The following is a 144,179-nucleotide window of genomic DNA, read 5'->3' on the forward strand; positions in this document are numbered from 1 at the left end:
AACTAATTGTTCCCTAGGAGAGTCCGCCTTGGCCGGCCCTGAACGACTACATCTACTTCAGTCTAGCTTCATGCGCATCTTCCTGCAGCCTTATTGCTCTGTCTCGGATGGTATTTGATAAGGAGATTGGATCTTATTCCCAACAGATGGAATTCAACCTGCCTGACACGACCTACCCGTGTTTGTTGGAATGCTTTGTGCCGACGATAGCTTGATCCCCAGCAACGATGGCCTGTCCCATCTAAATCTGCAGCGATAGCTTGTCTTGTCCTAATTTGATCAACAAGCGGCGATTCACTCGTCCATTTCTACTTCCATCATCGGCAATGGACCACCCGTCCATTCCACCAATCAGATTCCTTAAGTTTACAAGTCTACTTTGCTAGTATGCTTTGTTCTGGATTATCTTGAGGGGTGTCTAGAAATCTTTGACGTTACTTGTACCAAGTCGATGGTGCTTCAAGTGCCGTCAAAGAGGGTCTACTATAGACACCCCAATTTGGGCTTCCAGATTAGTTTACTTATGATATTTGATTCCCCGATGATGAATTGGATCAAGAACACCTCGGGAATGATAAGTGTTTAAGCTTTGAGTGTTTGCAAAACCCTTGAACCTAATCCTAGCTTAAGCCACTTTAAAAGGCCAAAAACCCTACTGACGTGCGCTGATTTAAAGCCTGTGCAGGTAGATCAACTTGACAAGCGTTGGTCAATGGTCAAAGCTTGAGTAGGTGGTACACGCGCGCCAGGGCACAACCATCGCGCGCTAGACTAAAACCATCGCACGATGGTCAAACTGCCAGGTGGTGGTCAACAGTCAAAGCTTGACCGTTGACCATCGCGCGCCAGGGCGCACCATCGCGCGCCAGACTTACTCTATCGCGCGATGGTCCAAGATGTCCCCATCACCTTTATTAGCTGGTAAGCTTAACCACCAAGTAACCTCAGCCAGCCTCATGGACTGGCTGAGCTCCTCTCCTTGCACCAACCAGATTCACCTCCCTCTCTCCCTATAAATACCCCCATGGTTCATCCATTAAAAGGGTTACAATTTTGAAAGGTTACAAAGTTCCAAACAACTTAAGCCATCTTGTTTCCTTGCTTCTATCATTCATACGCCCTCAAGAACATAGCTTGTTCTTCCTTTTTCAAACAACCTCAAAGCTCAAACACCTTTCAAACTCAAAAAACCAAAGGTATAGCTTACCTTTGTTCTGTTTTCTGTTCTGATCCCTGATGGGGGCTGGCAGGGCCAAGGCTGGTAATCAATACCAGTCCTGGTCCTAAAGCTGGCAAGGTTTCAAAAACCGTCGAGGTAGGAACCAACGCGCGATGGACCCACTCGCGCGCGCGACTGTCTCAGTCATCGCGCGATGGTCCTCGTGGGGATTGGTGTCCTACTATTTTATGTTGTATTTTGTATATAGATCACTCTGCAAGCATGTAAAAAATCAGTTTACTGCTTTTCTTAGTATAAACTGTTAGCTTTGTAGTTAATTTGCATTTCTGCTGTTTTGGAGTACCATTGTGTAGACACCCTATTTTGGGCTGCCCGGGGTAGTTTCCTTACAATCTTTTGATTCCCCAATGATGATTATGGTCAAGAACACCCCGAGGCTAGTGGTGTGTTTGAGCTTTGAGCGTCCTGAACCTCGTTCAAACCTTTGTCAAGCCCTGCCCAAACCCTTCAAGCCAGAACCAAATGGCCTCAGCAAAACCATACTCGCTTACGTCATTACCGTGCTTGCGTGCACCAGTCAACTGCCACATGTCAGTCATCGATCGTTGACTCAATTGCCACAGGCGCACGCAGGTACAATACAAGCGTACACTAGTCAAACCCGGTCAAATATCACTATTCAATCACGTGCTCAGGACTTTTGTGGCCACCCTGACGTAGGCTACAGTTCCCCTGATGATTATACTCTGCAGAGACATTCCTCTCTCTCTCTCCTACATCCCCCATCACCTAGTCTTATGCATTTAATGCATGGGAGACTCCCTCCTTAACTAAACCAGCCCTTAACCAGCTCGTTACTGGCCCTCTCTCAGCCTCTCTTTGCCTATAAATACCCTCCTTGCATTTATATGCAATGGGTTCACAAGAGTTACTCTATTAAAGGGTCATAGCACTCTTCTCTCTCTTTTTTCTTTTGTTCCTTGCTTCCTTTTCTTTCATTTGTTGAAAGAGCAAGCAAAGAACTCTCCTCCATTTTGCTGCAACCTCTCACTCATCATCCATCTCTCAAACATCAAGCTCAACGCTCAAAACCTCCTTTCAACCTCCCAAAACCAAAGCTATACCACCTTTGTGACGCTTTCTATTCAGAACCCTGAGGGGAGCTAGTGAAGCCCAGGTTGGTAATCAATACCAGTCCTGGCCTCAAGCTGGCAAAATATTAACAGCCGTATGAAATGAGTAATGGCGCGCGACAGTACTAAAAAGTCGTACGCCAGTAATGGCTGTATGTGCACCACTGGCGTAGGGATCATTGATCATCAATCTTTCTGTTTTCTTCCATTTTATCACCTTTATGCATGCTACGAACCAGTTTATTGCTTTCTGTATCTTAGAACTGCGTAGTTGCTTATCTGTTATTTCTGCTTTAAATGGCCTTTGGGATCCTTCTGGTCATGTTCCAGAGCCCAGATCATGCAAAGCCAAGCACTGGCCAAATAGTGTAACTGGCGTACGGGGTTTCTTGACCGGCGTACGACAGTTTCAAGCGAGTCCAGTGATTGGCCCTTGCATGTTAGCTAGTTCTGGCCTCTATCTACTTCCCCACACTGTTTATGGGGTGCACCATTCATCTTATTTCTTTGGATCCACTGTTGTTGGCTGTAGCCGCGCTTATTCTGCTATATTAACTACATGGTTTGTCTTGGGTGTGCACTGGTCCTTCCAGAGCCTAAAGGGTTGAGAAATAGGAGCTGTGAGTTTAGATTTACCAGCGCACACCAGTATAACGGTGGCGCGCGTAAGTCGTCTCTGCATGCAGTGGCCTGGCCAATGCATACAGCTTCCTCTTGTGTGCTTCATTCTGAGACAGCGTGCCCCAGTTTATTTGAAACATTCACAGGTGCTTGTTCTCAATCTATTATTATCTGTTTCAACAAGCATCATTCACCATCATTTTGTCATATAATGCACCTTGTTACAGTTTTAATCCCCTTTAACTGTTCCCCCGCCCTAATTGGCTAAAAAAATGATTAAAGAGAGAAAAATGCAAACGTTTTTATAAAATGCCCGAGTAGAGACCGATCTCCGGATTGGGCGAGAAAGGTGCCATAAAACCCTTCCCCTCTCGTAACCTGGCTCCCAAACCTCAGATATCGAAGGTGACAACGGTCCAGTCTACAAGCCTTTTTCAAATCAAACAACGTAGAAAAACGTTTCAAGTTCGGTTCCTTGGGTATTTCACCTCTAAAACCTGAGTGGCGACTTTGAATCGAAGCATTTCGCCGCGCTACCCAAAAAGGGCGCACCCGATTTTATGCACAAAAATGAGAATTTTTGGAGTGTGTGCCCACACACTGGGATCATTCTAGACCTATCCCAGAACCAAGAAACGTGTAAACCAAACATTGGTTAAAAGGCTCAGACCATCGCGCGCCAGGGCGCGAGCGTCGCGCGCCGGAGCGCACCATTGCACGCCGGAGCGCATCCTCGCGCGCCGAAGTGCACCATCATGCGCCAGAGCGCATCCTCGCGCGACGGAGTGCCATACTCGCGCGATAGTCTGCCTTTGACCAGTGAGTGGCCTTGCACAGATAACTTGGTTTTAGGCCATTATTTTGTCTCCACACTGTTTATGGGGTATTTCGTTAATTTGTAAAGCTTTTCGGCCTTTAAACTACTTAGAATTGTATATTATGCTGCCTATAAACTGCTTGGTTTGTCCTGGGTGTGCATTGGTCCTTCCAGAGCCTAAAGGGTTTGAGAATAAGAGTTGTGGGTTTGAGCTCACTGGCGCGTGCGTGTCTTAGAGTTGCGCGCGCAGGAGTGAACAGCATGCAGTGACTTGTTCAATGCATGCTGATTTCTTTCTGCGCACGTCACTCCAAAATAGGGGCCTCCCAGTTTGTTTAAACTCCTACAGCAGTCTGTTCTCATCCGATACTAACTGCTCATCCATGCTATCATTCACATCCTGCAAACGTGTTACAGCTTTAATCTCCATTAAACTATTCCCCGCCCCTAAATGGCTAAAGAATTGATTAATCAAACAGAATCGCAAATGCCTAAGTAGAGACCGATCTCCGGATTGGGCAAGAGGGGTGCCATAAAACCCTTCCCCTCTTGTAACCTGGCTCCCGAACCCAGATATAGTTATGACAGACTAGTAGGGCTATTACGAACCCGACCGGACCGAAAAAAACCGAAAAAACCGACCGATCGGTTCGGTCTTCGATCGGGTTAGTGGCGGAATTTTTTCGGTTCGGGGTGAATCGAACCGAACCGAACTAATTTCGGTTCGGTCTCGGTTTTCTGTAATTGTGGACCGAACCGAACCGACTAGGACCGAACTGGACCGAACCAAACCGACTTATTTTTGTTATATATATATTTTATTTATTTATATAATTGGCATTAATCTTGGCCGTAAATTACTTTTATCTTTTAATCTCCACTGTCCATACAAACCAACCCTACAACTTCATCTCTAACTCCACCTTCACGCCCTCAGTCCCTCACAGCCTCACTCTCTCTGGCTCACTGTGTCTCACCCTCTCTCCCTCACGATCTCAGCCTCTCACTCCTCCTAGTGCCGCAACCCGCAGCTCTCATTCTCCCATCCCTTCTCTCACTCTACCCCCTCTCTGGCTCAATGGCTCTCATCAATGGACATGGCTGAAGGTTGAAACTCACAGATCGCACTTCTACCTTTGATTACGTTGAAAGCCTGAAACCCTGGCCTTCTCCCTCTGAAAGACTGAAACCCTTCTCTGTTCTCTATCACAGATCGGGCCTTTCTTCGCCATCGGCCGACTGACCACATCATCGAGTAAGTCCTCTCTCTCTCTCTCTCTCTCTCTCTCTCTCTCTCTCTCTCTCTCTCTCTCTCCGTTTGTTTTTTTTTTATCCGATCTCGAACGATTCGAACGTACAGAATGTGGAATATTTTCTGAAATTGTTTTATATATTTTTTTCTTAAAATTTTTGAAAAACCCTTTTTATTTTCTCCTGATTTTAGATTTTGGGGTTAAAGGGTTTGTGAAAGTTTTGACGTTTTTCTGATTTTTTAAGAGCTCTGTGGAGGGTAGGCTGTGGTTTTTTTTTTTTTTTTTTGATCAGATTATTAGGCTGTGGTTTGAAAAGAAAAGAAAAGGATGGGTAGGATTAAAGGAGAAACGGTGGTGGGGACTGAAATGAGAGGCTCGGGGGGGTGAGGCTGGGGGTGTGTTGAATAGGAGTGTTTGAATCTTTTGTATCTAGACTAGATACATCAAATTAGAAAATTTTCAACTTATTATACTTCGAAATCAAGTTGTACGTAATTTCTTAGGCGGCTTTACTCATTTCTTTAACTTCTTTTTTACTTACGGCTAGTGTTGTTGTTGAAAGGGTTTGTGAAACTGTTACGGGGTTAAAGGGTTTGTGAAACTTTTTTTTTTTTTTAAGTACTTGATAAAGCAAACTTGTGTATTGTGATTAATTGTAAGACGTAAATTTTTGTTATGTTTGTAGCTATTGAGAGAGATTTTTTAAAGGTGTGGGGGCACACTTGTTTTGGCTGCGCCCAAGCTTTAGGCTCACGTGGAATTTCAACCTCGACGACGCCGGCAACATGTCTGACCATGAGCTTGACCATGAGCATGAGGTATTTAATCTCAAAATCCTAATTTATTAGTATTTGCAAAATACTTTTCGCATGAGCATGATCTGATGGACTGAAAATAAGATTAGTGCATGAACTTTGGAGTTTAGAGCATGAGAACACAGTTTATAACTTCATATACAATTCAATCAGATTACTAGATTAGTGCCTGAAAATTAGAGTGTGATTATGTTGATTTTAATTTTCATTTGTTTTAGATGGATGATATTGATGATGATGATGATGATATTATGGATGATGCTGCTGAGTTTGATATTCCTCAAAATGCTGAATTAAACGATGATCAAGTGCCTGAAAATAAAGTTGAGTCAAAAAAGATTGTTGGTAGTATTGCTAATAAGAGGGCTCCTTGTTGGAAACACTTTAACATTATTACACCAGAGGGTCATCCGAAACCTAGGGCTACATGCAAATGGTGTCGGAAGGATTATGCATGTCATTTGAAGCTCAATGGTACAAAATCACTTACTCATCATTTAAAGTTTCAGTGTTTCAATTATCCCATGAGCACGAAATTTACGGGTAGTAGGCAAAAACTTCTTAGTTTTCAAAAAAAAGAACACAATGGCGAAACAAGTGCAAACCTTGTGCCTGTGACTTTCAGTGTTGATGCTTGTAAAAGAGCACTAGCGAAGATGATAATAATTGATGAGTTGCCATTTTCATTTGTTGAGGGGGAAGGATTCAAACAGTTTATTGAAGTTGTTCAACCAATGTGGAAGCCTCCAGGTAGGCTTGTGATGGCCAAGAACTGCATGCTTGTTTATGGGGAGGAGAAAATGGCATTGAAACAAATACTTAAGCATCAAAGGTTGTGTCTTACAACGGACACTTGGACTTCAGTCCAAAATTTGAATTACATGTGTCTTACAGGACATTTTATTGATGAGAATTGGAAATATCAAAAGAAAATTCTGAATTTTTGCGTCGTTCCTAATCACAAGGGTGATACTCTTAGTAGGATGGTTGAACAATGTTTGTTGGATTGGGGGGTTGATAAGTTTTTAACTGTTACGGTTGATAATGCATCATTGAATAGTCTTTTAATTGCTTACTTGGAAATAAAGACCAAACATAGGAAGACCACCATTTTAAATCACGAGTTCTTGCATGTGAGATGTTCGGCACATATCTTAAATCTAATCATACGTGAGGGATTGCAAGAGATAGATGTCCCAATTGGAAGGGTGCGAAATATTGTGAGATATGTGAGGTCTTCCCCTTCTAGAATGGTGGAGTTTTGGTCATGTGTTGAAAAGGAGGGCATTACATGTAGGCTTAAACCTTGTTTGGATGTGTCTACTCGTTGGAACTATACATATTTTATGTTGGAGAGGGCTTTAACTTATCAAAAGGCTTTTGATCGATTATGTGATGACCCGTCCTTCAAATTAAATGTAAGAGAGGAGGAGATTGATGAGGAATTTGATGATGTTAATGGTTTTGAGGGTATGGGTAGGATAATTGAAATTGAGAAAAGAAAGAAAATGAGAGGGAGAGGGCGGAAGGAAAATGTTGGGCCTCCAACTTCAAGTGATTGGGAAAAAATCAAGTTGTATGTAAAGTTTCTTCGAGTGTTTTACCTTGCAACTTTGAAATTTTCGGGTTCTTTGTATGTCACTTGCAATGTCTTTTTTGATGAAATGGTGTTGATTCAACAAGATATTGTGAAGTTGTGTGAAACCGATGATAATGAATTGCATGATATGGCACTTGGTATGCGTGAGAAGTTTGATAAGTATTGGGGAGATTTTGATAAGATTAATCAAATGTTGATGTTTGCGGTTGTTCTTGACCCTCGATGCAAAATTGGGTTCTTTGAATATTGCTTTCGAAATACTTTGGGCTATGATAAGACGGTGGTTGGTGAGTTGACAGATAATATAACAAATGGAATTACCCGTTTATTTGAATGGTATATGAAGAATAATGCAAATTTGAATGTGCGTAGTCAAGAGGTTGGGGGATCATTGGACAAAGGAGATTTGGATGGAGTTGAAATGGAGATTGGTAGTCATAAATCTTTGAAATCTCAATTTAAGATGCACATGCAAAAGGAAACCAACATGGCATGCAAATCGGAATTGGAAAAGTATCTTGCGGAAGCAAGTGAGGATGATAGTGACAAATTTGATGTATTGCGTTGGTGGAAGTTAAACTCTTCTAAGTATCCAATTGTCTCTCAAATGGCACGAGATGTGCTAGCTATCCCCGTGTCCACGGTTGCCTCTGAATCTGCTTTTAGCACGGGCGGACGTGTGATTAATTTTGTTTAAAAATCGGGTGCGGCCCTCTTTGGAAAAGAGCGCTGCGAAACGCCTCGATTCAGAGTCGCCACTCGGATTTTAGCGGTGAGAGCACCCAAGGAACCGAACTCGAAAACATTTGCCACGTTTGTTTGATTTTGAAAAAGGCGTAGACCGGTCCGTCGTCACCTTCGATATCTGAGGTTTGGGAGCTAGGTTACGAGAGGGGAAGGGTTTTATGGCACCCCCTCTCGCCCAATCCGGAGATCGGTCTCTACTCGGGCATTTCATAAAACGTTTGCATTTTTCTCTCATTGAATCACTTTTAGCCAGTTAGGGAGGGGGAACAGTTAATAGGGATTTAAACTGTAACAAATTGCATTTATGTGACAAAATGTTTATGGATGACTTGCTTGCAATGATAAATATAGATTGAGAAGAAGCACTGAGCAACCCTAATAAGTTGGAGTACGTTGTGTTGAAGGAACGCGAGCAGGCTCCACACCAGCATGCACTGGCCGAACCAGTGCATGCTGATAAGACCTGCGCACGCCACAAATAAACTGGCGTACTCCACTTATCTAGTTTGTCAGTCTTTGTTTGAAATCCTCTGGGCTCTGGAAAGGGACCAGCGCACACCCAAGACAAAACACGAAATTAATAGAGCAGAATATATATATTTAATGACAGATGAGATGGCTTTAAGCCATGAAAGACAACAGAATGCCCGAAAAATAGTGTGGGGATATAAAAGAGGCCAAGACTAAGCTAAGATGCAAGGGCCACCACTGAATCCTAGGAGCAACTGCCGTACGCCAGTGATAATATGTCGTACGCTAGTTTGACCCTTATCTAGTGCTTGGCTTTGCATCATCTGAGTTTTGGAACATAACCAGAAGGATCCCAGAGGCCTTTTAAACAAGCAAGGAGTAAACACTAACTACTACAGCTATGCAGTTCTAAATGTACAGAAAAAGCAGTAAACTGGTTATTAGCATGCTAAGGTGATTGACAGAAATATAAGTTAACAGAAACGATGATCAATGATCCCCACACCAGTAGTGCACGTACTGCCATAACTGGCGTACGGCATGAATTTTACTGGCGTGCGCCATGTTCGATCCCATACGATTGTGATATTTTACCAGTTTGAGGCCAAGACTAGTATTGACTACTAGCCTGGACCTTATTGGTTCCCCTCGGAAGTTAAAAACAGAGAGAAACACAAAGGTGGTATACCTTTGATTGGGATGAAGAGATGACTTGAGCTTTGATTTGGGGAGATGGAGAGTGACAATGTGAGGGATGTACCAATGGGGTGTATGACTGAGAGGCCTCTCTTGCTTCCTCCTTCAATGGAGGAGAAGAGAGAGAGAGAAGAAAAAAGGATCTTTTTAGCTCTTTATGTGAACCCTTTGCAAATGAATGCAAGGGGGGTATTTATAGAGGAGAGAGGAACTGAGATCAGTTGGGTTAAGGCCTGGTTTGGCTGGTTGGGTTAAGAGAGGGAGCCTCCCATGCATTAAATGTATGGGACTTGGCTTGATGGAGGGTGTAGGAGAGAGGGGGAACGTCCCTGCCGAATGTAATCATCAGGGAGACTGTGGCCGACGTCAGGGTGGCACAAAAGTCTTGTCCATGTGGCTGAATAAAGTTGATTTTGACTGGGCTTGACTGGCGTGCGCCACATATGTACCAGCGTGCGCCAGTGATAGCTGAGTCAACGGTCGATGACCGACACGTAGCAGTTAACTGGCGTGCGCTAAGGGAACAATGGCGTAAGCCAGTTTGGGTTTTGCTGGGGCTGTTTGGCTCTGGTTTGAAGGGTTTGAAGTGGGTTTGAAAGAGGTTCAGGACGCTCAAAGCTCAAACACACCATCGTCCTTAGACTGTTCTGGACCATAATCATCATTGGGGAAATAAAAGATCGAAAAAAAAAATAGTGTTATCTGGACAGTCCAGAATGGGGTGTCTACAATAGCCCCCTTTGATGGCACTTTGAGGTACCATTGACTGGAGACAAGTAACGTCAAAGGTTTTCTAGACACCCCCCTCGAGGCTATCCAGAATGCATGAATTTTGAAGGACCTGTTTGATTTGAAGTTGGGATAGATCGCCGTTGACTTGAAATTGGACGAGCGGATCGTCGTTGATTTGAAATTGGACGGATAGATTGCCTTGTACTTGAAATTGGACGAGTGGATCGTCGTTGATTTGAAATTGGACAAGGGGATCGTCGTTGATTTGAAATTGGACGAGCGGATCGTCGTTGATTTGAAATTGGACGGACAGATCATCGTTGATTTGATTTTGGACGGACAGATCGTCGTTGATTTGATTTTGGACGGACAGATCGTCGTTGTATTGACGGGCCTCTGATTGGGGATGGGTCCATGTGAGCTAATGTGAAACCGGGCCGCCTTAGGCTTTGATGTGGAAGCAAATTTGAACCTTTATAAGAGAGTTGGGCCTGAGGCCCAAACTATAGTGGCGTACGGCATCAATACACTGGCGTACGCCAGAAATCTTGGTCGAACCGGCCCAGATCCAGCCCAGAGCCGGCCCCACGTCGTATAACTTCTGCAGAGTGTTTGAAATTGCCATCCTTTCGGTTTTTCGAACTCCAAAACTCCCAAAAAAAACTCCCACACTCTTGAATCTCTCACTCAATCTTCCATCTTTCTCTAAAACCCATGCTCCTTTACTCATCCATGGCAGAACCCAGCGGTAGTGGCGGCAATGGCAATGCCGGCGAGGAGGAAAATCGGCCACAGGGTGGCATCGAGATTCCGGGGTCTCCAATCGACGATCAACCTGCAGAGGAGGCTTTTTCGGGTATCGGTGCAGCGGTTTCAGGCAGTGGCGGCGGCGACAATGGTCATGCAGCAGAGGGCGGTGACGGCGATGGGCGGCGTACACCAGGGCTGGTGGGGCGTACGCCAGGTGTTATTGAACCAGGGGGCCCACAGGTTCGTCGTCTGGACTTCCAAAGCGGTGTAAAGGGGCTCATCGTGACGGGCCTGGGCTCGGCTGGGGTCAGCTGTAATAGCAGTGGTGGTGGTGATGATGGTGGTGATGGTGGCCGGCCGGAGACACCGGTGAGAGATCCGGCGAGGGGCAAGGGTCACGTTGTTACGGAAGAGGTTTCCGGAGGAGTACCCACAGGGACGGTCGAGTTCATGCCAGCGGTAGGGTCCTCGGCGCATGTACCCATCACACGAGGGGATTTTGCAGAGTTTGTGTCCGAGGAGGAACTTGGTCACTTGCTCCGAGAGAATCCAGGGGTAGTGGCTGCAGTGCTGGTAGCGCGAGAGGACAGGCTCCGGCAAGTTGAGAGGGCTCAGGAGGAGGAGCGTTTAAGAGACGAGGCCGAGAGGGCCAGGGCCGAGGAGGAGGCTTTTGTGCGCGAGACTGGGGTAGCCGAGGAGGCTCAGAGGGAGGTGTGGTCCTTTGAGCATGCAGTGACACTTGCAGAGTCCATACGGCTGGCACCCCGTGCTAGGTTTGATGCGGCTACGTATGCCTCGCCCGAGCCACACTTGTTCATACCGTCCGGGGTTTGAGAGCCTCGCACCTTTGCGAGAGAGCTATGACGCAAAGCTCATACTTAGAGACCCACAGAGACACCTGTCCGTGGATTGGGCACACGTACACTCCTGAACTTACTTCGATATTCATGCTTTGTCATTTGTAGCCATATGTAGCTTGAATTGGCGTAGTATAGCTTGTAACGCGCGTAGGCTAGAACCTTGACTTGTAGCTTGACTGAGACAGTAGAATATGGATAGCATGCCTCGACTTTGAAACTTGACTTGAATGATAGAACACTTGACGTAGCTGAATCGACTTGCAGAACACCCATAATTTCGATAAAAACCGTTAGTGCCAGGCTTGAATCAATCATAAGCTGTCTCGACCAATAAGATAGTCCTTTGAACTTGAATTCGACTAAGGACACTGCCATGATATGTTGAATGCTCGAATGGCATGTCCAATAGTTTGAATCGACCAGTTTGACAAGCAGAACACTTTTGAAATCAACTGAGAGGTGTACCCAGGGGAGAATAAGGCCTTGTGGCCCGGAACTTGACTGAGAAATGTCTTTGAGTTGATTCGACTGATAGCAGAACTGGATAGAGTAATACGAGCGCCCGGTAGCTTTGTTCGACCCTTATGATTTCTGTTTCGACCGTAGAGTTACTTTTGAAATTCTGAATTCGGCTGACTGTTTAAATTGCAATTACTGATGAGACTCTTTTTGTTATCTGCCTTTGCATGCAGAGAGGAGCGGCCAGCACTCGGGGCCATGGAGGTCCCGCGAGCTCGCTTGAGTTGTACCGAGGGTTGCCCGAGCGAGTCAGGGCTTTGGTAGATGCTGCAGGGTTCCGGCCGTTCATCCTCACGTTGACGACCGTGAAGAGTGGCCATGCTCTGCTTACAGCGCTAGCCAAGAGGTGGTGGGATTCCTCGAATACCTTCCACTTTTCGATCGGGGAGATGACGGTGACTCCGTCTGACTTTGCAGCTCTCACCGGCTTGAGGGTAGGAGGAGAGCCTATCCCGTTTGACTCGGAGATTTACAGGGACCCCTGGGCTTTGGAGTGGTTCTTAGGGCAGGCACCAGCAGGCGAGGCAGAGACCGTTCATTATGACCAGTTCAGACGGTATTTGCACGCGAGGGAGCCGAGCTCGGAGTTGGAGGCGGAGCAGATGGCGAGGGCCTACCTCTTGTACTTGTTCGGGGCTACGCTGTACCCGAACAAGCGATCCACGGTGCACCTATCTTACTTGCCGGCCCTCTATGACTTACGCTCAGCTTCACAGTTTGACTGGGGATGAACAGCTCTGGGATCGTGCTATGGCTTCATGGGGGAGTTCTCGCGAGGGAAGAAGGCGACGGCCGGCTACTGGAGAGTGTGGGAGGTAAGAAATAAAGCTTGCAATTCATTTCCTATTTTCCCTTTCTTGCACTTGTCTTTGATTTGCATGTGAACTGTATTCTGATGCTTTGATTGTCTTGACATTTGCAGCTGTGGGCTTATGAAGTGCTGAAGATGTACCCACCGGAGAATAAGTGCCCGAACCTGAGGATGCTCCCACGTGCTATGATCTGGGGGCCCATGTACAGTGGCAAGAAAAAGTCGAGAGGGAGCCTCCTAGCCTTCAGGTCGTACCTTGACGAGCTGTCAGGTACTCAGGTAAGCAACACGCCAAATTGACCATTTTGCCCTTAGAATTGCTTTAATGCTGTCGCTGATGACTTTGAATCTGTGCAATTGTCTTGCAGGTAGAGTGGGACCCATGGAGTAATGCGGAGCCCGAGCCTGAGTATTTGGCTAGGAGCAGGGTGGTGACAGCGAGCCGGGTGCTATTGGAGTCAGCCTTCGGGTGGCGGTGGTACTTGGGTGACCGTGTGACACGGCAGTCATTGGGCTTTCTTGAGTACCAGGTTCCTGGGCCACTTCCTCCTCACGCCTCTCATACAGACAAGTACACTCTGGCTGAGTTGCGGCGCTTCACTGTTCCGACCGGCCTTGCTGCTTTTCTGAGGCCCGAGCGTGACTATGCTGTCTACCGGAGGCAACGCTTGGCGGGGCCACTTGGGGTTTTGGAGCACATCGCCGTGCAAGGTGAGGCACTGGAGGCTGGCGAGGAGAGGAGGAGCCGGGAGAGCAGGGCAGCTTGGCCGAGAGAGAGGAGCAACTATGCCACAGCGACCGGGCTGCCTCAGCTTTCTTGGACACTAACGGTGCGGGATGCGCAATGAGAGGAGGCCATAGTTCGGTTTAAGCCTGCCAGGACAGAGCCAGCAGAGATCACAGTACTGGTACGACACTCTTCATCCCTTGTAGTTTCCGTACTTTACTTTCGGCATGTATATCTGGCTTGCATTCTGACTTTTGCCCAAAATTGTAACACAAGCTCCGATGGAGTGGGTGCGGGAGGCGGCTTGTTTGATGAAGGCCATGGAGAAAGAGTTTCACAAGATAGCCGGCGGCGCCTCTTTGCAACTACACTACCCAGCTCCAGCTCCTGCTCCTGCTCCTGCTGTACAGCCTCTGGTATAACCTTCCATTCTGGTTTTGGATAGGATTGTTTTCAACATTTCCTGCACTTAACATTTCAATATATACAATAAAAACAATGTATGCTAAATGACTTGAATGACCATGTAGGGACATGCTAGGGCGGCTCCTAGGAGGAAGAGTGTGCGGCCTCCTCCAATGAAGAAGATAGCACCGAGCTCTTCTCGGCCAGTAGCGAGGGTACAATGGGGAGTGCAGATCACTCCGGCTAGCGAGGAACTCCAGCTCCGCCGAGAGCTGAGGAAGAGACCTGCGGAGAAGAGGCCTGCCGAGGGACCCTCACAGAAGAGAAGGAGAGAAGAGGAAGAAGAAGAAGAAGAAAAGGAGGAGCAGACGTCCCTCAGCTGCGACTCTGACTCCGTAGACGACCCCAGGTTCCGGATGGACCCTCGAGAGATGGAGGATAGCGAGGAGGAGGACGATGACGAGGACCTTTTTGATGACTGAGGGCTATCACCGAGCCTTGGTTTATTCTGCTGATACTTTGACACTTTTGAGATGGATACTTTGATTTTTGGGATAGGGCCTACGTGCCCTTTTGACTTTTGGGCGAGTGTGCCTTGATACTTTTAGTTCTGCCTGGGCCATTGTGCCGCTTTGATACTTGATACATTTCTACCATTACGTATTGGCATAGCAGTATATAACTTCTGCATTTTCTGTTTATCGTTTTCCCTTGCTTTGATGATTTGGTAAAGGAAAAGAATAAACCCTCCACTAATATCTAACATGCATTGATGAATGCTCTGAATCGACAAAAGACACTTGCACATGTACATAGTTGACTTAGCTCGAAGAAAAAGAGGGACAGAGAAGCCCTAGGATACGACACGTATCCCAGACACGCGGAGGATACGGGAGACTTGGGCGTCAGTAGGCCAAACTCCGAGATTCTCCCGGGGGAAGGAAACTGACCCTTTTAAAAGGTAACACAGCTGCATAATGACTTGTACAAATCGCCAAAACTGGTACCATTGTCCCGGTACGAGGAAAATACCGAAGAAAAGCTAAAAATGCCATAAAAATGGACATAAGACGCAAAAGATGACTCGATATGGTCCCGGACTGAAATCGACACCCCCATACAGTCACATAAGTCCTATGTAACATGCACGGTATGACAAAACTTGGCAAAAGCCTTTGAAATGAGATTTGACCTCCCGTATCCTTGATTAGCTTGAAACGGGCCACTGAGGGTCCAAAATCTCCATCGGGCGTGGCTTTTGGAATTCGATGCCTCGCCATAGTCGCAAATGACATTTGTGACTTGTAGGAATCAACAAATGGCCAAAGCCAGCCCCGGAATTGAAAATGACCATGCGGAGGCAGTAGCTGCTACAAACTGGTTTCTGGTGAACGTTACTGGCGTACGCTAGAAATTGGGCCCCGTACGCCAGTAAGTGGGTGACATGCATACGCCAGTTACAAACTGGCGTACGCTAGGTTTCTGAGTGCCAGATCCACTTGACTGACCAACTGTCCTTTTTCAGGGGCCACTTTGTTTTTACCCTCACACGGTTTGCACACGATTTCTGAGCTCCCAGAAGGCAGTGTCCTTTGCAGGGGTGTAGTTTGGAAGCTAGCATGGTGTTTGAATGAATCATTGGTAATGGGAAGGATGGCCAAGGCCTATAAAACAGAGACATATGCATTGTGGCCTTCACGGCTGCACTGCTTCCTCTTTTCTTCAGTATATTTCGGCACTTTCCATGGACAACCCTCTCCCAACTTTACTTAGGCCCTGGTTGGCGCAATTTCTAAGCGTAGACTAGCTCAATTTCCAATATCACGGTCTTGTTTCATTCCGCTTTCTTCGACACATGCCGCTCCGCCCAGCACTCCTGCGGGCCGCCCTCAGATTCTGGGACCCTGACGTCCATGTCTTTCGCTTTGGCGATGACGAAATGTGCCCGACCGTTGAGGAATTCCAGGTATACCTCCAAACCTATTCGTCCTCTACACTTGTTGTCCCGCCTTATCAAGCGAGCATGCCCAAACTGCTAGCCAGCTCGCTCAACATCTCCTGGGGTTTGGCGAACGCTATCCTTGAGGGTGGCCAAATGAACATCATGCGGCTGATTGAGATGTACAGTCCAGACGGAGATTTGGATAGCGACGAAATTCAAGCGCGCCACCGCTTTGCCTTAGTAATCTGCCTGCTTGCCGCCTACCTACTCATTCGGGCCCACGGGCAGGTCAGCCCTTCGCTTGTGAGCGTTGCTGCCCAGATGGGGGCACGAAGGAACGTGATCCCTTTGGTCCTGGCTGAGACACTCTTGGGTTTGGATCTGGTATACACGGGCCAGTCGGCCGTCTTCAGCGGGAGCCCGCTTTTACTTCAGGTTACCTCACTCAGCTCACCTTTTTCTGGCTTTTCACATGTTCTCATTTTACCTCGACACTCGGCTTAGGCTGCTTCCTAGCTCCTTACTCGTCTTTTCGCTCAGGCTTTTTCTGACTGCTTACTTGTCTTTTCGCTCATGCAGTTGTGGTTGTCAGACAAATTGAGTTTACTGCACCCACCAGTGGCGGGTTGGAATCTCTTTTCGAAGAGGATTCATCAAAGGGAGATGCGGTATCCCGACATGGATATAGAAGGCTGGTACAAGTTCATGCAGCAAATGCAGTCTGATGAGATCGCCTGGAGGTGCCCCTGGCTGGACCTCCCGGATATGGCTATTCACTCCGATGGGTTCGACAGGATGGTGATTGCAGGACTGTCGAGCTTTACTTTCTACATTCCCGGTCGTATCCTTCGACAGCTGGGCGCCTCTTAGGAGAATCACCGCATTAGCATTGGGGACTTTCGTGTCCCGAATTTCAACGCCCAAACACTCAACGGTTACCAGAGGTGCTGGGGCCTTAAAGCCCTTCGGGCTGAGATGCTAGATTTTACCACAGGGCTAAGGAATCGCTACAGACAGTGGCTAAGAGCGGATGTAAATGCAAGGGAAAATATTAACTGAATCCGGGCCACTTTGCTATGCTTAGAATAAACTGCGAGCCGTTAGGCTTCTTAAGCATTTTGTTCTGTTTTTCATGCTTTAACTGTTTTAAGGCTTTTATGCTCAGCTTATGTATTAGAAGTAGTAATTTGCAATAAAGTTGAAAGACGATGGGTTTCCCCTTTTCTGATTTTCTTCAATGCGACTGCGACTTGTGCTCGACTTTCTCAAACTGCGACGTGGATCCGAAAATGTCAACCCTGGATCAAAACCTTGATAGAATATGACCAAATCTCAAGGTGAGATTGCCTACGTATCCCTTTTCAAGGAATCAGGTCAGAACGTAGTTCAGGCAAAGGTTCGCTCGTGTATTTTTACCTCTCCTTTTACGCTCTAACTTTTTCCTAGGACCGCCCTTTCCAGGTTTTTGGCCTAGCGAGCTTTTGACTTTTGCCTATTTATTTTTTCCTAGAACCACCTCCTTAGGTTTTCGGTCTAGCAAGCTGCTCTAATTTTTGCTTGGAATCGCCCACCCTTGTGGTTTTCGACCCAACGAGCATCTCTCAGGGATAGTAACATTTGAGTTGATCCAGGTTGACCAAGGTGTTGAATTAAATACCGTCAAGGTCGATGAGCTTAGCAGCACCCCCGGATAGGATGGTCTTGATGATGTAAGGCCCGGATCGCTTCGGCCTGAATTTCCCGCGGGGATCAAACACTGGAGCGCGGATTTCCTTTGTGACCATGTCTCCTTCGACCAAACCCCTGGATTTCACCCTTTTGTTGAATGCGCGAGCAATTCGACGCTGATACCCCTGAACATGATACAAGGCTCGGAGCCTTCTCTCATCAAACAACATCAGCTCGACAAACCTCCCGCTTAACCATTCAGATTTCTCGAGACCACTTTCGACCATGACTCTCAGCGACGGGACCTCAAGCTCGATGGGAAGCACTGCCTCCATCCCATAGACTAAGGAGAAAGGAGTTGCACCAGTTGAAGTGCGGATAGACGTTCAATACCCCCAAAGGGCGAGAGGCAGCTATTCATGCCAATCCCTTGCAGACTCGGCAGTCTTCTTGATGATCATCTCGACATTCTTATTCGCAGCCTCGACCGCTCCATTTATTTGCGGCCGATAGGTCGTCGAATGATGGATCTCGATGCCGAATTCCTCAAAGAGCTCCAGAACCCTTCCTTTGAAATGACTTCCGTTATCCGACACAAACGCCTGAGGGACTCCGTACTGATAGATGATGTTCTTTCGAATGAACTGAGCAACCTGGACCGTTGTCAGTGTCTTGTAGGATTCGGCCTCGACCCATTTGGTGAAGTAGTCTATTGCCACCAGTATGAACTTATGGCCATTCGAAGCAAACGGCCTGATCATCCCAATAACATCGATGCCCCAAACAGAGAAAGGCCACGGCGAGGTCATGCCATACAATTTAGACGGAGGGACATGTTGGAGGTTCGCGTGGATTTGACATTTGTAACAGCGTCGTACGTAATCGATGCATTGCGTTTCCATCGTAGACCAGTAATAACCCTGCCTGAGGATTTTCCTAGCGAGCATGACGCCGCTCATATGAGGCCCGCAGACTCCCTCCTGAACCTCTTCCATTATTCTTGTTGCTTCGACACCGTTGACATAGAGCTTGTGCATCCCGCAGTTAGACCTTCGATACAACTTCCCTCCACAGATGATGTACTAAGAAGCTAACCTCTGTAAAGCAACCCGATCCTTTTTCGTGGCCTCGGCAGGGAATTCCCCACACTCCACAAAGTTCCAAATATCATGGTACCAGGGTAGGCCATCATCGACATCATCAATGGCGTTGACATACTCATAAGCAGGCAAATCCCTCTGTTCAATCACAATCGGCCGTAGTTTAACGCCTATTGGAAGTTCGATCATTGAAGCCAAAGTCGCCAAAGCATCGGCGAACTGATTCTTCAAGCGTGGGACATGGGTGAAAGTCACCTTATTGAAGCGAGGAATCAGTTCTTCCAAATCTTGGTGATAAGGCTTCAGCTTTTCCTCACGAACTTTCCAATCTCCATTGGCTTGGGAGACCACCAAGTTTGAATCTCCAATTACTTTGAGCTTCTCGACTCCTAAAGCAACAGCAGCTTCCATTTCGACAATGCAGGCCTCGTACTCAGCTTGATTATTGGTAACATCGAAATTCAGCTTGAAAGTAAGCGGAATATGAGCGCCGGCGGGCGTAATCAACAACTCTCCGATCCCAAATCCCTTCTGGTTAGCAGCTCCATCAAAATAGAGCGTCCATACTTCCTCGACCACTATTAACACCTCTTCGTCGGGGAAAGTGAAATCCACGTCTTCCGAGCCGTCGATCGGGTGATCAGCCAAAAATTCAGCAACGGCGCGCCCCTTACAGACTTTCTCGTGACGTGTTGGAGTTCGAACTCAGCCAGCAGAAGCAACCAACGTGCTAGCTTATGGGTGAGCGCGGGCTTCTCGAACAAATACTTGATAGAATCCATCCGAGAAATCAGTCTCACCGAATAGGCTAGCATGTAGTGTCTAAGCTTTTTGGTAGCCCAAACCAGCGCCCAACATGTCTTCTCCAGAGGGGTATAGAGCTCCTCGAACCCCACCATTTTCTTGCTCAAATAGTAAACAGCCTTCTCGACCCCATTGCTCCCTTCCTATGCTAGTAGACATCCCATGGCTGTTGGAGAGACGGACATATAAAGAATCAATGGTCGGCCTGGCGTAGGCGGCATCAGTACAGGCGGACTTTGTAAATACCTCTGAATAGACTCGAAGGCGACCTGGCATTTCTCTGTCCATTCGAACAGGACTCCCTTTTTGAGCAGACGGAATAACGGCTCACAGGTTAGAGTTAGCTTGGAGATGAACCTGCTGATGAACTAGACCTTCCCTAGAAAGCTTCGCACGCCTTTCTCAGACTTTGGCGGCTCCATTTCGAGAATCGCCTTGATTTTGGAGGGATCCACTTTGATTCCCCTTGTGGTGATCAGAAACCCTAACATCCTGCCTGCCGTGACTCCAAATGTGCACTTTTGTGCGTTCAGACGCACATTGTACTTACGAAGCCTTTCAAGAAATTGCCTGAATGAAGGAAGATAGTCCTTTTCCTCCTTTGCCTCCACAATCATGTCGTCGACGTAGATCTCAACGGTCTTATGTATAAAGTCATGGAACAAGGTCGTTTGGGCCCTTTGGAAAGTACACCTGGCGTTCTTCAACCCAAATGGCATCTTCACATAGCAATAAGTGCCCCACTCCGTGACAAATGTCGTTTTCTCTTGGTCTTTGGGCGCCACAGAGATCTGGTTGTATCCTGAGAATCTGTCGACAAAAGAGAGCAAGGCATGCCCCGCCGTGTTGTCCACAAGCACGTCAATGTGTGGCAAGGGAAAACTGTCTTTGGGGCTTGCCTTGTTTAAATCCCTGAAGCCAACGCAGACTCGGATTCTCCCATCCTTCTTGGGGACAAGCACGATGTTGGCCACCCATTTGGGGTACTATGCTCCTTATGAATCCTGCGTCAATCTGCTTGGTAACCTCATCTTTGATTTTCTGAACCCAATCTGGCCTCATCCTGCGAAGTTTCTGCTTGACAGGGACAGCCCCGGGCTCCAACGGGGTTCGATGCTGTACTATTTCAGGATCAATGCCGGGCATATCCTTGTGGGACCATGCGAATACCTCGGGGAATTCTTTGAGGAGCTCGATTGTTCCAGCGTGATTTTCCGGGGACAGATTTGCACCAATTTGCATCATGCGGGGGTCACTTTCGTCTTTCAAATTTACAAAAATTACTTCTTCTTTTAGAGGCTGAGCACGCCTTTCGTCTTCCTTTTCGATGAGGGAATGCAACTCAGCCGGGATGCTCCCATCGAAGTTTGTTCCTTCATCGTCAGGGTTGACACAGTTTATATAGAAGCTAGCAAAGTAGTCAGAAGCAGGATCATGCATTTCATAAAGCCCAACATGTCAGACGTGGAGTGAAAATGCAGTTATTAATACTTCCCTACGCCTTCACGATGAGGGAGGTAGGATCCTCGAGAGCATCCGATGAGTCGGGCCCAAGCATCAGCACCTCAGCTTCTTCACCCTTGCCAACCAAACTTACTTGGGAGAACAGCATCTCCAGATTCCCTTGATCGAAAGCCTTCAGCCAGTCAAACTTCTCTTTGGTCTGACCCAGCTGTTTCTCGAATTCTCCCTTAGCAAGCTCCTCTTCGGCTGTTTCCTCTTCACCGTCGGACCAGGTGTCCGCAGCAAAGATCTCGAATCCTGGCAGCCAAGTGCAAGTCTCTAGATCCCAAAACGGCTCTATCTGTCCCGAATAAGCAGAGCCTCCTCCTTCTCGAACAAAATAGCTGTCGGGGTTACCAAAAAGGGTCCGAGATTTTCCCTTGTCTTTCCTCTTTTTGACGTCCTTGGCCGGCGGGGTGTAGCCCAGACCAAAGCGGCCTTCGGTGAAAGGAAAGACAGGAAACTCAGTGATCCCCTGTTGGTTGACCCCGAGTCCTAGGCCAGGCATGAATGACATTTTCCTCATCATTTCGAGGACAGTTGAGCTTATGGTGAAATCATCATCCATGGCGATGGCGAGGACTGAGCCTGACGTGTCGAAAGAGAATCCTCCAAAGTCTGAGTCTTCTTCCCAGTGCATAATTCCCAAGACAGGCGTTCCGTCATTCGTGAGTGGGCGGATCCCAGAGTCCCCGCAGATTGTCAAAGTCCCGGTAGAGAGTCCCAGCATGACCTTCTGATGCAGAGTTGAAGTCACCGCCATGATGTTGGCCCTATGAAGCCATGGCCTGCCCAGCAGCAAGTTGAAGGTGGCAGGGACATCGACGACATGGAACTCTACGTCCATTTCAAAGCCTTCAGCATCGAGTTTCAAAGTCAGAGTTCCTTCCACTATACGGCGAGTGCTGTCATATGCCTTGACGGCCAGATTGGAAGGTGTCAAGTCACCCTTTGTGAGCCCCAAGCGGTAGGCAACCCTCATCGGGCAAACGTTGATGGCAGAACCATTGTCGATTAGCACGGTTGGGACCCAATGTCCCCGGCACTTGACAGTGATATGCAACGGGCAGTTATGAGCGGTCCCCTCGACGGGCAGATCCCTCTCGGTGAACGTGACAGAGTGCTTAAAGAGGAGCAGCAGTACAAGAGCAATCATGGCATCGGGGGTAATGTCAATTGGTACCGTGAGCCGAGCCAACGCAGAGGACAGCCTTTCACGATGCTCCTTTGACGATAATATTAAACCCCAGATAGACACGGCGGCCGAAATCTGTTCAAGCTGTTTCAGAATGGCGTCTTCTTCAGGAACCCCACTCGAAAAGACCGGATCATTCCTCTAAGCAGCGGGAGCGGTGGTTCTCTGAGCAAGCGGATTGGACGAGCTTCCAGCCTAGAGATTAGATGGCTAGAATACTCATCCACTCCTAGTGACATTGGCAACATCCCACCAAGAAGACGAGTCAACAGAATCCCACAGATCGGCCGGCACCTCTTCCAACTTGCGCTTTCCTTTGTCTGCTGACGCAATCGTTGCGGTCGAGTCTGGCCCCAGAGCTGAGTCCCATTCCAAATCTTCCATCACTAATCCTTCCCAAAAAGTAGGATCCTGCACAGCATCTTCCTCAAAGGGCGCCCCCGGGTTGGTGACAAACGGAACGTCCCGGAATCCTCCATAGACAAGAGCAGTGTTGACAGTCCACACTTCGTTCCCCATGTTCAAATCGACAATATTGTCCACATCTCAAATATCGGCAGGCGGTGGAATTTTAACGATTTCCTCTGCATCCCAAAGGTCGGCAGGAGGCGCATCCAGGACCATGATCGAGCAGTCATCTCCGGAAGTAGAAACAATAGGGCGAGGCTGTTCTACGGAGACAATGTCGAGAGTCGGGTCAAACTCATGGGCGCAGCGGCCGACCATACCGGCAATCGTATTCACCAAAGGTAGCATGGCGCCGAGCGGGCGGCGGACATCAGACACGATCTCCCCTTCTTGATAGTAATCCCAGTATTCCTCACTGATGTCATCCTGGTCCAAATCAGCCTTGAGATCCTGACCTATTTGCCATTCATCGGGTTGCAGATCCCACACGTATTCCTCGGCTTCTTCCTCAACTTGGTTTGGCTCAGGCTGGTAAAAGAGTGCGAACAAAGAGAGACCGTCCAGAGGGTCAGCCTACGCCGCATTCCATTCTTCTTCCCACTAGCTTAGCCATATTTGATTGACTTGAGGGTGTGCGGGAAACCCCATGTTATACTATTCGATCCAATCATTGCAAAGCTCCTCCCATTCCTTGGCTTTGTCTTCCATGGCCCATCCGGCTGCCATCATGTTAACGCATGGCTCAGAAGGCAAGGGTATGATTGGTCTAGGGTTGTTGGCTGAGGTAATATGGTCGGTGGGGTTGAATATGGTGGAGCTGAGAGTTATCTGGTTTACTTGCGGGTTAGGGTCGTGTTTAGGCAAGGAATTGGTAATGACATTGGGTTTGGTAGGTGGAGTTGGGAGAGTGCCATTGTCCACCAAATCTTATATCGCATGACGAAGGCGATAGCAAGAGTCAGTGTAATGGCCGGGCATCTGGTGGTATGCACAGAAGGCATTGGGGTTATGACTGGGGGTGGATTTTGAGGAAGTGGAGTTGGGGCTAGAGGCCTAAGGTGTCCAATTTTGACTAACTTTTCCAACACCGAGGAAAGTGGCGCCTCGAAATTGGCAAAGTTACGGGGTTGGCTGTGGTTTTGGGGTCTTTGAAGGGTTTGAACTTGGTTGACATCGGCAATGTGGTTGGAGCTTTGGGCAGAGGCATTGTTGGCAGAGGTTGTGTTGGCATAGCTGTTGCCACCAAACAGAGCAGTGATATTTCCGGTATACGCACGGGGCTTTGACTTTGAAGCTGAGGTAGAGGAGGAAACGTCACTTCTAGGTAGAACACCAGTTTGGAGAGCTTCTTCGATGGCCAAACCAGAGTCGTAGAAAGTCTCGAAGTTTGCTCCTTGAACTAACACGAGATTTTTGGCAAAGTCTGGCTGCACATTGCGGGAAATGATGCGGATCTGGTCCTTCTCGCTCGGGCGATCGGGCATGAGAGCGGCCTTGGCCCTCCACCTCTGGATAAAATCTGCAAAAGACTCATTCGTATTCCTCTTAGTGGATTCCAACTCCCGGGTGGTCATTTTGAGCTGGGCATTGTAACTGTATTGAGCATTGAAGGCCGTACCGATGTCTTCCCATGTCCGTCTCTTGAAAATGTCAAGTGATAAGAACCCCTGGAAGGCGGGACCAGCAAGAGTTTACGGAAATAGCTGAGCCATTGCGTCTTCCCCAACACCATGTAGTTTCATTGCACCATGATAGGCCAACAGGTGAGTTTTCGGATCTCCGGTTTCGTCGAACTTCGCGAAGTCGAGCATTTTGAACCGATCGGGCAGCCTGGCGTTCGGGAACGGGCAAAGGCGATCCATGTCTAACACTCCTGCCCCTTTCCTTTCGGACTTAGCGACTGCTTCTTCCAATTTTGCCATTTTGGCGACCAAAGCTGCCATTTTCGGGCTTGGAGCAGGATTTTCGATCAGAGGGTCCTCTTCGGCAGCGGCCTCCCGCTCTCGTCTTTCGCCGCCTTCCCCTCCTGCTGCAAGAGGAAGCCATTCTTCGATTAGGGTTCGGAGATTGGCCATAGAGGCGTCGGCCTGGTCGGCCCTTTGCTGCATGATTGCTAGGTTGTGCTGAAAATCCGCTAATACGGTAGCGAGATTCGGAGGCGGAACATCTGCCATGGCTAGAACCTCTGCCTTAACAAGCTTTGGAGATGCTGGCGGAGACAGAGTAGATGGAGGGGACTCGTGCAAAGTAGTCGATGGCGAATCCTCCCGTGACACAGTGCAGGCCAGAGCTTCCGTTGTGTCTGACTGAAAGACGAACCCCAAATCAAACTTTCAAATGGACTCGGCGGACGGCCCCAAGTAGGTTTGGCTCTTGATTTCGGAACCCTATTTTGATATCGACATGGCTTGACAGCAAAGTACAAGAACTCAGTGACAGCCTGCAATCATTTTATTTGAAAGAATGGAAAATGAGCATGCCAACGTCGTCGGTGTCCTCCTAGACTCTAGAGCTAGAGGGAGTCTGCCTCACGATACTCGAACATTTGCCATAGAATCCTCGGATCTTATTTTCGACGGTGTATCCTTGATTGAATCGAATGTCACTAAGAGATGTCAAAACAGCCTAAGCCTTTGGCTTTTCCACTCTCGAAGTTTCAAAGTTTGATTTCGGAACAACTTGGTGTGAATGGCGTGATACCGTGACCGATGCGGCATAAACAGCACTGTGCCGAAGCCTGAGCGGTGTAAGTGATTAGCACTTCTAACTTGGGTGGTGTAAGCATCACGACAGTTTCCCCGTTGTTCCTGTTTATTCGATTTGAAACCTCGATCGGGCGTTAGATAAACACTTAGAAGGTATTGATTTCTCGAAGCCTCATTGATTAAGGACTTGAAAATTTTTGGTAACGCGCAACATCGAGATGCACGACTCGTCATCGGTCCAAGGCAATGTCGAATGGGCGCAAGACAGACTCGACGAAAGACATCCTAAAAGCCGCCCTAGCATGCTCCTACGCAAAACGGTCATGAATGTATGTACAGGCTTGCGATAAGGAAAGCGATAACACATAGACAGGATATAGGGGTTAGATGCAAATAATCCTACCTTGCGGGTTCCTGTCTTAGGTTGAAAAGTTCTAGTGCTTTGTAAACGCTGTAGAGGCCGGTTTTGGCTAAAGGGGTTCCTCTGACTAGAGTCGTGATATACCTCCCATTGCAACGCGTAGAGCAAAGCAATGGTCGAACGGTAGTACGACTCATCATCGTCCAAGGTTGTTGCGCGTTCGAGGACCCCGGGCTCCAATAAATTATGCCGATTACCTAAAACACCTCAACGGGGCAGACCAACCATCGATGCGAACGGAAAATGCCGAAGAATGATTCGACGAGAGAGAAATGCAACGCTTTTGAAACAAATGCCATTTGAAGTTTGGCTCACTTTTGTTAACTAATACTTGGAGAAAATTACACAAGTGAACAATAGTAAAAGCCCCAGTTCGGATTGGTTGGATGCTGAGATCCTGTTACATTACCATTCCGTTCTTCAGCAGCGCGAAGCGTACTGTTTTGACAGACTTTTGAAAATTGTTCGATTATGTATTAATCACCAAATACCAATCAACGCGATGAGTCCCCAGCGGAGTCGCCACTGTGGGCACGTGCCCTTGGAAATTTTCAATTTTGTTTAAAAATCGGGTGCGGCCCTCTTTGGAAAAGAGCGCGGCGAAACGCCTCAATTCAGAGTCGCCACTCGGGTTTTAGCGGTGAGAGCACCCAAGGAACCGAACTCGAAAACGTTTGCCACGTTTGTTTGATTTTGAAAAAGGCGTAGACCGGTCCGTCGTCACCTTCGATATCTGAGGTTCGAGAGCCAGGTTACGAGAGGGGAAGGGTTTTATGGCACCCCCTCTCGCCCAATCCGGAGATCGGTCTCTACTCGGGCATTTCATAAAACGTTTGCATTTTTCTCTCATTTAATCACTTTTATCCAGTTAGGGAAGGGGAACAGTTAATGGGGATTTAAACTGTAACAAATTGCATTTATGTGACAAAATGTTTATGGATGACTTGCTTGCAATGATAAATATAGATTGAGAACAAGCACTGAGCAACCCGAATAAGTTGGAGTACGCTGTGTTGAAGGAACGCGAGCAGGCTCCACACCAGCATGCACTGGCCGAACCAGTGCATGCTGATAAGACCAGCACACGCCACAAACAAACTGGCGTACTCCACTTATCTAGTTTGTCAGTCTTTGTTTGCAATCCTTTGGGCTCTGGAAAGGGACCAGCGCACACCCAGGACAAACCACGTAGTTAATAGAGCAGAATATATATATTTACAAACAGATGAGATGGCTTTAAGCCATGAAAGACAACAGAATGCCCCAAAAACAGTGTGGGGATATAAAAGAGGCCAAGACTAAGCTAAGATACAAGGGCCAGCCACTGAATCCTAGGAGCAACTGCCGTACGCCAGTGATAATATGTCGTACGCTAGTTTAACCCTTATCCAGTGCTTAGCTTTGCATCATCTGGGTTCTGGAACATGACCAGAAGGATCCCAGAGGCCTTTTAAACAAGCAAGGAGTAAACACTAACTACTACAGCTAAGCAGTTCTAAATGTACAGAAAAAGCAGTAAACTGGTTATTAGCATGCTAAGGTGATTGATAGAAATATAAGTTAACAGAAACGATGATCAATGATCCCCACACCATTAGTGCACGTACTGCCATAACTGGCGTACGGCATGAATTTACTAGCGTGCGCCATGTTCGATCCCATACGATTGTGATATTTTACCAGTTTGAGGCCAGGACTAGTATTGACTACTAGCCTGGACCTTACTGGTTCCCCTCAGAAGTTAAAAACAGAGAGAAACACAAAGGTGGTATACCTTTGATTGGGATGAAGAGATGACTTGAGCTTTGATTTGGGGAGATGGAGAGTGACAATGTGAGGGATGTACCAGTGGGGTGTATGACTGAGAGGCCTCTCTTGCTTCCTCCTTCAATGGAGGAGAAGAGATAGAGAGAAGAAAAAAGGATCTTTTTAGCTCTTTATGTGGTTAACCCCTTGCAAATGAATGCAAGGGGGGTATTTATAGAGGAGAGAGGAACTGAGATCAGTTGAGTTAAGGCCTGGTTTGGCTGGTTGGGTTAAGAGAGGGAGCCTCCCATGCATTAAATGCATGGGACTTGGCTTGATGGAGGGTGTAGGAGAGAGGGGGAACGTCCCTGCCGAATGTAATCATCAGGGATACTATGGCCGACGTCAGGGTGGCACAAAAGTCTCGTCCATGTGGCTGAATAAAGTTGATTTGACTGGGCTTGACTGGCGTGCGCCACATATGTACCAGTGTGCGCCAGTGATAACTGAGTCAACGGTCGATGACCGACACGTGGTAGTTAACTGGCGCGCGCCAAGGGAACAATGGCGTAAGCCAGTTTGGGTTTTGCTGGGGCTGTTTGGCTCTGGTTTGAAGGGTTCGAAGTGGGTTTGAAAGAGGTTCGGGACGCTCAAATCTCAAACACACCATCGTCCTCAGACTGTTCTGGACCATAATCATCATTGGGGAAATAAAAGATCGGAAAAAAAAAAGAGTGTTATCTAGACAGTTCAGAATGGGGTGTCTACACGGACCTTCAAACCCAAGTGGCAACTCTGAATTGAGCGCTCGTCTGCCAAAAAAGTGCGCTCATCGATCCGCCCTTCTTTTTTCCGGGGCACGCTGCCCACAACCGGGATCGTACCCAAGGGAAAAATTAATACGGCTTGGTTGGATTTGTAGATGTAAGCAATGGCTTTTGGCTTTTAGACATCCAACTTTGTTTTACGTTTGCGGTGGAAAGTAAAAAGGCTAAATTGAAAGCGAATAAACTAAGATAAAAAGCATGTTAGGTCTAGGAATTACTAGCACCCACGACTTGAGTTAAATCACATTTTCACCCAATTACGCAATTTAAGAAACTCAACTAAGGTTTTTAATCCGGAAGATAGAATGGTTCGATTACCAAGTTAGCTCTAGAATTTTTTTAGCAAATACCTCGAGCGACAGAGCTCCAAGCATCATATGTGGTAAGTAAACAATGCTCTTACCTACATATGATCAAGGAGGTTAACACCTTAGCAATTTTACAAATAAACCCGAACCCCACATCAATTTTCGAACCAAAGGTTTGAACTTTATAGTGAAAAATGCAATTTTACTCGAGCCATGAGGTGCTAATCACCCTATGTCCTAACCCTAGAAAACTACTCACACATAACTATGAAGATAAGAGCAAGCAAAAATCTACTTAGCATAGTGAAGTAACAACACTTGAAGAAAATTAGATTAAATGATAGATCGGAGTAGCGGCTACAACTTTAATGAAGACTACAATAGCAAAAACTAATTAACTAAAGCAGAAAATTAAATTTAAAGGGCTGGAAAATGAAGAACAATTCAAAAAGCAAGTAAATCTAGGTTAGATCTAAATTATGCAATATAAAAGTTATTCTACTTGTTTTTACAAAGTGACATCAGGGGCTTTTATATTTTCCAAAGTATGCGCACAGAATATTCTCCTGGAGATCCAAAAATTCTCTTCTAGGCCCCTCGGTACCGATGGAGAACATGCTACGCTGCTGTTAAGGAGCTCGGTATCGATAAGCATTAAAAAATGGTACCACTACCGAAGAAAAAAGGCTACTGCTGGGAACTTCTCGGTACCGATTGGAATTGGTGCAAGGTACCGATACCAAGTGACAAAAGGTTGCTATAGAGACTTGATAATGCAGTTGATACCGATGGGAGGACATCCATGGTACCAATGCCGAGTCGATTATGGCCAGCCCTTGGTTCTTGCTCTGCTTTGTCTTGCCTTGCTTTGGCGAGCTGTCGGGTCACCTTCGGGTCCTTGAATGCTTTGGCTTGGATTCCGATGATTCCGTTCTTGGTCCTTTTTTATCTTTGAATATCCGTGACAAGCTTTTGGCTTAAGAATCCCTGTTTTGAACGACTTCTCTACAAAACGAAACTAAAATACCTTACGAGCACAAGCAATTAGAAACAACTAAATGACGCTTAACTTAAAACTAGATAACTAGCGCACCCTACATTGCATTATCGGGTGCTTATCAGCTTCTACCTCACTTCTTTCCCTTTCTTCTCCTCTCCTCTCCTCATCCTCTCTCTCCTCCATATGATTGTGTGATGGTTGAGACAAAAGTTCTTCAACTCACCACATCATTTTTTAAAGGTGCATGGTGACCCAGATCTTATTTTTCAGATCTGAGTCATTTGGTCCTCAGATTCGATCGGTCTAGGCTACAAATCTATGGGATATCCAGCAACAGTGGTGGTAGCATCAGGCAGCAGTGATTGCGGTGGGACGGTGAACTCCAATGCCAATATGATTCATCCAACTTCCTTCGGCCACATCCACGAGTGAATCAAAATGACTCCTTCTCTCTCTAAAAAATGGGACCTTATCTCTCAAAGATTTGGAATTGGCTGCCCTTCTTCTTGGGTTTCCTGGCTTGAGTTTTCGCCGATTTCCTTCTCAGGGGTTTTCGGTTTCCTAACGGGTAGGTTTGGCGGGGGCGGTGGGTGGCTTGGCCTCGTGATTTCCCACCAATCTCGGATGTTGGGCGTTTTCAGTTGTGCCCAACGGCTTGTTGGTGATCTCGTGTTTTTCTACAGGCATGATCTTCTTCTCTGACGATTATTTTCGTCCAGTGGTCCAGCTCTATTTTGTTTCGGTGGTTAAGCGCGAGCGTGCATCACCACTCTTTGGGTTTTGGCTCAGATCGTCTTTGGTGGCTGCTGATGGCGGAGATTGGCGTTTGTGGTTAGGCTGCTGGACTGTTATGGTGGTTTGTGGATGTTTGGGTTGCCTTGTTGGCGGTGGGGTGGTGTTGGCGGGTTGGGATGGTGGTGATTTAGGGTAGGTATAGGGTTTTGTTTTGTAGGTTTCTGGCTGATTGTTGCGGTGGCGGGGGTTGTGGTTGTGGGGAGTTTGAGGGTGATTTCGGCATCAGGTTTGTAGGGGGTTTGTAGGTGGATGTTGGAGGCGTTTGGGGCTTTGATTTGGTTTCGATCCAGACAAGTGTTGCAATGGCGGCGATGCGGGTGGGCTGTGGTGGTGGGTTTTTGGTGGATGTTGGTGTGTTATGGTGGGGCGGTCGGGTCGTTCTCCGAGGTAGCAACAGGGACTTGTTCCCTGAGCTCCAGGGACGGTGGTGGCAGCGGCCCGTCTCACTCCAGGTGGCCGCAGTTGGTGGTGGGTAAGGTTACTGTTTAGGCTGGCCTATGTTGTCTATGGGTTGGTCTCTAGCTAGGCCTATGTTATCTATAGGTTACTCATTTTAGTTTTTGGGTTTGGGTTTCGGCGTTTTGGGCTTATTTGTTATATTTGGGTTTTGAGTTTCTTGTAGGCTTCATTGTTATATGTATACCTTTTTAGACCTCTTTGGTGTTCTAGGCTTGGCCCTTTGGGTGCTCTGTTGGTTTCTTATCAACTTGAGTTTTGCTTTGTAATCCTTTTTTCTTATCAATAAAATTTTTTGCTTCAATGTTCAAAAAAAAAAAACATCTACGAGTGAATCGGTGGTCTCCAATATTGCAACAGTTATTTTTGGAAGATTTTTATTTTGTTATTGTTGTTTGTTTTTCTTGTTTTTGGTGGGACCTTTTGAAGTTTTTTTGACACTATTTTGTATTTGGTTTATGAATATATGTTTTAATTTCTAAAAAAAAAATTGAGCAGGCCATTTATCTTCATTAATCATGTGAGAAAATTTTAGCTTTGTGTCTTTTTTTTTTTTAATAAATTACAAGTAGGATGTACTTCGAGCAAAACAATCAAGTAAACCAATGGGAGACAAGGATAGAAATTGAACTAATGTCACGTGGACTAAAACATAGGTTCAGCTTACCGATCAAAAAATTAAAAACTACTGCACACCTATTTAATGCATGCAAGAAAAGTGCGAACCACGTTTTCATGACCATGTGATGTGTCACAATTACAGTATATTGGTAAAATGTGACTCAAAGCATGATAAATTAGATACATTCAACGAATATAATGGTAAACACATTAAATGATATTCAAAATTAATGTGATCACCAAAATATTAGTGTTTCGTAATTAAAGTTGCTTTTGGTGATCTACTTTTCTAAGAAATTTACTTGACATAAATAAAATTGCTTTGGCATGCAGGATCACAAGGCCTTTTGTGGGCTCACCGATCGGCGCGCTTGAGAGTTGCTACCCGAATTTTTGAGATGGATGACCCGAAAAACCGACGGTTTGATTTGAAAAGAAGGCTTTTGGCCTAGTGAAAACGTTAAGACTTTGGGTTCGGGAGCCACGTTACGAATGGGAAATGTTTTGTCAAAAAAACACCCCATTCGCCTGGTAAAAACCAGTCTCTACTTAACATTTTCAAAGGGGAAAAACTCTGAATATCATTTGGAAGAGTAAACTCTTAGAAAACAATTAGGAGAAAACATACATGGGATTGAATATATCACATTGGCGTGCCCGGGGTGCTTACTGTATAGTAGACGGCAGATGAATGATGTGCAGAAATGAAATGATAGTACAACAACAGTCTGCCTCAATCAAAAACAATACCGCACGGTGCACCGAGATACCTTGCACGATTTCTGGTACATCTCGCGGTGTACCTTCTCACTGACAACCCATTATTATTACTCAGAATTTTTCGAATGGTATAACTGACTACATTGTATGTCGTTCTTCAAAACATCGTACGGTGTAACTTCAGGCATATTTTAGAACAGCTACGTATTTTCAAGATGAAGCAAATCATTGATCCAAACAGTTTTCTTTATATTATTTTTATTGATTTTTCCATAAATCAATTTGCAAACCCTTTTTGATTCACTTGATCATTGAGAATGAACATCAAAATCACTTTTAGAAGACTAAAAATATGGTTTTTAGATGAAGCTTCATTCTGAAATGCACCTGCAACTATCTCTCAGTAGCATTAGCATAGCCAACAGTAGATAGATATGATCAAGACAAACAAAATAAATGAATGATGAACAACATAAAACCGCACGTCGAATCCTACTACATCGTGCGGTGTATCAGAACACCTCACGGTGTAGTGTTTCTAGTACAGTTGCTTAGCTAATAACCTTGCCTTCGAATAAGGTTGAATACCCCAAGCGAAGGGCTAGATCGTTGAGAACATAATAAACCAGTAAGTCCGGGATCGTACCACAGGAAATCGGTAATAGCTTGTTTGGATTGAAGGTTTTATGTAAGGATTGGGGCGTTTAGGACGGCCAACTTTTGGTTTTGCTTTTAAACTGGAAATACTAAGGCAAAGACTAGAAAAGAGTTTAATTAACTTAAAAGAGGCAAGCTTAGGGATCATCCATCTCTTGACAAAGGCCATTATCGGTTCTCGATTATAACTCAAGCGAGAGTCACGGCCGCATGCTCACACTCAGAAGATTTAGCCTTAAAGACTACGTCTATCAAAAGATGTGATTTATCGGAGGCGAACTAACTTGTTTAACTCATTAATCGAACACGTAGGAGGCCACGAGCTCTAGGCATATCGCGTGCCAAGACCGCTTGACTAAACGACATGCCAAGGAGTTAACACCTCTAGTTAAGACCAGAAATGTAAGATTAGCTTTTATTCCAAAAACCATGCTTTTAAGCCCGAGGGTTCGATAACCAAGCAACAACCTAAGTCTTTGGGAAAGATTAACCCAATACTTAGGCAAGAAACTACTCACACATAGCTAAAGAACAAAGCAAAGCACAATAATGAGACATGTTATTTAACCGTAGGAAACGAAAATAAACTTGATATTGCTAAGGATCTAGTCCATACAAGCAACTTTAATGAACGAGAAATTACCGAACAACAATTACCTTAAGGAGTTCTTGAACAATTAAACTAAGAAAGCTTAAGAAAAATTATGGAGAAAACCTATAGCATAAAGTAGATAATCACTAAGGGGGAGAGAGAGGGGTATATATACATCTCACACTCTTTCTCCACAAAATATCCTAACACTTGCCAAAAGTGGCAAGTATTCCATAAGTTGAAAGTCCAAAAAGCAACAAAAATCTGCAGAAAAAGGTCACCATATCAATACAACCAAATGATTGTATCGATACATCAATCTTTTGACGTTTCGTTCAATCCCTCTGTCTTGCACCGGTATCGATATGGCAGAAACAATTGTATCGATACCACAGTGTTATCCTTGCATACTAGCCTCAGTTTCAGCAGGCAGCTCTCAGCAGTTTCACAACTTCTCAGCATCTTATTTTCATTCTCTAAACTTAAGTAAAGACTACATTTTAAACCTTTCTTTTACCTTTTCTTTACTTTCATTTATTTAATAAAAATAAGAAAGTACCCCCTATTTGGAAACAATGGCATTACCAAAATTTAAATATTTCAATTAAATCAAAATGTCAACCCCTCACTTTTAGTGTAAAATGGAAAACTACACGTTTTTCTCTAGAGGAAATGGCCCAAAACATGACCTTGCTCCTCAAATAAAATCTTGCAACTTTGTAGTTACTCTTAGAAAAATTGAAGGATCAATTACCACCATATTTTATATCGAAAATCGATACTTTTATGGAAAGTCATTTTTCCATACTTAGACAATTTTATGGGGCCGATAGGGTCTTCGGGTACTTGGAAGCACTTGGGTCATCCATGGTGTAACACCCCAACTTCTTAGAACGAAAAATGTAAGGGGATGAAAACAATTGATGCTTTGGATCAATTGGATTGCTAAGGCTTGTTCGTGCCTTTTCACCGAAACCCTAATTTGTCGTCGGAACCCTAATCTGCAAAATAGACAGGGGGTGAGTGCACATCTGCCTCTCGTGGCAAAGGCCCTCCGATGGCAAAGTTAGTATCACGTACTTATCAGTAAACCCTAATTATCAGTAGGAAATATCAAATAATGCAACGTATTGCTTTCCTTTTTCCTCTAGGTTTACCTCACATTTATAGATTTGCGTATGCTTGCTGCTAAAGCATCCTTGTTGCCCTAGGATTCCTATTTCGTATAAGAATCCCTGGATATCCAAGATTCTCGCTTTCCTTATCAATTCATTACCTTAGTCCTTTTAAGACTCCTTTCCATAACTGGCCAAACATCCCATTATCGTTGGGTATCTTTTTCAGATCCTACATTCTCGGGATCTCATTCCTTAACGGAATACCACTGTTTCTGGATTCTTCCAGAATGTTCGCTATGCTCTAACACTTGATTGGAGTTCTTTCCTTGTTCGGCCATCTCGTTGCCGAACAGACTGCTTGGACCAATGACTTATTGTGCAACTTGGTCCTTGTTTAGCTATTTGGACCAATGTAACGGTATGCTACTATCTGCCAGACAGAAAGTTTCAACCAATGACTTCTCATGCCATTGGTTCGTATCGCCGACCATCGCTCATGGTGGTTTATCTCTATCGTGTATAACTCGTGATCTCTCGTATCACGTGCTTGGTTATTATTTTATCTGTTCGGCAATACCTCCCTACAATTGCTCCCCAGCTTTACTTATTTTCCACTGTTCGGGGGTAATGGGTGAAGCTTTAGAGACAAACTTTAGACCGAATTTCCTCTGATCCTGAGCAGTCATAGTATTGATACTTATTGATGTTTTTTGGCGCCTTTGTCATTATACCATCTCGGAGTAGTGAGTCCACGTGGCATGCTTCGTATGCCTTTCATTAATTTTGAACTGACGTTTTATCAAACGTTGTCAGAACGGCACCGGCTTTTCGTTACTTTAACTTGCAACGGTGTGAGACGAGACGTTTCGTCTCCGTCTCTCTCATTTAAATCCCAAAGAGGGATTTTCTTTGGAATTTTTACCCAAAACTCTGTGTCTCGTCTTGTCTTCCTCAAAAGTTAGGCGAAAAAACTCCCTTTCTACCGCCATAGCCGCCGCCTGCAACTTGCTCGTGTTATAGGGACCTTTTCATTAAACTCGTAAGATCTCTATTTCTTCTGTTTAGGTTTCCCATTAAGATTTCTCTTCTGTTCCATTTGTTTCCATCTGAGATCTCTTTCTCAGATTTTGGATCACTTCTAGGGTTTCGATTAGTGCCCATTTCCAGTTTTACTTTTTCTTTGAGTATACTCATGGCGGATGCACATGATCCAAAGCCTAGCAAATTTAGGAAACTCTGTGACACCCCTGCTGCCATGGCGGCATTTAGAGCTAAGTATAACATTCCTGAAAATGTAGGACTCGAACTTGCTCCATTAGGCGCGAATAGGGATGCTGGTTCCTAGGACAGGATGTGTATCCCAATCGTAGCTATCATTGAGGGCGGAGTCCGTTTCCCCCTACATCCATTACTCCGACAGATTCTGAATTGGTATCGTCTTACTCCCATGCAAGTTTCAACCAACGTTTTTAGGCTGATAATGGGGATTATAGCCCTAAATGGGATTCTAGGGACCCAATTAGGAATCTGGGATATCCAATGGTGGTATAGTATAGTACTAAACCCCGAGTACAATACTTACTACTTCAAGGTTAGGAGGGCAGACAAACGTCTCGTACTTAATCTGCCAGATTCTGTTCGCGACCACGGGATCGATTTCTTCTATGTAACGGGAGCATTCGAGCCTATAGGGGAAGATGGCCAAGTGGTGGGGCTCCATTGCCCCCACATATGGTGCTATCCACGTATGCTCTTGCTTTTGACTTTTGCAATTCTCGTTTACTGTCTTCTCGTAGCTTTTCTATGTGTCTAATTGTAACTTCTGAATTTCGATCTTGCAGCTGAAAACGCTAATAGGCATCCTAGACGAGAGCCAAGCTACGTCCGAACAGAGGACATCAACAGGATCTTAAAATACACAGGCGAACCTGGTACCCGAACAGCAAGTCGGGGTCGTAACGCTGACATATTGATGGGGTACGATCCTGTTTACAGAGGTGTCATTGACAGGAGACTTGCCCACACCAGCACCAGTGCCGCCTCTACTTCAACTGCTCCCCAGCCAAGGAGCCAAAGAGCTAATGCTAGAGTGACGATAGCCGGGCAGCTGGGTGAAGTTCCTATTTCAGAAGGCGTCCCACTACCACGCTTGAGACTCCGTAGATCCTCTCAAAGTCAAACTGCCCCTCAACAACAACCCAAACGTCCTGCTTCTAATCGTGTTACTAGCCAATCTTCTTCCTCATGTTATACTCCATCTCTTCCCAACTTGGATACTATGACTCGTCAACCTCTAAATCTCAGCACCCTTCTCACCGCCTCCACTCGGGGACGTGGCGCGGGTGGCTTCAACTGCCCCCCCACCCCCCACGATCTCGTCGTAATAGGGGGGATCAACACGATCATCTTCTTATCCTCGGGAACACGATAGTTCCCTCAAGGCTGTTGATGCTCATCGGGACAAACATCCCAGGAGTGAAGAAGCCGGAGACGCCACTGCCCAAGCCGCAGCTTCACTCCAACAACCCCAATCGCTGAGCACTCAGGCGCTTCCTCAAAGCTGGGCCCCCCAACTCATTAGGGGTGATCGGCTAGTCCACGTTGGAGATAGTGCCAGTTCTTCAGAAATAGCACTTGCACTCGCTCAAGGTCTGCTGCTTCCTGTTGATATGCAGAAAGAGTCCGAGGCCGCACCTGATCGGCTTATCTCTCCACTGGCCTCGTTAGTGGGATCAAGGTATAGTGTTCTCGTCACTTTTGAGCATGCTTCATGTTCCTTTTGTTTTCTTACATTAACATCTTGTTGATTTTCTTTGTAGTTTATTCAAAAGACGATTACACTGGGACAGAAGTTCCAGGATGCTGATACCGAACGGATCACGCTGTTGAACAACAACACCAGGCTGCTCCATACCATATCAAGACTAGAGAGACAGAGAGACAAAGCCAAGGTTGATTTTGAAGAGGCAAAAGTCAAGCTCGGGACAACCGAAGACAGCCTTCACCAGGCTTTGGTAGAAATAGAAAAAACCAAGAAGGCTGCTCAGGAGGAAGGCTACCAGAAGGGATTTGATACTGCCACGGCCAGTTACGTGGAACAGATGCCAGCTATACAAGATCAAATCTGGGCTTCCAGCTGGGAGGCTTGTCTGACGAAGGTTGGCATTGTAGAAGACTCAATCCTCTGAGTGGAGAATGATCTGCCGAGCAAACATGCCTCAAGCACTGTAGATGACTTAGAGGAAGACGTGGATCAGCAAATTGAAGACTTTGCTGAGGCTGATGAGGAGACCCCTGCTGACAACCGTGGTACCATTGTTGATGATTCACCTGTCCATGACACAACCATTGAACCCATCATCCTGGAGGAGAATCCAGATGGAGATGGTGCCGTGACCGGGACCAGTACTGACATTCCACATGAAACTCCTCCAGAGGTCCAGAATGTGGACTGATAGGTAAGTTGTTGTGTTTATGAACTGTTTTTATGTTTTGGAAAAGTTTGGTTGGTCCTGTGTGACCGTAAGTTTTTGGCCCTTCGTGGCACCAGTACTATTAAGTCTTTTGATGATACAGGTATTCGGCCCCTTGTGGCATAACTATGTAATTTGCTCAGCTCCCCTCATATATTTGCATGTGTTCAGATGCATATAGTTTATCTAAGTATTTCGTACTTTGATCCCTTAATCACTTGTTTGCTCATGTATGAGTACTTTAGCAAATCCTGTAATCGTACAAGTTTTTTCATACTTGTACTTATTAAGTTTCACGTACTTAAAAACCATACAAGTTTTTTCATACTTGTGTTTGTTAAGTTTCACGTACTTAAAAACCACACAAGTTTTTCATACTTGTGTTTGTTATAGGTGCCTATAGGTGCCTGTTCCCTGCTCCCCAATACGAATGAGGGAAACCAAGCCCGTAGTTCGTATTTTAAAGACAAATACCAAGAACACAATAGTTATACTGCAAAAAGTGATTTTATTTATAATCTGTGAAACTCAAAAGGGCGTTATTCGTACCCCTTTCTAATAACAAAATTAGAACAAGGGAATTATTTTCGTAATTCCCACACAATCATGTAGTGAAATCTAAAACAGAACTTAATGCTTCTTAAACAAAGAATTTTCGTAGATTATGGACATTCCAAGGCCTCGGAATTGGATTACCATCTCGATCTGCCAATTTATAGGCCCCTATGCCTACAATCTCGGTTACTCGATACGGGCCTTCCCAGTTGGCCCCCAGCTTGCCTTCGTTGGCCACCTTGGTGTTGTCGAGCACCTTCCGTAGTACAAGATCTCCAACACCAAATTCTCGAGGATGAACGTGCTTATTACAGCTCTTCATCAATTGTTCATGGTAGGAAGCCAGATGGACTAAGGCCCTTTCTCTCCTTTCCTCGGCGAGATCAAGCTCAATTTCATGGGCCCTGTCATTGCCCCCACTTTCGACTAATGCAGTCCTGTTGGTCGGAAGACCAACTTCCAGAGGTATGACAGCCTCTGTTCCATATGCCAATGAATAGGGGGTCTCTCCCGTAGACCTCCTAGGCGTTGTTCGGTGAGCCCACAGCACTAATGGTAAGTCATTAGGCCACTTCCTTTTGGCTTTGTCCAGCCTTTATTTGATTCCGTCAAGGATAGTTTTATTAGACGCCTCTGCCTGCCCATTACTCTGAGGGTAGGCTGGGGTAGAATAATAATTTCGTATTCCATACTGGACACAAAAATCCTTGAATTTCTTCTGAAATTGGGATCCATTGTCTGTGATCAATGAGTAAGGGACCCTAAAGCGAGTGATGATGTTTTTCCACACGAACCTTTCTATCATAGGTTCAGTGATTTTGGCCAATGGTTCTGCCTCAATCCATTTAGTGAAATAGTCTGTTGCAACTAGCAGGAATTTTTGATTCCCAGTTGCTTTGTGTAGTGGACCCACGATGTCCATTCCCCATTGAGCAAATGGCCAGGGACTTGTCAAAGGCACCAAATCCTCGGCGGGTGTTCGAATCATTGGTGAGAATTTTTGACACTTCTCATAAATCTTCACATACACCTTTGCATCTTCCTGCATGTGTTGCCACCAATAGCCTTGGGTAATTGCTCGGTGGGCAATGGATCTGCCCCCAGCATGGCTCCCACATGTTCCCTCATGGATTTCATGAAAAAATTTCTGCACCATCTCAGGATGTACACATAGCAAATATGGGCCTGCGAAGGATTTTCTGTATAACTTACCCTCTGGGGATAGCTAAAATCTAGCAGATTTGGTCCTTATCTTGTGAGCCTCCTTTTTGTCAGAAGGGAGTATCTCATCTCGTAAAAACTCCACGATTGGGTCCATCCAACTTGGTCCTTGGTTCACGTCCAAGATCAAGTCCACACTTCTCCCAATGCTCGGCTCACTCAGATATTCTACTGCCACCTTCCATTTGAACTCAATTGGTATAGCTGCAGCCAACCAAGCTAATGAATCTGCATGAGCATTCTGTCCTGAACTTATCTGTTCAATGTATACTCTTTCGAAGGTATCAAGCAGGTCTTTGGCTGCCTGTACGTAGGCCACCATCTTTTCACTTCGAGTTTCATATTCCCCGGATAGTTGATTGACCACAAGCTGTGAATCGTAATACACCCTAACCCATTCCGCTTTCAGGGTTTTTGCACTCCTTAATCCAGCCAAGAGTGCCTCATACTCAGCCACATTATTTGACGCACTAAAACCAAGCCGAACAGATAATTCGATCAAAACTCCTTCAGGGGGAAAAAGGACAACCCCAATTCCTAAACCAGTATTACATGCTGATCCATCAACAAATAACTTCCATTCCATAGGGTCCTGTTCGGCTGGGAGTTGATTCTTCATGGGTGATATCTTAGTCGCATGTTCCTTTCTCGTAGGAGGTAGGGGAGCCACCGTAGAAGAAAACTTCGCCATAAAATCAGCCAACACTTGGCCTTTGATTGCCGTGCGTGGCTGATAATCGATATCATACTGGCTTAACTCGACGGACCATGTCGAGATCCTTCCCGAGAAGTCTACTTTTCGTAGCAGTGATTTCAATGGAAACTCAGTATAAACTACAACCTTGTGGCTTTGGAAGTAGTGTGGCAATTTCCTTGTGGCTGTCCTAAGTGCCAGGACAAGTTTTTCTAAGGGCAGATATCTTGTCTTTGCATCCAGCAATGTCTTGCTAACATAATAAATAGGGATTTGTTCGATTCCCAAATCCCTCAACAGGACTGCACTTACTGCATGCTCAGAAACGGCTAAGTACAGAATTAAAGACTCACCTGGCTGTGGAGTTGACAAAAGTGGGGGCTCGGCCAGATACTTCTTCAGGTCCTGGAAGGCCTGCTCGCACTCTGCTCCCCATTCGAATCCCTCCCTCTTTTTCAATAATTGAAAAAAAGGTCTGCACTTGTCACTTGACGTGCTGATGAATCTATTAAGTGCTGCAGCCATTCCAGTCAACCTTTGGACTTCCTTAGTGGTTTTGGGATTTTGTAGCCTTTGTAGGGCTGCGATTTGATCTGGGTTAGCCTCAATCCCTCTCATGGTCACCAAATGGCCCAGGAACTTTCTTGAACCAACTCCAAACGCACATTTCGAGGCGTTGAGTTTCAGTTTGTACTTCCTCAGGATTTCGAAAGCTTCTTTTAAATCTGCTATATGCCCTCATTTATCCTGACTTTTCACCACCATATCATCTATGTAAACTTCCATAGTCTTTCCAATGAGCTTTTTGAACATGATGGTTGCAAGTCTTTGGTATGTTGCCCCAACATTCTTTAGCCCAAACGGCATAACACTATAGCAGTACAACCCTCGTGGTGTGATAAACGAAGTCTTCTCTTGATCAGGCCCAAACATAGCAATCTGATGATATCCTCGATATGCATCGAGAAAACTCATTCGCTCATAACCAGCGGTTGCGTCAACCAACTGGTCAATCCTTGGAAGAGGAAAACTATCTTTTGGACATGCCTTGTTTAGGTCTGTGAAGTCTATGCAGACACGCCACTTCCCATTCTTTTTCTTCACCACAACGGTGTTGGATAACCACTCTGGGTAGTAGACTTCACGTATTGCTTTGGCCTCCAATAAACGATCGACCTCTTCAATTACTGCATCCACATGCTGCACGACTGCCCTCCGTTTTTTCTGAATGATCGGCTTATGCTGAGGATCAACGTTTAAATGATGACAAATCACACCTGCATCTACTTCGGGCATTTCCTCTGGTACCCATGCAAATACATCAACATATTCCTTTAGAAATCTTATTGATTCAGCCTTTTCATCCGCTGTTAATGATTCTCCGATTAAGAAATATCTTTCAGGATTAGTCTCGTTGATCTGAATCTTCTCCAAGCCTTCAACCACCTTTTCAGCCGAATTTCTTCCAACATCCTCGATAGTTGGTTGATCTGGTATTTCTAACGTATGGACATGGTGGGCCTTTGGGGCTCTTTTTATAATGGAAATCAAACATTGTTGGGCCACTTTCTGATTGCCTCTAAGTATCTCAACCCCATTCAATCTTGGGAATTTCACCATCTAGTGATAAGTCAAGGAGACTGCTCTCATTTTATGCAGCCATGTTCTCCCTATAATGGCGTTATAGAAGGAAGGAACATCGACTACTAAAACATCTGTCCTCAACACTACTGATCCAGCCCAAACAAGTAGTGTTACCTTTCCAAGAGGCCAGACTGCTCCTGCACCGAATCCAAACAAAGGTGTTGTAGATTGCTCTAAGTCTGTTTGGGCCAGCCCCATCTTTTTGAATGCATCGTAGTACATCACCTCTGTACAACTCCCTGAGTCCACTAGAATCCTCTCAATGTCATATTCCCCAACTCGTAGGGTTATGACCAAAGCATCGTTGTGGGGTATTTGGACTTCTCCCAGGTCATCATCTGTGAATGCTATGCTCTCATTGCACACATCATTCTTTCGCCCTCTCTTGTTTCCCAATCGCATTACATGCTGATCGTGCTTGACTTGCCTTTGTAAAAGCCTAATCTCGTTTCTCGTATAAGGTGTGGCCAACCCACGTATCATGTGGATTACTCCTTTAGGATTTTGCTCGTAACCCAGTTCCATGGCTTTCCCTTTCTGCTTTGGATCTTCCTGGATAAATTCCTTGAGATAGCCCCGAGAGACCAAATCATCAAGGTGTCTCTTGTACATCTCGCAATCCTCAGTCATATGGCCCCAATCTTTATGGTAACTGCAATGCTGATTCGTAGCACATTTTGCGTCCTTGTCTCCGCCTAGACTTGGGGGCCATTTAAAATAGGGCTGATTCTTTATTCAATAAAGAATCCTATAAATTGGTTCCTTCCAAACCGTAGTGATAGAAAAGAAAGATTTGGGGTCAGGAGCTTGCTTATCCTTGTACGGCTCTTTCTTAGCCTGCCCATACTCCCTTCTCTCTCTATAAGTTTTGGGCTCTGGCTTATCCACCTTTTTGACAGGTGCCTTCGGCTGCTCGGCAACAGTCCTACCATCCTCACGGAGTATGTCATCCTCCATTCTGGCGTGTTGCTCTATCCGTTCCATCAATTTAGCCAATGTGGCTACCGGATGTTTATTCAATGAGCGACGCAGCTTTCCCCGAACAGGCAATCCAGTTTTGAAGGTGGCAATTGCATACTCCTCACTGCAGCTTTCAATCTCGTTGAAAGTTTCCCAGTACTTCTTTGCATAATCCCTGATCTGTTCATTTTCCTCCTGTTTCATGGTGGAAAGACTTTTAAAAGTTTTTGGGGCTTTTCTGCTTGTCAAGAACCGAGCAGTGAATGCCTTAGCCAACTGCCTCCATCCTCGTATGGATCGTGGGGCCAGTTTATGAAACCAAGCTAAAGCCACCTTGCCAAGACTGGAGGGGAACATCTTGCATAAGATGGCATCATCCCCCTCGTGCATGAACATAGCCTGTTGATAGTGTTGTATGTGAGCTACGGGATCCGTATTTGTCTCGTAAAGTACGAATGTACCGTGCTTCACTCTGCTCGGCAACCTAGCCTCTTGTAGCCTCTTTGCAAAGGGAGAGGCTGCAATATTACTTAGGGCCCTGCGTGCTGCTTCTCGTGCAGTCACCGTCCCATCCTTGAGCTCTTTCGATTTATGAGATGTAGCCTTGACCTAATCAGCATCAGGCCTCTCGTACCTGTCTCGATGATGCTTCCTTGTTTCCTCCTCTTCTGGGGTGAAACTTCGGTCTCTGATCCTCATTTTTCGTGAAGAGGCCCTTCTTTCCGGTGTTCGGCTTTTACTTCTGCTTCTCCTCTTTCGTGGAGAAGCTTCATATCGTCCAATGATAGGACTCCTGCTCTTTCTCCCTCGTGAATGAGCCTGCTTATGGACTACCAGAGTCCGTCTGTTCTTCTGGGAACTCCTTCGAGAAAGTCCAGAATCTTCTGGGTGCTCTCGTACCCGCTGCAACTCTTGTATCTCGTACTCTCGTTTTCTAATCAAACGAGCGTACTTCTCGATTTCCCTTCTCTTTTATCGAGGACATCGTTATCATTGTGTATACTTCTTGAATGGGCGACTAATTCTTCTCTTCGATGAGACTTACTCCTTCTCGTGGAGCCAGTAGCAGTTTTATCTCCTTTTTCTTTGGAGTTGTCTCTGTCATGTCTACCAGTGGGCTTTCTCGGAGCACCTGGTGGGGATTTATCTCTTCCCCCACCCAACTGGTCCTTTGGACTAAATGGCGTAACTGGATCTTCTTCCATCATGATTATTTTTCAGAAAAATTTGGTTCGATTCCCACAGACGGCGCCAATTGTAAGGGGATGAAAACAATTGATGCTTCGGATCAATTGGATTGCTACGGCTTGTTCGTGCCTTTTCACCGGAACCCTAATTCGTCGTCGGAACCCTAATCTGCAAAATAGACAGGGGGTGAGTGCACCTCTGCCTCTTGTGGCAAAGGCCCTCCGATGGCAAAGTTAGTATCACTTACTTATCAGTAAACCCTAATTATCAGTAGGAAATATCAAATAATGCAACGTATTGCGTTCCTTTTTCCTCTAGGTTTACCTCACATTTATAGATTTGCGTATGCTTGCTGCTCAAGCATCCTTGTTGCCCTATGATTCCTATTTCGTATAGGAATCCCTGGATATCCAGGATTCTCGTTTTTCTTATCAATTCATTACCTTAGTCCTTTTAGGACTCCTTTCCATAACTGGCCAAACATCCCATTATCGTTGGGTATCTTTTCCAGATCCTGCATTCTCGGGATCTTATTCCTTAACGGAATACCACTGTTTCTAGATTCTTCTAGAATGTTCGCTATGCTCCAACACTTGATTGGAGTTCTTTCCTTGTTCGGCCATCTCGTTGCCGAACAGATTGCCTGGACCAATGACTTATTGTGCAACTTGGTCCTTGTTTAGCTATTTGGACCAATGTAATGGTATGCTACTATCTACCGAACAGTCAGTTTCAACCAATGACTTCTCATGCCATTGGTTCGTATCGCCGACCATCGCTCATGGTGGTTTATCTCTATCGTGTATAACCCGTGATCTCTCGTATCACGAGCTTGGTTATTATTTTATCTATTCGGCAATAGCTCCCTACAAAAAAGAATAAGGAAAAAGTAAGGGGATAATCATTTAACAGGCCACTTACCGTTAGGATTTAGGGAGTAAATTGTTTGTGACTTATTTTCTGTATATGTGTCAATTTATAAAATGTTATTGCCTTAACCCTGTTAACATTATCCCTGCGAACCAAAACAATTAATCCGGAAAGAGGCGACATCTCATTATAGGGCGAATCGGATCAAATCCTATTTGAATATCCCTAGATTTTAGATAATGAAATATTATGCAAGATCCTTCTAGATACACTAATTCTTGCAAGATATGATAAGATTATAATTGGATTTTGATTTGGAAATATTTGGAAAGATATTGCATGATATTGTTAGATTATATAAGATATTATTAGATATTATTAGATATAGTTGGATTCACTTAGATTATATAAGATTTGATTTAGATATTATTAGATAGTATAAGATTATGTTTAGATATTATAAGATTATGATCTATGATTTGATTTGATCTAGAATCTTCCTTCATTAGTATAAATAGGCATGCCCTTTCACATTCTTTCCACACACCTCAAAAACATCACACCACACACTCCACCAAGAAATAGAGAAAACAAAGAGAGAAAACAAAGGAGAGAAAGAAAAGAAGAGGAAAGAAGAGGAAAAGAAATAGGTACGAGTCATTCAAAGTAGTAAATCATAAGCCAAGTTGGGCGGAACGAAATATGAGTTATGAATTATCCCTGTTACATGAATTTTTCGTAAAATTTATATTTTGGCTTACAAAAGTATGATTATTTAACATTTGAATTCTTTTGTAGCAAATATACAATGGAATTATGATGATTTGAACAGTATATGAAAACGTATTACCTATACATCTGAACGATGTCCTTGAATCTAGGGGACGTTAAAGATACTAGTGGGAATGACGTAATAAGGGCGGAATGGAAAGGGGCACAGCCGGGTGTCCGCTTGAATTGATCAATTCACTGTATATGCGTTGGGGGTCGCTCCCTCAATACCGGTAGAAATCGTTAAATGGTATATCGTATTGTGTTATATGCAGTATTATGTTATGTGCAGTTGATTTGGTTACAGTTCAAGCCATGAAAAATTGAAGTTATGATTCCTGCTTTTCTTTGATAAAAAGAATTCCATGGTAGCTCATGTAACTCTGGTAATTTATAATCTCACACAAGCAGTGGCTTATGTAGTTGAAATTTTTCCTTTTTCAGGTAACCAGGATTAGGAGGGCGGGCCGAGTAACAATGTTATTAAGCTTATGTTATGGTTATGAATGAATAAGAGAAGAGTGTAGCCTATGTTGATCTTAGCATAATGAATAAATAGTGATTGTTGATTATTAGAGAAAGCTTCCATAAATGTTATGGTTATTTCTTTTTAAAAGAAAAAAAAAGGAAAAAAGAAAAGAGGGTCAATAAAGGCCTTTGGTGAGACGGACTCACTGGCCGGTCACAATATTCAAATCCGTTAGATTTGCGTTGTGACACATGGCGTCAAAACACGCCTTATTTGCACGGTTTACCTGAAAACACTAAAAACACACCTTACGTACAATATCGCTATAAAAGCTAAATAAACACAAGATAAAACAATATAAAACGGGACTAATCGCACCAATTATCTACAATATCATGTGCTCATCAACAGTCATTAGTTTTTGTTTTATTTTGCTTTTGAAAATGATTTTAAATCAACACTTAACACAAACAGGTTAAGTGTGATGCAGAAAACTCCCCTCAGGACTAAGTCTAGGCTTAGCCCAAGAAAACTTGCTTTTATACCTTCAGCTTTGAGCTTGAATGAGGATAGCTTTGGAGTGGTGGAGTTCCAAAACTAGTAGTGTACTAAGCTTTGGAGGGGAAGAAGAATAGAATTTTTGTAGAGAGAGAGAATGTCAACAGAATGTCGGAGTAACTTTCTCAAGACTTTGAGGGGTACCTTTCATCTAAAAAGGAGGGTGTATTTATAGGCAAAAGCCAAAGAATATCAATGCAAATGGCGGAGGTGGCTTCTAGGCTGGCCAAGCCGATTTTCAGTAATGGCTCCAATAAGCGTGGCTGACAACTTTCTGAGCTAGTCAAAACTTTTACTAGAAACACCATGCAGTATACCTCAAGACCACATACGGTGTAGTAAAATAAATTTTACTACACCGTACGTTTTAGTAAGTATGTCGTTCGTTGTCCAGGTCCCAGTCCTGGGCTTTGGCGGGCTTTTTGGATTTTTCTAGCTTTTTGGCCTTTTTATGGTTCTTTAGGCTATGAGAGTCCACATTCAAACTCTCAAATGTATCATTCTTTTATTTCATCATCGGAGAATTTAAAGAACTTTCGTCCGGTACACAACGGCACGTATATCCGTACAACCACATTAATAAACACACAACTTAAATTTCCAAAATATGATCTTGTATTTTAACAAATAATTAAAGAAAATAAAAATACTATACGGGTCTTTATAATGTCTCCTATTATCATAATATTCACCATAAATAATATACCATTGCTCATATATATATATACAGTCCGGATCTCCTAAGGGATCCCGCACGGGCTTACCGTGCGGGACTCCCCTTTCCCGGTTGAATTACGACGATCTGATCCGCTCAAAGTGATCAGAACGTGATTTTAAGGGTACCCGTGAGAAATCAGCAAAAAAAATGATTGGGAAAGGCTTCATCCGAACAGTTTTTTATTGAACGGTTCAGTAAAAAACTGTTCGGATCAAGCCCTTCCCGGTCATTTTTTTGCCGATTTTTTGCGAGTACCATTAAAATCACGTTCTGCACACTTTGAGCGACTCGGATCGTCATAATTCGATCGGGAAAGGGGAGTCCCGCACGGTAAGCCCGTGCGGGATCCCTCATTGGATCCCGAGTGTGTGTGTGTGTGTGTGTGTATATATACATACACACACACACACACACACCACGGATCAAGTGAGGGATCCCTCACTTTGTTAAAATGCGGGACTTTCATTTCCCGATCAAATTTTATAAATCCGAACCGTTCAATGTGTGCAGAACGTGATTTTAAGGGTCCCCGCGAGAAATCAACAAAAAAATTGACCGGGAAGAGCTTCATCCAAGCAGTTTTTTTTTTAACCGTTCAATGAAAACTGCTTGGATGAAGCCCTTCCCGGTCATTTTTTTTGCTGATTTCTCGCGAAGACCTTTAAAATCATTTTCTGATCACTTTGAACAGCTCGGATCATCGAAATTCAATCGGGAAGGAGAGTCCTGCATTTTAATAAAATGCGAGATCCCTCACCGGACCTTGACTCTGTGTGTGTGTGTGTGTGTATATATATATATATTATGAATTGAGCGCCCAAATTATTAGAGGGGTACCTTAGCATTTCTTATGATCTTCTACCAACCGTATAATCTTTGATAGCGTGAATAGGGAAGATAGGATATCTTATCGTAGATAAAGACCAAAACCTGTGTGGAGGTAGGGGCAGATGCGGCCAAGTGGATCAAGGCATGCAGGGGATTGTGAATCCACCGCGCACGGGTTCAATTCCCGTTGTTCGCTCATCAATAAGTGGACCATTTGTTAGCACAAGATAAACCTAGAAAACATTTCTTATGCAAGTCATCTCAAGGCTTTCAAACACATCCAAGCAATTGGTATCCGATTGAAACATTCGGCAAGGAATTACCCATTACTAAAACATATAGGAGAGTGATTTTCGTCCACCTTATTATTCAAAAAAAAAGGAAAAAACAAAACCAAGACCACTCACTTTTTTATCTTTAATATGCAAATTTAAAAAGTGACCTTCGATAAGTGTACGGAAAAAATTTTAGAAAATGAAATGATTGTTTTGCAACTCGATCGATACATGTACACAATATTAAAAAGATGGTTTTTTTTCAAAGTGATTTTGAAGATCTAGAAGTCATTCGTGTTCTTCCTTTGGTCCCATGCCATTGACATGTTCCATCATATCTTGAATCAACAATTCCACATTCAAATAAGAAGAACCACCTTCTTCCACTGCCTTCTTTGCCATCTCTCCATATTCTCTCGCCCTTTTTCTCCTCTCTTCCGCCTTTGCTCCTCCGGCCATCACTTCATCCACCGCTTTCCTAACTGCTTCCCTCTCCACTGCCACCACCGCACACTTATCATCCTCATACAATTCCACAGCCGACCGTGACCCAATGCTCACTCCAATCTCCAGTACAACCTCCACCAACTTCTCATTGATAAATTGCTCCGCGAAAATCGGCCATGTTACCAATGGGACACCAGCACATACTCCTTCCAAAGTCGAATTCCACCCGCAGTGGGTCAAGAAAGCCCCCACTGACGGGTGGTCTAATATGAGTACTTGTGGTGCCCAACCACGGATAACAAGTCCTCTCCCCTTCACTCTCTCCTCAAACCCGTCTTCTTCGATCCACTTGTACACATTCTCGGCTTTCTCATTGCCTCTTATAACCCAAACAAACGGGCGTCCGGATAACTCCAAGCCCAACCCGAGCTCAATTAACTGCGAAGGAGACAGACGGCTAATGCTTCCAAGACAGGCGTAGATTACAGACCCTGGCTCTTGTTCATCTAACCACTTCAAACACTCGATTTCGTCAATTGAAGCCTTGTTTCCTCTTTGGGCTTTATCCGAACTATCTTTGTTGCAGAGCGAAAGTGGCCCAATGCACCATACTTTTCCTCCCTTCACCTTACGAATTCCGTTTACGTAACTTTGCTCCAACTCATGGAAACTATTAACCACGGTCCCATAGGCTTCGGCTTCAGCTACTCTTACTCTTTCGCGAAAATCCTGCATATCTATTAATGAACTCGGATTGAACATTCCGGGGAGTTGGGATCTTGTCAATACAATAGTGTCAGGAAAATTTGGCAAAACAAAGGGCTCTGATGCAGGAACACTTTCATGCGCTTTGGATACATATAGAGTGTGAAGACAGAAGAGAGAGAAGCAACTCATGCCATCGAAAACGATTCCCGGGATCCGAAACTTACGGGCAGTTTCGGCTGCCCACGGGAGATGTTTATCAACTATCATGCAAGTCGGGCTGGGTTCCAGCTGTTCCAACAATTGTTCGAACGGTTGTCTTAACATGTCTATGGCGACGAAAAATTTCTTCAGCAAGTCTTTAGAGGTGACAGTTTCGAGGGTTTCGCAGCCATTCGGTAAGCCAGCTTCCACAGGAAACGGGAGGTGGAGGAGGCGGAGGGGGAGGCCGGTGGCGGCGGCGCGGTTGATCGTATGGCTGAATCTGGCGGCGATGAGAGGGGTGGTGATGATAGTGACAGTTGGGCCGTGTTGGGCTATTAATTTGGCCATGTCAATGATAGGGATGAAGTGGCCAGGGGCCATTAATGGAAATAGGACAAAGTGAAGCTGATGGGGTTTCTGTGAAGCCATGGAAATTAAGCATTACTGGGGTGGGATTCATTGACTATGAGTCAAGAAATTTTTGACATTGGATTCTATGTATGTGAGCCCTTGTGTTTTATATTGAAAATTGAGACGTAAGTGCCTACATGAACATCAATTATGAGTGAAGAAATTTTTTAGGATGGATTTATGTAGGTGAGCCCTTCTGTTTTATATTGAAAATAGGAGTGCAATTTTGTTTACCTCCTTAAAAAATGGTAAACATTATCCTCCTTCTTATTGGTTAAAATGGTATAAGTCCCACCTGTGTAATACACTTTATGATAAGCATGACATCACTCTGTGGTGTTCAACTAATAAGAATGAGGGTAATATTCACTCTCTTAAGTGGAGGGTTAACAAAACTCAACTCTAAAAGTAGTGATGTAAGTAAGTTAACTCTAAAGGGTTGGCAACTTGGCCAAGTGGTCTTGGCCTGAAACTTAAGTATTTGCTCCATCCTAAAGTCTTAGGTTTGATTATCCTTTTGCCAAAAAATCTCGAGGCCACCTCACCCTCACGCGTAAACGTGTAAAATTAACATGCAAGGGGTTGTAGGAATTCGTCTGAGGTGCGTGCAAGCTAGCTCGGCATCCTATAATTGTATTACCACAAAACAAAAAAAGTGACGTAAGTGCCTACATGAGCATGAATTATAAATACGGAAGGATAGAAGTTGGGATGAAAGTAACATTATGCAGTTGGTCCGGTGGCCAAAGCAAGATATTTGGCGATTTACTTATTTTTTAGATCTCAGATTCGAAGCTTTTTAGGTACTATCGATTATTTTGAGGTAATTTCATATGGGATTTTGTCTTTATTTTTTAGTTCGGTTGGAATTGATCTCCTAAAATTAATCGAGATTCATGTAAACTAGGTTGGATACCAAAGTTTATATATAGGAAAATAAACGAATTTGGATGCACTCGGCTTGTCTTTATCTTCTTTGAATTTTGAGAAATTTTTATTGATGTCTTGATGACTTCCTCCAATATACTATCTAATAAATCCAAAGCAAGACCTCATTTCTATATCACATCCAGGTCACTGGGTGCCACTGTGACACGTGACTAATAGTTGTCGTTAAATACTGGAGTATTATTGAGAGAGAGAGAGAGAGAGAGAGAGAGAGAGAGAGAGAGTTGTCGTTAAATACTGGAGTATTATTAAGAGAGAGAGAGAGAGAGAGAGAGAGAGAGAGAGAGAGAGAGAAACCCTTCGTTATGCTCGTGATGATTTCCCTGCAAATATATGGTCCTAGCACTACATAAAAATTCATATACGTTAAACAGTGCCGGTATAACCGGAAACAATATTAATGAATAGTGAATACATATGTGAGAGAAAAAAGGATAATCAATCCGAAAAACCATAAGCAACCAAATAAAGATCGGTCTTATACTATATGGAAGAGTAACGAAACCGATCAATCGTAGAAAAAAAAATTAGTAAGTTTATACTATTGGGGGAAAATTGTTAAATCAAACCTATTGCATCTCTATGACCAAATTCTTTTGTTTTACATGATTTTCGGCGAATAATAATGCATGCGTATTGAATCTTTATGTTTAAAAAAATTGCAAATGGGTTGAATGTATAAAAAAATGAATGCAATTGAAGATTAAAAAAAAAGACCAAAGAGTTTGAACATTATCAATGCGAAGTTGGTGGAAGTTGTACTAGAGATTGGAGTGAGCATTGGGGCGCCTTCGGTTGTGGACTTGTTTGGAGATGAAATTCAAATACCATACATTTTGACGAAAATTTACAACAATTGCAAAATTATGCATCATTACAAAAATTTGTAACAATGGATGATAGCTAATCTATTCCATCATTCTTGTGACAGTTGAACGAATATAGGATTTGAAAAGCTTTTTTTGCTCGAATGCAACTTTAACGGGAATAATTAAGAGTATTACTGATCTATAAGCAATCCATGCATGTGGCTAACAACCTGTCATCAATTTTAATTCTCTGCGCATCTCTTCCCTTTTTATTTAATTTTATTCATATAGTTGAATTTGTATTTGGGAAATAAAATGTTCTCTCACACAATTTGTGCTTGAGAGTGTTGTATTTATATAAGAGAATCTGTTACAATGGATACACATGGAAGTATATTTGAATTTGAATATCTAACAACCATTATCTCAACACTGAATAATTATCTCAACAATCATTATCCAACAGCCCCCCTCAAGATGGAGGATCCAGTGGATGGATCTGCAGCTTGTCACGTAGAAACTGAAAAGAGGATATAGGTAGGCCCTTGGTAAATATATCAGCTACTTGTTCCTTGGAGGATATAAACTAAACTTGGAGTTCTTTGCGAACCACTTTATCATGCACAAAATGAAAATCAATCTCGACATGTTTTGTTCGAGTATGAAATACCGGATTTTCAGATAAATACGTGGCTCCAAGATTATCACACCACAAAATAGGAGGTTGCGAGAAGGTGATATCAAGCTCAAATAATAGAGACTGTAGCCAAGAGAGTTCAGCGGAAGCGTCCGCTAGAGCTTTATACTCAGATTCTGTTGAAGAGCGTGCGAAGGTGCGTTGTTTCCGGAAAGACCATGATATAAGATTTGAACCCAAGTAAATTGCATAACCTCCTGTTGACTTACGATCATCCATGCAACCAACCCAATCAGCATCAGAAAATGCTTGGAGATGTGTTAGGGAAGATTGTTGGATAAAAAGACCATATGTGGAGGTATGCTGAAGATATCGGAGAATGCGCTTAACGATTTGCCAATGTTCCTCGGTGGGAGAATGCATGTATTGACAGACCTTGTTGACAGCAAAGGAAATATCGGGTCAAGTGAGGGTAAGATATTGGAGAGAGTGATGCAGAATGAAAACAGTTTACTATTTAAGAAATAGATATCTAGTTTTTTTATTTTGATAATAAATTATTTTTGAATATTCCGCTTTTTAAGTGCCATCTATTTTGGCATGTTTTCTTTTATTCTCTAGTATTTAGATTTGAGAATATCTCAAATCTTTTGATTTTGGTAATTATTGAGTCAATTAGCGATTTACCAGGATTCAGCTTCTTGTTTTGCTGATTCCTTTTTTGTCATAGTTTTTTAGTATAAAATAAGTTATAGGGTGACATTAAAAGTTGGTTGTTTATTGAATTAATGAAAATTGAGAGTTTTCTCACAATTGTGTGTTCGAAGAGAGAATACCTCTAGTTTATACTTATTTGTGTTAGAGAATCTTTAACATAAGCAAGTTCGTAATCTCTTCTTGCAAATAGTTTCGTAAAAAGAGGCTGCATCAGAGAGCCAACAATCTGACGGTAGAGACTCGGATCAGACATAGGTGTGCCACTTTTAACGGTAAGTTTGGTGGCGGTAGATATAGGGGTCTGGACGGGCTTGGAATGAGCCATACCAGATTTTTGTAGAAGATCTGAGATATATTTCCGTTGAGATAAAAACAAACCCTTGGAAGAAGTACGGGCTTCGACACCCAAGAAATAATGAAGCAAGCCAAGATCCTTGATAGCGAACTCTTTGCCAAGTGAGGAAATAATGCGCTGGATTTGCGACGAACAATTGCTGGTGACAAGAATGTCATCAATGTAAATAAGAACATATATAATGATACCGCTTTGCCGATAGATAAATAAAGATGAATCTGCTTTTGATGGATGGAAGTGAAGGGTGAGCAAAAATGTCGTGAGCCGAGAAAACCAAGCACGAGGGGCTTGTTTTAAGCCATAAAGTGACTTATGTAACTTGCACACATAGACTGGATGGTTGTTGTCAATAAATCCCGGCGGTTGCTGCATATATACCTCTTCAGTCAACTGACCGTGGAGAAAAGCATTATGAACATCCAATTGATTAACAGGCTAGCCATTAGATACTGCAATAGAGAGGACTATCCGAATTGTAGTTGGTTTTACAACTAGACTGAATGTCTCAAAATAGTCGAGTCCTCTTGTTGGTGAAATCCTTTGGCAACTAAACGAGCTTTATGATGCTCAATGGAACCATCAGCTCGGCGTTTGATATGGTATACCCATTTGCATCCAACAATGTTCATCTTAGGAGAAGGAGGATGAAGGCTCCAAGTGCCGTTCCGAATGAGAGCATTGAGTTCTTCAGACATGGCGTGACGCCACAAAGGGGATTTATTTGCAGTTGAAAAACAAGTGGGTTCAATGAGATCAACTAGGTTAGAAGAGGAGTGGGTAAGTAAAGCTTTGGGCGTAGAGGGCATGTGACGAAGTTTCATCAGATGAGTACGATGTTTTATCGGAGCTGCGGGAGAGGGTTTGGAAGTTAAGTCCACAATAAGATTTAGACCACGTGAATTATTGAGGAAAGCTTGGGGAACTTGACGAGTTGTTGTGTGAGGAGATGAGAAAGATAAAGATTCATTGGGAGTTGGACTCTCCGAAAGTGTAGTGAGACTCTTGATTGAGGAAGAGATTTTAATTGGAGAATATTGAGATAAGGAGTGGGCCGGTTGAATTTGGTGGGGAGTGGTTTCACGAGCTAGATGCCGAAATTGTGGGAGACCGAGGATAGGATGGAGTTTTTAGAGTGGGAATTTGAATTTGGGAAGTAGTGGCACCTGAGTGGGAATTTGGGTTGGGATAAGGATGGAGTATTTGTTTTGGAGTTTTTGATAAAGGCACAACAGAATGAGCATATATGTAAAGGAGGGGATAAGCTTGGGCACGGGGAATTGGGTGGAAAATTGGTACGCGGACATTTCGAAATTGAATTTGAAGTGTGGAGAGGGTATGATGCATAAGGCACAGAATTTGGTTGCGAAGACATATATACTAGAAGATGGACTTGGAATTGATGAACTTAAAAATGGAAAATTAAATTCATCAGACCGGACATGCCGGGCTATGTAAGTACGACCGGTAGATAGACATAAACACCGATAACCCAGATGAGATGGGCCATACCAAGGAAAACACAAGCGGCAGAACGAAAGGAGATTTTATGCTTATTGTAGGGACGAAGAAATGGATAACATATAGACACCCAAAAACTCGTAAAAATTTGTAATTTGGCGGTTGACGGAATAGATTTTCAAGTGGGGAAATATTGCTGGAGACGCGAGAAGGCATGCGGTTAATCAAGTAAACCACTGTTTCAAACGCAAAAATGCCAATATTTATGTGGAACAGAAGCATGAGCAAGGAGAGTGAGGCCAGTTTCCACAATGTGACGATGGCGTCGTGTCACAACCCAAATCCGACGGGTAGAAATTTCGTGACATGGCCAGTGATTTAAAAATCACCCCAGGCCTAGATATCACACAACCAAAAAAAAATTTATCATTATTCTTTTTATTCAAAACTCCCAGGACCGTAAATTAAAAATAAAATATTATATTCAGAACTGTCTAGCGTGCTCACTAATTACAACTTTAAAATTATATAATTGTAGCTCGCACACAGAGCGCCGCTCACTAGCATGTTATTTCCTTATTTAGCCATGATAACTGATATCTTTCACTCGCACTGATAGACCTTCTTTAACCCGAATTTCCTGAAAAGGTTTTATGAAACACAAAACCAATCTAGTAAGTTACGATATACTAAGGCCACATAATAAACATGGGATTAAGTAGGATAAAAACATAGCATAATAATCCATTAGCTTGCAAAATCGTAAGAGAGAGAACAATCTTGTTTAAGTTTCAATCACCACAAATGAGACAAAGAGAGATATATCAATCATCATCGTAATCATCATATTATCATCTTGACCATCATCTTAGGCGGTAATCCGGTAGCCCGGGGAGCGACCCCAGCAAAACAATGGAATTGATATCAATCCAATGGATACCCGGCCATATCCTTTCCACAATCCATAGGCGCCAATTCAAACATAGCTCATCAGAGCTCTTCGCCCAGATATTACACCAATATCCATTAAACTTCCTTTTAATAAAATCAATCCCATGTCTCTTTTTATAAAGGAAGAGTTGGTTTAATTTTAACCTAAGTTAGAGTCCAAGCACAGCACAGCACGTAATTTTCACCTTGGTTTTGTACTATATGCTTTGGTTTTCTACCATTGGCTGAGGTGGCAGAATCACCTTGGTTTTGTTACTTTTGTACTATATGCTTTGGTTTTCTACCATTGGCTGAGGTGGCAGAAAAGGTATTGGTTCGGAGGAAAAGCCTATTTTTACTCCACTGGCGGAGAGAATTTTATTCTATTCTTTTACTTCAACTTTTTTCTATTGTTCTCCCCTATAATAACATCCATGCACCCATAAACACAAATATTGTATGTGTTAGAGTGAAATGGGACCTCTGTAATGAGGTTCCATTTTTTAGTTGTTTGGAGTTTTTCGACCACTGAAATACATATAGGACTTCAATCAATGTATTATCCCTTTTCCAGCTCAAACTCTAAACCTCACACCCAAAACCCAAAATATATAGCCCAATAACAAAAACTCTAGGTATTTTGTCTAATGGCCTTAACCATTTCATTTCAATTTTTGGAGTTTTGGGTTGGTTTGAGAGTGGAACATATGAATCTAAAGTTATTGAATCAACTCTAATACCAAAAAAAATTAAAAAAAATCCATAGTTTTACAAGCTACTTGCATACCACTTAAAAATAGTGGGGCTCATTTCGGGGTTCTACACAAACGATTTGTGGTTAAAGACAAAAAAAAAAGTGTGAAATGTAAAAAAGAAAGTGTGGAAATCAATTCCCAATCTCTTAATAGTTATCTTAACATTAATGAAAAGAATACTCAATTTTTAAAGATAACACTGCCAAATATGTGTAGTATAAAAATTAAATCATTTGTGTGAGATCTAAAAGTGGGCCCCACTAAAATCTGTGGTCAAATATGTGCGGTATTATACTCCCTTTGTTCCCAAATAAATATCCTTATCGCAAACCTATGCCTCTAGAAAGATGCATTTGTTTCACTAAATAATTCAAATTTTTTTCACAAATCAATAGATACTAATGAGTTCTTTCAAATTGTAAAGAAAAAATTAAATTTTTTACTTTTAACAAAAAAAATCACATGTTTTTAAGTTTGTGAGCCGGACATTTATTTATGGACGGAGGGAGTATTTGTTTGGTTGCACGTTCCATTTTTTAATCGGTGAGATATAATGGGGTGTTGTGGCATTAATTTGGGTAATTTTCAAAACCTTCAAGGGTTAAATTTTTACCGGAGGAGTAGAAGAGTTAACCCATGTTTAGACACCACACGTGATTTTCATTTGGTTTGACACTCTGGATGACGTGGCGCCGGGGGATTAATTTGGAGGAAAAGGGGACTTCTCTTCCTCAGGCGGAGATAATTTGAAGGATGTCATCAACACCAAACAGAAAGTCTAGCTTCCCGACCAAAAATCCCGACCGGAATTCCGACGTCCCGCCGGGCACATTCCGGCCACCGGACGCCGATCCGGGCCGTCCAAAAATTCTATAAAAATCCGAGTGGGCTTACGCGGGAATAAACAGCATCCGACGTGTGTAGATGGCCGATCCAAACAATCCATTTTTGTGTTTGGATCGGCCAAAATTGGAGTGTTTGGATCAGCCAAAAATGAAGTGCTTGGATCGGCCATTTAGACATGTCGGATGCCATTTATTCCCGCGTAAACCCACTCGGTTTTTTTTTTTAGAATTTTTGGACGGCTCGAATCGGCCGTCTGGTGGCCAGAGTATGCCCGGCGGGGCGTCGGGATTCCGATCGGGAATCTTCCCGTCGGGAACTGTAGCACCACTCAACACCAAAACCCTCTATCAATAAAAACTGGGGGACTTAAAAGAATCATTCTCAGGTGTCTCTCCGTAAGTTTTCGTTCGACACTTTTTTTACACTTATAATTTCATCCTCATTTTTCCATAATACCAATATTGTCCCTAGTATATATATACAAACACCAAAAAAAGAGGATGGGAACGTAAACTTCCAGTCCCCACGATAAATCCGGCGGCCATTTTTGTTGAATTCGCCATTTCAATCCCGAAATCTCTCCCACGGCTATTCTTCTCCTATAAATTTTGCCTTCCAATCCCGAAAATTCTCCCCCAAAATTTTCCTCCACTCTCTTCCCTTTCTCCCTAAATCAATACCAGTACTGCCATTGATTAGCGACTAACCTAGAATTCGAACTGCATGGGCATTAACACTACGCGATCTAATCAGGGATGGAGCCAGGAAGGGGCCAGTAGGGGCAGTCACCCCTGCAAGAAGAAAAAAAACCACTATTATTATATGTAAAAAAAATTTCCTATGAAAATATATAGGCTCGCCCATGTGTAGAATTTTGAAAAAAATATATAATTATAACCCTTGAACTACGAGGATACCAACATTAATTACTAAGGCTAAGGGCTAAAATATAACAAAAAATAAAACTATAGGCTTAATATTGCGAATATTCAAATAATAAACTTTCACCTTTCGTTAGATGGATTTAGTATTTTACAGTTTTATTTATTTTTGTCCTAAAATCTCAATGGCACACCAAATCCCCTGTCTCTCTCTCTTGGCACAAACATCCCCAATTGTTAAGACTTCAAAGACAATTTCAAGAAAATAGAGACAGAGAAGAAGAGATTTTGGAAACCTTCAGTAATATTGGTGAAATTTAAGTTATAGGTATGTCTTTCTCCAATTGTTGTTCTAAACTTCTTCTAATTCTTTGTTTTTTGACCGGTAAAATCAAGTAACATGAAAGCCCATGTACCAAATTCGACCAATTGTGATGAATGAAAAAAAAGAAGATGAACAATAAAGAAAAACAAAGACACATACATCAAGATCGATCACATTAGTTAAACCGATGTATGTATTTATGTTATTTTGAGTTTTAATGTATTTACATGATTATGCATGCGTATTTATATTTTTTTCTCGCATGCATGATTGCCCCTGCGTAGTGAAATTTCTGGCTCCGTCCATGTATCTAATCACTTCATACTCAGCCTCAACCTTGGCATCCCAATCCTCTTCCACCACCACCGCTGCCTGCCACCGTAGCCGAGGAGTTCTTCTTGCCAGCTTGGCGCTTAGACCGATGGACGGCGTCGCCGGAGGGGTCGCGCCATTGCTGCTGATTTTGTGTTGTGGTTTCCGCCAAGAAGGTGGCTTGACCGCCGGAGGCTTTGACGGAGTTCCGGAGGATCATCCGCGACGGTAGAGTGTGATGGTTGGTTCCTGCACTCCTCTGATGATGAATATGGGCGTTGTGATCACCCTCATTAAGTTGTTTGGACGAAAACCAGAAAACGCAGCAAATGGTAGCCATTGAAGGACGATGTTGAGTTTGGTAATTCAGCTTATCTTCGATGGTCCTTGTTCAAATCCCAATGTACAATGAAAGAGGGTGTATTTGGTTCTTTTGATAAAATGGTTTATTTTATGGTCTCAAATCTCAAATGTATTTCATGGTTAATTTGGTTCTTAAAGGTGTATTTCATAGTTTATTTGTTTAAGATTTCATGATTTATTTATTCATGTTTTTCAATTAAGTCATGGTGTATATTTCTAAAAAAATATAGTGTATTCCTTTTAGTTCAAGAAATCATGGCTCCATTTGAATTTTAAAATAAATCATGGTATATTCATTAAATCGTAATTGTTTTCGTTCGATCCAAGTTGAAATAAATCATAGTGTATTCATGAAAAATATGGTCGATTAGACTTTTCACCATATTTCAAAAAATATGTTTCATGGTAATTTTGCAAAAATAATTCATGCAAAAATAAATATTTGTGAAGTTGGTCTAATTATATTCGATCACATAAGTTTAGAACATAATACGACGAATTTAAGAAAATTCACGAAATTCACGAAAATTAAAGATTTGAAAATTCACGAAATTAAGGAAAGAGAATTGTTTAGAATATATCCATTAACGATTTGAAAAATGGAAAATTAAAAATTCCCTCCATTCCTATCAATTAATCATCCCATAGTTAACAATAATTACTACAATCCCACTGATTTAGAAAGAAAATATACACATTCATATGAATATCAAATTAAAAAGGTAATATAGGTAATTCACTATCTGAAAGAATGAAAACATAATTGTTCAAAAAGTGTCGAATGAATACCTACATGGGATGAGTGAGGTAAGAGGATGAATATTTTAAAATTTCACAAAATTCAAATAGGACAAAGACAAGCGACGTGCATCCAAATTTGTTTCTTTTCTTATAATTTCGGGCATCCAATCCAGTTCATGCCAACCTCACTCAATTTTCAAAAGGCCAATCCAAGCCTTATAAGTTACAAAGAAAATCTCGTGTAGAATGACCCCACAATAGTCCATAGCACTTGAGAAGGTAAGAACCTAAAACTCACATACAAATAAATCACTAGATATTAGGTCTTTGTCAACGAACCAACCCATTAAGATTACATGCACGCCAAATTGTACACCTCTTGATGTATAATTCATGCTAATGTAGGGAACCACGTCACAAAATCAATATAAAAAAAAAGCACAATTTTGCAAAACGTCTAGGCATTCAAACAAAGAAACTCAATAGCTGTCCAATAATCTATATATATAATATAAAACAAAGACTTATTTATTTTTGCAAAATGAATGACGCAAAGAATATTTCCTTAATATATAAATCTACCCCGGCCCCCTCTCTCTATCTCTCAGATTTCAAGCGAAGCAGGCTTTAGCAAAATGGCTAGGGCCAGCACACAAACAAAACAACCTTTGCATCCATCCAATCATATTCTCACGTTCAATCTATAGCCGTTTGATCAATTATAATTTTATAAAAGATGCACAGAACTCTTAATAAATCTAGCCCTCTCTCTCTCTCCTGACTTTTATATGAACACCGAAGTATCCGGCCCTCTCCTAACTTTTATAATAGAATAGAAAAATTAAGTATCTTTAAGCACGAGCAATAGCTAGTATCAATCAACATAAAACCAAGGGGATCTCACCTACATAAATCCAATGTCATAAATTTCTTGGCTCATATAGTCAATCGATCCCACTACTTTCCATGGCTTCACAAAATCCACACCAGCTTCATTTTGTTCTATTTCCACTAATGTCTCCTGGCCACTCCATCCCCATAATTGACATGGCCAAATTATTAGCCCAAAACGGCCCAACTGTCACTATCATCACCACCCCTATCATCGCGGCAAGATTCCGGCACACCATCGACCGCGCCACCGCCTCCGGCCTCCCCCTCCGCCTCCTTGACCTCAGGTTCCCTTCCGCGGAAGCCGGATTACCTAATGGCTGCGAAACCCTCGAAACCGTAACCTCTCCAGACTTGCTAAAGAAATTTTTCGGCGCAATATACATGTTACAACAACCATTCCAACAATTGTTGGAACAGCTGGAGCCCAAACCGACGTGCATGATAGTCGATAAATATATCCCTTGGGCAGCCGAAACTGCCCGTATGTTTCGGATCCCGAGAATCGTTTTTGATGTCATGAGTTGCTTCTATCTACTCTGTTTCCACACTTTACATGTATCCAAAGTGCACGAAAATGTGCCTGAATCAGAGCCCTTTGTTTTGCCAAATTTTCCTGATACTATTGTATTGACCAAGTCTCAACTCCCGGGACTTTTCAATCCGGGTTCATTAGACGGGGTTCATGTGAACGAGTTTCGCGAACGAGTCAGAGTAGCCGAAGCCGAAGCCTGTGGGATCGTGCTTAATACTTTTGAAGAGCTGGAACATCGATACGTAAACGAGATTGGCAAGGTGAACGGAGGGAAAATTTGGTGCATTGGGCCACTCTCACTTTGCAACAAAGATAGTTCGGATAAAGCCCAAAGAGGAGACAAGGCCTCAATTGACGAAATTGAGTGTTCGAAGTGGTTAGATGAACAAGAGGCAGGCTCTGTAGTCTACGCCTGTCTCGGAAGCATTAGCCGTCTATCTTCTCCTCAACTAATCGAGCTCGGATTAGGCTTGGAATTATCTAAACGTCCATTCGTTTGGGTTATAAGAGGCGATGAGAAAGCCAAGGAGGTGTACAAGTGGATAGAAGGAGACGGATTTGAGGAGAGAGTGAAGGGGAGAGGACTAATCATTCGTGGTTGGGCACCACAAGTACTCATATTAGACCACCCGTCCGTGGGGGCATTTCTGACTCATTGCGGCTGGAATTCGACTTTGGAAGGGGTATGTGCCGGTGTGCCGATGGTAACATGGCCGATTTTCGCAGAGCAATTTATCAACGAGAAGTTGGTGGGGGTCGTGCTAGAGACTGGAGTGAGTGTTGGGGCACGGGCAGTTGTGCAAATGTTTGAGGAAGATAAGAGTGGGGTGGCGGTGAAGAGGGAAGCGGTTAGGAACGCCGTGGAGAGAGTGATGGGCAGTGGAGTAGAGGCAGAAGAGAGACGAAAAAGGGCAAGAGAATTCGGAGAGATGGCTAAGAAGGCAGTGGAAGAAGGTGGTTCTTCTAATTTGAATGTGAAGTCGTTGATTCAAGATATGATGGAACAAGTCATTGGCATGGGACCAACGGAAGATCACCAATGACTTCTATAATGTCACAAAAAATAATAAAATTGGTAAGGTTGGATGTCTCGGGCCAACTTGTGTGCACTTTAATGTCAAAATTCACTTTGAAGAACCCTTTTTCTGATTTTGTGCACGTAAAGTTGCAAAACATCCATTTTAGTTAATAATTTATGTATTTCCATGACAAAATAAACCTGAGTGATCATTGTTTTGTATTTTTTTTCTTTTTCCGTGGTGTGCGAAAATCACTTTCAATTTTTTCATATTTCTTAGTAAGATAATGAAATCAATAGTAAAAAGAGAGTGATCGAAGATGGACTAGCGTGTGGTCTAGATCCGGATTTTTTAAGGGGGATGAGTAAAATTAACAAGAAGTGATCACCTCGTTAAATTCGTGATTCTATTTACTACTAGCGTGTATATTTTAGACTTGTGTTTACTTGCCATTTTGGTTGATCTATAATCTAATTTTAAATCTTTCTAACTGTTAGTTTTATGTTAGTGGTTAACCAGATTCGATTCGACTCTTTCCCTACTCATCATTTGCCTCGTAGACGATGGGCAGGATGGTTACGCCCAAACTATTTGTTCAATTCTCGGGTATGCACCTAAGCTGCATGTCCACCCTTATGCCAGAGCCCAGTTAATAAATTGCGAATCATTTGTCGTGTCACGCCAGGGTTTACGTAGGATTAATTAATCATTCGATTTTCTCAACTAACCCCCAATTCAACCCCAACCTTCTGCCAAAATCAATCCAATCTTACGTTGTGCCAAAACCAATCTAACATTAGCTCATGATAAGCATCCACCATTATCCCAATGGTTTTCCATTCCCAATTTTCCCATGTCTTATATTCGAAACAATGTAATCGCCATCGTTCTTGAACTCTCCACTTAACCACTTGTGTCCAAAACAAATTTAATTCCACAATTACGGACGCAAACATCGACGTTGATTTACATGATCAGTTCTCAATTCATTTAATCAACAGCTAAGTAATCTAAGTATTATCGTCGAGTTGTTATCTTCTTTCAATCTCCTTACATAGCTGCAATTTCAATCAACTTACACTACCACACATTCAAATTCACAGTGTTCTCTCACTCTTTTATCTGTGTTATTATCCATCTACACAAGTAGTAATCCTTGAACATTTAAGATCTTGATCAATGTTTATTGTTTACAATATATAAACTCTACGGCCGTCCAATCATCATCATCTTTATAATAAACCAATGCCTTCTTTTGTTTGATGGAACGTAGCCATCCAATAATATATCATAAAACATAGCAGTTTTATTTGCCAAATGTTGAAGCATACAAACATAACTACCGGACCTCTCCAACCGTCCAATCACGTTCTCACATTAAGGCTATAGCTGTTTGATCAACTCTTTTTCTGAAAGAAGCAAAGAAATTTTACTTAATTATAAATCAACCTCTCTCCTAACTTCTATACATATTATAAAAGGGTGGTGCTAATGCCACAGAGGCTTTCTTTTCCTGCCACGATATTTTGTTTGTACTTACTATTATGCCCCTTCAAGTGTCTTTCTTCTACATTGACCATTCTCCTCCCATAAAATGTGCAACCCAATTATTCCCCCCTCCCCCCCTCTCTCTCGCTCTCTCTCTCTCTCTCTCTCTCTCTCTCTCTACCAGAACCAGGGAGCAATCACAATTTCAATTTTGGAATACTAGTTCCCGAACTTCTGTAGATGCCAATCATGCTATCGTCTCTTACAAATGATCAATTCCGTCAACCCCACTCTAGCTACACATACAAGTAATAGACAGAGAATTAATGATTATATTCTTCTTTTTTGCGTTTCGAAGAGTAAGGCCACGTTCGGCTAAATAAGCCAAGTGGCTTTTTTTTTTTCTTTATTCAAATTTTTTTCGTATTTGTTAGTTTTTCGTCAATTTTTTGGAGATTATTGCATCTTCATGACGAGACGAATCTAAAAAGTAAAAAATTATGATCAAAATCAAATTTTTTTTGAATAAAGACGAAAATAAGCCTATAAGCCATTTTTTGTCTTTATTCAAAAAAAAATTGATTTCGATCATAATTTTTTACTTTTTAGATTCCTTTCGTCATAACGATGCAATAATCTCCAAAAAATTGACGAAAAACTAACAAATACGAAAAAAAATTGAATAAGAACGAAAAGATAAGTCACTCGGCCGTAGAAGAAGAGGAGGTCTTGAATTTGAGAGGCGAAAGATAGAAAACCAAAGAGGATAATGGGCCTGGCCGCCTGGGTCTGGATTGAGAGAGAGAGAGAGAGAGAGAGAAGAGTCGGAGTCATAGGAGAACGGATGAGGGCAATAGTGTCAAACTTTATTCTATGTCGTGGCAGTATAAAAAGGCTTCATGGCATTAACACCACCCTTATAAAATAGAGCACTTTTTTTTGTAAAATGTCTAGGCACACTAGTAGATCAACCTCTCTGCAGAGGATATTTTCTTAATAAATCTAATTCTCTCTCTCTCCTAACTTTTATATATTATAAAAAAGAGCGGTTCCATAATAAGCAACAGACTTATTAAGAAAATCCTTCTCGTAAACTTCTAAAAAAAAGAATTGATCAAACTGGTATAGCTTTAACTTCTAAATAAAAGAATTGATCAAACAGGTTTAGCTTTAACGTGAGAATGCCCTACAAAGGAAAAATACACTCCCTCCGTCCTTTTTTTAGAGTCCAGTATTTCATTTTGGGCTGTCCCTTAATAAGTGTTCATTTTGTAAAGTTGGTGGGTAAAAGTTGATGCATTGTCTATTTTGCCCCTAAAAGTAGATTCCTTTTTGAAAAGTAAGTGAGTAAAAGTGTAATGATGATGGGTAAGTTGAAAAAGTGGAGGAAAAAGTTGATGTGAAAGGTATAATGATGATGTCTTTTTAATAAGTTGGAATTACGAAGCAGGACACTTAAAAAGGGACGGAAGGAGTATAAATCTTTAACGCGAGAATATGATCCGACGTCAATTGTTATTTAAAAGATACAGAAAATCGTTCCTTAATAAATCTACCACTCTCTCCTGACTTCTTAGGCAATGTATCCCATTTAGATATGGTCATCCAAAATTCACGTCCTCTGCGAGTTTAAAAATCATCCCGGTCAAAGTTGCCCGTACATCATACGAACCACATATATGAAGCATAAGGAAGTGCACAAGTCTAGGTGGTATATCACTCATGGATATATCTGATCTTATCTCATCCTATCCTTTTCCTAAGAGCACAAGTCTACGTGGTATATCACTCATGCATAGATGATATAGATCTGATCTTATCTCATCATATCCTCCTCCTAGCCAAAGGCATGCAGAGGCAGAGCAGAGCTATGTATAGACCTACAAGATGTTACTGGGCAATAGCATGAATATCCAAATACTGACTATTTCAAAACCCAAAAGGTTGATAAGATTTGCAATTGTTGTTAAAAAAAAAAAGTGTTCACATTGAAATAACCAAATTTAGCAACCTTCTTAGCAACAAACCAAATTTTGGCCTTTGGATAACCAAAACTAGCAACTTTTTTGCCAATAACCAAATTTAGTAGACCCCACCCGACATAATTTAAGTGAACTCGCATGCTCAGCTATTGTAACACACACGCCTTCCTAATTGGTTGCTGAAAAGGCAAATTTAAGTCAAATTTCGGCATGTTGCTATGCATAAGCAGCATAACATACACAAACATAAAAGTGATGGACTCTACTGTCAAAACTTGTGCAACATGAACTAGGACAAGAATGTCGGTCGGGCGTGTATGTGCCCATAAAGAGGTGAAATCTCACCATCAAATTAACCAGAAGCAAGACTCCACTTAAAAGAAGTTGCATGGTGTCCATCCTGCAATTTGTTCAGTCACACTATATATCATGCTTTGCTTCCCAGTTTGTTTAAAAAGTAGTAGCAACATTTATCTGCATAAGGACATGTTAAGTTGGCATACAATTTCCTTTGAGCCAATTAGACTTCCTTCCAAAAGTGACCGTCTCTCCCCAGGTCAAGTTCCTCTTCAGACCTCTATCCTCTTTACCCCTCCAAACACTCCTTAGGGGTCCTATTCCGGACCCACGTTGATAATCCATACTTGAGGCTTTGCAAGACTTTGGCCGGAAGTTCCAAAATGTCTTGAAGACCCCGGTTTACTAGTTGACCAGCTGGAGACTTTACATTCTCCCGTGTTTGACGCATCAATCAGGAATTGAATGTACAGTGGTGACTCTTGGGAATTAGTATAAGAGATGAATATGTAGCTATGTATATTTATAGATGCTCAGACCTATCCATACTGTTACTTTTGTACAAGAACATCCCTCCTCACTCACAAATGTGTTAACTAAGTAACCATTCTTATTGATTACCAGCACAACAATAACAGACCCGATAACACTTCCATGATCAACATCTCAGAACACTATATGAAGTTCAGGATATTGATAGAAAAGAGAAACTTTGATACACCAATTCAATTCACAATAAAAGCAACATCCTATATATTCCAAATGAAAAACCTTTGTAAGGCATAGAATGGAATATAAAAGAATTGCAAGTCAAAATTCTAAACCCTAGTAAAACATGTCCTTTTACAGAGGTGCTGAACCCTAGTTTACATATATACGCTAGACTTAAAAATACCCTCTTACACTAGAGGTGCTTAATTCAAGCAATAATCGATTATTCTTACAAACTCCGTATTAATACAGGACACTAAATTATTCTCCTCAAAATAATAAAGAAATAAAAACATATTAATGCTTAAGCATATATGAAGGTTGAAAAATCTACAATTAAAGTAAGCAATTCGTACATGGAGAATCACTGGAAAGGAGAAGCAACTGGAGCTGCAAGACCTAGAAACCGCATTATCCTGAATCGGCGATCCTTTCTCATTGACTTCAAGGAAAAATTAACCTCCTGGATAAAAAGGGAGAGTAACCTTCAGTTTATCAATCTCTACTAACATGCAAATATATATGTGTGTGTGTGTGTGTGTGTGTGTGTGTGTGTGTGTAGTACGACTCACATCAAAGTGAACTTTTGGTTTCCGTTCTCTCGTGCCCCTTCTTCTCTCCATGCAATCACTTTCTGTTCTGCTTGAACTTGATGAATTCCACTTATCTGTTAATGCCACAATAACAAGTTTCTAATTTGCAGAGAATATACCAAAGAATACATCCACCGTGGAAGTTATGGTAATGGTACATAAATAGCTGTATCGTCTGTGTACAGTGAGATCCAAGTAAAATGAACAGCACAATGATAATAATAAATGGATTTTCCACGACACATGCCATCTTAAGGTTTCAGATACACAAATATCTGTGTGTGCATTTGTGTGTGTATTGGTAATGCTTGGTTTTCCGGACCAGCTTGCATACACCGTGGAGTCTAATACCTACAACGCCATAGTTGTTCCTCACGTTTAGGCGTGGGAGTGAAGCGGCCTTAAGCGTTGCTAGCAAGTGAAATTGAACCTAAGACCTTAAGAGGAAGCAAATCTCTAAGTCTCAGCCCTTCATCACTAGGCTATATTACACAGGTTATAAGGTGAAAATTTACTTGAGTTGACTTTTCATTCTACGTTCGCACTATTATTAAGGCAAATGGTGTTTTTGATTCAGCACGAATGGTAATCGCAAATGTGAACGTAATTTCTGCATTTCATCTGTAACTCGAAAAACTTTAGATCAGGGCCCTGTAGGATGACTTAACGACAGATTAGAAAGAATAAAATTTGGAAACCATCCCAAAGTTACACTCTGGTGGAATTTCATGAATAGAAATATCTTGAGAGTTGACTGTTGAGCCTCAGACTGTAAAGGTGGGGAGGACCAGCTCAGCAAAAGATCAAAAAGCTCTCAACAAGAAACTGTACAGAATATATTGAAGAAACAGTATGTACCAGGTGATCGATCTCGTGTAATTGAACAATTAGGATCATCTGATGATTCAGTGAACTCTTTGCTGAAACTTTGGCACTCTAAGGCCTGCAATGATATAGAAATCAGATTGAAACCTTTATACAGGAGTAACATATGAAACTCTTCCAAAGGGTAATAAATACTATCTTCGAAGGAGTGGAAAGATAAATAAATAATAATAATAATAATAATAATAATAATAATAAAAAGTGACATCCATGTGCCAAGTATCAAGAGTAGCATATGAAACAGATCAATAATCTAATTAAGCTTCATAACATCGAATAAAACTAGCTCATAAAGGGTGATATTACTAACTTCGACAGAAAGAATTGTCATTCGTTAGACAATATCTACATATTAGAATCATAAATTGTAGCCGTTTTGTTTCCCATCTGACTACAGACAAACCATGCATATCATCCTACAGAGAGACGCTACAAACATCTCATTTGCTCTATAGATATGCACTGGGTTTGTTTCTCCTGCACACTGTTTAATACAGTTTTTTGTTGGTTGTGAAATATGGGACAGAATCTCGACCCCACACGAGGACGTGTGTTCCTAAGTGGGGGGAGATTGTGACGCCCCGCCCCTGGAAGTTCCAGGTAGTGGTCGACCGGCCTGAGGGCGGTTGAAACCCGAGCGGGGGCTATCTAATCGGTGACCAGAGGGGTCAGCCGGGGGTGGTCCCACATCGCTTGGTGAAGTGTAAGTCATGTGCTATAAATAATAGATCGACATCCTACCTTGTACAAGGCCTTTTTAAAGCCATGAGAGCGTCAAAGCCCATTGGAACTTCATAGTCAAGCATGCTCGCCTTGGAGTAATCCAAGGATGGGTGACCTCACTGGGAAGTCTAATGGGGTTTGGTGTTCAAAGCGAACAATATTGTACAAGGTGGGAGCGGGTCGTTACAGTTGGTATCAGAGGATTGGTGACATGGGATCGAGTGGGTGATCAGAGTGCATAGCGGAAGCATGAAATTCATATTTTTTAGTAGACAAATTTCAGGGACGAAATTTCCGAAGGAGGGGATACTGTAATACCCCGTATATTAAAAGTATTGATTTTTGCATATAATTAATTGGTGGCATATAAGTGAAGGTGTGTGCACGTGAGATGCTAGCTGAGAAGTAGGTATCAAGACAAAAACATTTAGTTAAGGTACATGTGTTAATGTTCAAGAGGAACAAGTGTATAACTCTTTGAATAGTCAACCTAGCTACTATACTTATACACTTTGTATTAAGAAGAAGCTATTTATCTGATAAAGAGAGAACAGTAGAAACTCGAGGGAAAACAGAGAGGGCCGTGAGGTGGAGAGTGGAGCAATCATCCAACCCATCACGGTGATGCATAGCGTAGCAATTACAGTTGGTGGTTCACGGTGGAGGAGTGTCCATAATAAGGTCACGATCTTACTTAAGGTACCAAGCCAGGAAGTATATAATATGCTCTAAATCTCCAGAGTATTCCTTTTGCAAGCCTTTGTATTCTACTCGATCATCATGTTGTTTATTGAATTATCTGAATTCATTGTTGGAATTGAGTTATGTGTTATGTATGGGGGTTGGGTGCCGTGGAACTATTTAGTATATGATCCAGTGAAGTTGCCTACTGTGCTAACGGCCCGAGAAGCCTCATTATAGGCTGGGTGTGGCAAGTGAGGCCGGTCACTGGTCATTCACTGAGGAGGACCTAATATGAGGTCGTATTATGTGGCTTGTTGTTGACTCCGTGTCGCTAATTGGTTGGTCTCATTTATTGTGAGCATATCTATTCTCGTCGTATTGTATACTTCCTGGGGGGGTTTGTGTTGCAGGTTGTGGAGACGAGGATGGCATATCGGGTTGTCGGTGGTGGAGTTATAACCGGCTGGGTGTTTAGGCCTAGGTGGCTGCTATTATTTAATCTCAGATAATTGTAAACTCTTTTCTTTTGTAAGTTTTGTATTAATGGCAGATTGTAGTCTTGGGTTAACACTTTGATTATTGGAGGTGGTAGTGGTGCTTGGAGAACCGGGTCGTTACAAAAATCCACATACTCCCCAACCCAAATAACATGATACGAGCAGGTTAAGTTGCAAACCAGTATACTCTGATCAATATCGGACTTTGAAAGGTTTCCAGCAGGATCAACAAAAGCACTGGAGCAATAGATCGAAGATATAGCTAATAAAACTGGAACATATCCTTAATGTTCACTGCCTAAGGTATGCTGAACTTAGTATCTAATACCAACATTGCATCTCATGGTTGAATGGAATTTTACTAAAACATGGCAATCAACATATTGGCCCTTGAAATCAAATACAGTTGAACTTACTCCAAGGGGGTCTGAGAAAAGCTGATACTAAAAGGGTGCACTTCTAAAATTTCTCAACATTAGGACGAGAATAACTTTATCGAGATTTCGACAAAACCTTGTTCGATTAGATGCATTATAGGCACAGAAATAGATAACTAGGGGAGGAAATAACGAAGAATGTCCATATCAGTTACAACCTCAAAATTTTCATCAAAAGATAACAGAGAGAGGAGAAATAAGGCCCTACAATACTCGTTGAACCACATTATCCCTGGGGGGCCATGGCCCCAACCCCTTCCCCCCGAGGAATGGCATAGACACCCATGTATCCATACAGCAGTAGCCAAATGTGAATGTTGTTGTACTTTAGAGAACCCGACAAACATTTCAGTAATAGGCCACCATTACGTGAACTTACTATAATCACTGTTTCTGTTTGTTATTCAAATTAGAAAGGCCCAAAGGACCTTATATTTCTTTAGTTAAATTACCAGCTGACTAGCTGAGTCATTTTTTTCCACTTCGGGAACATTAATTCAGATTAACAAATGAAATGCTTTCCACAGTTCAATTTCAAAAATCAAGGACTGAAGGTTATTTGTCTTATCTATAGAGCTCATTTTCTCAAGTGTTTTGTGAAGTTCACCTCAAAAAACGCACAAGAGAGCTCGCTTGCCCTAGTGCATATGTTTGTAATAAAGGGAGATGGTCCCATCTGAATCACGAAGTGTACTAAAATATAAGTCCTCTTCACGACGATTATACTGAGTCTCGTCAGAGGATATGATTTTAGAGGAAGTTCGTATCTGCTAGGACTTAGTTCAATATTCTTCCACGACTCCATGTAACAGAAAGCATTGCAATAACATGTTTGTGAGAAGGATAGTTGCTACAAATTTAACTGAATTCATTATAACATCCCATCAGTTAATCACTAACTGAGTTTGTAATTTGTAAGAACTCGCTGCCCAAAACGTCCAATGATTTCACCAGAATTAGCATCTCAGAGTAATAATACTAGTAGTGAAAAAGAGACTGGTAATTCTGCTACGGTACTGCCTCACTACATCTCCTAGACCTGCTGTATAGCAGGAGCTACGCGCAATGGCTTCAACCTTCTAGCCTGTTTGCATATTCTTTTCTTTTTACCTGTTTAAGCATACAAAAAATTAATCACCAATCGAACAAGACATAATGGAACTGTGGGTACATGCCAGGAAGTCGTAAGGACTGAAGGAGACAAGGTCACCCAAGGAGCGATGGTCACCACGGCCGATGAGCAATAAGGCCAGAATGAAGGACAATGATTCTGGACCCACCCCTGAGGTCAATGATTTACACTTGAGCTAGAGGCAAGGCCCAAGTTGCTCAGGACCGAAGGAGGAATGTGGAATGTAGGCTTGAGCTCAACGGATTGTCTGAAGGCCCAAACTCCACTAAGGAGTTGGACTCCAGACCACTCTTAGAGAGAGAGGCAACTCTGTTGACCGAAGGTCAAGCTTTTTTAGGTACTTATTGTTGGAATACTAGTATATTGTGTTAAGTCCCACATTGCATAATTACATTGTGCAACGAACTATCTTTTTATATAAATAAATGATTATGTGTGAGGGTTAATTTAACACCTTACACACTTTTTCTCTCCAAACAACATGGTATCAGAGCGGGTTCTTAAACCGCCGTTGGAACCCTAAACCCTCACCTTCGACAGCCACCACTATAGCCAACAGCCACCACCTCCACCCCCCACCATAACCGCCAGCCACCCTTAGCCCTAAATCAAGTGCCGACTGCCACCTCCAGCCCTAAATCAGTGCCAACATCATCAACGCCTCAAGTTCCAGTGCCGACGACCACTGTACACTCCCACCCAGGGCCCGTCGACCACTGGCGATCCATCCCCACCCCTCGCCGCCGTCACTCCGGCCTCCGGCGACCCTCCTCCGCCCTACCCAGCCTCTGGCGACCCCTCCTCCGCGCCACCCAACGGTCGTCGACCACTGGCGCCCCAAGCCCAGTCCTCGCTGGCCGCTGCCCTACATTTTCCGGCCTCCTGCGACTCTGCCTGTACTCGAACGACCTGGGTTTCCTGATTTCTACTATTTTCAGACTCCAATCTGTGGATTCGTTGCCGTTTTACACGATTCTTGCAGTATCTCTTCTGTTTTCGGATGTAATTTGTTGATTTGTTACTTCTATCTCCGTTAATGCTCAGCTTCTATCTCCGTTAATGGTGTTTCTAGCTCAGTCTGGTTCGAGTTTTATTGTTCATCAGTGGTTTATGTTGGGCTGCTGATATGCTCCTTTATTGGTGGAGCCATTGGTGTTTTTTGGATCACATGTGATTATAGTGGCAGCCTCTCTATTTTTGGTTGTTTATTGATTGTTGGTTTCTCTGGCTCTTGACTTTATTTGCAATGGGCTCTGGTACTGAGTCTGTCTCTAGTTCTACTTCCGCTGTTCGTCATTCTTTTCGGTCTCGTGAGAGGTTATCTATTACCTCCACCTTGTTGAATGGTCGAAATTATGTTGTTTGGGCTAAGGCTGTTGAGGTCTATTATGTGGGGGAATCAGAATGCCATTACCTTACTGATGACCCTCCTACGGCGACTGCCGCATCATATGGTGCTTGGGTTCCTGCGGATGCTAAGATTCGGGTTGAGCTTTGGAATAGTATGGAGGAAAATATTAAGAATACTCTGGTTTTCTTATCTACTGCGAAGAAAGTATGGATGAAGGTTAAGGAAATGTTTTCTGAGGCTGATAATCTCCGCCGGACTTATGCTCTTCGTTAACAATTCTTTTCTCTTGAACTTGGCAGCTTATCCTTGGAAGAGTATTATGCCAAGTTCTGCGGCATTTGTGAAGAGCTCAACACTTGTGAGCCCATTTCTTCAAATATTCAGGTTATGGAGCCTCAGTGTGAGCGCTTGCAGGTGGCTCGTTTTCTGTTTGGGTTACCTTCGCCGGCTTATGATTCTATCCGGTCTAATATTTTGGGTGATAGAGATTTACCTTCTCTCAGTGAGGTGTTCAGTCGCGTCCGCCAAGCCTTTGTTTCTGACCCCAGTGCTGTTGATTTGACTCCTGCTGCCCACTCGGCTTTGGTTACCACGGTCCCTCGTGGTGGTACTTCTTCTCGTGGTTTTGACCGTGGTGGTCGAGAGTCAGGGGGAGGCCGTCGTGGTCCTCCTGGCCGTGGATTTGGCCGTGATTCTGGTAGTGGTGGTCGTAGTCGTGACTCTGGTAATAGTGGTCGTGCCCATGGTCGTTACTGCACCTATTGCCATGGTACTAATCATACGGTTGAGTATTGTTGGATTCTTCATGACCGTCCATCTGCGCATCAGGTTACCGTTTCTGAGGATATGATGGCTCCATGTTGCCTAGCTCTGTGCCCAGCCCCGTCCCACGTGTTGTTACTATTCCAGAGGATGAGTATCATCGCCTGATTTCCCAGCCGCCTTCTCATGTGTCCTCCTCCTCCACTGCTACGTTCGCTCAGAAAGGCTCCACCTTTGCTGGCCTGGCATCTAATAATCCGTGGGTTATTGATTCTGGTGCTACCGATCATATGATAGGCCACTCTATCCACCTTTCTGGTTCTCGTCCTCTTGTGAAGCCTTCTCGTGTCGCCTTGGCCGACTATTCCTCTTCTAACATTGCTGGTTTGGATTCTATTATTTTTCATTCTTCTCTTACCTTAGACTTTGTTTTACATGTTCCTCGTTTTCCCCATGGTCTTATGTTTATTAGTAAACTAACCCAATCCTTAAATTGTTCGGTTACATTCTTTCCCAGTTATTGTGTTTTTCAGGATCTCCAGACGGGGAAGAAGATTGGTGGCGGTGTTGAGCGTGGTGGTCTATACTATTTTGACACTGCCGACCCTTCTGCCTCTGTTGCTCTTCAGACTTCCGTATCTCCCTATGAGCATCATTGCCGTCTTGGTCATCCCTCTCTTCAGACTCTCAACCAGTTGGTTCCGTCGAGTCATAGTCTTCGGTCTTTGCCATGTGAGGTCTGTGAGTTCAGTAAACATCATTGTGTTTCTTTTCCTCCTAGAGTAGAGAGTCGAGTGTCTCGTCCTTTTCATTTAGTTCACTCAGATATTTGGGGTCATGTGCGTGCTTCTTCACGTGGTGGTTTTCAGTATTTTGTTATTTTTGTGGATGATTATTCTAGGCTTACTTATGTTTATCTCATGAAAAACCGGTTAGACTTGTACTCCATTTTCAAATCTTTTTATATGGAAATAAAAACTCAGTTTGATATTTCTCTTCGTCTCTTTCGTTCTGATAATGCTGGTGAATATTTCTATAATGTTTTGTCTGCTTTTTTTTATGAGCATGGTATTCTTCATCGATCTTCGTGTTCTCGCACTCCCCAACAGAATGGGGTTGCCGAACGCAAGATACACCATTTGACAGAAGTTGCCCACGCCCTTTTAATCCAGATGACGGTTCCCAAATCTTTTTGGGACGACGTCGTTCTTACTGCCGGATATCTCGTGAATCATATGCCCTCTCGCGTTCTTGGGGGCCAGATTCCCTATAGTATTTTGCACCCTAATTGTTCTTTATATTCTTTACCTCCTAAAATTTTTAGGTGCACGTGTTATGTTCATGCCCTTGATCCCGGCCGTGATAAACTTGATCCACGCTCTATCAAGTGTGTATTCCTGGGGTACTCTCGGACTCAAAAAGGTTATAAGTGTTATTCTCCCATTCTGCATCGCGAGTTTGTCTGTGCTGATGTTATGTTTCATGAGACGTTACCCTATTTTCCGACTTCATCCCATGGGGATCAGTCTGATTATATGCATATTTTAGTTCCTTCCGGGCAACCTCAAAGGAAGCACCCCCGATGCAGGTATATGTTCGCCGTGCCAAAGCTGTACCACCTCCGCCTGCCGCTGAGCCTCCTTCTCCATTGCGAGATCCGAGTCCACCTCCATTGGCCCCTACTGTTCCACCTTCTCCTCCCATTGCTCTTCTTAAAGGTATTCGCACTTGTACTGTCTCTCATCCTATTTAGCATCCTATTGCTAAATTTGTATCTTATGATCATCTGTCTCCCACTCTTCGTGCTTTTACTGCCTCTGTTTCCTCTATCTTTGTTCCTAAAACTGTTCAGGAGGCCTTGTCTATTTCTGAGTGGCAGACAGCTATGGAGGAGGAGATCTCTGCGCTCCATGATAATGGGACTTGGGAGTTGGTTCCTTTACCCTTTGCAAAGTCAACTATAGGGTGCCGCTGGGTATTCACTGTGAAATATCATCCTGATGGGTCTGTTGAGCGTTACAAAGCTCGCCTCGTTGCTAAGGGCTACACCCAGATATATGGTGTTGACTATGCTGAGACGAAGGTCAACCACTGGATATTGTGTTTTTCTTGGTGGCAATCTTGTTAATTAGAAGAGTAAGAAACAGACCATGTTGCACGGTCTAGTGCAGAGGTAGAATATAGAGACATGGCTCACACCACATGTGAGATTGTGTGGGTGCGATCTTTTCTTGAGGAGATAGGATTCAATGTGCAATTGCCTATGAATTTGTATTGTGATAACCAAGCAGCAATTCACATTGCATCCAACCCCGTATTTCATGAGCGGACTAAACATATCGAAGTTGATTGTCATCTGGTGCGAGAGAAGTTGACTGATGGTGTTATAGCAACTCCCTTCGTGTCTACAAGTGCTCAATTGGCTGACATATTCACCAAGTCATTATTTAAGGCCTGGCTGGAGATGTTATGTGACAAGCTGGGTTTATGTGATATCTATTTCCCAGCTTGAGGGGGAGTGTTGGAATACTAGTATATTAGTATACTAGTATATTGTGTTTAGTCCCACATTGCTTAATTACATTGTGTAACGAACTATCTCTTTATATAAATAAATGATTATGTGTGAGGGTTAATTTAACACCTTACACACTTTTTCTCTCCAAACAACACTTATCATACCTACCCTTGAAACTGAAACGTCACTATCCTTACCTACCACCTGACACCTTGATCACTGACTTCTGATCATTAGACTGTCAAGCCTAAGGCTTAGACCTCACATGACTACTATCTACCTTCTGCAAGCTTCAACACTATTCATCTGACTTCATAGGTTTGGCCTCTGCCCTCATAGGACTGCAACCTTCAGATGACCAGCCATTGAGGACCTTCCACGAGTCCTCGGTCCAGCTGGACCTCAGACCATCTCCCACCTATATAAAGGACCCTTGCCTCTGTCCAATACATTACACAACATGGCTATTACTTGCAAGGCATTGCCCAAAGCATGACTTGGTCTCTCTACTGCCACTCTCACTCTCTCTGAAGGATCTACCTTGGGCTCTCTCCTCATCCACCTTTGGCACCCCGAGCCTTCAGCATCTTGTTGGTATCCTGGATTACCTTCAGGGCTACCATAGCCCATCAATGTAGCTCACGGGAACAAATCAGTCAATTGGTTCCTCAAAAGATGTTGTCAGCCTAAGACCTATTAGGCATAAGTTGACATTTTAATGGCACTGACAATTACCAATAGGATGCACATGTAATATGCTTAAGAAATGATAAAAATCTTATGTAACATGCATAAACAGGATAATAATTACGAGTGGTCATTGAGCTACAAATTTGTCTCAACTTACTTCAGCAGGCCATAGTTGGCGAGCAGCTTTATCCCATACCGTGCTTCCTGGAGTTATGCAAAAATTACTACTCTCATTGATTTGAGATTTATCTGGGGTGAACTGTTTCCCTAACGTATCACTTTTCTGTTTATTAGAATTCCTACAAAATGATGGGACAAGAAGAAAAAAATTTAATCAGTGAGAAGTAATATGTTATAGTTACCATGAAAACACAAGCATGCTTTTTCAGTAACTAGACCAAATAGATATCTTTGATTACTATTTTTTTCATAACAAAAGATCATTAAGATGTCCCACTTTTTTCTCAAATACCAATCAAGTGTAAGGTCAATCAAAATATAATGAGTATTTTATGCATACACGAACAAATAAATTCATGAAAATACATTAAGAAGTAAACTTTGTCAAGAAGAAGAGCACCTTGGCTTTCATGTTTCAGATCATTTATAAAAAGACCCAGATGTAAACACTGAGTTATTCAATTTCTGAAGTAAAAAACTTTTTACTTTTTTTTGGCAGATAAAAAAAATTTATATGGAAAGGTTCAATCACTGGTGTGTCATGACTCATACTAACTAGATCAATTTTTTACTTTTTTTCCAATGAGAAAAAAATTAACAAAATTTCATATGAAAAGGTACAATCACTGGTGTGTCTGCCATGACTTGTACTAACTAGATCAATATTCTCAATCTAGGAATAGAGAATGCTGAAGAGTGGCAGACAGACTAATCAAGATTCAAAATGGGAAATGGGAAAATCTTGGACGGGTATCTCATACATCCAGATCATAAGCAGATGCAATCATCCAAGGTTTCTTCATTTCTCTCCAAACATTGCTGTAAAATTGAATTTCTAGCTAAGGGCATTTTTATTTAATGGCAATAGAGAAACAAGTAACTATCTTGCCTAGGGATGTAACAACCAGAGCCAAATAAGGGATTTTTACCCAATTTCTTGCTCAGGCTCTCACTTTTTTTTTTTTTTGATCAGTTCAGGCTCTCACTTAGTTCCTTCAAACTAATACAAAGTGAAGGGACAAAGACATGGAGGCTTTTTTGGTTAAGGGTGGGCCCAAGTAGGTTCACATATATAGGAAAGAGATAGAAGGGAAAGATATCCTGATTCGAAGCACGCTTGCTCATTTTGCATGTGTGATTGAGTACTGACCAATATCTTAATTCCCTATTTTATAGTTAGTCCCTTTTACTAAGCGAATAAGCTTAATCAAGCTCGTTATCGAGATAAGATAAATGCTAGTTAGCACCCTTAGTCTCATGCATCCAACGGTGCTCGCACATGAAAATCTTTCTACAGTACAAACCTGCCACTCCAGGCATCAAAAAGTGCATTTTCACTGACTGATTCAACTTCTATCACTGGAACTTCAGTAAAGTTTGAGAATAAAGTTTTTCTTAAATCCTCAAAATTGCTGCATTGGACGGCAGGGAACTGAAGAATGTTTTCTCTCGTTGTCCTCATTTCTTCCAAATTGGTGATAGTATCACATCCTGGTTTGTCTTTGCCTCTCGAGGACTCCAACAATAAACCTGTTGCAAAAATGTTCAATAAAAATTAGCAAAAGAATAAGATAAAGAAAGAACTAATTCGGTGTTTAAAAACAAAAAATAAATAATATGACAAGCATCAGAACTCCTGAAAGTCTGCTTAATATAAAATGCTTCTCCATAACAAATGGACTGCTCTCAACCTATATGATCTAGGTCTATGAGCAACAGTGATTCAAAATTTCTAATTTCCTGAGTCTTTGCTGCTTGACGTTTGAAATCACAAAACAATTCACCTCATAATCCTAGTAAGAGTTGAGAGAAAAGAGAGGCAACCACCTAACCCTAGATTTTCCAACTATTCCCCTGCTAACATGCATGATCATCCAGTCAAAACTTTTCTCTCCAGTAGATAATTCATTTATCTTCTACCAGTAACCACTCAGCCGGAGAATGAAATAGTATATGCAATGCAACCAAGCGAGAAGAGAAGAGAAAATGTCTATAGATGCCAGGTTTCCATACTCCTCGTAACGATAGACCGATGATATATCACATTTATCTTCAAGATGTTACCTTATCCAAATTCACATCACTCAGCACACTATCAAAACACAACATACAGAGCAACCAAACAAACTTACAAAAGATGATATGCAACTAAATGATTTATCGGCTTTATTTGTAAGTTTGATGTATACCTTCGTATGCCAAAATATGTTGACGTGATAATCTATTTTTAGCCCTGTTTTAGAACTGTATTTAATATACATGCTTTGCCATTCACTGAGCTCGTCAGCTGACGGATTTATTCCAACTTCTTTTTCAGGCAAGTTGGGGAGTTAGGTAAGGACTCTGGCGGCATCTCTACTTCACATCACTCAGCACACTATCGAAACACAACATACAGAGCAACCGAACAAACTTCCAAAAGATGATATGCAACTAACAGGGAGGAGTAGATTGTCGATTGAAGAGCCAGAAATGGTCAACACAAGCTCATAAATGAAATCAATATTCCCGTAGAGAAAGATCAAGCCAATCTTTAACAGAATTGGACCTGTATCGACTAACCACATGTAATTAACTAACTATTCAGCAGTTAAAACAAAAGTACAATGACAACTTTACCAATACCACCAAAGTATACCTTTTGTCTGAATTAACTGGGGCCGGTTACATGAGTGATGAGTCATTCACAAAGTTACCAAGAACTTCATAATCAATGGAGTTTAATAAATTCACAGCCTTCTTAACCACAGCATCCCATTACAATGTTCTATCAAGAACTTCATAATCAATCGAGTTTACTAAATTCACACCCTTGTTAACCACAGCATCCCATGCCAATGTTGGCCTTTCCCTCCCCTTAACATTCTATCAACAAACTATGTACCGAACTTCGCAATAATGGTAGAATAAAACTCCTATTCAATTAGGAAAGGAATTTGACCTAGATCAACAAAACCACAAACAAATAGCTAAATTTTTCAGCAAATAAACCAAGGGGACGAATAATCAATCCCAACGCAAATAAGCAAAGCAATTCAAAGAAACTGAATCAATTCAATTCAATCCGATTATAAAACCACATTTAACTAACTTTATCTACATCAAAACATAGAGTTGCACCTTTACCAAGAGGACTGTTGGAGAGAGCGGAAGAAGAAGAAGGAAAAGAGCAGAAGGAGAGAGAGAAGTCTGTGCGACGTCGTCTATGTCCCAAGGCGCTTCTCGGTTGCTTCCACCACTTAGGTATACGATCAATTTCGTGTACTTTTTGTATCTTGTTACTCTTAGGCGCCTTTTTCTTCGCCATTGCTGTGAATTGAACAATTAGGACTAGATTTTAGAGAGAGAGAGTAGCATAGCGGGAGAAAGAGAAGTTTGAGAGGAGGCGGAGAAGAAGCACCAGCAGCAGCTGGAGAGGAGAGACATTGAAGACATGAAATTTGGGTGTGTCCTGTGTATTCGTATTGGAGACATGAAATTTGATTATACAAAATCAGATATGACAATTTCTTGATAAGTGAACCAAATGAAATTTTGCTTGGTTTTTTTTTTTTTTTTGTTTGCATAAGATTTTATAAATGATGATTATGACTTCATGGAATTAAAAATGATTGATTAACATAGTTGTAAATTGGAAAGATACAAAATACTTATAGAATGAGGGCAATTGGGTCAAAAAATAGGAAGAGAAAAGATATCTTCGTCTTTTCACTTTCAATCCTTTAGGATTGGATTGTGAATATCACCGGATTGCTGGTATGGGTCATCCCATTGAATTGGGGGATACGTAATTCCGTTGGACTAGTAATCCTATCAACAAAAACCAAACCAAATCAAACCAAACAACAAATAAAAATTTTCCACCACCTTCCTAGTTCTATCCCACCCTCCAAGAGGGTTATCAAAACACGCCCTAAATGTACGTGTATGTTGGTTTGATATACACTTGCGTCCATTGGTAGTTTTTTTTTTTATCAAGGAAGATGATTTTCATTCATGAAAGTCCGCACTTGTAAAAGTAATTTCATTCAAAATGAAGAAAGAAAAAAAAACACTAATAAAACAATCTCATAGCAAAGAGATCCAAAAGCACAAAATTAAACTTATTTCCTAAATCAAGAGCATCAAGCTCTCTCCAACAAATAATGCAAGGCAAACCGAACTCAACTTTGGCAATAGTGTCTCGGTAAAAACAAAAGACAGACTCTAAGGATTCTGAAGAATCACATCAAAGTAAACAATGAAGCATAAATGGAATCCCATGTCACAAAATACAAAGAAACAAATTGAAAGAAGAATCCATAAGACTAGAATTAGAAGCAGTGCCAGAATACAGATGCCAGATATGCAAAGCCATGTTCCAACCTCTATATCTTCAATATTCAAATTTCGAGATTCCCAACCTCACCTACTCTATGGCCTACATGGGACGCGCGCGGCAGTGGAAGAGAATAGAAGATGGACAATGAAAAAGAGGCAGTGGTCAGTCGGGTAAAGAAAGCTATGAAAGATATGTATAGGAAGAGCAGTGAAAGAATGGAAGTGTCAGAGTCCAGCAAGCATAGGTGGGGCTAGTGGAGGAATATTGGAGTGAGGGGAAGAAGAAAAAGGAATCTCATTGAAGAAGATGTAAGAGCATCTCTAATTCAATACCTTCTAAATTTTTATTTGAGATGATCAAATTAATCTATTTTATTTGAAAAATAAATTTAGAGGATTGTACTATTTATCTCAATTCCAATCCAACACTCTATTTCTCAACTCCAACACATATTTGGAGGAAATTTTCGATTTTTTCCTTCATCCTCTATAGAAGATCAAAGTTCATCATTCCAAATGGAGGAGAGTTTTAGAGGATGGGTTGGAAAACATTTTTCCTCCAAAATGAAGAAATGGAGTATGGGTTCGAGATGCTCTAAGAGCGTCTCCAATCCACCTCTATTTCTCCAAAATAGAGGATGGATGTGACATATTGAGGGAAAATTTTATAATTTATTCTCTTTTTTCTTCATTTTTTGTACTTTTTGGGAGAATTTTTGAAGGACCTACCGTCCTTTTTAGAGTTTGGTCCTCCACAAGTAAATTTGGTCCTTTAAAAATGGAGGACCAAAAGTAAATTTGGAGTACAAAATTCCTCCAAACTTTAAAAAGGACGATGGGTCCCTCAAAGATTCTCCCAAAAAGTACAAAAAGTGAAAAAAAAAATGGAATAAATTACAAAATTTCCCCTCAATATGTTACATCCATCCTCTATTTTGGAGGAAATGGAGATGGATTGGAGATGCTCCAAACCCTCACTAATGGGGGGAGAGAAACTACAAATGGAGAGGGCAGAGCTCTCAAATCTAGCTTCTTGCTGCCCCGTCTTATCAATGAACATGGACAGATAGAGGAATTTTTTTTTAAGCAAGATTTAGTTTGAGCGGAGATTTAAGTAAAATCAAGATGCTATTCTAAAACATACTAAGGGAAGAAAGAGAAATGAACCATCTTTTGGCGATTCGGTGTGGAATATATGATGAGTAATGCTTTCAGCAATACAACGAGTATAAGTTTGTTGAAAAATAAAGGGTATTTTGCAATCCTTTTCGTTTCAAATATGTATGAGTCTTTTTAGTCATTATTTCGAACAATGCTAGAATCATATTTTTAAGGACGTATAATTTTTGTTACTTTACTTGAAATTATTTTCTTCAAAAATGCTACTCCCTCCGTAAGTGTTCATGTTTCTATTTTGGGATGTTTCAAAATAAGTGTCCTCTTTCTAAAAATAACCATCAAAACATGATGAAATTCCAATTTTACCCCTAAAAAGTACACATTGATTTGACAGCTTTTTTATATTCGTGTCATTTTTAGATCGACAATATCTTTTAATTTATAATATTCTTCATGATTTTAAAAAATTTGTATAATAAAACTAATTGAAATATATCAAACAAGATCCATGTTACATAGTTTTTGAGGTTTAAATTGAAAGATATAAGCGATTTCCATGCATATAATTAACTTCACAGGTTTTAAGTTTAATTTTGAAAATTTAGAGTAGAAATTTTTGACTTCTTAAAATGTACGATTTCCCGTAGAGGACACTTAAATTGGGACGGAGGGAGTAAAACAATGGTGGTTATACTCGGTGGGGTTAAGGTGGTGGCTATGGATGTTGGTGCTCGATGGTATGGGTGGCAGCAGTAAGCAAGATGGAGAGGAAGAGAAGGTGCCGATGGGGATGGTATGGGTGGCAGCAGTAAGCAAGATGGAGAGGAAGAGAATGTGACGATGGGGGGTCAAGGGGTGGCTATGGGTGCTGGTGTTCGTGGGAAGGAGATATGAGGAGTAATGACTGGACTGGAGATGAAAATAGAGATAGGCGACTCATGGCCGAGATGTTTGGTCAAAGTGATGAGAATTACTAGTACCGTAGGTGTTTAGTTATCTTGATGCTATAGAGGGTAGTTTCGGCATTTAAACATCCAAAATGATCACATTACAAGATTGGTCAACACCTCCAACGTTATCTTAGCGGATGAGAGGGCTCTTGTATAAATTGTTAGAAAGGATAATAAGGGAGAACAATGTGCTTTAATTATAGCTGGACAATAGATTTGCCTAAGCTCTTCAATTGAACTTGGGGAGGGAGTTTTAGCCAAATGTAGCTTTGGCATAGTGTTGGATACAATGGAGGCTCTTAACCAACCCTTTTTATTAGGTGCATCACAAAATGATATTACAGATCTAGAGAAAAGTACAATTTCGTACCTGTAAAAGAAAACAATATATAGTGGTCCAGAGTAAAAATCATTTCCTTTGTAACTGCCTAATTTACTGATAACCTTCCAATTTCTACACAACATTAACAACCACACAAACTTGTCTAAAAATGAGTATCGAATGCAAATAAACTTGAACAAATGAGAGAGAGAGAGAGAGAGAGAGAGAGAGAGAGAGAGAGAGAGAGAGAGAGAGAGATATGCAAGTTGGAATATATCCTCAAGCTGAAAGCCTTTTTCCCAATTATGTACGACTAAGGATCACATCCATGGCATCGCGTTACCAAGCCCGGTTGCAATGGTGGTTCTTCTTGTTGTTTCCTGTTCTTGCGCTGCTGCTCAATGTCCATGTCCAGGCCGAAAACCACATTAACAACCCTACTATACTAATGCATCCCAAGCACCATAAACCCGCTTTCAAGCCAGGCCCTTGGAAGAATGCTCATGCTACCTTCTATGGAGAACCTGATGGCTCTGGAACAACACGTAAGGAAAAAGAGACCAATTCTAACATAATCTTATTCTGAATCCTTCCCTACATTGACTTGTTTATTTTTTGATAACTCAAAGAGTCTGTGCGCACCTTGACGACGTTTGGTTCAAAAAATGCACCGTAGAAATATGCCGTTGCGTTTTGGATACCGTAAGATGACCCCGGTGCCCACAACTTCTATGAAAAGCATCATACAAACCGGGAGAACGAATAGGGGTTTAGAAAGTACTGCCAATAGGAGCAAAAAGAGAAACAGAATTTTTCCTGCCTTCATCGACATTTCTGACGGTTTAGGTTTTGAAGGAGGTTTTTTGCGGTAATGAGTGGTGGAAGATAGATAGAGATAATTTATTAGGGAGGTTTTGAGAACCAAAACAAACACAGTCTATTAAAATATTGCTTTGATAACGTTGAAGTAGCCCCATGAAAAAATTAAGCTGTTTTGATGGCCTGCAACTTTAAAAGTGATGAGATCTAGATTTGTCACACCCACATCTAGATTTAAGCTGTTTTGTACACTTTTCTGCCTGCCAAAACCTTAGATACGATGGTGAAATTATACAGGTAGCTATATTTATTTGTAGAAGGCTATATGATACACACCTCCAAAAATTGGTCATCAAAAAAATGCGTAACTGACACAACAACAACAACAAAAAAAACGTTAGTCAAACCAAACAATGCATAACTAACACCAAAAAACTGCATAGACAATTTCAACTGAAATAGATGGGTATCCAAACTGATCTGACCTTATTGGAACAATTTTATTGAATTTTTTCCTAATCATGGGGCGGTTTTGGTTTTCGTTTTGATATCATCTATGATACCCTGCCGATTTCGATTTGGCCATTTGAGTGTGGTTAAGCAAGCATCTGTACTGAACCCAAACCAAATCCGACACCGATCCGCAACTTCAACAAAAAAACATATGCAACTGATACCATAAAAATGCGCAACTAATGAGCCAAACAATATGCGTACCATACATCAAAGACAATCATGCATGTCATATACTAAAAAAATGTGCACTATCCTTCAAAACAATTCGTACCCTATACTTCCAAGGTATTCCCCTCTCGTAACTCACCAAAAATTTGCGTAATTTCTCCTTTTTTGTTATTTAGATGAAAACATAGCTTATATTAATTAGCATACAAGGTTATCATTTACTGAATGCCATTTATGATTTGTGAAATGCTCTGGATAACTGTATTATTACTATTGATCGAACTAGACAGGGAGGAAGTGCCGAAGTGTATCTCACTGCTTTTTTGTGCAGTTAGTAGCTAGGAGGTCACGGATACGCATCCAACCCTCCTTAGGGTATGACCTCCTTGTGCAAAAAATAAAAAATTGAAAACATATATTTGCCAAGCTTGGCCTAGGTTTAGGAAATCCATAAATTTGAATCTAAAAAGAAAGAAAGCAGAAAATTATGTCAAAGTTGGACACGTAAAAATCAATAGATAACCTTGTAGCGACCATCGACTTTTCTATGATTTTCTCTTCATAGTTTTAGTGTCTATACTCAGACGTCTTTGGCCTAATGGCATCAGAAATATTTAAGTGCAGGAGAAAGGTCAACTCCAAACACTAACTTTTGCCGATCAACCAAAAAAATGTTTGTATCCATCGTATGGCTGATACTGAAAGATCACCTCTCTGTTCACCCTATAAAATATGCATGATGCTAACCTTGTCAACGCCTTTCATATCAATTTAGTCTTGTTTAATTTTGTTACAAATTATTTTTCAAAACAAAACCCTTGAGGAAATTATATGCAGAAGGAGCATGTGGCTACGAAGATGTCGAAAAGGAAGGATATGGCTTGCAAACTGCCGCGTTGAGCCAAGCACTTTTCAACAACGGACAAACCTGCGGGGCTTGCTACGAAATAAAATGCGTGAATGATAACCAGTGGTGCGCGCTGGGACAACCGTCTCTCTTTGTCACGGCCACCAATCTCTGCCCACCAAACTACTACCAATCAAGTGACAACGGAGGGTGGTGCAACCCACCTCGCGAGCATTTCGACTTGTCTCAACCTGCTTTTCTCCAGATTGCAGCATACAAGTCTGGCATTGTTCCAGTTCAATATCGAAGGTACATATACAATTAGCTTTTAAAACCTTTTTTTTTTGGGTGAATTAAATTTTATTAACAAAGCCCAAACTACAAAGCGAAGGGACATACCCCAGACGTTCAAAACGATCAGCTCAAAGAGCAAAGCAAGAGTCATAAGACCAGACCTGCTGACTAGGAAACAAGCAATGATATAGAACAAAAGCAAACAAATTCAGCAGCAACCAAACGCATCACTTGCTTTTCCAACTGCTGCACTTGAAAACCATGATTTTGGAAAATTCTTCTATTTCGTTGCCCCCATATGTAATGGATTGATTGATGCAGCCAATGAGACCTTAAACACCTGGCATTTTATTCGTTTGTTCTTCAAAAGATATATCTGTTACTTGATGTGATAGTGAAAAGCTATACTAGAATGGTATGATAATGGCATTTTGTGTGCTTGTTAATGGTATTGATCGTGTTTGTAAATAGCGAGCATATAAACTTTTCATGCAAATCAACATGAAGATCATGAAAACAGGGTGTGTTTAGGAGTGAGAAAAGAAAGAGAGAATAGAATACCCAGATGATAACTCTCCAAATATACCTAGTTTTCAATTTGCAAGCCATTTTTGCATGCTTTTCATAAAAACGAAAAACAGTTGCAACGAGCCTTGTTGCGAACAGGAGTTGTGTGAAATTTAGAACTCGGATGACATTTGAAAAAAATTTGCAGGGTTCCATGCAAGAAGGAAGGGGGAATTCGATTCACTATAAGCGGGAATCCTTATTTCGTTATGGTCTTGGTATGGAACGTCGGAGGAGCAGGGGATATCACAAGCATGATGGTGAAGGGAAGTAACAAGGTGAAATGGACTCCAATGCAGCGCAACTGGGGCCAGAAGTGGCAAACCAACGCCCAGTTAGTAGGCGAGTCGTTGACATTTCGAGTCAGAGCAAGTGATGGAAGAACCTCAACTTCCTGGCATGTCGCCCCAAAGAACTGGCAATTCGGCCAGACATTCGAAGGCAAGAACTTCAAGTAGAAGATATAGATGCCGCATAATCAACACATGCCTAGGGTGAAAAAAATAAATGAAAATTTCATCTCCTAGATAGGATTCCATATCCTGAAGGCATTAGACTCTGTTTAGTTACAGTTTTCAGAATGAGTCTTTATATAAGACCTTCTAAAAACTTGTTGGGTTGACCAAACTATATTTTGTAATCAATCTTTTATTGTATAAGGGTACTTCACAGATCAGTGTTGGAGGCCAAGATGTGACCACTTTACTTATAACAAATTAAAAGAACGCAACACTTGCCATTCCAAACATTTTAGGCCACTAATTGACTTTTGATGACATATTTCATTAACTGAATAAATAATTTATTAAGTTTTACAACATTTGTTCGGCATCAACCTGTAAATTATTCTTCAATAAAAAAAAGGACAAACCCAGTGCACAAGACTCACGCCATTGCGGGGTCTGCGGAAGGATTGATGTACTCAGCCTTACCCTTGCAAACAAGGAGGTTGTTTCCGCGACTCAAACCCTTGACCTCCAAGTCACAATGGAGCAACTTTACCGTTGCACCAGAAGGCAGCTGAATAACCCAACTTCATTCAAATATGCTCCGTATATTGCATTAGACAGCTGATAACATGATTCTTCTCTGTTTTGGCTTTGCACCAGAAGAATAATATAGACAAAACCTGTAATAGACCAGTCCACTATCTAAATGCACAACCAATACTACCGATGTTATCTTGAGCTAATAGGAAAGTTGTGGTACTGAATATAGAAGATGCCGTCGAAAAAGCTGCATATTGCTCAACCACAACAATCAGTTTACCAACCACACACACCCCCCCCCCCCCCCCCCCCCCCCCCCAAAATAGAAGCTCATCCCCCTAGCGAAAGAAAGAATTCTGTTCTTACTGCTTCTCATACATTTTATTTTGCTCAACAAGTGAAAGTGGAATGTGGACGACATTCCTTTCGACGTAGAGAATAACCAAACAAATCTCAAATTACTAGAAAAGTTTAAACTTTAACCCAAAAAAAAGCCAATGAAGTATCTTCTGTTAATCTTCCATTTCACCAGCTAAAGAATCGTATCTGGAAGGTACATTAAACCAAATTCAAAACATAATACAGATAACCTTAACTGAGAAGTCATGCACATCAAGATAAGCAACCACAGTTCAATCAGCACATCCAATCTCCAGACCTAGGTTGATGAATTGCATACAAATATAGCAGTTGTGAATCTACTGATGTGCTAAGACACAGTATACATGAACCATTTATCCCATACTGGGTGGTGGTGGGGGTGGACGAACTCCCTGCCCCATCATCTGTTGCCCCGGAAAACCCTGAGGAGGTGGCAGCATTGGAGGTCTTCCCATCTGAGGGCCCGGAGTGAAGTGTACCATTGCGCCGCCGCCAACTGGGGGCGGTGGTGGAGCGGGTAGATTTCCACCTGGCGGCATAGGCCTAGGCCCATTTGCCATTGGAGGAGGCGGTGGGCCTCTCGGCGGATTTCCCATTGGAGTGCTCGATGGCGGCCCTTGGGGTGGAGGCGGAGGTGGTGGTGGGGCTTGGGGTGGTGGAGGCAAAGGCCTAGGCGGAACACCAGGAGCTGCTGTGCCATTAGCCGGAGGAGTGGGTTGGCCTTTGTTTGCTTCTGGTGGCTTGGTTTTGAAGTATAACTGCAACTGTAGATTCAGCCCAAAGGCAAGTAAGATAAGAATCAGAAACAGGAGATCATCACTAACAGAACAAGAATAGTGATTAAACCAGAGCAACAAGTTGCACAAGATTCACTCATAAAAATCATTACTACCAAGACAAGAAGATGATTACAGATTACTTATCAAGAAAAGTGGTTACACTAACCAGATGTACGTTTTTCCATAACAAAACAACCATGTAAATAGTGTGATGCAGCCATGTTTGGTGTAGTTTTATGCTTTAGAACTTTTTTCTTGTTTTGGGTAACTTTCCAATGTAACTAAATTTCAGTTTTTTCCAATCCTGTTATCAACCCTGAAAATTATCAACTTATGATCAGTCCTTTCTTAAGATTTTCCTCCATATTTACCAAGCCTCAAGATTTTTTCTGGTATTACAATTCCTAATGGCAAAACAATTGTTACGCTAAAAAGGTTTCAGAGAGTTTATCTTCCTTCTGATCTGTAGTTTGGGTTATTAGAAGTTAGAACTAACATAATCACACAAAGTCGTAATCTTGTCAGTAAATGCTGCTTCTAGACGTTTGTCAGCTTACAATGTCTCTACCGCTATCAACCCAAAAAAGGGACTTTGGACATTGTGTCCTCATTTGTTCTGCTCATGTGCAGGCTTTTCAGCCCACCTTGAGTTCCCACTGGGCCTGGCACCAACAGAAGCCTCGAGGGTCCCCAAGTCAATACGAGCTCAATTATGGTAATTTGCTTAAACCACATATATTTTTGCATACAGTAAACAAGTGCAGTATAAGTAGTTTTTCCATTTATATCATCCATCAGATTCAGTAGTGATATCCTAGCAATGGAAAGCCATGTGGTCATCAGCCAACATCACCATTTCTCAAGTATATCTGCACAGCATGGCTCAAAAATAAAAACCTAGAAGCTGGTCTGGTATCCAAATTACATCAGCAATTATTAGAAAATAAGAATCATAGTGCACAAGAAGTATATAGGCGAACCGTGAACATTTTTGAGTCCGGATCCCAATGTGAGAAGAACTTGGGAGTGGATTTGTCAATCTCCGTGCTAGGAACCTACAATAACAATACACGCAGCAAGAACAGTTATGATTTATGCAATAATAACCAAAAAGAAGAATCAGATGGCCAGAGCTCTGAGAGTGAAATACCTTGAATGCAATAATCTCGTATGGTTCAGCTGCAAACAAAAGATACTGGTATCTTTTATCAAAGGATTGGACCCTCTGCCCATGAAAGGAAAAAACAAACATTAGCATTGATAGTTGATACAGTCATGGGAAATTTCAAGTCGCAAAACAAACTGAAGTTCTCCCACAAAGTTTTCAAAGTTAAATTTGCATCAATACTGTACCTGTTCAAAGGATGACATAAACCGGTGCCTTGGCTTTGCATTATCTTCTATCTCAGGATATTCAATCTACGCCAAATAACAAAGTCAGCAAAGCATTAACAGATAAAGTAGATAAACCTGAGCACCAATTACGTTTTATAATCACATATTGCTACCTTAGTAACTAAAGAAAACTGGATGCTTTTCAACTTCTGTTTAAATTGTCATGTTTATCTACCCCATTTTTTTCTACCATATCTCACTTCAAATATAAATACCCTCTTTCAGTTTTCTTACAATACGTTTTATCATAGCTTTCATTCTTTCAATACCCAGCTCTTATGATTCTAGCCAGTCAATCTGATAATGCAAGCTTGAATTACAAAATACGTGTATTCCCCATGTTATAGGACCAGTGAACTAGCACCTACATAAAGGTAATGATTGCTCAACAATTTGCAAAGAAATAAATTCACACCTGGAAGAGAAGAGACCTCTGCTTCGTCTCTGGATCAAACTGCTTTGTCACGCGGTAACCAGGCCTGCCAATTTTGACTGCAAACGCACCAACAAACAAATTCATAACTAAGATCGAAATAGAAAACTGAGGCTGATATTAATTAGATATACTGGGGCAAAATATCCACCATCTATTTTGGCTGTGTGAGAATTCCGTAAGTTCCAGTTTCCAATAATCAATAATATAATAGTTTCAGACATGCTCGTCGACAGAAAATGTTAATGTCTTATTGACTAGGGAGTGTCAGCAAGGACTAACAGCAACGAAGGCTTTGGCTTTGTTCGTTTTCCATTTTAACTTAGTTTTGTTTTTGTTTTCTAATCATTACCCTATTTTTCTCTTCAATCATTAACCTATTTCTTCAATTATTACTTTCATTTCTCTCTCAACTCATTACCCCTCTCTCCAATCATTACCCTATTCTCTCTCCACCCACTACCAAAACTAAAATACCCAAAGATGGAAACCAAACAAAGCCTTTATTTTCTAGTGGAGAGCGCTCTTGTTTTTCTTAAACATGTTCTGACCGATATGTATAGACTTCTGATAAATACAGTACAATTTCTGAATGTCAACCATTAAACATTGGGACCCATAGAGAATAATTGAACATATAGAGAAAGCTGTTGTACAAGCATGATGTTTAGTCTTATAGCACCTATTTTTATTTCGCTTGCACGTTGATGAGTCCAACCATTTTGATGACCATGGACAATGAGGAAAAACACAACGATAAGGTCCAATCAGCAATTAATCTGCACTTCAATAATATAAATTGTTGCTCACTAGCACTCCAAACAATTATTACTGTTAGTCAAACATAAATAGGTAGTTTGACTTCACAACTACTTCCCCAGTTTCCTCATTAGTCTTGTCAATTCTCGTGGCTCCTCACACACTAGAGGTGTTTATAATCATGGGTGTGACTCTTTGACACAGATAATGAAAAGCAAGAAAGGGTTTGAGTGTTGTATAAGGGGCCTTCCTCTCTGTCTATACCTTCTACGGCTACAATCAAAGATTCTTGAACTTAGAGTATGCAACAAAGTGTGGCTCTCATAGTCTCACCCAGTCACAGGTTGGTGTTGGATGCATATGATATGAGGAGCCTGGGAATCAAGCAAAAAGATCATCCCATGGACTATATTATTGCGATAGATAAAAATAACACCCTAGGAGTAGTCTCGCCAAGTTTTCCGCATCTCGACTCTACGAACCCTCTCATTGTACTCAACACAACAATTACATTATACACTCAATATTTTAGTCTTCGGTTAATCGCCACAAAGTTCAAAATCAACTTCCCAACGAGTTATAGATGAAGATTGGGTTGGGAAGTAGAGAGGGATGCGAGAGATTCTGATGAGGAAAAGAGGAAGATGCTGACGGATTTAAATCAAGTGATGATGAAGAAGATGAAGCTATTGTCTCTTTGGAGGGTTCGGCGTGCAACACTCCCCATACTAGACTGCCATTTGCTTGTCTAACCCAATTGTGATCTTATAGTGGTGACAAGTTGACAACACAACACCCTCCTACATAACCTGAACTACATTAATATACCCTTTTGTCACACCCTCTCTCTTCAAAACTCAACATATGATGTCTCTAGGCACCTGCTTTTTTCTAAGTCTATGAGGTTCACGTCATAAAGATCTAACAGAGTTTTAGAGTTTTTAATTGTTGGTTCTCAGCTACCTAACGCATAGCCCTACTCCTTTGACCCTTGGGACCGGCTGTGTGGTAGTAAGACTCTAAGCATGACACAAGCGGAGTTTTCATGTATGATAAGTTTTTAAACTTTTAGGGCTTCAAACTTCAAGGTATGGTACTTGTCTCACGATATATGCAGATAACAGTTATAGATGTCATATTCGATAATATTGGGTGATCTGGCCACTTGAAGTATATCCCACTTTTTTTTCAAGGTGCACATCGCTTCATTCACACTCGTGTCTGGTCTTGCAGCTCATTGCTAAAGCTCAAGAGGTCCTCGGTTCCTCAATGCGCCTCAGACATTTTAAAAGCACTGGTATATACCATCATATTCCTCAACAAGGGCAGGGTGTTGCCAAGGGTTGCAATGTCACCCCTCAAATTTTAAATAACCACTACAGGACGCCTACAAAATTTGGACATAAAAATACATCTAAAATAGTCCCCGCAGTTAGAACGTTCTTTTACCCTCTCTCTATTTATGCATGTTTCTCCAAAATTATGGCAGCCCTCCACTTGTTTCCGTGTCATATAACAGTTTCAATAGCAATTATAAGATAACTTTGATGACTGTTTACGTATGAAAGTATTAATTTCCCCATAAGTGAACATACATTGTCTTTGCAACGCCCATTTGGCCCCATCCGGAGTCCCACTACTGGCTTCAAATCTACCCCTCACCTAAGTGTGAGAACTACCATCTTTGTCTAGCAAAAGCCATCAATAGAATTCTTCACAAAATTAGAGATCCTATTTGATTTTGAAGAGACAGGAGAGTTGATCTCAACCAAATTCGGGTCTCATTTTAGAAGCCAAAGTACTTTGATGAAACGGTAAAAACAATCTATCCATAAAATCATAGGCTCCAAATGGGTACAATTTCAGAGATAAAGAGGGATAGTTGATTTCCACCTAAGAACCTGAACCACCTCTATTGAGTAGCTATTAACAGCAGGGCCCTGGAGCTCAGCTTATGCAATCCCTTTACTAAAACTTGCATACAAATGCGGTTCCCATGCATGGAATTAAAATCTCATCTCATGTCCAACCCCCTAATCAAACAGTCTCAATAGGAACATAAACTCCATGCAATTAACCAGTATTGAAAAGGTTGAAGCCTTTACCGGACTTTTTGAGGGCAACCTTTCGCTTGTGGGGTTGAGGCAGAGCAGGGGCCTCCTTCGCCTCGCGAGCTGCTCTCTTTGCCAGATTGGTCTGGTGCCGCTTCCCTTGTGTATGCGCCAAGTAATTTCCCTCATTGTTGTGCAATGTTAAGCAAAGCTTACACTCGTAACTGAAACAACCAAAGAACAATAGAAACAATCAATTCCACTATCACTAAAAGCAAAGGGGGCCGGCCAGATTTTAATCCAAGATTTTGCACTTAACTACCACAAAAATTCTCACCCCAAGAAATTTCTCAGTACACCTACAAATCGAAAATACTCAATGTTAAACAAAGCTTACACTCGTAACTGAAACAACCAAAGAACAATAGAAACAATCAATTCCACAATCACTAAAAGCAAAGGGTGCCAGCCAGATTTTAATCCAAGATTTTGCATCAACTACCATAAAAATTCTCACCCCAAGAAATTTCTCGGCACACCTACAAAACGAAAATACTCCCGCCTTCCCAAATAGCTTGTCCACTCTGAAAAGTCAAGCAATCTTTAGATCAAAAATTAAATACTTCCGCTCGTTATCTTTTCAATTTCTACACCACCAAATTAGAGTATTTTATGAGTTCTTTAGTTTGGAGTAAGGTAATTCAAAAATATGTGCACGAAATTATTTTATTTTTGATCCGAAGCACGACTTTTCGCATAGGACAAGCAACTTGGGACGGAGGAATTAATTATTTGCATAACAACATCATTATCACAAATATTACCCCAAAAAAATCTGAATAGGAGGCAGTCCTAATTTACCCCAAAGGAAAAAGCATACATTATTACAGAGAGAGAGAGAGAGAGAAGGGTAGAACGGACCTTCCGAGGTGGTTGCGCATGAAGTAGGGATCTTTAGCGATGTCGATGGTTTCTAGTGCAAGCCTTCTAAGCCGCTCACGGCGGTCGATGGCTTCATTCTGGGCGGAGGCGGCGCCACCGCTACCAGGCTTCGAGCCCCACTCCCTGTCCATCTAATGCTCTCTCTCTCTCTCTCTCTCTCTCTCTCTCTCTCTCTTGAATCGCCCGACTGTGAAGTTAGACCTAAGTTTTCCTCTGCGATGCTCGACTGGTGCCTTGTGTTAGGGAGAGAAATTTTTCAGGATTTTATCGAAGTCCGAAAGTCGGTGGGATGGTTTTTACGGGTCGGGTTTTAGAGTTTGGATCGGATTCAGGAGACTAGAGATGGGCTCATGGGAGACCCATGTAGAAAGATGACCCGGTATTAGAGCAAGTGAAGTCTACCACAAGTTCACGAATTTCTTATATACGGAGTAGTATTTTTTTTCTTTTTATCAGCAGTCAAGCAAGTTGATTGCAAAAGCCCAAAGGCAAAAGATTACATCATGATAGACAGAAATAAAACCAAAGCTACTAAATCTAAAATTCAAGGACACTTTACCGAAGCAAGCCAACTTTAAATTGTGAGAGTCTCGTCCAAGACTAAGTAGTAGTAGAACCAAAAGAAATCTTAGCTCAAACCAATGATAGATAGCACGGATGCAATCAACAATCAAAAGCAGAAACCCAAACCAGCAAACGTCCATTTTATGCTTCAATATGTACAATTACCTCCATTAATAATAGATTGATTTGCTGATTATAGGAGATAAATATTTTAAAAGTAGGTGACAAATACATTTATACAAACCGATCGACCATCTATTTTCTTTAGACAAATGTGATTTTGATTGATGTCTGCATAAATTGAATTTAGATAGGGGTATAATTGCAATATGGAAAGATATTAATGTAACTCTACAAAATCAAGTGGGGCACATAGGACGGAAAGTCTTTTGTTCCTCTACCAATATACTACCAAAACACCTCTAATTTAGAATTCATTCACGCAGCAAACATATGAGTCATGCGGCGTCCAACTTTTATGAGACCCACAACATTAAATTTAAAATATTATACTGTATTATTTATGTGAAGATATTGAATCCACGAAATTTAATTAAATGGTAACCATACAAAAATTGAAAAACAACTGAGCCTAATAATAAAGGAGATTAAAATTTTGAAACATGAGTTTGGTCTTGTCGAATGTAACTTTAAAACATAGATGAAAGCGAGAATTAAAAAAAAATGTATTAGGTGCTACTAATGAATTATAACATCTATTTGATTTATGTGTAAACAATCATATGACAAATATAATGATAATGATGGCCGCTGACGCTCGTGGGAATTGGCCTTGTCACCAAAAAATTTAATGACAATTTTTTAAACAAAATTACATTAATGCAATTTTTCTATTGAAATGCAAATTAGGAAAGTCTTTTAACACAACGTTTTTCACGACAAAATGGACAACATGTGGTGTGGCACTGCCTCACTGTTGTTGTAAAATAACATCTCATTCAATTACTGGGATATTCAGTTAAAAATAACTTAACTGATGAAACAATACGAAACAAGCTTTTAAATAATACTGTACACATTCTTGTGCAAATCGTTATGGTCATAGCCTAGTGAATTGAAATATGTGAATGGAAATTGCTATGGGTACAACACAACACTTGTAACGGCCCTGATTTTTTGTCAATAAAAATTTCGTTAAATATTTAAATTTTATTTTTAATTACTTGGTTTCTTTTAAAAAATTCCTTTTTAATTCTAATAATCCATCAAATTAGATTTGAGACTTATAAAATTTTATCTTTTAATCCCGGACAATATGGTCCTTTTCTAAAGACAAGTATGTTTGTAAAAGCACTTGTGTATTTTCCTAGTGAGTAAATAAAATCCTTAAATCATATTTCTTGATTAAAGGCCTTACTTGGCAAGTATAGTTAGCTTCTAACCAATTAGTTGGAGGAACCGAGCTAGGAAGTCACCTAGTTACTATGGATGGACCTTTTTGCCATCTTTGAACCTTGTGAACCTTTTCAAACCTAGACTAGAAAATTATTTATTTATTTTCTTTTATTATTTTGGTTTTCTTCTTTATCCATTGGACGATAGAAGTTAGGGGAACTTTTATCCATTGGATAATAGAAATCCTATTCTTTATATTAAAAGTATTCATTGAAAGATTTGATTAAGTACTAATATCTATAAAAGAATAGAATTTTATAATTGTTTAAAAGGACGTTTTTGATTATTTAACTATAAAAAATTTCCTTATTTCTTTTGTCCATTGGACAATAAATACTAGGGGATTTATTATCCATTGGGTAATAGCTCCAATCTTCCTACTAAGTACTAGGATTTAATAAACTAGTCAATTTCTAAATTCCCATGTGATGTTGTACCTATATTTTATATTGTATGTACGTATTAGATTTAAAGCCTAAGATTTCCTAGGTACCTTGATATTATTTTCTATTGGGGTTTTGTACTCAATTGGATTAAAATAATGGGAAGGTGATCTCCCTAGATCACATAAGTACCTATGTATATATTATATATGTACTTGGATGAATATTTATATTACTAAGAACACATGTGTTAATAGAATAGTTTAATAAGAAAATCTTAGCTTGATATTTCATTAGATCACATAGTACCCTAAAATACATTTTTATATTTGTTCCTAGGAGAATATATATACATATGTGTACTTGTGCGAGAGAGAGAGAGAGAGAGAGAGAGAGAGAGAGAGAGAGAGTTGGCCGAGAGAGAGAGAGAAAGAGAAGAGAAAGAGGAAGAGATTAGATTTGTACCTTGGCTTGATCTTCCATTGTACTTAAAATCCATGGAGATACACTTGTACAAGCAAAATCTAACTTCTATTGTCCTATTTTGTACATTTACTAATTTTAAACTTTGTACAACTCTCCTTTCTTCCACAAATCTTTCCAAGATCAAATCCAAAGGACTAAATCTAGCCTTGCATGCATGCCTAATAACTAGGTAGAAGTTGTACAAGCAATCTTGACCTAACCCATCAAGCTTCAATCAAGCTTGAAAGAAGAAAAAAAATCAAAGATATATATATATATATATATATATATATATATATATATATATATATATAGAGAGAGAGAGAGAGAGAGAGAGAAAGAGATTTCGGTTGAGAGAGGGAGAGGGGGAGCCTTGGCCTATAAATAGCAAGTCATTCCAAGCTTAAACTCACACCTTCACTTCTTGCTCTCACTTCTCTCTAGAAATTCTAAGTGTTCTTGATTCAAAAGTTCAAAGTTTCTTGAAGTTCTTGAGAGTAACCATCAAACCACTTCCAAAACCACCACTAGATCTTTAACATAGCTTAGTTTAGTTAGCAAGTTGTTTCTAGGAAGAGAAAAGTCCATCTCTCTTCCTTTCGAAGCAATCTGAAGCCGCCGAATCACAAAAACGACGACCAAATCTTCGTAGCCGACCACCGCCAAGAAGTAAGGTAGAATCCCTAGCCTACTAACTCTACGTATAGTATAGAATTGTATGTTGAAAAGTAGAATGTCTTTAGTTCAAAGATCTTAACCGTTTCTCTAAGTATATAAAGTTATCTGTTGATTGTTAAGGTTATCTGTTGCCTAAAATGTTAGAATTTCATGAAATACTTGAAAGGTGTTTTCTAGAAATAATGAAAAGGATGGGGAATATGTTGAACTCGTCAACTTATGTTTTGAGCATGCTAAATAATATAGAGTTGGATGATCTTGCTAGTTTAGTTTTAAGATTTCAATGAATGCTTTATGATTCCTTATGTGGAAAGTCCTACCGCGGAGTCTATGCATGAAAACGAGACACCGAAATCAAGAAAGTTAGAAACATGGCACCTAAGGTGTGGTTAACAAGAAAAAAGTGTTTGAAGAAGGAAATATTTTGAAATTACATAATGACCAATTTTGGTGGCATTATGTGAGTTGGGGGTGTGTGTGTGTGCCAATGGGAACCCGGATCGGCGGAACCATTGTGCGGATACCCGGGAACCCGGAGCGGCGGAACCGAGATAGGGCGTGCGGCTTGGTTACCGCAGAGAGGTGCCAATGCAATTGTGTGCCAATAGGAACCCGGAGCGGCAGAACCATTGTGCGGATACTCGGAAACCCGGAGTGGCGGAACCGAGGTTGGGTGTATTAAACACAAATTTTGGAAACGTTGATTTGGAAAAAGAAAAGTGAAAAATGGTGACACGGTCTACGATGAGTGGCGTAGGAAAAACACAGAAAATCATGGACACCAATAATAGTTTTTTTTTTTTTGAACAACGAAAATGTTTTATTAATCTTTGAAAGATTACAAAGATTAAAAGGATAAGGAGAAAGACAACAAATGTCTATCCGAGACCCAAGCCCTTGATTGGCAAGATACTAACCAAGGAGAAAATCCCAATGACCAAAGCCCGACACCTAAAAGGCCACAAAGCCCAGATAACACAATAAAAAATCAACACCTGAAAAGGCCTAAAAGCCCAAATACGAGGAGATTAACCTAACAATAAAGCCAAAAAACATCCAAAACCCTAAACTGGAATCCGAACCGCCAAGCCGCCGCCACCACGAAAACCAAGACCGCCGTGAACCCGCCGTATGTCGCCAGTCCCAAAAACGATCGGAAAGCCTCCGCCGCCATAAGCCTCGAATCCCAACCATCTCCATTCAGCCGCCGCCAGTTGCCAAAATCTGGAGCCGTCCTCAGCCTACATCAAATCCCATCCACCGCCATCCACAGCCTTGCTGCCAACGACATTCAGAAATCAAAGATCCAGGCCTCCACACACCATCTGCACTGCTACAACCACCACGTGGATCCAAAGCTGTCTCCTCCCTCAATCTCCAAAGCAGCTGCCGAATCACCACAGATCCGAGCCACCACCCCCAGCATCTTCACCAAAACCACCACCTGAAAAAGAAAAAAACAAAAACAGAACCCAAACCACTCCCTTAACCAGCAACCACCACCAAACAACCAGACCACCGCCACAACTGCCATTGACGAGCTCAACAACAGCAGTAGTGACCGCCCAAAGTCCCACCGACACCAACGATAGTTGAATATCGAATGTGGATGTGTTATTGTTACTGTCTGTTGTATAATTTCTATTGTTGTAAGTTAAGGGTTAATGGGTTTAGATTATTCTATTGAGTTTTTTAAGCTCATGGTGTTACCTTTGGTGACCCTGACATATTATATCGGTGGCGACACTGGTATAATGTGTCAGACCTTATAGATAAACAGGGTGAGCTGTACACCTTGAAGGCTTTTGTTGCCGAAGAGCTGGCTAGGATGGAAGAGCAGGCGAAGCTGTAGTTAGGAACCTAGTTTCCCTCCCTTTTGTGTAATTATTATGGGAATTATAATGTAATAATGAGCCAGACTCTCTTTAAATATTCAATAAAATTGTCTATTTAACGTACTCAAAATTTGGGGCGTTACAACACTTGTACACCACCTTGTATGGGACCCATTTTGAGGTCTCACGTAAATATTCGAAGCCTTTTAATTTGTTCAGAATATTTTTTAAAGGGTCTCTGTAAAAAATAAACTCAACCAGATGTCGGTAAGTACTTGATCTATACGTTATTTTTTTGGTCCGTACAATTAAAGACAAAAAAAAAAAAACATTTGGATCAAATACTTACCGATACCTAGTTGAAGTATTACTTATAAGAACTTCATAAACATTTCTGAACAATTTGAACGGCTTAGAACAATTGTGTACAAGTGTTGTATTCATGTCTGATATATATGAATAGTATATGGGGACCCATAAGACACAAGATGGAGAAGTTTTTCAGTGCCAGGTGGGCACGGGTCACGTGGTGTCGAGTACTATCTCGGCAGTCCAAACGTGTTTTGGATGATCCAAATTTATTTGGATAATTTTTAATGTAGAATTATCAAAACAACCCCTCAAGTTCAAACAAATTTGATACATCCAAAACACGTTTGAAAAGCTAAGATTCGTGTTTGGCACCACATGATCCATGCCCGCTCAGCACTGAAAATTTCTCCACAAGATAAGTGTCAGGGGCCCGAACAGTATCACGGCTTAATCCGGTGTATGGGAATTGGAGACAAGCGGTCTCAGGTGGGGTCATCGCGCTTATTTACGGTTTACGACACGAACCATGCTTTCCGCGAAATGAATGCTAGTAGATTTTATTTGAGAGAGAAACATATAGAGAGATAGTGAAGCAAAGTAAAGAATAACGTCTGCTGTCCGCTGTTCTGTTCGTCTCTCTCTCTCTCTCTCTCTCCCTCCATCCAATAGCACACATCCAAGTATCCACGTATATTTTCTTCGTCGATATAGATGCCATTAGCTTTCCTCTTTCGTTCTTGTCCTTAAAAAATACCCACCCATTGTCATTGTCATTGTTGTAGTGGTGTTGAGACTTGAGAGAGAGAGAGAGAGAGAGAGAGAGAGAGAGAAACAGTGATCATTTCATGGGTTCGTCTTCTGGGCAGAGCAATAGCAGTTACGATCTGTCATTCAAAATCTTGCTGATCGGGGATTCTGGCGTTGGAAAAAGCAGTCTTCTCGTCAGCTTCATCTCAAGTTCTCTTCAAGATCTCGCCCCTACCATCGGTACTGCTCACTTCATTTTTCGAATATGCATGTCTCTGTTACATTTTAATACTCATAGGCCATATCCCATATGTGTATATATGCGTACACTAGACGCCCAGCCACCCGTGTGCAAATGGTGTTCCGTACCAGATGGAAAAAGTAAAATCTTGAATATATTGAGTGTGTAATGAAATATGGGATGTGAAAGTAGAAAAGGGGGAGAAGAATTTTGGGTGGCAGTTTTTTTTTTTTTTGTTTCCTTCTTGGCAGTTTACTTAGGTAGTCAAAGTGGTAGTTTTGGGGGAAAGAAAATTTCTAGCGAGCCTCGAAAGTGACGTTCACACCAAGAGGGGTGTCTGCTTTATAATAGTACTCTCTCCGCCCCATCTTGTTTGCTTGTTATGGAGAATCCAACTTTTTGAGGAGTTAAAGTCAAAATATTGGATTTCCACTATTACGCCAGAATTAAACTCAAGTATTCACTTCTGTTCAAAATTTAAGGTGTAAAATTGGACGTTTTGCCCAGTTTTGGTGGGGAGTTTTCCATAAATGAAACAAATATTTTGAGACAGGCTCAAAATGGAAAACATGAGCGAATAAAATGGGACCGGGGGAGTAATAGATAATAGGTATACCATATATGTATGCATGTAGTGTTTGCGTCATTCATTTGTGTTTGAATTCTGATTTCTGAACTCCTGTAGCGAATGTATGTCGATTGAAGTATTAATCTTCCCAATTCGTAGGTGATCATTGATACATCTTAAAAATTACACAACAAATTAGAATAGGATTTAGTAAAAGCTCAACAACATTTAAATTAACTCTGCAATATTTCATAAGGGGAAGAAATGTAGAAAACACCCATGAAGAAAGAGGGCATGAAAGGAGAATGAAAAAATCAATGATTGCCTTCAGCGGGATCTAACCCCTGACCTCCCAATTAAGGGTGTATTCATGGCGCTTGTTTGATCTCTTTAGGGTTATGCTGTAGTGTCATGGTAAATTGAACAATAATACGATTACAAAACTTTCATACCAAACTTCCCCTAGATTGATGCATCAGTGGTAAGCTAGTAGTATTTCCATAGAAAGAGTTACATTTTTGAAATTATAGGTCTAATTTCTGCCAATCCATCTATAATGGTTTCGTGAGCTATGATTCTTTTGAATTTGTAATGATTGGCTTATTGGCAAGTGTAGTGGAACAGCCCATTGGCGTTTCGTCGCCAGATCATCTGGAATCATGGAAATCTTAGATGGTGTTGTTTGTTATGGCATTGTCTGAAACATCACTTCAGAGCCTGCGTTGGTTGGAAGTTGGCTTAAGTACAAAACCCCTAGTCTCCCTAGTCCAGTTGGAGTCAAGTTCAACATTGTTGTAAACACGATAGAATTCTTCCTCCTTGGTTTTTTTTTTTTTTTGATAGGCAATTCTTCCTCCTAGTTATTAATAGTTCAACATTGTTGTAAACACGATAGAATTCTTCCTCCTAGTTATTAGTAATAGTTTTCTTCATAGTCATGGGTAGTGCAATGCCAAGACCAAAGTCAGAAGAAAATCTTGATGATCCATACCAGACTGGTATATCAAAATAAGATTGGGCTGTTTCCATTTTGTAGGCCTCAAATGTGAAAAACGCTTGTTAATCTATGTTTACACCGGGCAATGATGTATATGGGAACCTTTTGCCAGGGGTTTTATGTTAAAAAAGGGGATTGAGGCGGTCAAACATGACAGTAAAGGTTTCTTGAAATTATATACCAGTGAGGAGTCGCTACTAACTCCTAATAGCTATACGTATCCCTTCCATGAGCTTAGTGTGGCGAAAAACTTTAGTTGGTAGATCTAGTGTGGGTTTGAAACTGTAATAGGTGGAAACCAATGAAGTCTGTTGTCTTAGAATACCTTCTTGGATTCTGCTCTGGTCTCCTGCTTTCGACAGTTTTAAATAGGGGGTGACAGCTTCTTGACTTTGCAAGAGCTAAGGTCCATGATATCACCAGTTCAAATTCTACGGCTCAATACTCAGGACCAATATTTATCCTAATTAGCATGTTGAAGTTTCCACCATTTAAGAGTTTGTTTGATGTGATGGTCAATGTATTTAATTTGTTTTGACACCTTTCTTTCTCTTGAAGGATGTAATGTGCTAACAAGCCTTCCAGGTGCATGGCTTATCCACATGATAGGATTGGGGTTTTTTAGCTAATCCTGAATTGAAGTGTTTTTTTCCTTGTCCCAACTATAAACAGGTGTGGATTTTAAAATCAAGCACCTAACAGTTGGCGGGAAAAGATTGAAACTTACCATTTGGGATACAGGTAACAAGGAACGATAGTGTATTGTTTTGTCTACTTTGAAACAAGACTTCCTGGTTTTTAGGACTTCAATTTACACCATTATATGATCCTGGTGACCTCTGGTGGTTATTAATCACACAATTTTGTGAAGCAATATATGTCACATACTATGTTGTTTGAAAGGTTTGATGTTTTTTTTTTGTCTTGGATAATAACAAAATTAACAATGGGGAAATGAACAGTAAAATAGAGCAGCTAAAGTGGAAACAGGAAGAATTTTACTTCTTGATATGTAATCAAAACTAGAGAGAATTGATTGATCAAGTAACGTAAGAGAAAGAACCTTTGAATCATTCTTAGTTGTGTCATAGACTCAACATATGATTGATCAAGGAACGCAAGAGAGAGAGAGAGAGAGAGAGAGAGAGAGAGAGAGAGAGAGAGAGAGAGAGAGAGAGAGCTTTAAATCATAATACATTTTGTGATATTTTCAGAGTCAGACATCTTATTCCTCTGAAGCTAGCAGTCCCTAAAAACCCTCTTGTTTAGTATTTAGTTGTTTATGTAATAATTCACTATCTGATTTTGAAAATAGTTCATGATCAGCTATTCAAAATTTCAAAGTACACCATATAATGTTAAGACTAACTTCAACTGAAGAGAGGAGTATCACATAAACTATACTTTTATGCCAAAATAGAGAGATCTGTTAGTGCTATTTTTTTTTTTTTATCAGAGATGCTTACTGTTCTCTTGGTGCACAAATGAGATTGTGTGGATTGAAATTCAATTTGTTTTGCTTGACGATGCTTTCACCATATCATGCATATCCCTACACTGCTTTGCTTTTGTACATATCACACACTGGTACGTGACGTACGTCTAGGTAGGAAACAAAACTACCCATGTTGGAAGGATGAGTTGCATTCTGTTGCACGTATTTTGATGTCTAAACGAGGAGAGAAATATCCTCCGCTGAAAACGGGAAACGTGTGGATCAAGAGTTACTTTTCTAAGGGGGGGGTTTACTTGAGTACATGCCCACAGAGTAGTTAAGCTCGTGCAGTGCTACACGCATTAACATATCACGATTCACTTCTCCTATTGTTTTTTTAAGTAATTGGATGGCCAATATACTTCACGGATTTATTGGAAAACAATATGATTGGTTTTTTCTCTTATGAAGAGAATTATGATTGGTTAGTTAACTTGGTAAACTCACATTATCTGTTGCAGCTGGACAAGAGAGGTTCAGGACGTTGACAAGCTCTTACTACAGAAGCGCCCAGGGGATTATTCTTGGTAAGCCACCGACACTATTATATGTATGATGAAGTTCAACTTTGTTTCTCAAATCAGTTTAATGTGTACACTTGTAGATTTGTAGCTTACCTAATTCGTAGCAACATTGTTTATTGGCGATCGCATTTTCCTCACATTGTTTTTTTTATTGATCTGCAGTGTACGATGTGACACGAAGGGAAACCTTTACAAACTTGTCGGATGTGTGGGCTAAAGAAGTAGATCTCTATTCCACTAATCAGGATTGCGTTAAGATGCTTGTTGGGAACAAAGTTGATAGAGTAAGTACTGCATTTTCTCTTTTGTGCTTGAAATTTTCATCCCGGACAAAACATATCGTTGTGACTTGTGAGCAATCAATGCGAATAATGAATATAACCCTATGGCCAGCCTTCACTGATCGTTGCTTATAGATGCTTTGTCTTCTACAATCTTGGTAACACGGTTGCTGTATGTGGATTGCGTGATGATAGACTGTAGGATTCAGTATAGCTGCCATTCTCTTTCAGAAGCAAAAACTAGTCAGGGAGAGAAGTACAGTTTAGTGAAACGATCTGGAAGAGATTTCTCCAGTTTCTCTTCATTCCAGAAGAAAACGTGTTAAACGTGTCCATTGTAGCACTCTGTTCTGGTATGAGAAAATTAAGCACGAAATTCCTTCTGCTGTTGGTTTTAGGTTTTCATTTTCTTAGGAGGATAGCCATTAAATGAAAGGAAAGGTGGACATGTAGAGGTGAGATTTGCGGCAAAAGCTTCATGCTTAAGTAATGGGCTGCGAAATAATTAACTCGAACATTCTACAAAAAACTAAACAATTCATCCTCCTGGAAGATGAAACGAGTCTAAAATGATTGGGAGAGGATCCACAAATAAGGAGGATGATATACTTTTCAAAATAAACTTAAACTTATCACAGATTATAACTTGCACATGGAGCGTGCAACGGGATCACAACCTCGAAGAAAGAGAAAAATGCTGAAAATAAAAACTGCTGGAATGAAATCTATATCTTGGGCTCCTTTTGGAAATCTGGAGACAAAAAGCACGAAGTCAAAGTTCTTCTCCTACACGAGAAAATGCAAAGTACCAAATGAGGACATTGGTACACCGATATTTGACAACTTTATCTCTTATTATGTTTCGACGGTTAATAATGAAGTTTATTTTAATGCCACCTTTGTTTATGGAGACAATGATCCTTGTGAGGTGAGTTGTCTGGAGGGAATTTAGATTGAATCTTTCTATGGTACACCAAAATGTTTTGGTGTATGGTATCCCAAAAGTGAGTTGTGGTAAGTACTACAGATACAATAGCTTAGTATTCCCTATGGAGTGGTAAGTTTTCCAGTACAGTGGTAAGTACTCCAGATGTAGAATTTTTACCACTGGATTTTTTACCACTCCATATGAAATCCTTACTGCTCAATCTAAAATACTTACCACTGTGTCTGGAATACTTACCACTGTATAACTTTTGGGATACCATACGCCAAAAAATATTGTTGTACCATAGATGGACTCATTTAGATCATGTGCAGCTATGATCAAAACAATGCTCCATGAAGTAGGGATTTATCACAGCACCTGGTACAACATGCTTGCCCATAATTGACCAAAGACCCTTATCCTACCTTTAGACCTTGATACGGGCTTCCCGTCACTATCAGTCCTAGAAGTCAACTGAACTTGCGACCGCTTACTTCAAGTATAGATTCTCTATGCAGACTGCCCTAATGACTACTGAAAGAAAGAGAGTTCAAAGGCAAGGCATTACATAACAGATTTGATTATTGACTCATTCCTACTTGTTAACTTCTTCAGTTGATCATTGGAAGGTATATTTTTACACAATAGATTTTGCTTTAACAGCTTCTTCAGTTAACTGTCTATGGGGAGCTTCTGCCAAAGATAAAGCATATGATAGTTCCTTTCTTTGCAGTCAAGCTAATTTCACTTGTTCAAAGAATGGACCTTTTCTTTTCTTTTTTTCATATTTCTGTATTTCATTCATGAATAGCAGGAATCAGAAAGGGTTGTAAGTAGAGAAGAAGGAATTGCTCTTGCTTTGGAGCATGGATGTTTATTTCTTGAATGCAGTGCTAGAACTCGAGAAAATGTGGAGCAATGCTTTGAGGAGCTTGCCTTAAAGGTAAGGAAGAAAAGAAGCATTTCACGCTTCTCTCATTTCATAAAGCATTGACCATATCCATGAACCACAAACTTTTTGAGAAAAAAATTACCCCTTAAACATGTTTTTTCCTCTGACGGAAAAAATGAAACTTCAACAAGGAAAAGAGCAGGACAAAAGTCTACTATCTTGGATGACTATAAATCTGCTTATAAGTTTATATATACCGGTGTATATTTAAGGATAGACTAGGAATCGTTTGCATGAATAATACTCTGATTTTGGCAATGGGATTAGTTGTCAGTTGAGTTTGCAGAATCCTTTTTCTTGGTTAAGTGTGACACTAACATAAAAATGGGACCTTTGGAAGCAGTGAAACTTACAATCTGACACTCCATAAAATTATCCTAGTTACTTCTCCAGCTGATTAAAAAGACAATTAACGCTACTGTAAAGTGGGTCATATTGGAAGTAAAATATTCAGCACGAGTTCTAACCAGTTCATGTTTCCCTACAGATAATGGAGGTTCCTAGTCTTCTTGAAGAAGGATCATCTACTGCTGTTAAGAGAAATATCTTGAAGCAAAAACAAGGATACAAGGCACCACCTTCCGGCGGTTGTTGCTCATAAATGTTGTTGCTATAGAGATCGCTGTGAGAGCGAACATGTTAAAGTACAAAGGCACCTAGCGGTATTGCCAAGGGAAGACTCGGCATGCCACAACCTTCCATGATTGAATGATGTATGTTAATGATTTCTGCTTCGGGTATCTTTCTGCTGCTGCACTTTAGTTGTCTCAGTAACTCTTATGGCTGTTCTGGGAGTATTGGCGCTTAAATAACATGATTTCGTTTTGTGTAAAGTTGTTTGCCTTTTTCTTCTTTGTTTGCTACCTCACAAATATTATGCATGCGATTTATTTTACTCAAAGTGACATTTTCTCTTCAACTTTTGCTTTAAATGGCACTTTACCCACATGTAGGCACGTGGGGTCAAGTGCTCACGCTCAAAAGCTAAAAATTCTACAAGTACTCCTACCTATTTCCGGTATCTTTAAGTCTCTCACTAAGTGCATCTTTACAAATGAATATCAAATCTCATTTATATACTTCAACTTTTGCTCCATGACGTTTTTTTTGGCTCTATAATGTTGGTAGATTTTCCATTCTCAATTGATTTTTTGTCAAGTCTAGCTCGACATTTAGTTTTTTATTTTATTTATGGAGAAGTGCCATAATATATAGAAAAGCATAGATAGAACCATTTTAATCCAAAAATCAGTCCGCGTCAACTACAAAATGAAACTTTAGAATGTTATCCATGAATATCTAAATTTTTGTGCTGTTTGATACACCAATTTAAAAGGTATGCAGTAAAAAAAATTGCAATGTCTAAGTCTAACTTTAACTCGTTGCAAACAAAAATAATAATTTATCTCGTTGTGGTTGAATATAAAAATAAAAAAAAACTATAAAAAAAAAGTTTCAAAATTGTAGTGAAAAAAATTCCCCTACAACATGAAATTTTTTAGGTTTGCTTCGAACACACTATGGTGCACCTCCTATGCAAAACGAAGCCATTTTGACAGAACACAGTGCTCTCAAAGCACCCAGCCTCAGCTGCAAAATGATGGTGGTTTGAATTTATGACTGGTGTACAAACAAGTAGCCACGGGACAGTTATAAAAACTAACACTCCAGACCCCTAACGCATAATTACTTCTCTCGTTGCCCTTTTTTTGGGCAATGCTCTTGAAATTTCTCGGCTCATTTAGGAAGACAACCATGAGAGGATCACGTCGGTGGTAAACGACCCTTGCTCACAAACTCATACACCTGAGTTGGTTACTAAAATGCAATTTCTTTTGCGCAAGTTCAAAACATCAACCACTGGAGAACCCATTTGTAATCCTAGTTACATTGAACAACAAAAAAGACGTGCTTGTTGACCAGTTGAACTTAGCTGGACCAAAAACAGCACTAACAGAACATCATGGTATATGAGATTGCATTGATCTCAAGGATGAATATTTCGGAAGGTAACTCTAAAATACAAACACCGGCATTTAAGTTGCTACTTACACAGGCCACGAGGCAGCAGCCCCCTGTATAATAAGGCACTCAAATATGAGTTTTCCATAGCGGTTGAGGAAGAAGTACAACACCAGAAACCTTAAATGTAGGATGGGGCTTTCACTTCGACACGGCTAACCGGATACAATTTTCAGGACAAGAAAATTGTGGCAATGCTTTCAAGATCTGCTAAAAGCTCAGGTGCCGCAGCACGCGGATTTCTCTAAAGTAGTCGATGCCTTACCCGGCTCAGGTTTACTGATTTTGATGGTTGGGGCCTGCACATAAAAAATGTCAGCGCAATAAATTTGATGTTATGAGTGCAAATGATGGACAAGAAAGAGTGATATGCAAGGAAATTGGGTATTCCGATCAAGTACCTCTGCTTTGGTGTCACTCTCGGCAAGTCTTTGTCTTATATCTCGAGCAATAGAAAAGAAGACCTGCTCCACGTTGAGATTTGTTTTTGCACTCTGTTGGAAGGGTGTTGATCAGGACAAAGTTTTACGACAAATTTTCCAGGGGCATTAGATACTTCCCAGGCACACAAAATAAATTAAAAGAGGAAACAAAACAAAAATGTATGAATGGATTATTCCACTATGCCCTTTGATCTAATCAAATTCGTAGTCCTTTCCTTTTTTGGATGTCCCACTAAATTTTGATAAGTCAAAGCAAAAAGTGTATCTTTTCAAAGCTCATTCAAAAGTGGAAAAAGGTCAATGGGGAAAGATGCCTTTGAATCTCACAATAATCGCATGTCCCCGTAAATTGTTAAATTTTTCAAACACAGACCACGAATTTGAGATGGAGGGAGTACTTCGCAGTGATTCACATGCATCTATAGCATGTTGTACAACTAACCTCGATGATTCAATGAGTACTGTTTTTAGAGAAATTTACATGCTTTTGAAACTTCCTTGGGAACGTGTGATTCAATTTCAATTCTGACCCGATGATGCATACAATTTTCTTGTTTTTCACCACGTTATGTTTACTGTTAAAGAATTTCAACCCCGTAACTCCATAATCAGATATGTCTAGACATTTTTCCTCTGATCTTATACATTACATGTCCAAACCTTTTCTGGTTAAACATTTCAACCCTGGAAACTCTGGAGCTTAAGAACTACAAAACGAGCCTTGAGTTCTAATTGGGTACAGTTCACAGGCCTCTAACAGTCTCCTGATGTGAATGGCTGCATGATATGTTGTAGACACTAATGTGACAGACACTACTGGTAGAGGAGGACACAACTAAGGCAGACTCAGAGGGATAGAGAGAGCATGAGAGAGTGACAGAGGAGAGTTATGCTTTTCAAAGGTGATGTCCTCTCGTATTACTCTCGCTACTGGGAAAATAGGTTCATAGAAGGGTTGGGACATGGAGGCCAGCTCATTATCACAAAGTATCCCACGTTTAGAGACAGGTAGCTCCACTGCATTAATGCTCAGACCTCGGAATTCCAAACAGATATAACTGCTGAAACTTGCATTTCATTTGTAAACTTTACCCTTACGCCATTTTTACCCGAAATGTCCGAGTCGTGCTTTCAACCTTTGGGCCTCATCAACTAAATCAAAGTCTTAAATCTAGAGCATGTTGATGCTATAACTGATTTAAGAACATTATATGTAGAGGATTATTCCCTGCACTCATCCTACATCAAACTTACAGTCTCAAAAAACTTGATGCCATATTCATCGGCTAGTGCCTGACCCCGTGATGTTGGAACAGCCTGCAAATGGAATCAAATTTTCAGTTGATCAGTTTTCGAATAATTAATACTTAGAAAAATGCCTACAGGGAAGTTTATGCATTACCCTTTTGCTCTCATCCATGTCTGCTTTGTTACCCACTAGTATCTTGTTAACATTGTCAGAAGCATGTTGCTCTATGTTCCTGATCCAGTTTCTGATGTCTACATAAATATGACAGCAAAGATCATGAGGCAAAAAGTGGTTTGCTCTATGTTCCTGATCGAGTTTCTGATGTCTATATAAATATGACAGCAAAGATCATGAGCAAAAAGTGGAATTTTTGTTCATTTGAAACTAGTTTTTTTCCTTGATACAAAGCAAGCAAGGCCAACTGAGGAAACAAGCAATCTGAGAGGAAATAAGAAAATAATTTACTGTTGAAAGATGACTCATCGGTTACGTCATACACCAGCAATATACCCATGGCTCCCCTGTAATAAGCTAAACAAGAAACAAGGAAAAGATAAGAAAGTAGAATGGAAGAAGGAAATTGGAATACGTAAAGAAACGATGTTACGATCCACACCCAATTGAATAATGGAATAGACAATGTACTACATGCAAAAGACTATCAGTAATGAACCAACAAGGTAGCAACAGACCACTAACAAGGCTGAAGGCTACAACTACTTAACGGTGCAACATCCTAGATCTTCATGAAAAATGCAGATTCATATTTGTAATTTGGATTCTCAATTAAGTACCTGTTGTGATTGTTCGGAAACGCTCTTGCCCAGCGGTATCCCATATTTGCAGCTTGATGCGCTTCCCATCAAGCTCAATGGTTCTAATCTTGAAATCAATTCTGACAAAACACCGATATTCAGGAAGTGTCAAATGATTATGAATGTAGGACACATAATCAAAGATGGTCAAATAAGCACCCGATTGTGGTAATAAAACTTGTTGTAAATGAATCATCTGAAAAGCGCAACAGCAGGCAACTCTTTCCAACCCCTGCATTTATAGATGATATAGTTATTGCAATTAAAAAGGCATGGAGGCCTTGTGACAGGTACTTGGTAAACGAAAACAAATGTGAAGTGGCTAAAGAATTTGACAACAGAAAGCTTGAGGCAAAGTTACTACAAGTCTGATAGCATGGAGACCCGAAAAATTCATCTTTATGACAGGTACTTGGTAAACGAAAACAAATGTGAAGTGGCTAAAGAGGCCTGAAAAATTCATCTTTGTGACAGGTACTTGGTAAACGAAAACAAATGTGAAGTTGCTAAAGAATTTGACGACAGAAAACTTGAGGCAAAGTTACCAAGAGTCTGATAGCAACCGAAAATACTACTTACTGGTATGGAAAATGTCAAAATTGGTTGCTTTTACTTTTTTATTTAGTTTAATTTTACATAATTAGTCTCTAAGAGAGAGAGAGAGAGAGAGAGAGAGAGAGAATTTTGTAAATGCTCAAACTGAGATTTCCTTTAGCTCTAGCCTCTAGGTTACTATTTACTCATAGTATTTACTAATGTAAACATAATAATTTTAGTTACAACTGATCTTTTCTTCAGTTATTGTTCAATAACAACAAACAACAATGAAGTATACAGCTTTGTAGGCGAATCTAATAAATAATAAATGTGTTGAGGTCGTGGTCGTGCGGAGTCTGTTGATTTCACATTAAGCATGGACTGGCAAGATATGGCCTTTATAAGTGGGCGTGGGGAACCTAAAGTTACTAATCCTTTTGGTGTGGGTCGCCATTGTTAGAATAGAGTTGGACTTAGTCCCACATTGGTTGCTTATGTTATGTAACTAGTCGCCGCATAATATAAATAAAGCTCACCTGTCTTAGGGTTAGTTAACACCCTATACACTTTTCCTTCTTTCTCTCACAACATGGTATCAGAGCGGGATCTTAATCTTAATCCTAAACCACCACAACAATCCTAAACCACCCTAGCCTTTGTACATAATCCCTACAATCCTAGCCTAAACCCTAGTCTCTGTACATAAAATCATAATCCTAGCCTCTGCCTTAACCCTAATCCTAGTTCACAGGTACTGTTCATCAATTACTGTTCATCGCCGGCACTGTTCACCAATTACTGTTCACCGTTGGTACTGTTCCCGATTACTGTTCATAGCGCACTGTTCATCATTGTTGGGTATTGTTCCGTTACTCTTATGCACTGATTGTTCTGGTAATTTTGGATTTTTTGGTCAATCTACAGTTTATTCTCTCCAATAAATGGTAGTTTGGGTATGTTGAAGTCTGATTTCGATTGTTGGATTGTGTTGAGTTATTTGATCTATGTTGGCATATGAGCTCTTGATTGTTGCTCGATATTGAGATTATGTTGTTCGGTGGCTACTTTGGTTTTGTTGGATGCATGCGGTGTCGTGCCCTTGGTCGTTAGCCGGTCAATCAGTTCCTTATTTCTTGTTTATTGGCCGTTTGTTGGTGGAGTATTTGGTTGGTTGATCTATCGGTAGTTGACTAGTTGCCTCTCATTGTACGGTGATATGTTGGCAATGAAATCTGGTTCTGATTTTACTTCCGCTGATTCTGGTGATTTTGGTTCTTCATTTAGCCGTGACCTTGGTCGTGGCCGTGATTATGGGTACAGTGGTCGTTTTGACCGCGTTTTCGGTGGTCATGGTTTTGGTCGTTGTGGATTTAGTCGTACAGGTCACATGTCAAGGAGAGGTGGCCATAGTCAAGGCCATAGTTCTAGACTTTGTACTTATTGTGGGGGAACTAATCATACGGTGGACCACTGCTATGACCTACATGGTTTTTCTCAGGCTCATCGGGTTACTTCTCCCAAGGATATTAGGTAGGCTGCACGCTCCACTGCTATAGTGACTATTTCTATGGAGGAGTACCAACGCCTTGTGTCACTTCAGACAAGTTCCTCCATTGCTACGCTATCTCAGACAGGTTCTTCTAGTGCTTGTATTGCAACTTCTCGTTTTTCTGTTCCTTGGGTTATTGATTCTGGTGCATCTGATCATATGACTGGTAATTCTACTATTCTTTATGGCCATCAGTCTATTGATAAACCATCTCGTGTTACCTTAGCCGATGGTTCTACCACTGATATTACTGGTTTGGGTTCGGGTTCTGTTACTTCTTCTTTGACTTTGGATTCAGTATTGCACGTTCCTCGTTTTCCATTAAATCTTATGTCTGTTAGTAAACTTACTAAATCTTTAAATTGCTCTGTTACATTTCTTCCTCATGGTTGTGTGTTTCAGGATCTCAAGACGGGGCGAAAAATTGGTGGTGGTACTGAGCGTGGTGGTTTATATTACTTTACCGACAATGTTCACCCTAGTTCGTTGCCCTTCAGTCTTCTGTGTCACCCTATCAACATCATTGTCGACTTGGTCATCCATCCCTTCAGAATCTTAAACGGCTGATACCTTCATGTAGCCGTGTTGATGCTTTGCCCTGTGAAGTCTGTGAGTTTAGTAAACATCATAGAGTGTCTTTTTATCCTAGGGTTGAGAGTTGCGTAACCCGTCCTTTTCACTTAGTTCATTCTGATATTTGGGGTCCAATGCGTGTTCCTAATGTTTTTGGCTTTCAGTATTATGCTATTTTTGTCGATGATTATTCTCGTGTTACGTATCTTTATCTCATGAAAGAGCGGTCAGAGTTGTCTTCTATCTTTAAGTCATTTTATATGGAAATCAAAACTCAGTTTGATACTTGCATTCGCAGTGTTCTAAATGGCGGCCGCCGAGGCCGCCTAAGCGCTTGGAGGTACCCTGCCGCCACGCCAATACCCCTTGGCGTTTGATTTGGCGCCCAGGGAGGTTTGGCGGTGTTTGGCGGCCGCCTTGGCGGTGTTTGGCGGCCGCCTAGGCGGCCTTGGTGGTCTTGGCGGGCCTTGGCGGCATCATCAACGTCTTTGGAGGCCTTTGGCAGCCTAAAATGTATAGTATTAAACTAATGTAGATCAAGTTTTGGAAGGGTATGGAGGAGAAGAGTTAAAGAAATGAGATGAACTTTTAACTTGGCATTAGGGATCTCCGATCTCGTTTATTTCTACTTATTGTCTTATTCAACTTATTTGCTAGTTGCTAATATTTAATTTCATTTGGGTTTATACATTAAACTTTGCATTATGGTTATGTAGAACTTTGAACTTGTATTATGAATACATAGAATATAGTTTGATTGGATAATGGTTTGTTAAAAAAAAAAAAAAAAACGCCGAATTGCTTGGCGGCGCCTAGGTGGCTTGGCGCTTGGAGGTGGGTCTCCGCCCTACTAGCGCCAAGCGCCATTTAGAACATTGTGCATTCGTATATTTCGTTCTGACAATACAGGTGAATATTTTCATAATTCTCTTTCTAAGTTTTTTGGATGACCATGTTATAATTCACCAATCTTCTTGCGCTCGAACTCCACAACAAAATGGGGTTGCCGAACGCAAGATTAGGCATTTATCAGAGGTTATGCGTGCTCTATTATTTTAAATGCAAGTTCCTAAGTCTTACTGGAGTTATGTTGTTCTTACAGCATGTTACTTGATCAATCGTATGCCATCTAGCATTCTAGGTGGTCAGATACCCCATACCGTTTTATTTCCTGGTCGCCCTCTCCACTCATTACCCTTACGAGTGTTCGGGTGCACCTGTTATGTTCATGCTCTGGATCCTGACCGGGACAAACTTGATCCACGGTCAATTCGGTGTATTTTTCTGGGGTACTCACGCACTCAGAAAGGGTATAAGTGTTACTCACCATCTCTTCGTCGTCATTTTGTTTGTGTTGATGTCACATTTAATGAGTCATTGCCCTTTTACTCGGGTCACAGTACTCCAGTTGACCTTCCTGAGTCTGAGTCTGTGTTTCCTATTTGTGTACCATCTGGTCCTCCCTTGCAGGTGTATGTTCGTCGGCAACAAGTATTAACAACCCCACAAGTACCAGCCACCATGCCTCCTCCGTCCCAAGATCCGGTTGCACCTTCACCTCCACCCCCACCCCCACCTCCACCTCCACCTCCACCTCCACCTCCGCCATCACCTGGTCTTCCTATAGCTCTTCGCAAAGGTATTCGGTCTTGCACATCTCATCCTATTGCTCGGTTTGTTTCCTATGATCATCTGTCTCCGTCCCTTCATGCTTTTACTACTTTTGTTTCGTCTATTTTTGTTCCTAACACCGTTCAGGAGGCCTTATCTGTTTCTGAGTAGCGGACAGCTATGGAGGCTGAGATGTCTGCTCTTCATGACAATGGCACTTGGGAGTTGGTTTCTCTTCCACCAGGAAAGTATACTGTTGGATGTCGATGGGTATTTACCGTCAAGTATAATCCAGATGGCACAGTAGAACGGTACAAGGCCCGTCTTGTGGCCAAAGGCTATACCCAGACGTATGGCGTTGATTATGCCGAGACTTTCTCTCCGGTGGCCAAGATTAACTCTGTTCGCATTCTTATTTCTATGGCTGCCAATCTTGGTTGGCCCTTGTTTCAGTTGGATGTCAAGAATGCATTTCTACATGGTGACCTGCTCGAGGAGGTTTATATGGAGCAACCTCCTGGGTTTGTTGCTCAGGGGGAGCATTCTCAGGTGTGTTGCCTTCGCAAAGCCCTCTATAGTCTTAAACAGTCCCCTCGAGCTTGGTTTGGCAGGTTTAGTGATGCTGTGTTGCAGTTTGGTATGCGTCGCTCTCATTCTGATCATTTTGTCTTCTCTATTCAGTCAGATCGAGGAAGAGTAGTGTTGATTGTGTATGTGGATGATATCATTATTACTGGGGATGATCAAAAAGGTATTGATGAGCTGAAACAGTTCTTACAGCGTCAGTTTCACACCAAAGATTTGGGTAAGCTACGATATTTCTTGGGTATTGAGGTAGCAAGATCCAAGGAAGGGATCAGTCTATCTCAAAGAAAGTATACGCTAGATATTCTAGAGGAGACTGATTTATTGGGAGCAAAGCCTGCGGAGACTCCTATGGATCCAAACGTCAAATTGTGTGTTGATCAGGGGGAGATATTTCCTCATCCAGACCGTTATCGTCGCTTGGTAGGCAAGCTGAATTATCTCACCAATACACGGCCTAATATCTCATTTGCTGTCAGTATGGTAAGTCAGTTCATGTCAGCTCCTCGTTTTCCACATTGGGAAGCTTGTCTTCGTATTGTGAAGTATCTCAAGGCTCATCCTGGATGTGGCTTGTTTTATCGTTCAAATGGTCATTTGCGTGTTGAAGCCTTTACCGACGCTGATTGGGCAGGATCACCATCTGATAGACGGTCCACAACTGGGTACTGTACTTTTGTTGGTGGAAATTTAGTTACCTGGAAGAGCAAGAAACAAACTGTGGTTGCTCGTTCCAGTGCTGAAGCAGAGTATCGTGCCATGGCTCATACTACATGCGAGATTGTATGGTTGAGAGCTTTGCTCGAGGAGTTGGGGCTTGGTGTACAGTTACCTATTCCTATGTATTGTGATAATCAGGCAGCAATACATATCGCTTGGAATCCGGTATTTCATGAAAGAACCAAACACATCGAGGTAGATTGTCATATTGTTCAAGAGAAGATAGATAGTGGCCTGTTGGCTACCCCTTTCGTGTCTACAGGAGCTCAGTTGGCAGATATCTTCACCAAGTCTCTAGTTAAACCACGTTTAGAGTTATTACGTAACAAGCTGGGATTTTGTGATATTTATTCTCCAGCTTGAGGGGGAGTGTTAAAATAGAGTTGGACTTAGTCCCACATTGGTTGCTTATGTTATGTAACTAGTCGCCGCATAATATAAATAAAGCTCACCTGTGTTAGGGTTAGTTAACACCCTATACACTTTCCTTCTTTCTCTCACAACAGCCATGTGACACTGTTGTTAGAGCAAACTTCGGGGTATTTCCGTGTGGAGTTCCAGTGAAAATGTCACATACATGATCATCAGTTACAAAATTACTCCCATTTGAGTTTATATTCTTACCCTGAAATACGAAAACATACTAGCGGAAGTTTGTTGAGAGTTGAGACACATGGAAGCCTGTGAATGCTTGGCAAAGTATCTATCACTCTATGAGTCTAATTAAAAGTCTGGGAATAAACATGTATCTTCAAGGATAAATCCCTAAAGATCTTTTCCAACACTTGGTGAGAAGTAGAAATAATTTACTAATGTCACCAATATGAGTTGTTAATTGTTATCATCAAATTCTTCTGATTAAATTAGGAGTTTGTCAGGTTCTATGCCCAAGTGACGCCTTCAGGACATTGTTTGATGGAATAATTGAATTGTACAGTTACAGAGCAAAGAAAGGGATAAATTTGTATGCCTACTATCATGGATGGTCATCATATGTTATTAGGAGTAACTCCTGGCATGTAGAAGCCCAAAAGAAAGTTCCTTATTGGGAGAATTAGCAGGAGTTGTAATTCGACTAACATCTGGAAAAGTTGTATTCATGATAAGTTGGTGCTGTTACCTATGACCCAAAAAAGTTTGAACCCAGCTAAGGTCACACACCATAGAACAAAATATGCAGTACAAAAGCCTAAAGAGAATAAGTCTTAACTTGCAATTAAGAAGGTGTTTATTATAGTTCAGAGTTCTCATGAGAGGTAGCACTCCTATGATTTCTTCTCCCTCGATTTACGTTCTAATGTATGTCCTAGTGTGAGAGAACCTTTACATTCCAGATTTGCGATTTGCTCCATGTACAGCTTTTAGAGATTGAATGATTGAACTGGAGAACAGTGGACTAAAGATTTACACGAGAATTGGGTTTTTTCCCGCCTAAAGGTTTTCACATATAACTACGGATGATCGTAATTACATGAGAAACAAATTAGAAGTTTACATTTCCCCTGCAGACCATCGAGTTCCAATACATGATCTACTATAGTCACATAATCATGAGATGAAGTCTAATCCACTCCAAACTTTTCTGTTTATAACCCTAAATTGGCACTAGGTAGCTCATACATGAGTGAACAAAACAAGTCCATATCTGCACATTGTCAGGGTAGCCAGAATCAACACTGCAAAAGTATTTAGAACTGCGGATTAGCCCTGAATCCACTCAAAATAGCTAATTCGTGGATTTAGAGTCAGGATGTGACCCAATTGATGCAGATAAGGCGTAGATGCTATGTTATTTCGTAAATCATCTGAGAGAGAAAGGCTATACAAGCACTCTTATGGGTGTGCAACCCAAGGTAGGTATTGGGCGGACAGAAGAATCATTGTCCAAGGGAAAAAGAAGAGACCAAAAAAGGAGAGAGACAGATATAAGTATATAGGTTATATGTCTTCAGTTCACATGTGAGGAATGGATTAGCATTGATGAGGGTATCTCCAATGAAATGTTGCTAAATGCGACATCACTTCTACTTCTTTGAAACATTGCTAACATCCTCATCTTCCATTCTTCTACCGCATAGTAGAGTTCCAGAAGAGAAAACATTAACAAAATGACGACGACGTTTCCTCCACCGCATTTGGAAATGGATGATGCTACTTCTGCAGATACTGAGGTGGCAGAACCAACAGAGGAGCTGGGATATCTCCACCATGGGATTTTGGATGTTAAGGATGCTCCTCATATTAAGACACGTACGAAATCTCTCTAATGCCCCTTTTAACGAGAAGAATGGAAGAAGTAGAGGGGGTTAGGGTTTAGGTGGGCCGGTGTGTGAAGGGAACCCAATCCTAAATAAGGGACCTCAATAACCCCTTAAACGAAAGGAGACTTTTTCCCCTATATAAGGTCTCAAAAGATGATTTTTTCGGGTATCGATGAAAGTAAAATTAGAGGTGATAGGAAAGAGAATACTGTAGCCAGATGTTCCCACAGCACTGGCATGTTTTCCACAGTTTAGGTATTTAGAATGTGGTAGGGATTAAGTTTGGATGGGACACTAAGTGAATGTTCCTTTTGAGTGAATGAATCACTGTTAAGGTGGAACTTACTACTTTAAATGGACCCAGCAAGTGGACAGTGGGATTGGTCCCTCGGGATTAGTCGAGCTGCGCGTAAGGTGCCCGAACAGAAAAGCCGTCAATAAGGTAAGATAAAGCTTCTTTACAGAACTGATAGTGGTTGTGTCGGTCAATCCAGAGCTGCTAGTGAATTAGTCATAATCAAATTGCATCAAGAAACGGGCTACGAAACATGAAACCGTAACGTAACTAAATGAGATTACTCTGAAACCATTAGTGAATTTGATAGCAAACAAACGCAAACACAGTACAGAAGCATTTGAGTGAAAAAGGAGTACATAGTTCTTCTAGATGGATTTTTTTACTGGTTAAACTATAACGAGGAAGAGAATATGAGAGAAAGGAGAAGAAAGAGTTACCGCTGTCGCCGATGAGGAGAAGCTTGACGAGTTGATCGTAATCGGCTCGAGCTCTTGCTGGCGCAGCTGCCATTCTCTCGCCCCTCTGGCCTCTGAGATCTATAGGTTAAGCCTCCCTTCCCGTCCCCCCACAAGATATCGAAGAGAGAGAGAGAGAGAGGGAGAGAGAGAGAGAGAGAACTCTTTCTGAGAAATCAAACAAGCTCCCTCCCTCTTTCTCAGCAATCGCTACTTCCCCTCGGTTCACTTGTCGGCCATATTAGTTACGTTGGAGATGGATATTTTCTACTCCCTCCAGCTCACTTTATTGAGTCTGTTTTCTTTTTTTTGACATCTTAAAAGTTATCAACTTATAATATTTTATATATTCAATATCAACTTTATTTGATAGATTTTAATTATTCCGTAATATTTTTAAACAAAACTTTTGAAATCATAAAATAAATTATAGATTGTGTGATATAGATAATTTTTTGTGAGGTGAAAAAAATGAAACAGACGCAACAAAGTGGGACGGACGGAGGAATTTCTAAAGAAAAGTAAATTGACCTGAATTAAATGAATTAAAAAAAACTTTTTTTACGGCCGTCAAGGACGGATCCAAGAATATTGCCTTGTGGGGACACTTGTTAATCATAATGGAGAAAGTTCATTTTTTTTTAGTCAACCATAGTAAGATTGTACAAAATTAAGACATAAATTATTAACCACAGGAGTTTGTAAGAACTAATTATTATTATTACCGGTCAAAATAATAAACACATCTCATCCATTAATTACACGAATGGACAAGTGAGATTGCACAGAGCCATGATAAGTTTTCTCTCAAATGAAAAAACTCAAATTTAACTTTCTTGCTAACTTACTACATAAAAATTTTAAGAAAAAAATGATTTTCCCATTATTCTTTTTCTCTTCCGTGCAACTGAACGGGTCCTACTTGATTTTCCACCATTCTCGTGAAAATTTAGGCGTTTTTGCTTTTTGACTCCGTATAGGGAATGTTGCATCAAAAATATATTCGCAGAAATTATAGAGTGAAGTGAAAGAAAATACGGAGTAAATTTTATTTTTGTGTTGCCTTATGTTGATATATAATTTTGATGAAAAAATTAAATTTCTTTTTTAGCAGTATGCATTTTGCAAGGAAATCGAAGATGTGTCCCACAACTCTTTTTTTGATAACTGAACAAACAACAAATTATACTCCCTCCGTCCTCATTTAATAGTCTCTTATTTTATTTTAACCGGATGAAAAATGAGTTATATTTCTAAATCTGTAACAAATTTTTATGCAATATAAATCTTTTTTGATAAAATTCAATGAGTTTTATAAGAAAATGGTTTCAAAATCACATTGAACATTATATATTATGAGATATAAACAATTGAAAATTGACACACATTCCAAAAAACTGTTAAATGGGGACGGAGCCCCGGAAGGAGTATTTACTTTTTTGATCATTTCTTGTTCTTTCCTTGTAACTGAAAGAGGCCCCAAGGGCCTGTTTGTTGGAAGTCTAAGGGAGGAGGATAATAGAGGGGGGAGAGCTCATCTCCTTGGAGGGAGTGCAATTTTGTTCACCCTCTTTAAAAGAGGGGGGGTAAACATTATCTTTCTTCTTACTGGTTAAAATGGTATAGGTCACACTTGTGCAATACATTTTTTGGTAAGCATGACATTACTTTATGGTGGGATCCACCACATTTCAACTAATAGGAAGGAGAGTAATATTCACCAAGAGGCCTTAGCTAGTTTCACTCTCACCGTAATTTGGGTGGAGAGAAAGACCAAATTGCCCCTCAAACCTTTTTTGTTATCACAATGTAATAATTTAATAAGGACAAACAAGTAATTTATTACATTATCCTCTTTTTATTCACCCATATCAACTACTACTCCAATCAAGTGGAGTATAAGCTTGTCACTCTCCTTACTAAACCCCTTTTAACTTATGCACCTATGGCTACAAATTGACTTATTATACTCCTAATTATGAAACCAAAGATATTGATATCTTGGGAGCATTCCGAGTAACTCTTCAATGCTCGAATGCTCACATCGGATAGGAACCGAACTGTCTCACAACGTTCTGAACCTAGCTCACGTACCGCTTTAATGGGCGAACAACCCAACCCTTGGAACATATTAGAGCCCGATGTATTATCCACTATTCTTTCTTATCTACTCAAAACCTTATCCGCTTGACAAACAGGTTGTAAGGTGGAAATTTGAGAACTACACGCGTTAAAAAGCTTAGATTAATTGCTTTTCAACACGAAGATGAAGTATTACATGAACTAAATCAGACGAAGTCGAACTTGGGTCTCGAGAAAGAAACAGATAGTAATTGTTTAATTTTCCTGTCGACCAATTAAACTAACTTATTAGTAAGAAATATGGAATTAGCAAATATAGGATACACACATATATAAACCTTTTGGGACGGATCACCTTTGATATTCTACTCAATGGGTAACACAAATATTTGTACATTATTATACATTATACTACTAAAGTTTAATTATAAGGTTGTATTTACTTTCCCCAGTTAGATTTTTGAACACTCTAAAAAAGATTAAAAGGGTTAGAGTGGGGTCTTTCTAATCACAGCATCTCCAGCCTTCACCCATATTTTTCCTCAAATTTAATTCAAATTTTGGGTAAAAATCTATTTTGGGTAGACACATCTCCAACCATCAAACCCAAATTTTACACATCTCCCTCTTTCTCTCTCTCTCTCTCTCTCTCTCTCTCTAACTAGCCGATGGAGAAATGGGTCAAGGCAAAAGTTGTTTCATATTTGGGCAAAAAAATGGATAAAACCTAAAATAGGAAAGGGTTTGAGTCAAAGATTGGAGAGAGATTTTTGTGGTTTTTGCCTCATTTTTAAATTTGAGTCTTAAAATGGGTCAAGGCTGGAGATGCTTTCAGTAAGGCTATATTTACTTTCTAAATTTTATAAAAAGGTTATATTTACTTTTCTAAGTTATTCAAATTAACTAATTGTGATTCGTCAATGTATCTTACGCTCATAAAAATTTGGTCAATTTGAAAATCAAACTGTGATACAAAAACGGGACCTAATATGAGATTGTTAAAAACTAGAGTGGGGTTTTATACTATTTGACAAAACTTTTGTCTTTGGGGTTGAAGTTTGTGATTTAGCAGATATTTTTTCCGAGAAACCTAAGGACCGGGTTCCGAAAATTGCATCAACGGGCATGCGGGGTCCACTTCGGACCCCACACGTATGATCCGAACTGTTCAATAATTTTTTTTTAAAAAAAACGAGTGAGCGTACAAAAATTACTTCAATCCGATATGTGTAGATACTCGATCCAAACTTCTAATTTTTGAAAAATTGAAAAAAAAGGAAGATTGGATGAAAAATTGGATGATTGGATAAAGTATCTACACCTATGTAATTGAGCTGATTTTTCATAGCCCCACTTGATTTCATTTTTTAAAATTATTGAACGGGAGGTTTCACGGAGGAACGACAACAAGGAGGTTTAGCGAGCAAAGCCACCAAGGGCAGACACTCTCATTCTAGAGAGAAAGGCTCTCATCCTAGAGAGAGAATTCCAAAATTTAATTACACATTCTACCCTAGCTTCTAATCACCAATAAAATGCAGAAATTGAGACCAAGTTTACATTGATCTAGAATCTAGTTTCGATGATGAAGAGCATGCTTGTTGAAACTCGTCAAAATGTCACCAGATCTTCGTCGGAGACTCATTGGAATTGTAACGACCCTGATTTTTAGTAAGTAAAAATTTCATTAAAATTTTGAATTTTATTTTAATACTTGGATTGCTTTTGAAATTCCTTTTTAATTTCTAAAAATCCGTCATAATTAGATTTTGGCCTTTAAAATTCGTTTCTTGATTAAAAGCCCTACTTGGCAAGTATAGTTAGATTCCAACCGATTTGTTGGAGGAACCTAACTGTCAATTCATCTAGTTACTTTCTCCTAACCCTAGGTGAGCCTTTTGAACCTCCTTGAACCTTTTGAACTTTTCAAACCCTAATGAAACCTTTTGGACCTAAGTTATTATTATATACATATATATATATATATATATATATATATCGGGGCGGTTCCGGGGACACCTAAAAAAACACCCCATAGCTCCCGATCAAATTTTGATGATCCGAGCCGCTCAATGTGATCAGAACGTGATTTTAAGGGTACCCATGAGAAATCAGCAAAAAAAATGACCGGGAAGGGCTTGATCCGAACAGTTTCGAACGGTTTTTTATTGAACGGTTCAAATAAAAACTGCTTAAATCAAACCTTTCCCGATCATTTTTTTTGCTAATTTCTCGCGGGCACCCTTAAAATCACATTCTGCACACATTGAACGGTTCGGATCATAAAAATTTGATCGGGAACTATGAGAATGAGATTATGGGTGTTTTTTGGGGTGTTTTTTTAGGGTGTCCATTGAACCGTTCCGTATATATATATAGTCAATCAAGTCATACTTGTCATCTTGAACCTTTACCCATTGGACGATAAATGTTAGGGAAATCTTTATCCATTGAACAATAGAAAACCTAGATTTTCTACCAAAAGTACTTAATAGATTTTGTTAAAGTACCCAATATATAGTTAGATATAGGTATATATACACATACCTAAAAGGACATATAAGCATTATTTAAGTAGATATTACCTCACTATTTTATCTATTGGTCAATAACCGCTAGGAAAATTATTACCTCTTGGATAATAGAGTTAATCTTTCCAATAAGTACAAGGGTTATTTAATAAAATCATTTCCTAGATTTCCCATGGGATGATATACTCATATATATATATGTGTGTGTGTGTGTGTGTGCGCGTGTGTACTTTATAGTACCCTAAGATATCCCAAGTACAAAATCTAATATTTTAATGGAGCATGTGCCTAATAGGTTATTTTAATAGAGAATTTTGATCTTATAATTTTTTATTGGATTTGAAAATCTACCTAGATTGCATGGTACTTATTTACACACACACACACACACACACACACACACACACACACACACATATATATATATATATATATATATATATATATGTACTTGGACTTATATATTTATTTGTATACTTATAATATTACAAAGTACACATGTGTTTATTTGTATAGTTTAATAGAAAATCTTGACTTGAAAATTTAGTAAGATTACATAGTACTTATGTACTTATATTTATATATACTTGGCCATACTAATACACACACACACACATATATATATATATATATATATATACATATATATTTATATTGTACAAAGGAGAGAGAAAAAGAGAGAGAGAGAGAGAGAGGAGGGTTGAGAGATAGGGGGAGGGAGAGAGAGATGGTCGAGAGAGAGAGAAGGAAAGAAGAAAGGAGGGAGATTTGGATTGTACCTTGGCTTGATCTTCCATTGTACTTTGATTTGATTTCAATCCATGGTTATTTACTTCTTTAAGCAAAATCTATCTCTCATTGTCCTTATTTGTACATCTATCAATATAAAACCTTGTACCATCCTCCTTTCATCCATCAATCTTTCCATAATCCAATCCAAAGTACCAAATCTAGCCTTGCATGCCTAAGAACTAGGTAGGAGTTGTACAAGCAACCCATGACCTAACCTATCAAGCTTTCAATCAAGCTTGACAAGTGAAAAAAAATCAAAGATATATATATAGAGAGATTTCGGGTGAGAGGAGAGGGAGAGGAGCCTTGGCCTATAAATAGCAAGTAATTCCAAGCTTAAATTCACACCTTCACTCATTGCTCCAACTTCTCTCTAGAATTTCTAAGCTTTCCAAGTTCCAAAGTTCAAGTTTCTTGAGTTTTCTTGAAGTTCTTGAGAGTTACCACCAAACCACCTCCAAAAATCACCCCTAGATCTTTAAAGTAGCCTAGTTTAGTTAGCAAAGTTGTTTCTAGGAAGAGAAAATCCATCTCTCTTCCTTTCGAAGCACTTCGGCACCGTTACGCCGCCGATTTGCAAAACCGACAACCAACTCTCAAAAACCAACCAACCTCCAAGAAGAACGATAGATTTTCCCTATCTTCTAATCCTAAGTATATGTAGAATCATCTTATTCCCTATCCCTAAGTATATATGTAGAACCCCTTGTCCCTTAACTCTACGTATAGAACCGTATGTTGAAAATATGATGTCTTTACTCTTTAGTTCAAAGTATAACTTGAAGTATATTTAAGTAGATAAGGTTATCTATCGCTTATAATGTTTAGAATGCATGATGATTAACAAACTCGTTTTGCTAGTGGTGGTATGAATGTGTTGAATAATGAACTTTTACCTCAATAAACATGTGCAGTTTTGAACTTCCCACAAAAGAAGAAAGAACGGTTTTCGAAAGATAGAAACTTAATCATTGATAGAAGTATTCGTATTTTGATCTTTATGATAGTTATGAGTTTGCATACATGAATTGCTTGTATTACTAGTGGTATAATGTTGTGTTGGATGATCTTGTTAGTTTAAAGATTTTAATGAATGATGTCGTATGTGAAAAGTCCTACCGCGGAGTCGATGCATGAAAACAAGACACGAAAATCGAGAAAGTAGAAACATGACACCTAGAGTGTGAAAAGGCGTGTTTTGAAAAGGTGAAATGTTTTGGAAACCGCAATGTGGCCGGACGTGGTAACCCATTATGTGGTGTGTGTTTTGTGTGCCAATGGGAACCCTGGACGGCGGAACCATTGTGAGGATACTCGGGAGACCGGAACGGCGGAACCGAGGTTGGGTGTGTGGCTTGGTTATCTACGGAGAGGAGCCAATGCAAAAGTGTGCCAATGGGAACCCGGGACAGCGGAACCATTGTGAAGATACTCGAGAGACCGGAACGGCGGAACCGAGGTTAGGTGTGTTAAAAATGATTTTGAAAATGTGACATGGTTATGAAATGTGAAAAATGTTGACACGGTCTACGAGGAGTCGCGTAGGAGAAACTCGAAAAATCATGGACACCAACGTTAGTTTGGATGATGAATGTGGATGTGTCATTATCTGTCAAATATGTTTGAACTATGTGAAAATCTTTGATTTTATGGTGTAACGTTGTAAGTTAAGAGTTAGAGGGTATGAGTTATTCTATTGAGCGTTGTAGCTCACGGTGTTACCTTTTGGTGACCCTGACATATTATATTGGTGGCGACGCCGGTATAATGTGTCAAACCTCATAGATGAATAGGGAGAGCTGTATACATTGGAGGCCTTCGAAGTCGAGGAGCTTGCTAGGATGGAAGAGCAGGCGGAGCAGTAGTTAGGAACCCTAGTTCCCTCTTTTGTTGGTTAAAAGTACTCTTGTAAGACTTTGTGATGTAATCATAAGCCAGACTCACTTTGTTTTTGTAATAAAATGTCTTATTAACGTACCCAGAATTTGGGGGCATTATAGGAATACTGTTGATTCAACCAGATGAAAGCCACCCACAACAATACATTTAAAAGAAACTATTTTTGGGGTAGAAAGCTCGAAAATCTAGAAAGAATACAAGGGGGAGTGCATTCTCTCTTCCAAACTGGGAAAGAAGCTCTCAAACCCCTTCCTGCCAAGCATAAAATAATCCGACCTACATGATAGTGTTATTAGAGCATTCTCATCATAATAAGCAAATGAATGTGAAAAGCAAATTTAACAAGAATACTAAAAAAATATCTCGCATTGTAATAAGCAAAATTACAAGTCTTTTAGCAAATAACCAAATTTCACCCATTCCATAACCAAATTTAACAATTTTTACCAATAACCAAAACTTAATAACCAAACTCAATAACTCAATAACACCCAACATTGGAATCGTCTCATTGAGACGAATAATTTAATGTGTTCGGGTGCGTGATTAAAACTCGTTTACGATTGGACAAATGTGCATTGTGTATTGTGGGATTTTTTTTGTTAGGGATGCAAAAATAACCAATGTGAAGGTAGAGATTGTAAAGTTTGATTATAGACTAAATGAATAATCAAATGCTGACGTGACACATTTTGATTATTCATTTTAATTATTACCCTTGCGGATACTCTTAGAGCTTAAAAAAAAAAAGTCGTTGGAGAATGTCCCATTTACGATGAAATTTATGAAGGTTGATATGATATTTGTTATTTTGGACAAAACAATTCTGTCTAATTCTCAAATTCGTGGGAGGATACTGAACTTTAGTTATTTGAAAAATATTTAACGAGGGATCTCAGAAGTAGATGACGGTTGATAAAGTAATCATTGATTATCCGTCCAAATGATGTAGGATAATAAATAAAAACATGCATTGATATTTGAAAAAGATGTATTGATACTTATGAAAGTATATTAATATCTGTAAAATATGTATTGATATCCGAAATTGTTTAAAATTATGTGTATATTATACTCTGCCTAGGGGCGGAAGTCAGCAAAACCAAATTTTCAATATTCATATTGTGCTCCAATAAAGTCGTTGAAGAAGCGTCACGAAATCTCAGAAGAGAGAAGCTTTGGACTTGGAGCTCCCCTCTCAGGCACCATGATACCATTAGGAGTTTTGACTACTCTAATCTCGCTGGCGTCATGGGTGACAAAAGTTTCACAACCTCAACAATGTGATATTGTGATGGACTGATGAAGGGGCCACTTTAACAGTTTACTGCGTTTAGAGTCCGTTCCAGAAACACAATAAGAACTTATTTTTTGTGTAATAAGAAAGCTTGTTCCAAAAAATAAGAAGGCTGATACTTATTTTGAAAGAATTTATATAGGTACCGAGTTGTGTAGAGTGCTTGATCCGAGCACCCTTTTTCCGTGTAGGGTGCTTGATCATATATACACGGAAAATGGGTGCTCGGATCAAGCACCCTACACACCTCGGATGACGTTGATTCCTACATTGGCCCCCTCGTTTTTTTTTTTAAAGAATTTTTGGACGACTCGGATCGGCCGTCTAGTGACCGGAGACGACCCAGCGTGGCCACTGGTACAATTTGCCTCCGCCGATGCCCATTATCATAGTAACAGTCTTATTTTTTTGTATAAGACAACTTTAAGCTCAAAAATCATGTGTTTATGCAAATAATTTTCCTACCACTATGGATCTTGTTTGATAGATCTCATTGAAATCTTTAATACGGTGCAAAAAAAATTGAATTTTTTAATTATTTTTGAGTTTGAAAATGTGAAAGAAATTTTTTATTTGAATTTTGTGGAATGACCTTTTTTATTTTTGAATAAAAAGTGGCAAAATAAGTACTTATTTTTTAAGAAAATTTCCGGAACAGAGCCTTAATAATTGTACTTTAATGCGCATTTAATTTCAGGCTGAAATACCCTCTCTCTTTTTTTTGTTCAACGGAAATAAAATACCATCTTATGCGCATTAAAGTGCTTTATAAAAAAAAGATGGTATAAAAAAATTGTTGTTATTTTGAAAGCATAAGTAGTAGAGGCTACCCACCTAATAACATAAAAATATTATATAAAAAAATTCAATAGGATTTCATCGAGTTAAACCTTGATCGATAATAGCAAGCATTGTATTCCCTCCATATCAACCGTATGGACACCTTTTCTAGCAGCAGCTCATCACTTAAGACAGAAAACAATGTACTAAAACCGTAAGAGATGTATCACACAAAAGCCATCTCCTAGCTTATGTGTATTAAAACAACGTATTAAAACCGTAATAGAAATATCACAGAGAAGCCATCTCCTATGTTCTCAACTGGTAACTAATGAAAAAAAAATTTCTTTAATTATTATTATTTTTTGGTGTTTCCTACCTTAAAAAACATCAAAACAAGTTCAGCATCTTCAACCTTCTTCTTTTTTTGGCCTCAACTACTGGCATTACATGGCATTGGCAGCAGCTTCGAGAATTCTCCTAGCTTCTGTATTAGGATCAGCCAGCTCACTTGGGGCCTGCCAAAATTGAAAATTAGGGAGCCTAATAAAAGTTCCAAAAAAAATACAAACAACATAATTGATATTCACTCTCCCATTTTTTTTATAACTACACTCCTTTTCTAATAGTATTGTCCTTTTGTATGAAAAAACATCCACACTTAAAAAGAGCAATACCTACAACTCAAAAAAGAGCAATTTCGAAAAGGGAAAAAAAAAGGGTGCAAAAATCATTTTCCTCAACACAATCCTTTCAATTGCTAACCTTGCCATAGAGATTTGTCTTTGTAGGAGAAGCACCAGCAGCCAGTAGCAATCCTATAACATCTTCGTGTTCACCTCTGGCCGCATGATGAAGAGGCTGGATATGAGGGGAGAAGTACAAATGGCGATCAAGAGCAGACAAAAGCAGCTTTGTTTACCTCTAGGCTGCAACTTGTTTAAATGTGTTTTACATCTAGGCTGCAACCTAAGGCTTTGTTTGGAACAGGGGGAAAGGAAGGGAAAATTAAAAAAAAATTCCTTCCTTTATATGGTTCAGAGAAAAGAGAAGAGTAAATAGGAAAATAGTATTGAGCACAGTGAAATTTTCCTTCCATTTTTCTCACATTTTCCTTCTTAATTACTTTCTCTTTTCTTTCCTCTCTTCCTATAAGTTCCAAACAGAGCCTTAGGTCGCATTTGGATCACAGATTTGTAACACGGGGGTTCATGAAGAAAGAAGAACCGGTACAGGTAAAGAGAGAAGAAATGAGGAGAAGAAATTAAATTATTCATCTAGATTCCACATATTTTCCTCTAACAACCCCAATATGAATCCAGAATTCAAACATAGCTTTAAGGAACTAACAGGAGCCTCTCTCTTTTTTTGAAAACCCCAAACTATACATTAAGATAACAGAGTAACAGGAGCTAGTCACATTTATCAAAGCAAACATCATCTTACATGAAAATTGTAATAGACGCAATTATATTAGGAAAATGGCCCTGCTTGGGTGATATTTTCAGAAACCATTATTCAGAACACCTTTTAGAGATTGCCTTTGCAAATTCACACACTCGTCATCCTCATTTTGCATTTCTTTATTCGCTCAATTGTTTTGAACAAGTTTAAAAAATCTGATTGGTGTTATCTTAAAAGATTGTTCATCCAAAAAGTTCGTCAAAAACAAGTTTTTGAAGTTCGTCAACCATCTGTTCAAAAATAAAAATAAAAAAATTCGTCAACCAAGACTGTTCTAACAAATGCCATAGAGAACTCATCCAAATTATGAATACGAAGCACGGACAGACAGGAGATACGGACAAGACATGTACACATCATTTCTCCAAAAACTAGGATATGGACACGCAAGGGACACTTCCAATTTAAAACTTATTTATATCATACATGTATCTTAGGAATTATTCTCACCAGAAAGATGCCTGATGAGTGGCGAAAGAGTATATTAGTTGCATTAATTACACAGGTATTAAATTGATGAGCCATACTATGAAGCTGTGGAAAAGAGTTGTTGAGCATCGCCTAAGAATGATGACAAATGTATAAGGCAATCACTTTGGGTTTATGCCAAGTAGATAAACTATGGAAGCAATTTACTTGTAAGGAGATTAATCGAAATGTACAGAAAGAAAAAGAAAGACATTGACATGGTTTTCAAAGACTTGGAAAAAATATAGGATAAGGTGCATGGAGATGTCCTATGGTGGGTAGAAGGTAAGACAAACAGGTATATTGATGTAATTAAGGATGAGGGTGTTGTCACTACTATTAGATCCTAGCAGAGGAAACAAGCGAATCCCCAATCACAGCAAGATTACACCAAGAGTCCACTTTTGGTCCCTACCTCTCTACCTTAGTTATGGATAAATTGACTAGACATACTCAGGATAATATCCCCTGGTGTATGTTGTTTGGGGATGATATTCTATTAGTAGATGAAACTGCAAAAGGTGTTAATGATAAATTAGAAGCTTGGAGAGAAGCATGGTGAGTCGAAAGGATTTAGTCAGTAGGAGTTAAAGGAAGTACATCGAGTGTAGTGATAGTCAAAGTGCTCCCTCCCAAATCAAGAGTTACCAAGAACCGAAATTTTCAAGTATCATAGCTTAATGGTTAGCAAGGACAGATATTACGGAGGACATGACATATGAAGTACAAACTAGAAGGACAAGTGGTGGAGTGCTTTGGGAGTGTTTTGTGAACTCAAAATACCCGCTAAGTTGAAGGAACATTCTACTGTATTGTTATATGACTAGCCATGTTATATGGCACATAGTATTGCATACTAAAAAAAAACAAGTGAGTAAGATGAGCGTAATGAAAATTTAAGATGGAATGTGTAAAAGACATTGCAAGAAAAATTAGAAACCAAAACCTTTGCGGGAAGGTAGGGTTAGCACCGATAGAACATGTATGTTATATAGCGATATATACGGTTGTTAGGAACTTAGGAGGAGTAATATGGTTACAGTGGGGGCGGCATTAAAAGGCCGTAGAGAGGGTAGTTTGAAAGGATCTAGGTTTCTTGGACAGTTCAATGGGGAAAACGGTATCATGGAACCGACCCCAATCAATTGGGACTTGCGGCTCTGTTTGGCTTGGTATGTATCTTGGGAACTCACATAAAAGCCAAAAACATTGTTTCTATCCCATTAAATTATATAAGCAAAACATACAGACAGTGTTAATGATACTAATATGCAAATCAAGAATCAGTATACTAGAGTGTCCAAAAGTGTACTAGAGTGTCCCTAATTTCCTACCTAACAAAGCACATTGAAAAATCAGACACGTATTTAGATGTGTCCAACTCCAACACGTGCCTGGCGAGGGCGGCCATGTTCTACAGGGTTTAGCTAGTAAGTCCAATACACACATCATACAGACTTTCAGAAAACATGCACAATCACAAAAAGATACTCAGTATTTATCAACAAAAACATAAGGGAACTTAAGCTTTTCAATCGAGGTTTTAAAGTTAGCCCAATATAAAGACATTTTATAAAGTTGAAGGAAGTACTATGATCACAAAATACTTACAGTATCACCTTCAACATCAACTGATTCTAGCACTCTCTTCACGGCCTCTGGATTGCTGGTGCTGTTAATTAGAACTTCAACTATCTCCGTAAATCCTGCAGGCAGTCGTTGGCACACAATTAGCATATAATATGAATTTGATAGTGAAAAGTAGAGGTCAGGGCCTACCGCTTGCACATGCATCATGCAGAGGAATTGCCCCATCTTGATCCTTGACCTCCAAGCTAGCTCCTCTTTCCAACAATAGCTATAACGCAAAGGGGATCTTCGGTATTAATGCCAAGTAATAGAAGTGAGAAAAAGAAAACAATGTTAGCCGTAGTTGCGATAACGAGAATATAGAAACATGGGGTAGCTGACCTGGACACAAGGTAGATAGCCATAGAGACAAGCAAGATGAAGAGCAGTGTCCCCATCTTCCACTGGTTCATCTATGCTGCCACTCAAGTTATCTGTAGTTGTCGTCAACAAAAGAGAAGGGCAACCATCACCAAAAGGTGGCATGCATAAGCCCTAACGCTAAGAAATACGCCTTAGCCACTGATGATACTGTCATAGTGACAATGATGGAAATCTCACATGACACAGGTTGCTCAAGTTATTCAAAAACTATATTGGGAGTTCTTAGTTCTATATATATTTTTTGGAAACTGGAAAAACTCATGAAGCCAACAATTCAAGTTGAACACAAGTTTGGGATTTCCAAGCCACATATTGAATTGTTTTACAATTGGCAAATCATCTATAACAGGTGCATCAAGTATTTACTTCCCAATTATAGAAATTTAATAATGGGCTTGTTGGAGACCTTTTCAAATGAAGCAATTAAGCACAAACACCACTTATTGGATCCTCATGCACGAACCAAACTACAGGTATATCGAAGGCATGGTTTGAGCACCTACAACACCTCTTGAGGGCTTATAAAAGAACCTAGTTGCAATCATATCAATTACGTGCACGAGTCACAACCAATGCTTTCAAAGGCAAATGCCCAATGCAAGGCATTTTATTGCTTATGAGGCAAGGCGTAGGCGCAGGCAGCCAGGCATCGAGGTGTAAACCTAGAAATATATGTGTATGTGTGCGCGCGTGCATGCGTGCGTGTTAACAGAAGTGTACACATTTTTATAGAAAAAAATTACCCAAGCAAATACTCTCTGACAACCCATTGCTCATGCACGAATCAAGCATGTTGAAACCGATTTCCACTTTATTCGAGAAAAGGTTCTTATGCCTACATGGCAAAAGGTCCTTAATAATGAAAACGGTTGGGTAACAGTGGATTACATCTCGTAGGCAGTTATCTCCGTCTTTGGTCAATTATGGTTTGTTAGAGTTAGTTGTATGTAAGTTGCTTCCTAGCGCAGTTGATTGGGCAGGTAATTGGCACTTTGTTTGGTGAGGGTTTAAACCCCAACCCCCCACCCTCTACTCTTTCCCCTAGGATAGAATAAATTAGTATTTCTTTGGATTGGAAAAAAAAAAAACAAAGAGTTAGCTGTATGTATTCTTTACTAATGTGTTATAGAGTGCAGAGGATACACTATAGTCGTACAAATACATCACCATCTGTCTATAGTGATCAAGTTCTGCAGAATACGATCAAGAAAGATTATTCTCGATTTCTTTACCAATGTGTCTAGTGTGACCTTAGTTACATAATCCTTCAAAAAGGCTTTCGCTCCCTCACTCAAACCTCGCTATGTGTTCGCGCTCTCAGTTCTCGCACTCACGATAGTTTTATGGTGGAGTTTTGAAAGATACTTTACATGTTCCCACTCCCACTCACGCTCCAGATACCCGCACAAGCATTATGTGACTTAGAGTGTGACACATGTACCAATTCAGCAGTTCTCCCTCTCGTCTCTACACACATCTACCAGTTTACACTAAGCTTGGTTCAAAGCAAAATATGAGATACAGTCAAACCCTAGCTTTCTAGCTCAACAATTACAATAACCTTAGGGGAGTGATTTTCGCACTCCCCAACTTGTTAACTTTGGGGAGAGCGAAATCAATATACAGTGGATTTTTGCACTCCCCTAACCTTGACCCCAAAAGAAGGCACAAAAACTGGCGATACATAGAAATTGAACCAATGAGGATGTAAACGCACCTAGAGCGCGGCGGAGGGCGTCGACGTCGCCGAGCTCGGAGGCGGAGGCGAGGTCACGGAGGTGCGGAGGCGTGTCGGACTCGGTTTCCAGAAGTTCGTCGACGTCGTCGTCGTCTTCTTCTTCTTGAAAAAGAGCATCTTGTTCTTCTTCGTCTTCGTCCAGCATACCGTTTCGCCTCCCTGGTACCGCCATGTTCTCTCTTCTCTCAAGCCGCGAAAGAGTTCCGAAGGGAGAAGGGAGAGGACGCGGGCGTGTGCGGTGCGCTGTGGTGCCCAGTCCGCATTCGGGTGCCCTAGTTGACGGAAAGAACAGTAATTACTCTAGGAACAGTTTCACGCGGTATTTGGGCTGTTTTAGAGCATTTCCAGCCTTGACCAATTTTAAGACTCAAATTTAAAAATAAAACAAAAATCACATAAATTTCTCTCCAATCTTTGACACAAATTTTTTCCTATTTTAGGTTTTACCCATTTTTTTACCCAAATTTGAGACAACTTTTGCTTTGACTCATTTTTCTAACGGCTAGTTAGAGAGAAAGAAAGATGGAGATGTGTAAAATTTGAGTTTGATGATTGGAGATATGTCTACTAAAAATGAATTTTTACCCAAAATTTGAATTAAATTTGAGAAAAAATATGAGTGAAAGCTGAAAATGCTGAGCATGTAAATCAAGCAATTGATATTTTACCTATCCAAAATTCAATTTTTTCATTTTACCTATTTAAATCTTCCTTAATTCCACATCAATCCTCCTTATTATCATCTCTATCTTCACAAAATAGTATAAAATATTGAAAGAGAGAGATTGAAGGCAGAAGCGAGAGAGATAACTGAGAAAATAATAAAAAAGCATAGCATATTGTTCATGAACAGTGCATCGCTATTTGTACCGAGCTATTGAAGTAAATGTATTTTAGCTTGGTGTTTTGCTACTCCGCTGCATGCAAGATTTTGGGGGTAACCTCTCTACTTTACCTAATTCTGTGCATATAGAGACTCTTGTGTACATGCTCTTAGAGCAAGTTTACCAATTGTGAGGTAAAATTGTTAGTCAACTATATATTTTTTTTCATTTTACCTACTAATATCTCTTTCAATATTATACCAATATTATTTATTTAACCTATTTTTTATTAAAATATTATTAATTTTATTTACTTTTTTTCTTTTTTGGGGAGAGAGGGAGAGAGAGAGAGGAAACAATAAAAAATTGGATAGCTTTTAAACTGTTGTTCGCTTGTTATACTGAAGAACTGTAGCTAGAGGCACTATACCAACGTATTTACCTCATCTGCTGCAGAACTTGTGTCCTTTTGATTAGCCAAAATAGCTTTCACTCCTCTTTACCTTTCCTGATAAACTTGATAAAGGATGGATATAGCAAGTCCGATCCAGGAAAGATATACGTGTTTGGGAAGACCTTTGGTTGTCCAAGAATACTGATTTCAGAATTAATGGAACCACACCCAGAAGAGAGGATATAAAGAAAGTTGCTGATCTTATTGATTCTGATACGAAGTCCTGGAAGGTTTCTCTAATCTGTGAGACCTTCAATCAAGAGGATGCAGATACGATTCTCTCCATTCCTATCAGTTATACCAGCCAAAGAGATCGTAAAATTTGGCACCCATCCCCGAAAGGGACCTTCTCAGTCAAGTCGGCCTACCGTCTAGCGAAGGAAAGTTCAAGTTCTCATCGCAACTTTCAGGAAGGCCAAACAAGCTCCTCGAGTGTCTTACCAACAGTGTGGAAGAAGCTATGGGGACTTTCAATCCATCTGAAGGCGAAGATATTTATCTGGAAATGTTTTAATAATGCGGTGGCAACAAATTCAGAATTGGTATCACGCAAAGTCAAAGCTGACCCAGTTTGTACTTGCTGTGGTAAAGTGGAAGAATCAATTGCACATGTTCTTTTTCAGTGTGAGGCTGCAATTAAAGTCTGGATCCACTCTCCATTTCTGCTAAGACCTGAAGAATTGCTCGATTGTAGGCACATGGTTGATTGGTGGGAATGCATCTCCGATAGTATAACACAGAGTCGTTTGCCCTCTCCCTTCCTAGGTATGGCTTTACTTTATTGTTGGTGGATATGGCGAGCAAGGAATGATTTTATTTTCAATGGAATAGTTTGGGCAATGGATGCTGTTAGTAGGAAAGCGCAAGGTGATTTTTACGAGTTTCAGGACGCTAACACTAAGGTCCCCCATCCCCTATTGAGTTCCTCTTTGATGGGGACCTCGGTGTGGCAGCGACCTGAAATGAATGTGCTGAAGATAAACGTCGATGCGGCGGTTTGCAGGAGCTCAAATACTATTGGCACAGGGGCAGTGGCTCGAAGGGATAACGGTCAGGTTATGGGTTTTTTTCTAGTTATTCATGATGGGGTCAACTCGTCCAGAATTGCTGAAGCTTTGGTCATTCGCAATGGGATAAAACTGGGGAGTGCTCTAAAGAATCCTAAGGTGCATATTGAATCGGACGCGGAGGCGATTGTGAGGAGTTGCAATGATGATCAAGACCCTCCCTCTGATATAGCAGTAGTTATTCATGATTGTCTAGTCTTAAAGAAATCTTTCACTTCCTGTGTTTTTGGCTTTGTTAAATGTGAATGTAATAAGGCTGCGCACTGTTGTGCTCAAAAAGCCCTTTCCAATGATATGTCTGGTCTGTGGATGTCCATTTTACCCCCATGGGGTTCTCATCTCTCTAATGTTTAGGCTTTGCCTATTAGATGAATAACAATCTTCTCATCTTTTGCCAAAAAAAAGTGCTATTCAACTGAGGTTAAAAAAAAAAAGAAGTGTTATTCAACCGAGCTCGTTAAACCTTGTTTGAGATCAGTTTTTTACATGAGTCTATGTGTACATATGGAATGTGCATACATATGAATTTTGTGAGCTTCACATCGGGGGTGATTCGAACCATCCATTATTTTTAAATTTTATTATGGAGTCCTAGAAAAAATCAGCTCAATACTATATCGGTAAGGATTTTTTCTAAATTTGTAGGGACGAAACTGAATAGTTAAGTAGTTTCGCTCTCATAAATTCAGAAAAAATCCTTATTGATATTGGGTTTAGCTGATTTTTTAAGGGGCTCCATAAAAAAAATATTTAAAAATAATCGACGGTTCTAATCATTTTTGTGAGACCCGAAATGAGTCTCATAAAATTCATATGTACATTCCATATGTACTCATAGCTTTACTCTTGTTATATAAACAAAGATAAGTCTGTTGATACAGACAAATAATACACAGATCGCCCACAGATTTTTTGTGAGACCCACTATGGGTCCCACGCAAACGATATGAGAAATTCATTAAATTTAAAACATTTTTTCAAGGCCCCCTGCGAAAATTTAGCTCAATCCGATACATATAGGTGCTTTATGCAATCATCTAATTTTTCCTTATTCTGACATTCGAATGAAAAGTTAGATGATTGGATCGAGTACCTATAGGTACTGGATTGAACTGAATCAACTGATTCATCGCGAGAGCCTTTAAAAAACTATTTTACATTTAATGAACGGGTTGGATTGTTTGTGTGGGACGCGAAATGGGGCCCACAAAAAATTTATGCGCTATCTGTGTTGTATTTCTCTGTGTGAATAGCAAGATCCTATAAACAAACCAAGTTTGAATTTTTTTTAAGCTTGTTAAGATTTCAAATCAAATTTGAACAAGCTATTACTCGGCTCGTTTGGCTTATTGTGTATAAAAAATTTAAAAAAGTACAAGTTACTAGAGATCAGATCATCTCGTATCATAAATAAACTAAGCTCGAGCTCGTTAAGTTTTCAAACTAAGTTTGATCAACTACTTGCTCGTTTGACTTGAAAGAATGGTTATGCTAACAAGTACCCCGGGCCCAAGTTAAGGTGCAATAAATATGAAATATTATCTAATATTTAATACTTTCTCCGTCCCCTTTTTTAGAGTTTAATATTTCATTTTGGGTTGTCCCTTAATGAATGTCCACTTTTTAAAGTTAGTGGATAAAAGTTAGTATATTTTCTAATTTACCTCCTAAAAGTATATTTCATTTTGAAAAGTTAGTAAGTAAAAGTATAATAATGATATTTCGATAAAGGGTAAGTAGAGAACGTGAATGTAAAAGTTGATGTGAAAAGTATAATGATCATAATTCCTTAATAAATTGGAGTTATAAAGCTAGACATTTAAAGAATTAACATCAAAATTGTATTTTGCAACTTTACCTTGTATTTTGAAGGGTAAAAATTTCATTGTGTGAACTCAAGAATATACGTCAAAATCTTGTTATATTACTTTATTGGTAGAATGTTACTCACGAAGTGGTCAAGAGTGCTATTGAAGTATCACTAATTTCATGGATTACTATTTACTATGGTTATGTTTTTATGTTTGCATATAATTAGTGAGGTTTCACTAGCTTACTTTGAAATCTGATGCATGTTGTGTTAATTAGTTTCACTAGTTGGAAATTCTGTTCGAACTCTGAGTTGAGATTTGCTAAGACGGACACGACAGCGGCAAACGCATGGGGGAGATTCTCCGATAAGAACCTCAAATTTGTGACTGGGAGCATCTTCAATTCATCAACCATGGCGACTGCATTGTCATTGCTGCCGTCGATGGTGGAGAATTGGCCCTTGAGATTGTGAATTTTCGATCGTATCATCTCTCTCTTTCTCTCAATTAGTGGAATTTCATGTTTTGTTGATGAATTTCGATCGCCCCATTGGTCTACCTATGAGATGTAAGCAATCCTCAATTGAGATGTTTTTTATTTTATGAGACTTATATGAGAGATGTTTAGATCCAAATATGTTGGATGTCACGCCCTCGATTTTCAACATAAATAAATAATCCATTTTGATAAAAGTTCCTCACATATTATTATAGATAAAATACCCCAAATAATTCCCATCTATTCATCATTACTAACAAGTCCCCAAGTCAAAAGATATACAACTTTGACACTCTGGCCCCAAATAAACTTAAGAACAAATACGACAAGTTGTTAAGTTACAAACGGTTTGATCAAAAGGAAATTCTTGAATGAATAGTTACAAATCCATCTCTATCAAAAGAAAATTAATTACAAAGATGACCAAGTAACTAAATGTAATTAGCTTCCAAAAGGTCTTTCACTTCCAAGTATACAATGCAAGTAAGTTATTGTCCAGCATTTGAATCTGAAAAGAAAGATTTGGTTGAGCTACACTAGCCCAGTAGAAAAATCTCTACAAAATCTATATACTGATGAGATGATAAACATAGGCACAGTGAATCAGGTTAAATGGCAAATCCTTTTTGTAAGGAGAGAACTAGTGACGAATCTAAATCATTGGAATACAAGGAGCTTAGCACACAATGATAAATCTAATATCGACACGTACCACACCATTTACTAGCATAGATACATTCTCATACACACACACATACACGCTTACACATCTCCCACAGAATTTTTACCCCTTGCAATTTTGTATTTCCACCCCTTGCGTTACAATAAACTTCACCCCTTGCGTTACAATAAACTTCCCATTCAACTTCATAACAACAACCACATTATCATCACTATCAATACCGATGCTATATACTCATTCCATACATACCACATTATCCAACACGTCACAAATAACTCATGAATCTCAAGTATCAAGACAAAAATACATCATTCATAAGAATATGAAATCTTCAATCCTTAAGGTGTTCCACTCGAACCATATCTAGCAATCAAACACTACTATCGCACAAAATCACTAGATAACATGTAGAGAAAGAGAGAAATCCCTACTAAAGTGGGTTTTGAGCAAAACTCTAAGTCTATCAAGTGGATTTAGCCTAAATCTTCAAAGATAAACTTCTCTCAAGCTTTGCTACAAAATTTACAATAGATATAATCCAAAAAACAAGATAAACAAGTATGGATCAACCAGTAATTGAGAGGAGAGAGAGAAAAACGTGATTGAGAGTCAAGGAGTGAGAGCATGAACACAAAACTTACCATTTGTTCATTAAATGCGAGATTCAAGTGAATTTGAGGTGGAAATCACTTAGATCTTGATGATTTAAGGTAGAAATCAAAGGATTTGAGTGAGATTGGAGCGGGGTAGGTGAGATGGGGTGTTTCCAGATCTATTTCGTGGGTTTTGGGCGTGAAAAATGGTAAAGGAGGGTATTTATAGTGGGCTGAAAAGCGTGCTGGTATTTCTCAAAATCGTCAGTAGTTACCGGTACTGGGAATCGCCCAACACCGGTATTGAAACCCCAAAATGTCAAAAACACACAACTTCTGGACAACGGGTCCCGGTACAGGCCAAAATGTAGTACCGGTACTGGTTGAAGAAAATTTTGAAATTTTTTATTGACGGACATCTAATTGTACCCGTTTGCTACCAACATCTCCAAACATAATTAAAACCCCAAAATACAATCTTCCACATATTTAAACGATTAAAGAAAATAGAATAATTCACGAGTCTCTACATTGGATGTTCTTGTCCAGATTTATTTTGTTTGTTTTGTTACATTTTATTTCATTAGTTCGAAGGTCTCATCAAATTGTGAAGTGTGATATGTTTTATGATTGTAGAGACCCGAAAAAAAATTTAATTATTGAAATGTTTATTAATTGCTTAATTGGGAAAGTAGGATTTATTTGGTGGTAAATTAAATTGAGAATTGAAGTGAAAGGATAAAGACTTAAGGGAGTGTGTGTGTGATTTAAAGATATGAAGGTATAAATAGTAGGTGTGTGTGGTACAGGAGATAATTGTATCTCCTATTCTCTCTCTCTCATCCATCCCCCTCTCCCTCCCAGCTGATTCTCTCTCTCTCTCCCTCTCCTCTTTTCACTCAAAACTCCACTCAATCTCTCAAGAACTTCAAGAATCACCAACCCTCTGGTTTTTCATTTGCGTTCTTGAACTTGGAAATCCTTGGGTCAACCTTGAATCGAAGATTTGAAGTTCAAAAAGGCTAGAACTTGCTCAAGTCTTGTAGATCTTGGTGTTCGTCACGAGGTAGGGACTTCTTTACCTCTTTTATGTGTTTATATGTTGGTTTGGTGTAAGAATCAGGCTTTGATCGTCTCCCTTCATTCATTTCGAAAGCTATCGAAATTTGCAGAAAATCGCCCAAAATCGCGTAGGGATCCCCCTTTTCATTTCTGGTCCAGCAAGCCCAAGGATCGATCCCTGGTGATGGGGGATTGATCCCTCCCCTCTCTGGAAATTATGTTCATCTTTTGGGTTTCAGCCCAACTTCAAACGGCCATAACTTCTTCGTCCGATGTTCGTTTTATGCAAATTTTATATCAATTCGAAGGTCTTGAAGTTAGCTTTTCATTTCCACAAAAATCACCTAAAAACTCTAAGTACATAGAAAGTTATGACCGTTAGAGTGGAGGTGTGTCAGTCTCCCAACATCCATTGGCTACCCCTATGATTCTTATTTTGTCATCATGACTTCCTATGATTAGTGGATGATATTCTTGAGCCATTGGCCTTCCTTTAGTGAGGAACGAATAAGGAATTGCTGAGTTGAAATTTCGTTTAAATACTTCCTATTGATTGTTGGCACTTGTGAATGTTTATGCATGTTTGTGATAACGTAGGCATGTTGTTGTAGGGGGAACAAAACAATTTGTGCCTAGAACTGCACCAGATTGTTATGGCTACTCTTGCCTCTGTACCTGAACCATAATTCGTCGTCGGATCTCTAATCTGCAAAACAAACAAGGGGTGAGCGCACCTTTGCCTCTCGTGGCAAAGACCCTCCGATGCCTAAGTTAGTATCACGCACTGGCAGAAGAACCCTAA

General features: G+C 40.7%; 8 protein-coding genes and 1 long non-coding RNA gene across 13 annotated transcripts; 4 read left to right on the top strand and 5 right to left on the bottom strand.

The window, feature by feature from the left end:
* Positions 1-48,960: 48,960 nt before the first annotated feature.
* Positions 48,961-50,906, bottom strand: LOC131324693 (UDP-glycosyltransferase 73C3-like). The gene has a single exon (XM_058356769.1). The coding sequence runs from the start codon at positions 50,730-50,732 to the stop codon at positions 49,236-49,238; it is 1,497 nt and encodes a 498-aa protein (XP_058212752.1). The 5' UTR covers positions 50,733-50,906; the 3' UTR covers positions 48,961-49,235.
* Positions 50,907-60,748: 9,842 nt separating this feature from the next.
* On the top strand, positions 60,749-63,453 carry LOC131324694 (UDP-glycosyltransferase 73C3-like). The gene has a single exon (XM_058356770.1). It carries the CDS (start codon positions 61,758-61,760, stop codon positions 63,258-63,260), a length of 1,503 nt encoding a protein of 500 aa, XP_058212753.1. The 5' UTR covers positions 60,749-61,757; the 3' UTR covers positions 63,261-63,453.
* A 4,243-nt stretch (positions 63,454-67,696) lies between these two features.
* On the bottom strand, positions 67,697-81,691 carry LOC131324696 (uncharacterized). 3 transcript variants are annotated; one of them, XM_058356775.1, is made up of 6 exons: positions 81,287-81,691; positions 79,471-79,696; positions 78,183-78,285; positions 69,166-69,250; positions 68,287-68,381; positions 67,697-68,177 (listed from the first exon to the last, which is right to left on the bottom strand). In XM_058356775.1, exons 1-6 carry the CDS (start codon positions 81,471-81,473, stop codon positions 68,079-68,081), a joined length of 795 nt encoding a protein of 264 aa, XP_058212758.1. In that variant the 5' UTR covers positions 81,474-81,691; the 3' UTR covers positions 67,697-68,078. The 3 variants fall into 3 exon arrangements, with proteins under 3 accessions (XP_058212758.1, XP_058212757.1, XP_058212756.1); XM_058356774.1 differs by having other exon boundaries at positions 78,144-78,285; positions 81,293-81,680; XM_058356773.1 differs by having other exon boundaries at positions 78,144-78,285; positions 81,287-81,676.
* On the top strand, positions 70,297-81,266 carry LOC131324697 (uncharacterized). Its single transcript, XR_009199417.1, has 3 exons — positions 70,297-71,399; positions 78,844-78,959; positions 80,484-81,266. It is a non-coding gene; the product is annotated as an uncharacterized LOC131324697 (long non-coding RNA).
* Positions 81,692-85,084: 3,393 nt separating the features above from the next.
* LOC131324695 (expansin-A9-like) lies at positions 85,085-88,778 on the top strand. Its single transcript, XM_058356772.1, has 3 exons — positions 85,085-85,422; positions 87,218-87,536; positions 88,237-88,778. Exons 1-3 carry the CDS (start codon positions 85,137-85,139, stop codon positions 88,544-88,546), a joined length of 915 nt encoding a protein of 304 aa, XP_058212755.1. The 5' UTR covers positions 85,085-85,136; the 3' UTR covers positions 88,547-88,778.
* A 789-nt stretch (positions 88,779-89,567) lies between these two features.
* Positions 89,568-96,072, bottom strand: LOC131324698 (uncharacterized). Its single transcript, XM_058356776.1, has 7 exons — positions 95,797-96,072; positions 94,930-95,099; positions 92,048-92,124; positions 91,591-91,656; positions 91,388-91,462; positions 91,218-91,292; positions 89,568-90,222 (listed from the first exon to the last, which is right to left on the bottom strand). Exons 1-7 carry the CDS (start codon positions 95,946-95,948, stop codon positions 89,812-89,814), a joined length of 1,026 nt encoding a protein of 341 aa, XP_058212759.1. The 5' UTR covers positions 95,949-96,072; the 3' UTR covers positions 89,568-89,811.
* A 5,970-nt stretch (positions 96,073-102,042) lies between these two features.
* On the top strand, positions 102,043-109,036 carry LOC131324701 (ras-related protein RABC2a-like). 2 transcript variants are annotated; one of them, XM_058356778.1, is made up of 6 exons: positions 102,043-102,457; positions 104,696-104,764; positions 105,980-106,045; positions 106,205-106,326; positions 108,066-108,194; positions 108,691-109,036. In XM_058356778.1, exons 1-6 carry the CDS (start codon positions 102,316-102,318, stop codon positions 108,802-108,804), a joined length of 642 nt encoding a protein of 213 aa, XP_058212761.1. In that variant the 5' UTR covers positions 102,043-102,315; the 3' UTR covers positions 108,805-109,036. The 2 variants fall into 2 exon arrangements, with proteins under 2 accessions (XP_058212761.1, XP_058212762.1); XM_058356779.1 differs by lacking the exon at positions 104,696-104,764.
* Positions 109,037-110,154: 1,118 nt separating this feature from the next.
* Positions 110,155-121,462, bottom strand: LOC131324699 (ras-related protein RABE1d). The gene is made up of 8 exons (XM_058356777.1): positions 121,304-121,462; positions 112,892-112,964; positions 112,712-112,812; positions 112,383-112,448; positions 112,071-112,168; positions 111,923-111,985; positions 110,627-110,719; positions 110,155-110,524 (listed from the first exon to the last, which is right to left on the bottom strand). Exons 1-8 carry the CDS (start codon positions 121,374-121,376, stop codon positions 110,444-110,446), a joined length of 648 nt encoding a protein of 215 aa, XP_058212760.1. The 5' UTR covers positions 121,377-121,462; the 3' UTR covers positions 110,155-110,443.
* Positions 121,463-130,888: 9,426 nt separating this feature from the next.
* LOC131324702 (uncharacterized) lies at positions 130,889-136,690 on the bottom strand. Of its 2 annotated transcripts, XM_058356781.1 has the most exons (6): positions 136,365-136,688; positions 134,606-134,697; positions 134,414-134,492; positions 134,246-134,340; positions 131,468-131,563; positions 130,889-131,220 (listed from the first exon to the last, which is right to left on the bottom strand). In XM_058356781.1, the coding sequence occupies exons 1-6, from the start codon at positions 136,555-136,557 to the stop codon at positions 131,149-131,151; spliced, it is 627 nt and encodes a 208-aa protein (XP_058212764.1). In that variant the 5' UTR covers positions 136,558-136,688; the 3' UTR covers positions 130,889-131,148. The 2 variants fall into 2 exon arrangements, with proteins under 2 accessions (XP_058212764.1, XP_058212765.1); XM_058356782.1 differs by lacking the exon at positions 131,468-131,563 and having other exon boundaries at positions 136,365-136,690.
* Between the last annotated feature and the right edge of the window lie 7,489 nt (positions 136,691-144,179).

Source organism: Rhododendron vialii, chromosome 4a, assembly GCF_030253575.1.
Source record: "Rhododendron vialii isolate Sample 1 chromosome 4a, ASM3025357v1".
Taxonomy (NCBI): domain Eukaryota; kingdom Viridiplantae; phylum Streptophyta; class Magnoliopsida; order Ericales; family Ericaceae; genus Rhododendron; species Rhododendron vialii.

Excerpts from the sequence above, each read along its gene's own strand:
- LOC131324694 (XM_058356770.1), top strand. The coding sequence starts at position 61,758 with ATGGCTTCACAAAATCCACACCAGCTTCATTTTGTTCTATTTCCACTA.
- LOC131324699 (XM_058356777.1), bottom strand. The coding sequence starts at position 121,376 with ATGGCAGCTGCGCCAGCAAGAGCTCGAGCCGATTACGATCAACTCGTC. Across the intron at positions 110,720-111,922 it reads GCATCAAGTTTTTTGAGACT|AGTGCAAAAACAAATCTCAA; the intron begins GTAAGTTTGATG and ends CCCTTCCAACAG. Across the intron at positions 110,525-110,626 it reads AGAGTGACACCAAAGCAGAG|GCCCCAACCATCAAAATCAG; the intron begins GTACTTGATCGG and ends TTTTATGTGCAG.
- LOC131324701 (XM_058356778.1), top strand. The coding sequence starts at position 102,316 with ATGGGTTCGTCTTCTGGGCAGAGCAATAGCAGTTACGATCTGTCATTC. Across the intron at positions 106,046-106,204 it reads CGCCCAGGGGATTATTCTTG|TGTACGATGTGACACGAAGG; the intron begins GTAAGCCACCGA and ends ATTGATCTGCAG. Across the intron at positions 106,327-108,065 it reads TTGGGAACAAAGTTGATAGA|GAATCAGAAAGGGTTGTAAG; the intron begins GTAAGTACTGCA and ends CATGAATAGCAG.
- LOC131324698 (XM_058356776.1), bottom strand. The coding sequence starts at position 95,948 with ATGGACAGGGAGTGGGGCTCGAAGCCTGGTAGCGGTGGCGCCGCCTCC. Across the intron at positions 91,293-91,387 it reads ACGAGATTATTGCATTCAAG|GTTCCTAGCACGGAGATTGA; the intron begins GTATTTCACTCT and ends TTGTTATTGTAG. Across the intron at positions 90,223-91,217 it reads CGGACTCAAAAATGTTCACG|TTGCAGTTATACTTCAAAAC; the intron begins GTTCGCCTATAT and ends CTGAATCTACAG.
- LOC131324695 (XM_058356772.1), top strand. The coding sequence starts at position 85,137 with ATGCAAGTTGGAATATATCCTCAAGCTGAAAGCCTTTTTCCCAATTAT. Across the intron at positions 85,423-87,217 it reads TGATGGCTCTGGAACAACAC|AAGGAGCATGTGGCTACGAA; the intron begins GTAAGGAAAAAG and ends AATTATATGCAG. Across the intron at positions 87,537-88,236 it reads GTTCCAGTTCAATATCGAAG|GGTTCCATGCAAGAAGGAAG; the intron begins GTACATATACAA and ends AAAAATTTGCAG.
- LOC131324696 (XM_058356773.1), bottom strand. The coding sequence starts at position 81,473 with ATGGCGAAGAAAAAGGCGCCTAAGAGTAACAAGATACAAAAAGTACAC. Across the intron at positions 78,286-79,470 it reads TTTGATGCCTGGAGTGGCAG|GAATTCTAATAAACAGAAAA; the intron begins GTTTGTACTGTA and ends ATCATTTTGTAG. Across the intron at positions 68,178-68,286 it reads AACCAAAAGTTCACTTTGAT|GAGGTTAATTTTTCCTTGAA; the intron begins GTGAGTCGTACT and ends CTTTTTATCCAG.
- LOC131324702 (XM_058356781.1), bottom strand. The coding sequence starts at position 136,557 with ATGGCGGTACCAGGGAGGCGAAACGGTATGCTGGACGAAGACGAAGAA. Across the intron at positions 134,493-134,605 it reads GCTATCTACCTTGTGTCCAG|CTATTGTTGGAAAGAGGAGC; the intron begins GTCAGCTACCCC and ends TTTGCGTTATAG. Across the intron at positions 134,341-134,413 it reads GCATGATGCATGTGCAAGCG|GATTTACGGAGATAGTTGAA; the intron begins GTAGGCCCTGAC and ends GACTGCCTGCAG.
- LOC131324693 (XM_058356769.1), bottom strand. The coding sequence starts at position 50,732 with ATGGCTTCACAGAAACCCCATCAGCTTCACTTTGTCCTATTTCCATTA.